We start from the raw sequence: 121,896 nt of genomic DNA, 5'->3' as shown, positions 1-121,896 counted from the left end.
TAATTTTATTTTTTATTAATGAAAGTGGTGAAAATCGTGGTGAAATGATGGCGAAATGCTGTTTAAGAAGAGCTCTCGGAGCCGCCAAGCCAGACCCCCTCAGGGACCGCGCCCGCCCCCCAGGGCTGGCGTCACGTGACCCCGCCCAGCCCGCGCGGCTTTTGTGGGTGGAGAGGGGCGTGGTCTCACGGTTAATGGGCGTGGTCTGTGATGCATACGTATGTGCGGGTCACTGGGGTGGGTGTGGCCTGTGACGCGCTCTGCGGGCGGGAAAGGGGCGTGGCCAGACCGGGGGCGGGCGGTGCCGGTGACACAGCGGCCGTAGAGGGGCGTGGTCGAGCGCGCGCCCCTCCGGTGTGGCGGGGGGGTGGGCGTGGCCGGCGTGACGCAGTTCCGGTTCCGGTGCCCGTCGCGGTGGCGGTGGAGCTGCGGCCGCCGCGTCGCTCCGGGCCTGCACCGGCTCCCCCCGCTCAGGTACCGGCACCGGCCCCGCCGCCGGCAGGGGAGCGCGGGAGGGCGGGGGGCTGCGGCCGCCGAGCCGCCGCGCCGCGCCTCAGCCATCCCGGAGGTGCCGCCCCGCCTGCGGGGGGCGGGCGGTGCTGGTCCCTGCCGAGCACCGGGGGTCGCTCGTGGCGGGGCCTGGTGGCTCTGAGGCGGCGGTGGCGGCGCTGGCTTGGCTGGGTTCAATATTTGTTCGGCTTTTAAAATCTTTATTTTTGTATTTTGCGGCCGTAGTTTATTAATGAGCAAATCAATGAGCGTGGATTGCATTTCAGTGAGTTTAACTTAAAGCTTCCTCTCTAAAGAAGGGCTCGGGAAAGGCGATTTTGCAGAGTTGGTGAGAAGTTGGTTTATTAAATTTTAACGTGTTTAAGGCAGGTGATGTACAGGGAATGGCCAGCACTGCGTGGTATCAGGTTTTATTTCTGATGAAAAACTTGTTTCCAGGAGAATTCCGTGGAGAACGGTGCTGATCTGATGCTCCTCAGCCTTGGTGGTGGAGCTCCTCGTTGCCAGTACAAAAGTGGCTGCTTTGTCTTTTTGAAAGCAGAATGACACGCCCTGAAAGTGCCCTTCCTCAGGGACTGAAGGAAAAAATCGTGGTGAATATCATGAACATCAGGCCAGCCCTGGGAAGCATTTTGGGTATTCTTGGAGCTTGAGTTCATTCAGGTGCATTTTAACAGTGCCAGTTGAAGAACGGTGGCAGGTGGAAATCCTGAGAAGTGATTTTTCTGGAGCAGAAATGTGTCTGGGTGTGTGTGTGTCAGAGGTGAGGGCACAGCTGCAGTGGGACACCTGGGTTTGATGGTTTTTTAGGGGATGACACACCAAAACCCTGTTTGATAGTCACTGCTCAGAGTCAGAGTGTTCATTTCATCCAAAACAATGGCAATAATTAACTGATAATGCTCGAGATGAGAACACAGGCTGCCCAGGAAAGCTGGGGCTGCTCTGGATCCCTGGAATGTTCCTGGACAGGGCTTGGAGCAGCCTGGGATGGTGGAAGGTGTCCCTGCCATGGCAGGGGTGGGATGGGATGAGCTTTGTGTGCCCTCCACCCCAAACCCCTCTGGGGTTCCGTGCTGTGAGGCTCTGTAGCTCTCAGGATAATTTAGAGGCAGCTCTGTGAGATCAGCTGGAATCATTCCAAGCTGCTGGAATCGCAGATCTGTTCCAGCATTCCCAGGAGGGATCTTTGGCAGGGGATCTCTGTTGTGCCCTGGCTCTGTGTCACAGCTGGCACGAACAGGGCACCTCCCTGTGCTCTGTGCTCCCATCTGCTGGGGCTGGGCACCAGCTCTGGGCTGCCTGGGAGGCAGCTGTGGGGCTGGAGGGCCTGCTGAGGGTCAGGAGCTGGCACAGATCACAGATCCTTATGGCTTTGTGTTCTTGGAAACTGCCAGCTCCTCTGTTTGGAGGAGTTATTTTCTTTTTGGTAGTTGACAGTTTATAGCAGATGCCTCCGTTTGTTTGTCGGTCTTAATGACATCTGTCTTGAAAATCTGAAATTTGACTTTTGTCATTTTTTCATTTATAACAGACAGGGAAAGGGGCAGAAATATCCCCAGACCTCTCATAGCCACTGATGATGTAGCTGTTGGGTTAGTTTGTCAGTTGAATTTATTCTCCCAATGGATAAATACACAGAATACACTGAATTATTTTATGGTATGTGAGCACTGGGGAGGCTTTAGGGATGGGGAAGGGGTCAGAGGAGATGATCAGAGAGCTGCAGCAGCTCCTCTGTGAGGAAAGGCTGGGAGAGTTGGGAAGGTTCATCCTGGAGAAGGGAAGGCTCTGGGGTGATCCACTTGTGGCCTTGCAGTACCTGAAGAGAGTCTGCAAGAAAGATGGAGAGGGGCTGGTTAAAGGGACAGGGCACAGGGAATGGCTTCCCAGTGCCACAGGGCAGGGATGGATGGGATTTTGGGAAGGAATTCTTCCCTGTGGGGGTGGGCAGGCCCTGGCACAGGGTGCCCAGAGTAGCTGTGGCTGCCCCTGGATCCCTGGAGAATGAGCAGAAGGGAAAGGGAGGGATCTGCCCCTCTACTCCAGTTTCCTGAGACCTCACTGGAGTGTTGTGTCCAGCTCTGGAGCCCCCAAAATCAGGAGGTGGAGCTGCTGGAGCAAGTTGCAGATGAAATGATGGAGATGCTGCAAGGGCTGGAGCCAGGCTGGGAGAGCTGGGGGTGCTCCCCTGGAGAGGAGAAGGCTCCAGGGAGAGCTCAGAGCCCCTGGCAGGGCCTGAAGGGGCTCCAGGAGAGCTGGAGAGGGACTGGGGACAAGGGATGGAGGGACAGGAGCCAGGGAATGGCTCCCAGTGCCAGAGGGCAGGGATGGATGGGAGATTGGGAATTGGGAATTCCTGGCTGGGAGGGTGGTGAGGCCCTGGCACAGATGCCCAGAGCAGCTGTGGCTGCCCCTGGATCCCTGGAAGTGGAAGGACCTCGGAGCAACCTGGTCTGGTGGAGGAAGGTGTCCCTGCCATGGCAGGGGTGGAACAAGATGAGCTTTAAGGTCCCTCCCAAGCCAAACCATTCTGGGATTCTCTAAAGGCCGACTCTGAAGTGTTGATAGTTAACGCCTGAAGCTGCAGAAATTTGCATATTTTAGAAAACATTTAGAAGCCGTCAAAGACTTGGTGTCTCTTCCATTTTCTCCGGGTGCTATGTTGGGTAGTTCCACTTATGTGGGCAGAGCTGCTGTTGTGGATGAGGTGGTGCTGGCAGGAATTAGTCATGGTGGAGTGACAAAGGAACCTCTCTGCCGAGGCTGCCGTGCCACCCAGTGGAAATGCAGCACAGCCTGTTGCATATCCACAAAACCTTTTTTTCTGTGTTTGAAAGATGATCTTGGAGACAGGAACTAAATCTGGCACATCAAGTGTTGGAATCATGTCATACAACTAAAAAAAAAAAAATAGGAAAGCAGTTGATGCTTAGTTTTGGGTTAGAAAAAGGGCTTTGGATGGCTCTTCCTAAGGAGGGTCTGTAAGGACTGATGGTGGATAAAAGCCAGGAAAGGCAAAAACATGGGAAAAATTGCTACTACACCATAGTTTCAGTGAGATGGATGCAATCCAAGAGGGCTTGGAGCTGCAAAAACCATCGTGGAGCTGGTTTGTTGTGGAAGCTGTGCAGTAGGACGGATTTAGCACGGCGCACATAGCACCAGGCTGCCAGAGCCAGGCACAGACCTCCCTGAGAGTCACCCCTGCTTGTGAAGGCTCTAGGAAGAACTCTCCTGTCAGAGCTGGCTTGGAATTGAGCTTCCCAACCTTTCTCTCTTCCCAGTTCAGCATGAACCCAGCAGCCTGGCTCATCTCACCTCCCTGCTGGTAATTTCTGGGAGCAGCTCATGGAGAGGATATCCACGAGCCTGTGGCCTGAAGGGTTTGCAGGGTGTAATTTCTAGGCAGGTGCACTGAAATCCTTCCTGCCTCTCATGGCTCTTCAGGATAAAGGGTGAGAGGTGAGAGGAACTCAGCTCCTGGCAGCTTTGTTTTTGCAGGCATTGATCATTCCTCTCCATGCAGCTCCGAGGTGGCTCAGAGGGGCTGCCCTGAGCAGCAGAGCTGGAGCTGGCAGGCTCTGGGCTCCTGGGAAGGCAGAGATGTTTCCAGGGGCGTTGGCCTTCAGAAAACAAAGGGAATCTTATCTCAGAGCACAGTGGATGCAAGCAGGACTTCACTCTCAATGCTGCCAGCTCTGTTGTCTTTCTGCTCCCTGCCAAGTGACTTTAACTCCTGAACTCTCCTTCCATTTGTTCTTTCTTCATCCCAACTGCAGGGAGGATCATTTGGAGTAGAGTTGGAATGTGGCAGAATGAATGTCTGTTACATGAATGGGTTTCTCTGCTGCCATCAGTGCTTGTGCTCCAGGAAAGCTTCAAGAGATAATTGGTTCATTCTAATGACTCCAAAAATCCCATCAAGTCACCATATTTTGTGGTGTTGTTTTTTTTTTATTTCCTAAAATCTTGAGCCCTTGTGTGACCTGGAGGGACTTTAAAATTTAAAATTTAGTTACTTGGGGTCTTCTGTCTGACCCTGTCTCTCAGTGATTGGTGAGCATGTGAATGCCTTGGGCAGTAATTGTAACAATATAATTGATATTCCTGTAAGGTTTTGACTGGAATTCTTTAACTAGTGTTGAACAATCTGAATGGAATATAGATTCCAGATTTAAGTACAGATGAGTTCATATGTTGTCTGAATGTTAAGGGTAATTTCAGTTTCTTTTTTATGAAATGAAGGTGGCAGTACCCAGATTAAATGTCTGTTTAAAAAACATCCCTGAAATAGGGCATCCTTTCTGCAAGAGGATCCTTGACATGCTTGGCATGGGCTCAGTTATCCCAAATGTTGCCAACAAATGTTGCTTTTGTCTGCTTGCCAAAGTAAAAAAGCAACTAAATCTCATTGTAAGCTATGCTTAACTACTTTTTTCTTCTTTTTTTTCCTTTTTTTTCATAATAATGCAGCAGAATTGTTCCCTTCATTTTCATGGCACAGAAATATTTGGGAATGATCTGCTAACACATATTTGGAATATCAGTTAATGTTTGGGAAGCAGGCCTGTTTCAGCTGTGTTCACCCACTGCTTGACTTGAATTTACTCCTCTCTGACACTTTAGTGGCAGATCACAGGATTTTCTTCTGAGTTCTCCTTTAGTTTCCTTTCTTCTCTTCCTTCTCTCCCTCGCAGCAAATGTTCCAACTTCTTCTGTGGACTATTTTCAGTCTGTTGTAGATCTGGTTTTCAGTTGGTCTTATCCCATCTCTCCATCTGGCTAAAGAAATGAGGATTCTCTTGACCTGTTTTGGTGTTTTTTTAAATAACCTGATTATGATGATGATTATTATTATCTGTGCCCTTATGTAAAAGTTTTTTTGTACTTGTGTGTATATTAATGTTTCTTTTCCTTTATTTTTGGGGTTATGATAAATAGCTTCTCTGTCCATGGAGGTAAATTGAACTCCAGTACCACCAAAAATCCTCTGCCAACTTATTATTATTGAGTGTGGTTAATTGCAAAAATTAATGAATTCTTAGCAGAAGAGGTATTTCTTGAAGACAAATTGAGTTTGTAATAGATATGTCTCAGACAGCTGAGCTGTTAATAGCAGGAGCAGAAACCACTTCCCTGATGTAGTTCAGATGGTTTCTCAATTTTAAGCAAATAATCCTTGATCTGAAATGTTCCTCATCTGAGACAGAGAGTTCTGACTTGAAAGAACAGCTGCTGTTATAAATTAATACTGGAGTTTTAACAAACCTTTGTATTCATGCAGTTAGGCACTGAATTCCATCAACTTTGTGGATACATATTTCTTAAAAGGTTTATTTAAATTATTAGATGTTTCCTGACAGGTTCATTTAAATTACTAGGTATTTCTTGAAAGGTTTATTTAAATTACAAGGTATTTCTTAAAAGGGTTATTTAAATTATTAGGAGTAACTTGAAAAGTTCACTGTGTTTCCACAGAGGTCTGGGTTGTTTCATGTGGTCATAAATAACTTGGGAAATGAGATGAGCAGTGTCCTGTTCATACAAAGCCATTCAGGAAAGTAAGGATTGGGTAATAAATTAGCAGAAATAATTCAATGGCAATAAATCTGCTGTGATTCAGAGTAGATAAATGTAGAGTGGTGCATATGATTTCACATATAAAATGCTGGGCTGACCCTTGACACTGAGGAGTGAAATATTGCCCCAGAAGTGTCAGTTCCATAGGGATCTAAAAGCAGCTGAAAAATGAAGAAGTATTAGGAAGGAAATAGAAGACAAACCAGAGCATAATTATAATACTGTATAAATCAATGGTTATCCCACATCTTCAGTTCTCTGTGGTTCTTTCTTGTCATTCATCCCAAAAGATACAAAAGACTTGGAAAAGCCTCAAATTGAGGCACGGAGAATAATCAAAGGCAGGGAAGAGCTGCTGCACCAGGGTCAGGGGAATAAACTGGAACTCAGCCTGGAGAAGGGAGAGATGAAAGAAAATGGTAAAAATCTGTAGGATAATGATCAGCATGGGCAGGGTGGGTAAAGAATAGACTTGCTGATTTCCTCAGCTGCAAGTGAAAGTAGTAAAATCCAGGTTTAGAACAAAAAAAGGAGGTGGCTTTTGTGCAACAAATAGCAGCCTGTGGAGTGCCTTGCCAGTGGGTGTTGTAGGAACAACTCTGAAGTGGGCAAATGAGACATCCCCTCATCTAAGTGAAGAAACTGGATGTGTTTGTGGAGAAGGAATAATTTGAGGGTTATTGCTCCATGGAAATTGTGTACAGCTTAGGAGGTGTCTGAGCTTGGAATCATTGAAGTGTTGGGGTGACTGTCATTCCTGTTCTTGTTCTTCTCTACTTTAAGATAAAATGGAATGCTGAGTTAAATGGCCCCTGTCTGATCAGAGCTGTCCTGAGGTCAGGAGATTGTGTAGATAGCAACAAACTTACAATACAGTTTCAGAGAGGATTGTACAAATAATAAAATGTAAGTAATGTGGATATATATTAACCTAAGGGAGTTAAATGTAAATAATGTGGATATATATTAACCAAGGGAGCTTAAAAACCTGATTGATCTGGGCTTTCTGTACAAACCTCCATCCCTGAGACATTCTCTTTCTTAGAAGTCAGTTCTTCACCATCAACAAGGGAAATACAGGGATTGTGTTTTGTGGGAACCACCTTTGCAGTAGTATTTTTAGTTTTCACTTGTCTTTTACATTTTTCCTGCTCTTATGTCCCTACCCTCTCCCCTAAAACTTTTTGACTGCTCTTGATAACCTTTTTAACACTTCCTCACCTCTGGTTATGTGTTAACATGTCTTATTGGTCCCTAATTTTTAGTGCCTGTTTATGTGGAAGTGAGAAGAGGTTGGGAGTTGGATACATATTAGTGACACCCCTGCAGTCAATTATTGAAGTTGGGGAATGTAAATAAAAGCATCCTCTGCCCTTGGTGTTGTTATTTATTCTGAAATGATTGGAGGATAAACCATCAGCAAGCTGTAGTTCTTTTATTTTTGGCAATGAGATCTTTGTGATTCCAACTCTGAGGTCCCCAACATCAGAAGGATCTGTTGGGACAAGTCCAGAGGAGCCACAGAGCTGCTCCAAGGGCTGGGGGCAGACTGGGAGAGCTAGGGGTGCTCACCTGGAGAGGAGAAGGCTCCAGGGAGAGCTCAGAGCCCAAAGGGGCTCCAGGAGAGCTGGAGAGGGACTGGGGACAAGGGATGGAGGGACAGGACACAGGGAATGGCTCCCAGTGCCAGAGGGCAGGGATGGGTGGGAGATTGGGAACAATTTTGAGGGTGATGAGGCCCTGGCACAGGGTGCCAGAGAAGCTGTGGCTGCCCCTGGATCTTTGGAAGTGTTCCAGGCCAGGTTGGAGGGGCTTGGAGCACCCTGGGATAGTGGAAGGTGTCCCTGCCCATGGCAGGAGGTTGTAGCTAGGTGATCTTTAATGTCCCTTCCAACCCAAACCATTCCATGATTCTCTGATTTTATCATGTTTTGGTTTAGTGGCATTGACTTTGCCCACAAGAATCCTGCTATACCTTTTCCAAATCCCAGTTTAGAAAACACCTGGAATCCTTCCCAGGCATCCCTGTCTGGGCAGGCTCCATATGAATGCTTAAAATATTTTTTGCTCTTGCAACGTGACCCATTTACATCCTGTGTCACACCTGTCTGAGAGGAGGCAGGTGGAGGCTCAGGGCTTTCCTTTCCATGGGAACTTTATCCAGAGATAAAGGTGTTTGGGTCACTTTGTGAGCACAGGGAGGCAGCTGGGACAGCAATAAACCCAGGGCTAAAACACAGAGAGTCAATTTATTGCCATTATCTCACTAAGTGGGGATCCCCAAAGCAACACCTGGCACAAGTGTCCATGAGCACTGATCCCCCTGAGCCCTGCTCCAGGAGCTGCTGTGCTCCAAATGAGACAAATGTAGATGTCTCATTTAGTCTTGCTTAAAAATACCTTTATTATTTTCAACAAATTTCACTTTATCTTACCTTACTTTTCAGCACAATGTCTGGAACTGATGATTTTTCGGTAAGTAACAGTTTTTCTTTCCTGAAGATCAACTGTCACCGTCATATTTTCTGAAAAAATCTCTTTGCCCAGGATTTTTCTCCTGGAAAGCTGAGAAGCCTCAGAGAAAAAAGGAAACATTAATTATCTGATTGCTTCTCCTGTGTTTTGCTGGTTTGGAATGTGGTTGGAAATTGTTTATCCAACATGTGAATTGTTTTTACTTATTGGCCAATGATGACCAAGCTGTGTTCGACTCTGAAGAGAGTCATGAGTTTTTTATTAGTATCTTGTAGCCTTCTGTCTGTATCCTTTCTCTATTCTTTAGTATAGATTAGTTTAACATTCTTTAATATAATATAGATCATAAAATAATAAATTAACCTTCTAAGAACATGGAACCAGGTTCATCATTCCTCCCTTCGTCAGGGGTCTCAGAAAATACCACAATCAGCCAGTTGTGTTGATTATCCCAGAAGCTGACAGTTTTTTGAAGGAAGAGTGGAGCTGACAGCTGAGACATTTCCTCTGTGTTGCAGTGGTGGTGTTTTCCTTTTGGGTAGATGTAGCAATCCCTGGACTAAACATCAGAAGCTGCTGGGTGCCTCGTGGGTTCTCTCCTGTGACATTAACTAAGGAGCTATGCTTTCATGGCATCAGGATAGTTGCAATGGAAATTTAGGGAAATGTTTTCAGGTTTGTGCTGCAGCTGCCTGTTGTTCCGTGTGGTGGGTCGCCTTTTATCTCTGGCTTTTTAACTGTGGCCTGTCAGAATGCCTCTGCTGCCTTAGCGATAGGAGCTGCACAAAAATGAATGTAATCATCTCTGTGCAGCCACCAGAGCTCCTCTGCTCCCTCCCTCCGGCAGCCGGGCTACAGCCACGTGGTGGGGGGATGTCTGCAGCCGGGAATTCCGGCCCGCGCATTCCATCCTCATCGCCGCTTTGTCTTTCAGTTGGCAGATGCTTTACCAGACCAGTCGCCTGCTAAAACCTCCAAAGTGAGCAGCACCAAGCCTGGCCAGCAGCCCGGGCAGCCTCCGCAGGGCTGGCCGGCTTCCAACCCTTGGAATAACCCCAGCGCCCCCCCTATGACTCCAACGGGACTGCCACCAAACACCTCGGCTTCCAGCGTGCCCTTCGGACCTCCTCCCACGGGAATGTATCCTTCAATGCCCCCGGGACCGCCTGCTCCATTTCCTCCTCCTCCTACTGGACCCTCCTGCCCTCCTCCTGGTGGTCCATATCCACCCCCAACTGTGCCAGGTCCTGTCCCACCAGGGCAGTATCCTCCACCAAATATGCCCTTTCCAGAGCTTCCACGACCTTACGGAGGTCCAACAGAGCCAGCTGCACCTCCTGCTCCTGTTGGGCCATGGGGATCCATGCCCTCTGGAGCATGGGGACCAACAATGGGAGGGCAGTATCCTGCTCCCAGCATGCCATATCCACCCCCAGGGCCATATTCTGCTCCCACCCAGACTCCAGGGGCTGCGCCGACGGTACCATGGGGTACGGTCCCGCCCGGAACGTGGGGACCGTCACCGCCCGGCCCATTCCCTCCACCCACAGGATCATATCCAGCTCCAGGACTATATCCTACACCCCCTAATCCTTTTCAAGTGCCATCTGGTCCTGCTGGTGCTCCATCAATGCCTGGTGGTCCCCATGTGAGTATTTCATTTTGGTGTCAAGCTACTCTAAAGTGTTTCACTTTTAAGTGGGGAAATTCAGTAGCGTAAAACCTGTTAGTGCAGGTAAGGAGTTTCAGCACACCTCAAGTTTTGTTCCTCAAGTCAGTGGGATAACAGCAATTTAAATATTAAATATATCAGAATGGCTAAATTATGTTAATGTCTCACATTTATATTATATTATATCATATTACATAATATATCATATTACATATTATATCTTATATTACATATAATATATCGTATCGTATATCATATCACATTCTCATATCTCACATAATATATCATATAATATATAATATCATTGTATTATTGTATTATTTTATTTTATGTCTCACATTATATACATTTATATTATTATTTTATATATAAAAATAATTATTATATTATTATAGTGATCTTCCACTGCTTGGAAAAACTCTGAAAGCCAAAAGAGGGGGGAAAGCATTGTAATAATTCTGAAAGAGAAAATATTCTGATCTCTTTAATCAAGACAGCTTGCTGATAGAGCAATAGAGAGGGAATAACAGAATATAAGGATGACTTTGTGATCAATTAAGAATATTTGTAACTGTGAATGAACTGCTGTGTGAAAAGCCTGTATTGACCATGCCTTATTGTCTCTTGCAGCCTTACCGCTGAATGCGTCCTGGGCAACAAAATACTGTAGTTTTCCACCTTCATCCACTACTTACAGAGATTTTTACAGTTTTTGTTTCAGTAATGTATGGGGCTATGAAGAATATTGCCTCTTGTATGTGCATTTGAGGTATGAAGGAGCAGTTTACATCAATTTACCTTGCTCATACGCTGGCATAATTATTTGGTTTAATCAAGTGAAATACAAAGAGAAGAGATCAACTAACACACCTGTGGTTCTTATGTTGGCAAGTATTCCTTGGAAAAACAGGAGTTGCCATGTAAGGATTATAAGGAATCAGGCCCATGGAATTTAAAAAAGTTAATTCTTAAATTAATGCTTTAAGTCTCGTTGCCAGACTCCTGCTGGTCACTGAACGGATGGATAGTCATATTTTGTCTATTTTCAGGTTATTCTAAAAAGCCAATAGAGAAAGTGTTTCAACATTTTAGTCAAGAAGCCTAATTTTTGAACGTGCTACAGTAATTCAAACTAACAAGACAGAGCATGTGAACTCGAAGGTTTTCTCAGCATTTTGTACATACTCAAACCAATTGCTCGGTCTGGGACTACGGAGGAGAAGAGCCACGTTTGGAAGCCTTGGTGTGACTTGTCAGCACACTGTTGGTGTTCACAAACAGGCATTCCTGTGCAAGTGAAATAACCTGGATGTGCAGTTAACTTTGAATCAGCAAAATGTGAGTTTTATGCATGCAAATGAGGACATCCTGTTGCCAGTTCTCATTCTGTGGTGGTTGGAAGTTTGGCTTGGTCTGTGTAAAGAGAAACTGATCCCCACGTAGGTACTTCCCTATTTCTGACCTGGGTTCTAGTCATTTCAAATTTGACTTGGCTGCTGGGTTGTGTAAACCTGGCAGACTTTTTCAGAGTCCCTGGAAACTGAACTTGAGCTTAAAACCCAACCTGAGCATTCCCTTCCCAGCAGTTTTCGGCACAGTTGTGTCACGACAGAGATCCTCGTTGGGCGCGAGGGGCTCTCGTTTGCTGTCCCTGGGAGCAGCCCCTGTTCCCAGCTGGGTGTGTGCATACCTCACGGAGTAGGAGGAATTTGGGAGAAATTGAATGTCAGGAAGCCTGTGCACTGCTGTGCAGCTGCCTCTCCCAAGGGGCACTGCCCTGAGCTTTCGTGTTCTTGCCATATCTGTGCCAAGCACGTCCGAGGGGTTTGCCGAGACGCGGCCGCGGCTCTTGGTGGTACTTCACGGCCTGCCCTTGGACCACGGACAGTTTGTTTCCTCCCCAGCTGGGGATCTCCTGACTTAGCCTCTGTGGGTAGAATTAGGAACAGATTTTGCTTCACATGGTAGCTCATTAGGGAGTCTTTGTATCATGGAACTGTGAACACGAGTTAATTCTCTTCCAGTACTTTCGTGGCTTCCTGCATGCGTGTGATGGACACAAAAAAAAAAAAAAGCACATGGGGTGACCTGGTGGTGATGCTCCTTGGTAGTTACAGCCTTTATGGCAAAGTCCTACAGTATTTTTGCAGGAGAAAGCAGCCAGCTGAGCTGTGGCTGCTTTACTACAATGTCATGAAAGCTGATAGCAAAGGAATGTCTATTTTTTCTTTTAGGAAGACAATACTGGAGCTGAACAAAAATACTTTTAACACTTCAACTTAAACCCCAGCAACTTAACCCTTGGAATAAGAACCAAAAGTGCAAGTCTTCACTAACCTTAAAAAAAAACCCCAGCTGCCCCCCAAGCAGACTTGGCAAGACTAATTAAAAATTAACATAAGCAACATTGACTGCATTTGCTTAAGTGCTTTTTTGATACCTGCAGCCTTAGACTGTAAATCATTGTAATGAAAAAAAAAATTATTCCAAATGAATGGATCATGCAGTAGCAGCCCTCCAGTTGGAATTGCACTGGCCATATGTCTCTGCAGGGAATGGGAAGAGGTAGGAAAGGATAAAGCAAAAGTAGCAAGTAATGATTTTTGGAAAGGGGTTTTGTAAAAGTAACTAGACTTCTAGGTTCTTCCTGAAATAGGCAGGATTTATTACTGGAACATTTAGGCTAAAATTCAATATATATGGGATGTTTTTCAATGTATATTCGTATTTCTTGAGGTCATGAAAACTGTTTCATAACCCCTTTGTTTTTGTGAGCAGAGTTCTTTGCATAGCAGTGAAAAGGGTATTCCTGTTAATCTATTGTGTAAAAACTCAAGGTGTCACTATATACCGTGTAGTAACTTTATCACATGTTATGTCAAGTGTGAGCAACTTCTGGCCTGAAGCTTTTGCAATGGAATTTGTACATTTCTATGCATCATTTTGAGTTCAATTGCTGAGGAGTTCGTTTTGACTTGTGCTTTGAGGTTGACATACTGCATTTGTTTACAATACGAAATATAAGCAATCACATCTTTAAAGTATAGATTATCACCTGCTGCTGTATTTTCTTTAGATGAAACAAATATTGCTGTATGATAGTGAGAAGCTATAAATACAGGATTTGATATTTTTTTGAAAATGCTGTCACTTTTGTATAAGATTAGACATTAAACGTATTTTCAAGACTGTTGTGTTCACTGTTTTTCAATTCCTGCTTTTGACATGCCTGTGTAGACTTTTGCCTTGAATGAATAGTAAAAATAGGACATCCTTGATTTGCAAAGCCTGAATATAAAATCAGAATTACTTGACTTCTGTGAGTGTTTTTCCTCTTCCTTTTGTGATATTTGCAGCCTGTACATAAGGGATATTAAATCTGGATGGGACCATGGCTCTGGTGTAGCATGTCAGCCCCAGGTACTGCCTGTTCACAAATTCCTTGGTAATTAGGAGAGAAAAGATCTGGTCTTGCTTGCTCCAGAGGAGGAATGGGAGTGGTTTTTACCTGTGAAGAGTTGTGTGTGTGTTTTCCCTGCCCCTGAACAATTCCTGTGCCAGATTGACACATGTGGATGTGGTAAGTGACCCCCAATCCCCTGTTCTTACACACTTTGATGGGATAAAGTGAATAACAGAAACTCCAGGGCTTGGCACCAGTGTGAACTACTGAATTTGGGCATCACTTGTGGCTGCATTTCCATGTATTGGCTTGCAGAGCAGTTCACACTGAGCTGGCCAGTGCTGCTGCCTTGGTTCACACCCTTCAGGGAAGGTAAAAATGGCAGCAGTGAGAAGGAAATAATAGAAACAAAAAGCTCTTTTTAGGCCATGGTCCAAAAATAATCCTGACATCTGTTAATAGAACAGTGCAGTGTGTGGGCAGTGCTTTATCCTGACTGTTCAGCTGTGGGATTGTCCCTTCCTCTGGATTTCCCAAATGAGTTCTGTCTGCAGCTCCTGTGCATCAGTAAAGACGTGGCCATGCAGATCCAATGGTGTTAATTGCTGCCCTCCAGACCCAGAAAACTTTGGTTGAATATTTTTGAGGGACCAAGCCCTCTTCCCTTGAGGGAAGGGGCTCAGCCTGGAGAAAGGAGGCTCAGGGGGAACCTTGTGGCTCTGCACAGCTCCCTGGGTGCAGTCTGGGCTCTGCTCCCAGCGAACAAGGGACAGGATGAGAGGGAATTGATCTGCACCAGGGGAGGTTTAGCTTGGATGTTGGGGGAAATTTCCTCCTGGAAAGAATGGTCCAGCCCTGGCACAGCTGCCCAGGGAAACGCTGGAGTCTCCATCCCTGGAGGGATTTAAAATCCATGTGGATGTGGCACTTGGGGACAGGGGTCAGTGGTGGCCTTGGCAGTGCTGGGGGAATTGTTTGACTCCATCTTAGAGGGCTTTTCCAACCTAAAGGATTCAGTAGTTCTAAGTGATATTTATCTATGTAACTCTTAAGGGAGGAGTAAAAGCTGTTCAGGGCTGTTGCAGAGTGGCCAGTGCAGGGTTCATCCCACTGTGGGTGTGTCAGTTCTGCTCCACTCCTGTGAAGGAGGTGCCCAAACTCCTGTGGCTGAGCCCAGCTCCGTCCATGATGCCCAACCACCAATGGATTCACTGCCCAGCCACTCCAGACTGTCCCAGGAGAGAGATGGTGATCTCAGGGTGATTTGGGTTGGAAGGGGCCTCAAAAACCATCTCATTCCACCCCTGCTGTGGGCAGGGATCCCTTCCACTTTGATGGGAAGGGTGCCTGAGCCTCAGTGCAGTGAGACCCTTCGGCATCTGTGGAAGGATGAAATGGTCCATGTGTATTTTTATTAATATTGTCTGCCCTATTTCTGAAATTAAGCTCAGAATTGCAGTTGTTAGAGGGCAATTCCACACACACCAAACAGCCATTTATTCACCAGGCAATGGTGTCTGAGTGTCAGCTGGGCAATGAAAAAACACAAATTTCAGCTTTCACCCAAAGCTTCCAACCAACTCCTCCACGCAGCAGGAATAAATCCCAGGGTGTGCTCACCCCAGACACGGGATGAGCAGGGGGATCCCAGGGGGACTTGGACCCCGGTGTGTCCCTGGGTGGGTGTTGTGGGTGTTTGTGCCCTGCAGGGCAGTGAGCTCTGCACCCACAGCCCCCATCCCTGGGCAGCCTGTGCGACCCAGGGCTCTGGTCTGGAGAGGGCTGGTGCCTCCACTGCAGGGACAATCCCCTGTTCCACTCACTGCTGGCCCAGTTTTCCCATTTCCAAGGTCGATGCAGTGGGCTGAGCTGCTATAACTTTTCCTCTGCTCTCACAGGTCAGTGGAGTGAGTTAACTAAAAATGCCAGCTGATAACAGAGAGAGAACATATTTTTGGTCACTCTTGCCTGCAGAACCTCTCAGGTTTGTTGGAAGCAGGTTGCCCGTGGAAGCTGTGGCTGCCCCACCTCTGGAATTGTCCAAGGCCAGGTTGGAGGGGCTTGGAACAACCTGGAGTCCCTGCTCATGGCAGGGCGTGGAATTGGATCATCTCTAAGGTCTGTTCCAACCCAAACCACCCTGGGATTCTGTGATAGTTTTGTTTCAGAGATCCCCTGGCTGGTCAGGGTGTCCTGTTTGGTGACAATGGGACTTTGCATCTCTGAGCTGCCATGCAGTCCCAAGCTACACCCAGGCCAGTGCACAGCAGGAACAGTTCTGCTCCCTGTTATCACTTTCCAAAGGGAACCCTCCCTGTTAAATGAGAGACTGGGAGATAAAATCACAGTGCCTGTGTTCCTGCGCTCTTCCCAGTTTTCTCATGCCAGGACAGGGAAGGGCTGTGTTGAGCAGCCCTTGGCACACCTCGGGTTTCATTTCAGGTCCTCCTCCTGCTGGCTGTGCAAGATCTTACCTGCTCTTGCACATTCATGTTCTGTGATTAGGGGAGGGAGTTCCTGTAGCAATTAACCCCTAAACTCCTGCATCAGCTCAGTTTCATTCCAAGTGGGAACCAGGAACCTCCCAGTGTCCCTTCCAACCAGAATCACACATCACTCTTAGAAAGTAGTGCTGGTTAAAAGCAAATATGGAATTTATCCATTCTTGAAATAAATTCAGGAGATGACAAAAGACACTGGATTTCATTTGGGAATTCCTGGGCTTGGCATAAATGGGGAGTGGCATGAAGCTGTGCCAGGGGAGGTTTAGGTTGGATTTCAGGAAAGGTTCTTCCTCCAGAGGGTGCTGGCACTGCCCAGGCTGCCCAGGCAATGGGCACAGCCCCAGGGCTGCCAGAGCTCCAGGGGGGTTTGGACAGCACTGCCAGGAATCCCAGGGTGGGATTGTTGGGGATCTGGGCAGGGCCAGGAGCTGGATCAATGATCCCTGTGGGTCCATCCCACTCAGGATACTCTGTGACACCCCTGGCTCATGAATGCAGCGTTGTCATGGGGTAGATCCATGCTGAGAACCCCAGAAATGTGTCCTGACAGGGGCTTTTTGTGAGGATATTCCACTTTTCTGAGCTGTTAAAGGATAATGAGAAGTAACCCTGTGCTGTGGTGCCTTTTGAAAGGAACCTGCTTCATTTGCACAATGTGAAATCTTCCCATTCCAGTGCTTTGTGATATTTTTTTACATTCCCGTGCTATGTGACAGAAATGGTTCAGGGGGGTTATTTCCAAATTGTCCATGTTCCCTTCAGTTACAGGCAACACCCTCCAGCAAAGAGAAGGTGGCAGAATATCACAATTTAAATTGACTTAAAGTGGGGGAAATTGCTGCTTTAATACCCTGGTGCTGCTCTCCCTGTGTGCCCAGCTCTGTAAAATCAGGGTTTGCTGCCACTCCTCAAGGACACAGAGTTGTTGATCTTGAAGGTTTTTTAATTGAGGTATTTCAAAGTCTCATCAGCTTCCACACCAGGCTTTCATTTCTGCATTTCTGTCTGGATTTTGTCCTGTTTCCCCTCACAAAGCAACAAATATAATAATTTAATAATAATATAAACAAATAAACCTGGAATGCTGGGCTGATCACATTCATGGCTCTGTGCTGCCACTGTCACCATCCTTGTCCTGATGCTTCTCTCCTGGGGCTCTGTACTGGCTGGCACAGTAAGGAGCTGCTAAAAGGAGAGTGGGAGTGGAGTGACATCAAGCAAAAACTGCTCTGAGTGGGTCAAAAAAAATATATAAGGTGTTGGGAAAACGAATTTTTGAGTGTTGTGTGAAAGCAAAGCACAATGAGGCTCCTCTGGATTTTGCCCCTCCACCACCCTGCTCATCACCAGAGGGCTCTGCTGCTGCTCCACCTGCCCTGCAAAGCCTCTGGGAGAGGGCTAATGATTATTTTTTGACATTGAACTTGACAAAAAATGGCAAAACCAACATTTTAGTGGCATATGGTGCTGCTGGGAGAGGCTGTTAGGAGCTGCAGATTTGCACAGACCTTGCCTGAGCTCTGGCTGCTGCAGGAGGAACACAAACACAGGAGGTTTAAATCTGGGCCCTGCTCAGTGTAAGGGCTCACAGCAGGATGGATTCCTGTGCTCTGCAAAAATCTAGTGCAGGAGAGAAGGAAAATGACTCCTCCAAAGCTCTTCCCTTTCCCTCTCCTCTGATTTCCTGAGATCTGGCAAAAACCACCCATTGAGGTTGGATTGGTGTTTCCCAACCTCAAAGATTCTGTGATTGCTGTGTAATAAAGTTGTTTTAAACTCTGCAGAGTGCTTGGTACTGAGGTTTTCTGCTGAGCTGTCCTGGCTTTCTTTGCCCTCCATGTTTTTCCCAGCCCCATGCGCTCAGGGTGGTGTCGCACAGGGGTTTTGCTCTCCTTGTGGAGCACCTGTCCCAGAGACAAGGGGGCTTTTCCTTGCCCTCAGTGAACTGATGAAATCCCTTCCTTCAGCACAGCACTGTTCCTCTCAGCTTTTTAGGCTGGAGTAGTTTCTGGAGGGCTTGGCTGAGGGTGGGCAAGAAAAGCACCAAGGTCGTGGATTTTGATAGCAAAGAGCCACTGGGGGCTTTGGCCCCACCTGCACCAGCATTTGGGGTCACTGTAGGCATTGCTCCTGCACTTATTTCATCTTATTTGCATGCAGGATGCTCCATAAGGGCCCCTGGGCACCAGGCTGCAGAGGAGGATGGAATTTCTATCAAGTTCAAAGCCAGGGGGAGTGTGAGGACTTCTGTAAAATCTCTGCTGACACAAATTGCTGCGAGACTCATTTAACGCTCGAAAAGCAACTTGTGCTCCATCTGAATGCCAGCCTCAAAGTGCTTCTCATTTCCTCGTCTTCAATCACATAAAAGCTTCAGGGTTAGCAGGGTTTTGCTCATCCACAGCCTCAGCATGAGAAGCTGGGTGAGGATTTTTGGGGGGGACTTGCAGCTCTCCTGGTTCTGCCAGGGCAGGAGGGGCTGGGTGAGTGCAGCTTGGTGTTTCCCAGGAGGAGGGAGCTCCAAAGGCAGGAGTTTTGCTTTGGTGCTTTATAAAAAGAATAAAAGGAGGATAAAGAGCAAGCCCAGACCTGTTGTACGCATGAAGTTCATGTGAGCAGCAGGGGTGGTGCTGCTTATCCCCTGGTTTTCTTTTCTTTGCCATCAAACTTGAGGTGCTCAAGTTTTCCTTCCTCTGATGGAGTTTTCCCCCAGTGCTGGGGCAGAGTGATTTTGGGGAGGGGGAGATGGTGATGCAGCCCAAAAAGCTCTGGAATGAACCAAATCCTCAAAAGGACTGGAGGAGAAGGAGAAGGAGAAGGAGAAGGAGAAGGAGAAGGAGAAGGAGAAGGAGAAGGAGAAGGAGAAGGAGAAGGAGAAGGAGAAGGAGAAGGAGAAGGGGGACTCTTCATCCCTGCTCTCAGAAGTCCTGGGATGAAATTGCTCAAGTCTGGCAGGTCCCAGAGGAGATTCCCATTGCCTGATTTGGCTGTGCTGCCCTTTTTTATTGCCTAGGTGAGTCAGAGGTGACTCAGCCACTGGAGTTCAGGGCTGGAGCTGTGGTGACACCTCAGGAAAGTGCCATGAGGGCTCCACAAAGGCTCCTCAAAGCCTCATCCCCACTCTGAGGCAGAAAGGAGGTGATGCTGTCCCAGCTCTCCAGCCTGGGAGGTGGCACAGGCAGAGATGGTGGCTGAATTTAGCACCTGGGGATGGTGCCAAGCACAGCCCCCGTGGCAGAGCTGCAGCCCAAACATTGCACACTGTGGGTGCTGCCAGTCCCACACACATCAGGCCACAGGAATCACAAGGCAGGGAAATGTGGATGTGGCTTCTTCTGCTCTGAGAGGGGAAGTGCATCTCTCACGCCATGGAGATTCTTGCCCTCTAGATTGGTTTCCTCCAATTAATTCACCATTAGCTTTCTGTTTATTATTTTCCATTACTGCTTTAAAGTTATTCAGTAATCCAAATGACTGCTGTAAAGGTATTTCCCTTCTGGAGATCAGTTATCTGTTGCAGTGGGGTGTTTTTCCACAGCTGCAGTGAGGAACCTCCCCCAGGCAGGCCCAGCCACTGTCAGGCATCATTTGGCTCTTGGCATTGGAGAAATGCTGGGAATTCTAAAATGGGGAAAGCAGCTCGTGCTTGGGGTGTTTGGCTGCAGCGAAGGGCAAGCTGAGAGCACATCCCCAGAAATGGGGTGGTCCCATGGCTGATCCACCTCCCTGGCTCCTCCATCTCCCACCCCCTGGGTTTGTAATTTGGGGCTTTAAATCATCCATGGTACCAAGGGGGGTTTTGTTTTACGTGGAGGGTTCTCTAAAGCAACCAAGATACTTGGGATTGCTTAAAAAAAAAATAAAACCCACACAATATATTGATTTTTGAGGCCATGACTAATTCTTTACCCACTTTGGACGAGCCAGGGTTGCATGGCCAGGCGTCACAAGGCTGTGAGTGAGGAGATCTGTGTCTCCCCCAAAGCCAGGGTGTTCCAGCCCTGCTCTGCTGACTCCTGGCCATAAACCAACCTCCCACCTCCCTGGATCCCAGAGGCAGGGCTGTGAAGCTCAGGGGCCACGCCTGGGTGTCCTGTGAGTCACCAAGAGATGATTTAGGTGAGGAGCATCCCTGGCTCAGTGCAAAGGGCTCAGCACCCACCCCATGGGTGCTGAATCATGGAATTGGGGAATGGCTTGGCTTGGAAGGGACCTCAAAGGCCACTTTGTTCCATGGGCAGGGACACCTTCCACCAGATCACGTTGCTCCAAGCCCCATCCAACCTCACTCATCATCCTTGCTGCAGCTTGGGTTATTTAAGTTAAGGAATTAGTTAGATCTGGTTTTGATTTCTGTACCCACTGACTTTTGGTCAAATTTTCTTTATCCTCCTGTGTTGGGTTGGACTCGATGATCTTTGAGTCACTCTGTGAATTCTGTGTCTTGCATAACTGCAAGTACAAACCTCAGGCCATTGGAGCAGGAAAAACAAAGAAAACGGGTAAAGATTTTTAGTTGATGTTTGAAGCCTTTGAGTAAAATAACGAAAATAGCAATACCTGTTTCCCATGAAAATCTTTCTTCCCGAAGACATCTTGAGGGAGTTTTAGGGAGGAAGGGAAAACGTGCTCTAAGGAATTCACAGAGCCCTGTCTGTGCTACAGGCTCAGGAAGCTGCAGCTCCTCCTGCCATGGATCAGGGATCCTTGCTGGCTTGAGTCCTCTCCAGGTCCCTTTGCCCTAAAACACCTCCAAAGACATTGCAGTGTCTGTTTGCTGTGGGCTGGCTGCTGTGAGAGGCGACTGAGGCAGCACTCCCTAATTAAGTGCATTTCTTATGGACTAATATTCTTAATATCTGTTACTTAATACACATTAAGTATTATATACACATTTCCCTGAAGTACTCTATTTCCAGCCATTCCCATGGGCATCCCTGGCATTTTTACAGCCTCAGGTTTGGTCTGAATCCCTGTGACAAGTATTGCATGAAGCTGCAGGATGTTAAAATCCAGGCTGGAGCCCCGATGGAGAGGAGGCTTCCCTCTTTTAAGCAAAATCTTTTGGAAAAGCAGAGTTGAAACAGAGGGATTTATACTAAAATTAATCAGGGTTAAAGTGAACAGATTTTTGCCCTTTTTTTTGTGAGATATCAGCTGCAGCTGAGCCCTTTAGCTGAGGGCTAAAAGCAGCAGTTTGTGCTTGTAATGGCACCAATTAGAGGGTGCCTCCCTCTGTAACCTTTGGTCAGCCCTGAATTGCTCAGGGAGGTGGATTAGATGGTCATTGTGGGTGTCTTCCTACTGAAATCCTCTCTTCTGTTCGATCCTAATCTAGTCCATTCCGTTCCATTCCATTCCATTCCATTCCATTCCATTCCATTCCATTCCATTCCATTCCATTCCATTCCATTCATTTCTTTTCCTTCCCTTCCCCTTCTCCCAGCAGCACAGCGCAGCAGATCAGGATTTCAGCTCAAAACCACTTCGTCCTTCTCCATTGCTTTGAGCTGTGGAGCCCACGGAGCACACCAGAGATGATTCACCCTCAACCTCAAATAAAATCGGGTTTGTTGAAATCCCAGCTGCCTCCAGCAGCTTCCCGAGCCCATCCTCTGCCGGCCCTGCTGTGTCGGGTGAAAACAAAGATTTTTTAGCTTTTTTTTAATTCGTGGGGAAGGAGAAAATGTTCAGAATTTAAAGTCCAATGGGTGTTTTACCGAGCTGGGGGGATGGAGCCGTGAGGCACGCGGGCAAACATTGGCAAGGAGAGAACATCTGGGCAGGGAAACGGGAACAGCCGTGCGAGGCACAAACCGCCAGGAAAACCAAATATTCCCTGTTGCCATCCCCCGTGGGTGATGTCAGGGCTGGAAAAGGGGAAATACGGGGCTCCTGGGGGCTGTGCCGGGTGTCCCCGCTCGGCGCCGCCCCCGGGCGGGTCCCGCAGCGGAGCGCAGAGCGAGCGCGGAGCCGCCGCACGCAGGTGAGGGATGCGGGATCCCGGGGGGAGCGGGGGGGATGAGGCACAAAAATCCTTGCAAAGGAAGGGATTGGGGTGCGCTCGTGCCCTGGGAGAGCGAGGGACAGGCGGGAGCTGCCGCGGGTTCTGCGGTTTGGGGCGCACGGAGAGCCCCGGGTGGTTCGGGGGGGATGGAGGGATGGAGACTGTGGGGGAGCCCCAAAGGTGCTCGTAACTCCTGGGGGGCTGGACAGCCCTGAAACCCTCACTGGATTTAGGGGTGATGGAGGGATGGACTGTGGAGCAGCCCCGAAAGTGTTTGTAACTCCTGGGGGGCTGGAGAGCCCTGCCCCAAAATCCCTGCAGGGTGAAGAAAATATAATATAATATAATATAATATAATATAATATAATATAATATAATATAATATAATATAATATAATATAATATAATATAATATAATATAATATAATATAATATAATATAATATAATATAATTCAATACAATACAATATAATATAATTCAATATTATACAATATCACATCAATATAATTCAATATAATACAATACCACATCATATAATATCATAGATATTTATTATTTATATTATTTATAATTACTATATTATAACATAATATTATATGTGTTATATTATAATAAGTTGATATTGGAAGACAGAAGATACTGACTGGGCTTTGTAAGAAATGCTTCTTCATATGGGCCATTTTTATTTTTCTATTCTGACAGTTATGTTTAGGAGGGAATAGGTTTATTTGAGTTCTGCAAGAATAGCACCAAAGGGGGGAGAAATGGTGTTTCTTTCCCAAAGAGAAGGTTTTTTCCACTTGCTGTGAGCATGAGGAATGCTCGGGGTCAGCTCTGGGATGTTCCCTGCAGCTGATCCTTGCTGGGGCAGGGAGAGCTCAGCTGCCCAAATGCTGTTGGAAATCAGAGCTCAGGTACTCGAGGAGCAGCTGAAGGAGCTGGAAAGGGGCTCAGCCTGGAGAACAGGAGGCTCAGGGGGGACCTTCTCCCTCTCCAAACTCGCTGCCAGGAGGGTGGATCTGGGAGGGATTCAGGCTCTGGTCCCCGGGAACAGGAGACAGGATGAGGGGAAATGGCCCCACATTGCACTAGAGGAGCAACTAGAGGAGGTTTCACTGGATATTAGGGAAAATTCCTTCATGGAAGGGTTTGCACAGCTGCTCAGGGCAGTGCTGGAGTCCCCATCCCTGGAGGGATTTCAAAGCTGTGTGGATGTGGCCCCTGGGGACACAGTGCTGGGGGAATGGTTGGGCTGGGTGCGCTTAGAGGGCTTTTCCAGCCCCAATGGTGCTGGGATCCTCTGCAATCCATCGCTGGGGTGCTGCTGAAGAAGGTGGGAGAAAAGACCCCTTCCCATGGCAGCTGGCAGCTCTGGGAGAGGGCATTTCCAGGAGCTCCAGGAGCTCCAGCCCTGCAGTGACAGACAGGAGGTGACACTGGGCTCCAAGCCTGCTGCAGAGGATTAGGGGTGGCAGCGGAATCGTGGGTTTGGGGGTTTCGGGTACAGCCCCCAAAGTGCCCAGATGTGTCCCCAGAGCTGTGTGGGGGACACGAGGCTCTCCCCCTGTCCCTGGGGCCCTGAGGGAACAGACCAGGAGCAGAACCAGGGGTCCTGCAGGACCCCTCTGGAGCAGCACAAGGCGCTGTGGAGCTCACCCGACCTGGCTGTGCCTGCACCCCGGCTTCACCTGCCAAACTATGGCAAACCCAAGGGTTTAGGAAGAGCCCAGAAGGCAAATAAAGCTTTGGGAGCTCTGGGTCACTGCATTTCTGCCTTAAAAACTTCAGGAGAACGAGTGTTTTGCAGGGAGAGGAGTGATTTGCTGGCTGTGAAACTGGGGATTTGTTATTCCTGGGGCAGGGCAGCCACACCTCCTGCGAGCTTTGTGCCTCTGGACGTTTCTTTCAAAGAGAATTTGCCTTCTCTGCTCTAAATTTGGAATTTTCCTTTTCTTCCCCTCTTTCTGGCTCTCCCTGTTTCCTTCTCTTATGAATGCTCCCTTTGATGGGAGGAGCCCAGCTCGGGCTATTCCTGCGCACAGGCAGGTGTGTGTTCTCTGTGTGTTTGCGGACTCACAGAACTTGCAAAGCAGCTTTTATCGGCTGGCCCTCCCACGGTGCCCTCCGGCCAGAACGGGACAGTTGTGGATGAATGGGAGGACAAGTGGGACCTGTGCGGGCGCTGCCACCCTCCTCTGCCCATCCCGTGTGTCACAGGGTGTCCCCGATGTGCGGGGCTGGCTTTGCACCCCCCGGGCTGATGCTGCCCCTGCACCCCTCGGGGATCCCGTTTGGGGTTTTTTTATGGAAATGGGAATCCTGGGTGGTGCCTCAGGGCTGGGGGAGTGAATAACTGGGAGTGTTGTGAGCTGCGGTGGATCCATCCCGAGGGTTCGCCCCGGGGTGTTCGGGCTGCTCCCAGCAGCGCCTCCCGTTTATCCCCCAGGTGTTGGACCAGGATTTGTTCTTTGGAGTTGTCAGCTCTGCTGGGCAGGTACGTGATGGCAACTGAGCAATTCCCATCAATTCCCATCAATTCCCATCAATTCCCATCAATTCCCATCAATTCCCACTAAACTGTAACTCCCCTCAAAAATTCTGGTTTTTGGACGGGGCAGGTTAAGAATGACTGACGCTTCCTTTTTTGTTGTTTTTCAGGAAAAATGTCAGACGGTTTCTCTGTAAGTATGGAGTTCTCTAAAAACCCGTGGGGGTGTGGCTGTGGCCTTGCAGCAGAGACCTTTGGCTGGGATGGGAGGGAACACATCCTTGTCCTTGCTAAGCTGCTCAATCCCCAAACCCTCTGCAGTTCTGTCTGCAGTTTTCTGGAAAAACCCAAAAACCCAGGGTGTAGCTGAGAGCTGAGCTCTTGCCCTTGGTCACTCTGCAGGCTTTGGAGAGCTCAGTGTGATCCCAGCAGGAATCTGCCCCAGCTGACCTTGTCCTCTCCTGTGTCCCCAGCTATCTGATGCCTTGGCCAACAGCAACAACCCAGCTCCCTGTGCCCCCCCAGCCCAGGGCTGGCCCTCCTGGGGGAACCAACCAGCAGCTCCTGGAGCATTCCCAGGGTATCCTGGAGCACCTGGAGCCTATCCTGGAGCACCTGGAGCCTATCCTGGAGCACCAGGAACCTGTCCTGGAGGACCTGGAGCATACCCTGCATACCCTGGAGCACCTGGAGCTTATCCTGGAGGCCCAGCAGGACCAGGAGCGTATCCAGGAGCACCTGGAGCATTCCCTGGAGCTCCACCAGCAACAGGGCCGTTTTCTGCCCCAGGACAACCACCCTGTGGCCCTGGATTTGGGCCTTCTGCTCCTCAAGGAGGACCAACGGCTCCTCAAGGAGGACCAACAGCTCCACAGGGAGGACCAGCTGCTCCTCAGGGAGGACCAACCCCTCCAATGGTAATGGCTCCATCATGATGAGGGTTTGTGTCCTCAGGGGCTGATTTTGCTTGGCCAAGGGAAGGGAATGGGGCTGGCTGTCCCCAGGGGTGGCGTTGTGCTTTTGAGATGGTTTTTTGCTGACACCAAATGCCTGTTGTCCCCCAGAAAGTCCCCTTTGAGCTGCCCCTGCAGGCAGGACTCGTCCCTCGGCTGCTCATCACCATCACTGGGACTGTGAACCCCAACCCAAACAGGTACTGGGGGGTCCAGCTCTGAGGGTGGGGGCACTGCTGGATGCAACAGGGGGGCTGGAATCTGCTTTCCATTCCTGAATAACCCCTGCCTGGTGTAACATCAAATATTACACCAAACAAATGTGTAAATGCCCTGTTGTTGCCCTATAGGGTCTGTGGGGTTCTCTCTGCTATTTTTGGGAAGCCCTGCAACAGAGCTCAGGGTTTTTGTAGCAAAAGCAGCAATTCCATTATTGTTTTTGCAGGTTTTCACTGGATTTCAAGAGAGGGAATGACGTTGCCTTCCACTTCAACCCCCGCTTCAATGAAGACAACAGGAAAGTCATTGTCTGCAATTCCATGTTCCAAAATACCTGGGGGAAGGAGGAGAGGACAGCTCCCAGGTTTCCATTTGAAGCTGGAAAACCCTTCAAGGTACCAGAAAAACCCATCCCAGCTCAGTCTCAGTGAACCAAAAGCACTGAGGGGGTTTGGGCAGCAAGACCTGTGCAAGGACGGTGATGCTTTTGCACAGGGATCAGCTCCCAGGGCTGTTTCTGGGGCAGCCACCCCATGTGCTGTCCCTACAGCACCTTCCAGCTCTTCTGACTCCCTCCTGCAGCTCCAGTTGCCCAGGGCATAACTTCTCCCCTGCTCTGGTATCCCCATGGGTTATGAAACCCTCCTTATTTACACTGCTGTTCTGCACAGTGGTTGGACAGGTTTCTGTAACGTGTTTTCCCTGCTGGCAGCTCCTCTCACGAGGTGTTTTTCCCTGCAAAGGAGGTTCACAATGTGGAGTCTTGCTTTGAGGGACTGGCACAGGGATGAGGAGGCAGAAACTGGGCTGGAACACGGAGGAGGGAGAGCACAGGAGAGTTTTGGGAAGGCAAAGGTCGCTGGTGTTGCAGCTCCTCCACACGCCCCAGGGCTGGCGGCAGCCTCCAGCCAGTGCCAGCCTGCCCGGCTGTGTGCCTTAAAACAGAACAAATCCAAGTGGTTTTGGGGCTGATGTGGGGTTTTTATTGCAGCTCCAGGTGCTTTGTGAGACGGATCACTTCAAGGTGGCCGTGAACGACGCGCACCTGCTGCAGTACAACTTCCGCGAGAAGCGGCTGAACGAGGTCACCAAGCTCTGCATCGGGGGGGACATCGCCCTCACCAGCGTGGTGCCCACCATGATATAACTGGGGGGACTCTGGGCAAGCTCTGCTCTTGTAGGGTGGAACACAAGTGCCTTCTCACCAGCTTACTGTGAGGTAATAAAACATTTAACCTGTACAATTGGGTTTTAGTAATCTCTCGAAAGACATGACACGGTCCAGGCGAGCTGAGCTCTGATGTGGAAGGAGCTGAGCTGCTGCTGTAGAGGCAGCAACAAGGAGTTTGATTTCTGTGGAGAGGAACTTGGGAAAGCAGCCTGTGGCATTCGGCCCTGGTCCTGTGGACAGGGGCAGCAGTGCTCTAGGGAACACAGAGAAAACCTGACAGCCTTCCAAGCCTGACCAGGATGAGGCATTTCAGAAGAGGGTTCAGAGCTGGAGGAAGCAAAATCTCTCTGCTAAACCATGGCTGGAGAAGCCATCCCTGTCCTTCCAGTGTGTCCCAGGAACATTTCCCAGCCCAGGGAGATCCCAGCCCTACGAGCGTTGGGTACTCCATGAATAGGTCACGAGGCTTGTGCTGCTCCCCACTCATCACCCCTGTGTGAGTCAAGAGCAGTTTCAGGGGTGGGGAGCTTTATTGGCAAGTTCATCCTGTGAGTCAGGCTGGTAAAAAAAGAAAACAGAAGTATGTTCCCTTTGCTGTGAGTCACTGCAGCCTTGTCTGGAAAACAACAGTGCAACAGCCACCACTGAAGTTTCCAAAGCTTTCTCTGACGTGGCTCATGCTGTTTTATAACAGTGACTCCTTTCATACTTTGAGTGCCAAGTTACAAGCAGAGTCCTTAAAACTTACAGCAGATGCAGCAGTCTAGAGCAGCACACTGCTACCACCAGCATGGAGAAGCTGTGGCTGCCCCTGAATCCCTGGAAGTGTTCCAGATCAGGTTGGATGGGGCTTGGAGCAACCTGGTCTGTGGAAGATGTCCCTGCCCCTGGCAGAGGCTGGAACTGGATGGGCTTTGAGTACCCTCCCAACCCAAACCATTCCTCAGCAGGAAAGTGATTAAAAGGATTCCTAGAACTGGAGTTAGAAACGAAGAAAATGGATTCCAGCACACATCAGCTTCCTCTTTATTCAGTGTAATCAGTCCACAACTTCCAGGTTAAAACTTCACCCCTGGCAGTGGCAGCAACACTTCCTGCTGAGGGACTGAAATCTCTGCTTGGTTTGGGATCAAGGCTGGGGGAAGGATGTGTGTGTTACACTCAGGTCACTGGTACAAGAAGAAGCCCAGTGAGGTATTTGTTAAAAATATAACAAGTGGTGGTACTGTAATGCTACTCCTCAAATCCACAGTCTATAGAACTGGCATGCTCCTTATGCACAAATATGTTACAGTCTGGATGGGGAATGCACAAGGAATAAGATGAGAGAAGAGACTGAGCATAAACATGACAAAAACAAGTAGAAAACATGGGTCTATTAAGATACTGAATAGAAAACTGCATCCTTAAAGGAAATAATATCAATGCCTATTTCAATACATCACCAAGAAAAGGTATTCTCTCACTTAGAAATCCTTGTTCTGCGTTAGTTTCTGACATTACAAATCCAGTGGTTCTTACACACCAGGAAAAGTTTCCCAGGAAAGAACTGCAGGCATCCAGCCCTGCCAGAGCTGGCACTGAGGCAGGTGTGAACACAGCAGCCTGGGGGTGCACAGGTACCCCCAGAGCATGGCAGAGTGTTCTGGGGAGGGAACAGGCTAGGTGTCACCCCAGAAGGTGCCATCCCAGCAGATACAGGGCACAGGCACAGCTGGTGGGGTGGGCACCTTGTAATAACAATAAGCAGTGAGGTCAGATTAGGGTAGAAAAGCTCAAAGGTGAACAGTTTTACAACCTGGAGGAGACAGGAAATACATTAAATGATACCAACATAAAAATGCTTCAGGTTGCAGTGAGAATTTACAGCCAGAGGATACAGCAGGGATCACCAGAACACAGCCCACTACTGATGTGCAGCAGAGCTTGGTGCATCACAGCTGCACCATGAGATGATACAAACCCATTATCAGATCCACTACCATGGGTACTCCTCCTCTCTCAACACATTCCAGGGTAGCAGATTGTGTTCCAGACACCCCTCTGTGGGCTTCCTGTTCATAGAATTTACATATTTTGCATTTCAAGTCACTTTTCATTGATCCCCAGAGGGACCAACGGGAGAAAACACGATGAGGTCACTGAATACTTCAGCTGCTGCAAACTTCTGGGCTTTGGTCTTGACTGGAGTGAAGGGGAGCTGAGCATCCAGCATTGGCTGTGGGAGGAGCAGAGAGTGGAGTCAGGGTTGGAGGAACACTTAAACCACAGAGCACTGCAAGGACTCTGATTTCCCCAAAAGTAGTTCTACAAGCTTATTTCCCAGGCATAAAATAAAAAGTGATTACATGTGGTCTGTGCTGAAGACAGACACTCCTTACTCAAGTCAGTAATCCATATTTTAAAGAGGATTTTTCACAAGAAAATCTACACCCAAATTCTACTAATTGTATTAAATATGAAAGCTTTTGCACATCTGCTTTTCCCTGCTGAATGTTACTTCCAGCTCTAAATGCTGAGGTGATTAAAAAAAGATTTGGGGTAGACTTAAAAAATTCCAGGAAGAAAATAAAAGGCTGTTAGTGAATATCTACAAGGAAATTTGTAAGAAACACAATTTAAAGGCTCAATCTGACAAGAATCAGACATTGTCCTGCTACAAATGTCTTGATTCATCCTACACTCATCATGTGCAGTAAGGAATACCAGTGTGAGCCCAGCAAGGAGACCGCTGGAATGTGGTTTGTATTTAAAGCTACATCAATTGGCTTGATAACATCTTTAAGAGTTTAGTTTTCTTTGTGCAGTAAATGAGTCTGCAGCAAAGGTGAACAGTCCTGCAACATGCAGCTTGCCTTAGTCAAATAAACTTGAAGGTCAACTTACCATATCAAAAGGATTTCTGTCAATGAGTGTCAAATCACTGCAGGAAACATCTGAAAAATAAGTACATAATTAAAAAAAAAGTTAGTCTGATGTTGCCAAAGCTGAAAAAACAGTATTGTTTTCTGTATTTATTAAAAGAAGAAATCCAAACTCTAAACTGTATTTATTTATTTATATTAGCTTTCTCCTTCACATATCCCTCAGAAACTGTTCAGAGAAATCCAGGGGCACTGTTTGCTCATGTGCAATTTGTGTTTAAGTCACACCAGCTAAGGGAGGCTTTTCTAACAGCACCCATAAATCAATCTGATTTCAAAGAGTAATATTCAGATTATCACAAATCCTGAGGATAACAGAAGGCCCCAGCAATGCCACCCATGCAGCTCTGAGAGAAGCACCTGGCTGATGGATTTGTGGCTCTCCAGACTGGGCAGAGTTTGTCTCCTTCTCTGGGCTGCACATGATGATGTCTTGTCCCTGTTCTGCAGCAGACAGTTCCATCTCTTCCATGCCATTCACTGCTTTAGATTCACTGCTAGAATCTCCCCAGGACCTGAAAAACAGAGATTTTCTCTGTTCCCAGCCATGTCCTTGTTATGTCAGACCAAGTCCACACATCTCACCTACAGATTTTATGGACAGTTCAGGAGAGATTTAACTCCAGGCACTGTGCAAGGCACAGGCAGGCCAAGGCTCAGGGTTAAGGCTGTGACTCATATCCCAAAACCCCTTTAAAGCCTAAAAATCCCTCTGACAGTATAAGGGAAGTTTTTTCCACAGGAAAGAAAGTTTTGAACTTCAAGTGTTATCTGGTGACTTTTCCTCCAGAAAAACCCATCAGCAGCACTGAAAGGTTTCCCCAGAGAGTGAAATCACCAACCCTCATTTTAATAGAGAAAGGATGCAGTAAAAAGCCATAAGAAAAAAATTAGTAGCCAGGATTTAAAAAAAAAAAATTATATGTAGGGGGATGGGAGGGGAAATGACTGCTGCAGTCATGCACAGATCCAAGCAGTAACAAATAAAATTTAAAGACTCCATTTCCAATGAAAGTTACTAAAGGATGATTGACTCCAAAGCACTGACTTTCACTGGCAGCACAGCATCACCTGAATTAGAGGCCACATTTCTGCTCTTTTAAGGTACTCAAACACAAGCAATGTGTCTGAAAGTCTTCAGACATTTCAGGACATGCATTTCTGACACTTGGATTAGTTCTTTTAACTAATTAAGGAGATTAAGAGCCCAATGCTCTGCTGTGGAGGATGCTCTGAGGACTGAGTGCTGTTGCTTTTAGTCAGGGTCCATAAATGCATTTAATGCATTATAATGCACATAATGCATTATTATATTACATTATTATTGTATTACATATATCACATAATGCATTCTTATACTTTAAATGCATTTTAAAAATCCCCACCAGAAAACAGGAGGTGGTGGATTTCTAGGAACGTTGTTTCTCCAAGTGACAAGTGTCCCCCTGGAGCAGCCAGGACCACCAAAACACAGCTCTGAAGAGCAAGACAAGGTCCCCAAACTGCAGCAGTCCCCACCTTTGTCCACCCAGAGGTAAAAAAGCACTGCCCTGAGGAATACAGAAGATTTCTAAGTGAGGATTTGATCAGAAGTCCAAGTGGCTGGGGTAATCAAAAGAATTTTTCCTTTGCTAGCAAAATCAGAGTATTTATAGCACATCCATGAACAATGCATGACTTACCTTATTTCCCTCTGCTGTGCCAGCAGCCAGACACATTTCTTCTGCAACCACAGAAATGCTGGAAGGGAAACCAAAACATTTTCATTCTTCTCAATCATCTTCATCAATCACCTTCTGACTTGTCCAACTAATGTTACAATTTGTTCTGCAGTTTTGCTGCCTTGGTTGGCACTGCTGAGCTACATCAAACTCAAACTTCCTGGGCAAACAAACTTCTACCCCAGCAGCAAAATCACATTTGGGCAAAGCTCTGAATATTTGCTTAAGGGAAGGAAAAGTCACAAGTACTTTGCAAACTTTATCACTGCCAAATGGAAAGGTAACATTTAATGGGTTTTAACATCATGTCTTTCAGTTCCAACTCTAAAATGATTTGTACAAGGTCAATTAAAAGCTGCTTTAACATGCCTACCTTTGTTCAAGGCCTTCAGGGAGTTTATCCAATGGGGGAGTTTGTTCAGTGGGAAGTTGGTCCATTTTCAAACTCTGGGCTGGGTGGAAACCTTTGAGGGCTGATGGGGTTTGTTTTGCAGGTGCATCCTCAGGGTTACAGAGGGGAGAAGAAAGCAGAGATCTAATGGATGATCTTTGATTTGCCAGTTTTCCAGGGGTCCTTGGAAGCAAACCTGGAAAATGTATAAATATTTCATAAATATTTCATTCTTACACCAGTTTCCAGAAACTGAAATGAACTGATCATTATGATTCTAACCAGAGACACAACTGTTTTCTGCTTGCTGAATCATCTTATACAAATATTAGATGGAAATCTTACATACACTTGCAAAGAGAAATTGAAATTATTAACTTGCATCTTTCAAATTAGGCCATTTTAATAGAGTTTAAAAGACACAGATTCAGAACTGATGCTTAGAACAGATTCTCTGCTGGAGTTGGCTTAAACCCAGTGTTGCTCAAAGCTTTTCAGAAGTTCCCCCCTACTTACAAGAGGCACATGAAAAAAATTTTTAGTTTTGTCATGAGAAGAGAGATCTGCACCCAAAAAAAGGAAATTTAAAATCAAATTATGAACTAGAAATGTGAGAGAAGCAGAAGTACTGGAAATACTGGCTGCATATAGATGTCAATACGATAAGATGCTGAAAATGAAATTGTATTTTGAGCACCTGTTAAAAAACCTGAACTATTAAAGAGCTTTTATAGCAAACTGGATTATGTTACAATCTTGTTAACCATGAGCACAGATTATGAGTGAAGTTTATTTGCAGCTTTGAAGACAGCACTGCAAGAGATTTAATTAAAAAAAAAATCCCAATTCCTGTCCTGCAATTAGAGGATGTGAGCTGGCATTGACTTTGATGAAGAGGCTCATCAGCTGAATCTGGGCATGCTCAGATTAGAATTTCATTATTAAATTTATGCTGGGAAAACATGAACCAGCTATTTCACCTCTGTCTAAGCAGGGATTTCATGCTGCCATAACCACTCAAATCAGCACATTCATGTACCTCAGTTTACTTTGGAGCCCTGATGTAATCAGTCACTGGGTGAAACAGTGTGTCCAGTCCTGGAGTTGTAGCCAGAACAAACAGCACAATTCCTCTCCCCAGTGAAATGGATTAAACCCTCTTTGGTCCTTTCAGATCACAGAAATCACGATTAACCTTCACCTACCTGAAAAGTTTTTCACAGGGCTTTCAATCCTGAAAAATCCTGCTTCAAAAACCACTTTTTCTGCTTCTGGCAGCCTCTCCTGCTGGGTACCCTCAGCATCTCCCCCCTGCTTCTTTCTGTCCCTCATGGCTGCTTTGACAGAGGCCAGGCGGCTCCGGGCAGCAGCTCTGGCAGCAGCTTCCAGCTTGGCCTTGGGCACTGCACCTGGCACTGCCTTTTTCTGCAATGAAAGAAACCTGGGTCACACCTGCAAATCCTGCACAGGAGCAATTGCACATGAATCTCTGCACAGGTGCTGCTGCCACAGACACAGCAAGGAGCAAAAGGAGCCTCAGGAGGGACTTTGTGGCTCTGCACAGCTCCTGCCAGGAGGGGACAGCCAGGGGGGATTCAGGCTCTGCTCCCAGGGAACAGGGACAGGAGCAGAGGAACTGGATTAATTTGTACCAGAGGAGGTTTGGATTGGATGTCAGGAAAAATATTTTCACTGAAAGGGTTGTCCAGCCCTGGCACAGCTGCCCAGGGAGGGGTGGAGTCCCCATCCCTGGAGGGATTTAAAAGCCATGACATGTGGCACTTGGGGACAGTGGTGGTGGCATTACCAGTGCTGGAGGAATGGTTGATTTTGGTGACTTTTCCAACCTCAACAATTCTACAACTTTATGCATCAAGGCCTCTGCCCATCCCAGCACTTCTTGGGCTGCCATCCAACTGTTAAGGTAACTCTGTGATGACAACATCAATAATTTTTTTCACACGAATCTGCAGTTCAAAATTCCTCAATATAACTTTTTTCCTGATAAATTCAGTAAGATTTTGGAAGCACTGGGATGCAGGGACTCCTAGTGGCAGGGACACAGTGTAACCACAGGACAGACTCCAGGCAGTCAGTGAAGCCTCTCTTGGCATTCAGTTTTCCAAGGGAAGTTTTGTTTTGTACCACCTGAGGAGTTCTGGCATTTATGGGCAGCTCCCACAGACCACATTCCCTCTGTTTTCCCTTGCCTGGAGTTTCTTACCCACCTTCATCTCAATTTTATAATTAGTTAAGCAGTCTCAAGGAACTTGGAGTTTAGGCAATGCAAATACAACTTGATATTCAGAAGCAATTCTATATTTCAAACCAAAGAGTAGATAAACCAACTCACATTGCAGCTTATTTTGCAATAAGCACTAACTTATTTTGGAGAGTGTCAGATCCATTTGTGCTTAGAGAAGCAGCAGTTTAAAGCCACCCAGGGTGTTGGCTTAATGGGACACCATTACAACTGAGCACCCCCTGCTCAAAACTGGCACTCACTCCCAAATTCCTGGGTGGTTTACTTCCCAAGTAAGTCAGTAGCCCAGATAAATTGTTTTACATCTGAAGAGTAAGTTTAGATCCTAAATTTAAGAGATTTGTCTTACTAGCATAGAATCCAATGACTCCAAAAATTACATTGTTAATTCTTAGTTCTAATCTTAGCAGCCAAAAGAGGCAACTGGGACTAAACCCACCAAAAATTACAAGAGAGGTGAGGGAGAAGGGTGCACCCTGAGAGGAATTTCACTTAATATTCAATATATCTAAAGAAGCCATGCAAGATGTGCTCTAGGGGCTATTCATACCTTGACAACTGCTTTGCTTGGGACATCAAGTGGCTGCCACTCATTGTCTTGAAGCTTCACCAGATTATCAAATTTTTTATTCACATCTTCAATCTGTTGGTCACATTTAAGGAAAGCAAAAGAATACACTGTAAAATAACCACTATTCAAACAAGCACAGTTTTCCATCCTGCAGGAAACATCTCTCAAATACTTCTGAAGAAGGAGATCAAACTTTTATAGTTTCTGCAAAGAAGTCAAAACCTGTGACTAGGACCATAACAAATCCATCTCTGCATTTAATTTAATTACTTTCAAACTCCTTTGCTGAGTGCTCTCTTGATAATTCAGATTATATTTCATTCTGACTAAAGAAAGCATCAACAGAGGAAAAGAGATGAAGGTTTTCTACCTCCTAAGCTCAGGCCTAAATAGAGTTATTGTAATTTCTGCATTATTCTCATACTGAAGCATGGAACCCCTACTTTTCAGGTGAGCTTCAGGAATTTTCCAAAAACTGGGAGGTAGACATTGTGACTGTATCCTCACTCCAAAAGAGAATAAAATTTGGCCAAACATAATTATTCCAGAGACAGACAAGGCACACAGGCCACAAGAACACACAACAGAAGAACTGGTCCATGAATTATAACTCATAGTATCTCAACTGCAACAATTCACTGTCACAATGTGTTAAAACAAGAACCTGCATTTTTTACATTAAAGATAAAAAATATAACAAAAAAAATCAATACTTGGTTCATAAATAACTCCATCAGTTTTATCCTACTAAGTTAACATGCAAGTACATACCTGAAAATTAACCATATCCCAAAATCCATCCAGGTCTGTACATGTTGTTTCTTTTTCACCTCGTTTAAATTCACAATTATCAACCAGTCCTTCAAACTGTTTGAACCTTTCTCCTATGAGCAGCCTTGTCTGACCAACTGTGGTGCGAATCAGGTCTTTAGCTGGTAGCAAGAAGAAGAAAAATACAGGATATCTTGGATAAATAAGTGTTTGAGGAGTCTGGAATTTGTTGTCCCACCTATTGCAAACCTGCAATTCAATTCAGATGGAGCTTTCCTGTCCACTGAAATGCTCTGAAGTTGCTTCTTTCAAAAAAAATTATCTCTCTCAAGTCTTAAAGATAAGCATTGCTGGAGTCGTCTGTATTTTCCCAGATAAGGGCACTTATTCCACATTAAAAAATAATCTTATTTTTTAAAATCAGCTTGGTTAAAGTTCCTACATTTAAATACTGACAGGCAATACAACAACTATTTTGATGAGCACTTTGTTCACTTTATCAATCACCATCACTGCAAATGCCACACAAATTTTAGGACTAGGAGACTTTGTATCTTGGGGCAGATCCAACTCTAAACTTTCTCTAGTACAGCTTTGCAGATTTTTTTTTTTTGCTATTTTGCAAACAACACATACATATCCTTCTCTCTGTCCCATTCAGCTCCCAGAACCCTTCTGGTGCCTATTGCAGCTCACTCTTACCATCCTCTGGAATGTCCAGCTCAAGGTTTCCTTCCCACTGCAGGCACTGAGACAGCAGCCTCTCAGTCTCAGTCCGAAGAATGTTTCTGAAAATACAATAGAGAAAAAATAAGGATTTGGAGCATTTCCTGACTTGTGGTGGCTGTTAATGGTTACTATCCTTTTGCTCTCAGAGAATCCACAGCCTCTGAGCTGAAGATTAGATTGTTTTATTTTGCTGAGTGGCTGAGGTGCAATTTCTTTTCTACTGCTTTCAAGTTCATGATCCTTAGGACAAGGTGTTAGTCTCCAGAATTTTACTTTCCTTGCACTTAGGTGCAAGGAAAACAGGTACAAAAGGTACCTTTTGTACCTTAAGGTATAAAAAGGAAAGCAGGAATGGCTGCCTGCTCAGGTCACAGTTGACACCATTAAATTAAGCTGATCTTTAGAAGAAGTCTCATTTTTCTTATTAAGAATCTTCAAATGGACATCAGGGAAGTGAAACAAGTGAAGCCAAACCTGAAATAGGGCACATCATGCCCTTGCTCTCTTGTATCATCTGACTTCACTGCAAGTGCTGTTGAGACAGGAGTTGTTTTGTTTGATCTCTGAGTGGAAGTTCTCTCATCTGGTTCACCTGCTGAAAAGTATGAAAGGAATTTGTTCAGAATCTGGTGATAATGAAAAGCATCAGCATAAACTAAATGTGAACTTCCTACCTCCTCCTTTCAAACTTGTGCTCATTTGCTGTTCTTGAATGCCTTTAACAGAAGGTGAAGGTTGACTTTTTAAATTAGGCTTTTGTGCTTTAGTTTCATTGGATTTTTCAAATATTTTGCTGGAAACAAACAAAAGTACATTTAGTTAAGACACATTGAGAAAGTGACATCAAATATGGGCCAATTTCACAGAAATGCATAGTTTAGAAGGCAAACCTTCACAGAACACTAAATAAATAAATCAGTGCAGATAGATACAAGGCAGCCTTTGACAGCTGCTCCTCAAGCACGCACAGAATAATGAATTATATCCATATCTGTTATATTATATGGATTATATTCATATCTATTATTATATCCATATAAATTCATCAATTACTGCTGTTGTGTTAAGTCCATTTTTAAGCAATGATAGAAACCATAAAAATCAGGTGTTACAACACCACAGCACTTTGTTACAAATTGAATCTTTCTATAGAAAAATTATTTTTTGCAACCCCACAGAGGTTCACTTGCATTTTAGGCCCCATTAGAAAGAAGACTCTTACATTGGAGATTTTGAAAAATTCCAGACAGCACTGGGTGTCAAAAAAGCATTTGCCCTTGAAGGAGACATGGGTGTCACAGTGTAGGTTGCCAATCCACTCAGGGGCTGAAACACAAAGTTTTGAGGTGCAAAGGAGCGTGTTCTGGGTCTCCTTGGAGAAAAATTGTTGTTTTCCACTGAAGTTTGTTCTTGCTGAAGTTCTACTGGCATTGAGTGTTTGGATTCAGCTGCAGAACTTTTCAGCTCTGGTTCCACTCCAGCATTTGTCTCAACTTCATGTTTAGAAGAAATTATCTGTAACAGCATAGATAGACAAATCAAATCATCAAATCATGTGTTTGCAATAGGCATGGGCTGAATTATAACATGAGTATTTGAGAGCCATCAGGAAGGGAACAGCTTAAGGTAAATCAGCTCCTAAACCAGCACACCTGGACAAAAGTGATGAGATACCAACAAGTCCAACCATTTTTGACACCTGCAAATAATTCTAGAGACAGAAGTAACACTTCACTACAAAGAATGCAACAATTCACTCCAGGGGCTAAAGCAGAACACCTTACCAACCAAAACAATAATTAAAATTGACAAATGCTTGCTCTCACTGCTAGAAATAAAAGCTTTAAGGTGACAAAATCCTCAAGAGCATAATTACTGGCTCCAAATCCAAACTAGGACTGTTTAATAATCATAGTTTATGCACATACTCCAATCCAAAGACTGAAAAACAAGCTGGAATAGGCTGATAGCTGAGGAATGCAACCCAAGACAAGTGCAGTTAGCACCACAGAATGTCATTAAAAGAGGAGAAAAAAATTAAACAATAATTCACATTCTTATGAGATGAGTGACCAGATAGTCACACAGAACACATTTCTGAGATACCTAATTGAGATTGTTAGCTCAACCCAGCCAGAAAACCTTTGGGTGTTTTTCAAGAAAATATGCATCTTCAACCCACTGAAAATCTTCTTATACTTCAGTCACCTCTGCTAGGAATGTAAACCTTGAATTTTGCTTTTAGCCAGCCTTTCCAAATGAGCTGCCTGTGGTTAGCAACTGGCAGGGACTCCTGCCTGTGAAGAGGTGCTTGTCCAAGGGAGAGAAAAGTGCTCTCACCTCCTGTTTGGGTGTGATTGCACAATCTCAAACACTCTAGAGCACAGCTCCAGTTACAGGAACAAGGTGGAGATGGGAGGTGTGAGAGGGAAGAGTGGAGCAAAAGAAGGAAAAAAATAATGCATAGCTCTTGCACAGAAATACATAAAAATTTATGGAAGTGATGACACCAAGAACCACAATGAATGCCTTCAGCTGTAAATCATGCAGAGAATAGTGTTCTACTTTACAGAGAACAACATTTCCAGCTTTATTTTTTGGTGGTTCAAAACCTAAAATTTAGGCTTTTATTAAAAAACTATAGAAGCTAAGAAATAAACACATTTTAAAATAGAGTCTCATATTGCTACCTGAGCAGGAAAAGGATCCATTCAGAATACACTTTAAAATTTACAGCTGCTAGATTAAACCAGCAAAGCAATTTTTTTTTTTGACTCATGAAAACATCAGATATACCATGCAAGAACTTCTTGTCTATTTTAAATCATTGTCCAGATCCTGATTAGTAATCAGATCATTCATCAGCCATGTCCATATCCATGGTGGGGTTCTTGGGGTTGTCCTGTGAAAGGCCAGGAGTTGGACTGGGATGATCCTTGTGGGTCTCCTCCAAGTCACAGTATTCTGTGATCCTATAGGAGCACTAAATTTGATCTTAATTTTTAAAATATGGCAGGATAAATACATACAAGTCCTTCCCTAAATTCTAGCTTATTACTGAAATTACTACTTTCATGCTTGGGCACTTCAGCTACAATGACACAGTTATTGCCTCTCAAATGAGTTTTACTGCTTTTCTATTTCAACTATTACATGACCTACCTTTATGGGTTCAGGTTTGACAGCTTTCTTCTGCTTTCCCACTGTGTTTGCTGCCTTTCTCTGTGACTGGTTACCTACCAAAAGAGAGACACTCCCAGAGGTCAAAAAGGCAGCTGATTCATGTAATCTTTCACCACAACACTGCCATAAAAATCCAGTTGCTAAAGATAGGGATAGACTGCTTTATTTCTTGGGTGGGAGGTGATTATAGGGAAGAAATAGCATTGCAAAAGTTCATTCAAAAGAAAGCCTGGCCTAGGATTTAACAGACTAGTAACAGATGTATGACCAAGAAAACAGATTCATGAAGCCATCAATCTTTAGATCTTGCCACATAGTAAAAATAAAAGTCACCTTATTTCCTAAAAGGTTGGAGAGAGAGAGTCAAGCCAATTTGAGCTTAGGTTTTTAACTTCTATATGGCATAAGAATTCTGTTGGTGGGCTGAATTCCAGTAAACAGGCAAACCCAGACAAAGAGAATTCCTCACATGAAGAACAAAGGCTCTCATCTCTTCCAGAGATGTTCCTGCTCACACATTTCATAATTTTATGGCCATAAACAGCCAAAGTGCCAATCTCTACCAGCGCTGGCTTTGTTCTTTGAGTTTGTAACTACCATGTGGACATGGGTGCTACACACTGATGGCTTTTGTGGGAAGTGTTGGTTTTAAAATGTTGATGTAGATACTGCACTAGAGCTCCAGACAAGAGTCTGGGTGATCCAGCACTTAGGCCTTTTCTTAGATGATAATTTGGCATGATTTAAATGCAGTCTAAGGTACAGCTGAGCTACACACCTCTGCCTCACTTACCAGCAGCAGCAGCAGTTGGTTTCAGCACCTGCCTGGCTGCAGAGGCAGCTGCTCTGGTGACTCTCACACTTGGGGCTGGTTGGGCTGCAGTCTGCAACACTGCAAGAGAGATTAATCCCAGAGATTCCAAGTTTAATAAAGAGCTGCACTCAAGTAAATAACTGAAAGCTTCCATTTTGTAGAAATCAGAGAAATGCACCAGCAGTTATCAGTTGCATGGGTTTGCCAGAATGAACAGGGCTGGTTCAGTTCAGGGCACAGCTTGGCCCTGGCATCCAGGCAATGCACTGAGGGATCCTGACTGGAGGTGCTTTTACTGCACAGGTCCATCAGTGTGTTTGATGCCATGCACAAACTCCTTTATCATAACATTAATAATTACTCCCTTATGATAACATTAATAAGGAATGCTCCCCACTGCTCCCTGTAAGCAGAGTCAAGGCCCTCCCTGTTTTACAGATGAAGTTTTTTATATTAATATCTTTGCCATGGTTATTTGCACAGCTGGAAGCTAAAGCAAACCATTGGTGTAACAAAGTGATGCCCTGGCCATTATATGAAAGATTTCCAAGGTCAGAATTTAATGCAATCTAACGAAGTACTCTTAAGACTTAATTTGCTCTGAAATATTTTATAAAACATGACAAGTTCATGCACTGTATCACCCATCTTCATCATTTTCATCTTTGTATTTTAGCACTGTTTCTAACAGGCTTTTAAAATGACAGCACTTCCCTGCACAGACAAATTTCATGGGAGCTCTTTATTCCATTCCCTGCCTGTCTGAAATCCCTACTTGGTTATTGTTAATGCTATTCCTGTCTTTATTGTCAAGCTGTGATTCTGTACAAGCTAGAATGAAAAGCTGTGAAAAAAATTCACTGGGTAAATAACTACAACATTGGATTTATCAAACATTCACTTCCCAAACATTTATATATTGGTGTTTCAAAGAACCACAGAGTGGTTTGGGTTGGAAGGGACCCTAAGGATCACCTCATTCCAACCTCCCTGCCATAGGTAGGGAAGTTTAAGTACATATAATGCATATCCTTGATTCAGTACAAAAGAAACAATCAGTTTTAGAAGGAAATAATCAATGGATGACCATTTTGCAAAAATTAAACATTTTAATTGTTATATCAAATACTAACAATACATCTTTTCAGTATTCACCAAGGGCACTACTGAAATTAAATAAAGGTCTGTAGCTAGCTGACTTGATTATATTAATGATGTGAAAGTCATTTCACTCTGAATTACTGAATATCTTCCATTAACATCAACATTCCACATGACTTGGTTGTATCTACTTAAGGATCTCACTGAGCTATGAAGAAGAGTTTCTGATCCAAGGCATTCCACTCCCTTAAAGGTGGCACAGGTTGTTTATTTTTAATTGCTGTTTTCTTAAGAAATATCTGTAATTGTGGCACAGAGGGACAGACACAGAAGGCATTTGCTCTTTTCTAACAGCAGTCACTACCTGTGCTATTCTTCCTGAGGCAAACAGAAACCTCTGCACAGCTCCAAGAGCTGAGGCATCTGGCAGTTGTGTAATTTGCCTACTGACCTGTTTCTTTTCCCTCTCCCAGGGGGAATAATCAGTAACCAGGACTGTCAGGACCCTGCATTCCATTTCCCCCAGCCTATGGAGGCAACACGCTCATGTGAGCCCTGGAGCCACATACTTGATAATCTGCCAGCTGCTGCCCTTGGTAGGAATGGCCATCTTGAAAACCTCCTCCTTCCTTCCTACAGTCAAAAATGTGCTGTGGATCTTTCCCCCCCAAAAATACCCAACTTTCAGGTTCAGCTGTATTTCCATACCTTTCTCTTTTTCAGCCACTTTGGCTGTACTCATCTGTTTATGTCCTGCCTGTGTAGAGTGTACACTCTGCCCGTGGGCACTGACCTAGGAGAAAAAAAACAGTTTTTTTGTGAAGTATCAGATTTCCAGAAAATCAGCAGCCCAATTTCTTTCCTCAACTATCTACCCTAGATTACAGTAAAGAAAAAAGTCAAATATTTTGGCACAGGGGACTTTAAAAAGTAGAGAGACATTAAGGATAACTTAAAATAGATTGGTTTAGGGATATGTTATTATGCATTATCCAACTAGTTAATAAACTGTCAGAAAAAGAGTGAAGAAAAATATTTAAGCAACAGTTTAAATAGCTTGAAAAACTTGATTGACAAACAGATCCAGAAAACCTGGGCTCTTTTCTGCTTGTACTGATCTAATCAAACTTGTAAAGATACTACCCTGAGTCTGAAATTTCATCCCTTTCTCTAAATTTATTCACTGAAGTTATATATATATATATGTATAAAACAAACCGTAGAGGACGTAGGTGCAGTTGGTATCATGGTTTTTCCTTCTTGCATTTTGGCTTTTGACCGAGTAATCCTTCCAGAGAAAGCAGGAGCTGCCTGGAAACATCCCCAGGGAAATGAGAGTTAATAAACTCCTTTTTCCCTTTGTCACTGAGACTGAGCAAGAAGTATAAATGTGAAAAACAACATGTCTGTGCAAAATGGATCAGGTGTGAAAGCTTTCAAAGCTGAGTTGACTAAATATGAACAAGTTACTGGTTCTAAAATAACACAGCTCTTTCATTTGTGGATGAATCATTCCAATTTTTGAACTGAACACAGTCACAAATACAAAAATCCACGTATCATTAGTACTATTTCCAGCTTTGTTTAGAAAAGAGAATGAGTCAAATTACTCCCTTATCATAACATCAATAAAGCATTTGCAAAACAAGCAGTTTATTTGAAATAACACACACATCTTGTACACAAACATCAATTTAAACAGAGTACACAGATGCAATTAATTTAGATATGAAATATTCTCATTGTTACCTTCTCTCTTGGCTTTGCCACTGCAGGTTCCTCAGCAGCAAGGAACCCAGGTGCAGCTGGTCTGTAGAGCCCAACCTTGAACACTCCTTTCTTGGCTTTCTCCCTCTGCTCCTGCAGTTTGCGAAGCTCCTTCGCCTCCTTGTAGCGCTGCAGCATCTCCCTGCGCTCGTTCATCCTCTTGGTGGCTGCACTTGGGGCTGCCTCTGCAGCAGACATGCAAGAAAGGTGGGTTAGAAAATCATAAAGATGGTTTTTGAGCCAACAAGAAGTCAGAAATTTCCAAGAAACTTTGCCAAGGTAGAAGAGGAACTGACTGGAATCTCTAAATTGTTTTAACCCTTCCCATTAAAAGGGAATTCAATGGTAAACTTCAGCTTACAAATAGAATTCTCCAAATATCCACCTGAGGATTACTAGAAACTCATTCCCATTTCACAGGCTTGCAAGGTCACTGGTAGAAAAATTAACATCTTCTTATTTGCTTCATTTGTACCAGTTTCTCTATTCAAACACTTGCAATGTCATTGAAAATTCAGCTTTAGATACCAAAGTCTGACTCAGGCTGAGAATAAATGAGACAGAAGTTATATGAAAGAATAAAACCTTAAGATGGTGCCAAATTTGAATTATGTCTACCTGAAAATTAATATCCACTTAAAGTTGAAATTTATTAAAGATAATAAAGACAAATTTATTAGATTTGATACTATTACATACAATAATCTTCACTCCAATAATCAGTTGGAATTAAGATTATACGTCAACAGTCTTCAAAAAATTACTATCCTCCAATAATCTTCTGCTATCAAAATACTAAAGGTGTAAGTATTTTTAAAAACTTGTTAACATTTTTAAATATTAATTTCTTAGACCACAAGCAGTCAGGAAAGCCAGGAGGCAGAATTCAGCATATATGCAGGCTCTATTTTCTGAGAGGAAAATAAGTTGTCAAAAACTAGCTATTTTCAAAATACAATTATATAATGCATTTATCCATTAATAATTTTATATATAAAATTGCTCATTGCTAAGCACAGTTTAATTACATAACAGATGTGTATTAGATGGTATTTTAGATTGGAGTTATTCACGTCTTGAAGGACAAAGCAATCATAAAGGCACTTCTATTGAATATTAATAACAAAATGCATTCTTCCTTTAGCTGCTGCAGACAAACCAGAGTAAAGCTTCATTCACACCACTGGAGCAGTGAGGAAGGTACAGCTGTATTAAAATGCTATTGTCTTGATTTTAACACTTGGAAAAGCTGATAGGGTTTTAAATCTTCAACTTTTTTGTCAAATTAAAATGTTGACTGCTATTAGATTTCTGTGATAATGCTACTAAACCTACTTACAATTTTTAACACTTAAAAAAAAAGGTCTATAGCAATTCTTTACTTACTCTGTTTCCCATTACTGTTCTCTTGAGAGCACAAGTCCCTGGTTTCCTTGAGCTCAGAAATTCCCCTGTCCTTGGAGAGCTGAACATTGACATCTGCCAGCCCCAGCTGCCGGCCCTTTTCGAAGAGCTTGTGCCTGTTCTCCTTCTGAAGGATGGATTTCCTGCGGGCAACCTTGGTCCTGAGGGCTTCTGTACTCAAATCCTTCTTGTATCTACAGGCAAACTGGGAAGTAGCAGCCATCCTGATGACCTTAGACAACAAGCACAGGGATTAGGAAAACACTGTCAGGATTTGTTTTCCAGTTTTGTTAAAGTTTGTTAATGTTATGAACAAAGCCCTAATTCTTTATTTCTGTATGTGACCAGAGAAAACTCAAATGACAATTTCAGTAACGACTCTTCCAGCAATTTCTCATTATTTTTATTCATTCCAGGGACCAGTTTGGGTGTTGAGTGTCACCAAGTCTGGCACAGAATTAGGAGGGGACACTGCCCCCATGCCTGGGATTGGCTGGGCTGATTTCTCCTCAGCTGTTTTCCACATTAAGGAGATGAGCAAGTAAATGACAGGGCTGTAGGACAATACTTGGAAGCAACATTCCATTTAGATTAGACTTATCTGATAGCAAGGAATTTTACCATCAGAACCAGGATGTTTCCAGGATGCAACTGCAATAAAGAGTGGTTATTTCAAGCAGAATATTTCCCATCTTTTTGAACTTGAGGAAGCCTTAAGCCAATTGTCAGCTGGTTTGCACTTGCTGTGCTAACAGTACCTAAAGGGGCTCCAGGAGAGGTGCAGAGGGCCTGGAATGACAGGACAAGGGGAATGGATGTAAGCAGACAAAGGGCAGGGTTAGATGGGATATTGGGAAGAAATTCTTCTCTGTGAGGGTGGTGAGGCCCTGGCACAGGGTGCCCAGAGATGCTGCTGTAGCTGCCCCATCCCTGGAAGTGTTTAAGGACAGGGGGGATGGGGTTTGGAGTTTCTGGGCTAGTGGGAGGTGTCCCTCCTCCTGGCAGGGGATGGGAACAAGATGGGCTTTAATGTCCCTTCCTACCCAAACCATTCTGGGATTCTGTTATCCCCTGCATCCCCACTGAAAGCTGGCTTGTCAAGGGTTTTCCACCTCAGCCATCACACATCTCATCTTCCACCACTTTTCAGTAAGGAGGGTGACAGAGCTAAATTAAACACCCAACAGTTATTAATTCATTGGTAATTGAATCATTTACTGAGGCTCTCCATTTCAGGACAGCATGCTCTGGTCAAACTGAAGGAACCTCAGTGAAGTGAACTGAACAGACCTGACAATGGTTATACAGGATTTCTTAAAATCCATCCCCTTCCCATCTGTGTGCCACCAAAAGCCAAAAACTCCACCAGCAGCCCAGCTGGAAAACCCAAATGTTAGAAGAAAAAAAGCAGCAAAATAGAAATAATGCAGAAATAAAGTGGATTTGTTTATGGGAAAAGCAGTCAAGGAGAGAAGCTGGGCTGTTGGAAGAAGGAATACAGCCCAAGGCTGTTCAGATGCCATCAGTGGCAGCTCCCTGTTCCCCACTCCATGGAAGTGTTCACAGAGGGAAGAACTTGCACAGCACCAACAGCACCTGCACAACCTCCTGGAATTGCTTAGAACAGAAACCAAAAATTGCTTGGACAGAAACCAAAATCAGTGCATTGTGCTCCTTTTTTTCAGGAGAGAAAAACATTCCGTGGAAGTTTAAAAGCAAAGGGGAATAAAAAAAATCAAAACTTAAATCAGGGACTGGATCTCCTCCACACAATCCTGGAAGAGCTGCTCCACACCAGCACCACCTGAATTGTGAATATCTTGGGCTTCACCCTGCATCTTGCATTCCAGCTTTCAGAAATTGATTAAAAATGCCAGTTAATGATGAGTGCAAAAAACTCCACTGCAGTTCATAGGTCATATTTGCCCTGCTTTACATTTACGTGATTAAGGGAGGTTAATTAATGAGCATCTCCAATAATCACATTTGAACTGATCCTGCTAGTAATTACAGAGTTACTCATTACAGAATTGTTAGTAATTACATGGCATTACAGAAAGCCATGAAGAAAACAGTGGGAATACATCTCTACTATCTGTGTCCTAGAAGCAGCAGGTTTTTGAACCCAGTGGATGATAAATATTCCTCAAAGCTGCAATTTAGTCTCTACACTCATCCTTTTTCAGGACAAAGTTCCTAAATTTACCCTTTAAGAACAGCAAGGTTACCAGTGATTTCTGTGGGCTCATTAAAAATGGATGTCATACTCAATATCCCAAAGATGTGCCCAAAACAAAAATACCTGCCTCCTCTTCTTCCCAGGTTACTGTTCCCGTGGAGTATCTTGCCCAAACAGGAGCCTAGAAGATGAAATTATTTTTAAATTGACATAAACTCAAGTAAAGACTATTAGCAAGAAAAGGACAGAGGGCTTACACAAAGGATTTGTGACTGGCTAATGTACAGTACCAAAAATTAAAGCTGATCATTAATTTTGATAAATAGCAGCGAAGGAAAAGAGACACTTTTGACCAACAACAAGAACCAAAGAGCAACATGAGCATGAAAACATTTAGGGGCTCTTTTAAGCAGAACAGTGAGAAAATACAGCAGGACACAACCATTAGCAAGAAAGGAACAGAGGGCTTGTGACTCCTTGTGACAAAGGATTGTGAACAGAATCCTTGTGACAAAGGATTTGTGACTGGCTAACGCATACTACCAAAAATTAAAACTGCTAATTTATTTTGATAAATAACAACAAAGGAAAAGAGACGCTTTTGACCAACAGCAAGAACCAAAGAGCAACATGAACATGAAAACATTTTAGGCTGAACAGTGAGAAAACGGAGCAGGAAGAGCAAGTAGCGCTACTTTTAAAGGGGTGTCCTGGGTTGACTATATGATGCTTTTATCTCCAATCGTCTCGTTCTGTTTTATGCTAAATAATAAGTTTTGTACCTTTAAGACTTGTTCCGGAGAGTGAAGGGGGGAGAGAAGAAGCGCGCAGTTTGTTTTCACACACTGCACTCACTCCTTCGCATTCCTGCTTCTGACTGTGCTGTCTGCAGACAGACAGACAGACAGCAGGACAGAGCTCTCCTTTGCTTTTAGCTAGTTTAGCTGGCTGAGGCAAAGAAGTTCCCTGGACTGTAGTTTTTTCCCTTTTTCTTTAGACCTCTTGAAACCTGCTCTGGACTGAGCACCCAGGGGAGCACCGGCAGCTGCACCGGCGGCCACCGGGCCGGGCCGGGCCTGGCCTGCGACATTCCCAGCACTGAACAGACTGATCAAAGACTGAGTGAGCTCAGCTGCAACCCGGGCAGGGGACTTTTCTCACTTTGTCATCTCTTTTAGAGCAGCAAAGAGTTTTATTGTTTAATATTGTTTAAGGTTTATTGTTTAATAAACAGGTTTTTTCCACTTTTCTCCAAAAAAGTAGTTTCTCCCGGACCGGTTAAGGGGAGGGGCCGATTGAACCTGTTCTCCTACAAAAAACCCTTTAAAAATCCTCTCCCAAATTTGCTCTGAACCAAAACAAATACAAGCGGGTAGAGTCTGAGTAAAACCTGAACTCAACGGTTCCGAGCCGGGCCCCGGGGGTCGGGGCGGGCTGCGGGGCCCGGCCCGGACCCGGCCGTGCGGGACCAGCCCAGGATCGTCCCCTCGGCCCCATCCCCGCCAGCGCCTCCGGCTGCTCCCACCGCAACTCAGCGAAGAAGCATCGCTGCCAGCCCACCGCCAGGCGAGACCCCCACGCCGGGAGCCCTTACGGAGCACACTGCCGGGGAGTCATGGTGCCTCCAACCCCTCAAAGCCCCTCCGGGCTCTCAAACCCCGCCGCGGGACCCCCGATCCCCCCCGGGCCCGCCATTACCTGCCCCGGGCCCGCGACGCCGCGCAGCCCCCTCCGCGCGCCGCCCCGCCTCGCTTTCAAATCTCACCCGCCAACGCTCATTGGCCAGCGCGGATGCCCGGCTCTCATTGGCTTCAGTGCGGAAGGTGATGGACAGCGCTGGAACCCCAGAGCGGGATGCTTATTGGTTGTCCCCTGGCCACTCTTAATTTCTATTGGTTGCTCGAGGAAATTCCCCGCCCATACTTGCCGCTCATTGGCTGGTGGAGTGAGGTATGTGAAGCCGCTGAGGGCGCGGGGGCGCGGCTTGCCCTTGGTGTCCCGCAGGGCGGGGGGCGCTAAGATGGCGGCGGGGTTCGCCTGTGCCTGAGGAACATCTGTGTCCGCAGGTTACTTGGCTTCGGTTTGGGTCTGCAAAGCCCTCACTGCCACCGGGACTCAGGGACAGTGATGAGCTCTCCCACCACGCGCAGAATCTCAGAACGGAGAGAGCTGGAAGGGACACAGTGGCTCAGCTGGTTCCATCTCCCTGCTGCGGCAAAGACGTCCCAGAGCACAGGATTGTGCCCAGACAGCTCTGGAATGTCCCCAGTGAGGGAGGCTCCACACTCTCTCTGGTGTCTGTTCAGGGCTCAGTCACTGCACAGAGAAGTTCTTCCTCACGTTCAGGTGGAATTTGTGGGCATCAGCTCCTGCTCGTTGCTCTGGTGCCACTGCTGGGCCCCTGGAGCAGAGCCTCTCTGTCTTTGAGCCCTTTATGCAGACAGGGACAGAGGAGGATCATGTCCCCTCTGGAGAGGTCCAGCCCCAGCTCCCTCAGCCTTTCCTGGGCAGGGAGATTCTCCTGTCGCTGTTGTCCTCCCCCGCACCTGCTGCAGGAGCTCCACGTCTCTCCTGAACCGAGGAGCCCACAAGGTTTGTGTCCACACCTGAACACCCGCATTGTGCCACCTCCTGAGGAGCCCAACCACGTCTGAAAGGACCAGAAACACATAATTAAAGCGGTTTTTATTAACAACACTTTGTTCCCTGCCATACCCGCATCGCACCCATCCCGCGGTTTGCTGGGGTGAGTTGCGTTTAACACAATTCTCAGCTACTGGAGAGTTCTATGTTTGTTTCTAAGTTGTAACTTGGGAAATTCAAATGCTGACGGGGGAACCATCCGCTTGGTGGCACTGCAAAAATGGGGACGACGCTTGGAGAAAGGAAAAAAAAAGTGTTTGGAAACGGGAAACTGCTGAGTAGCAGGAGCGTGGTCAGCGGCAGCAGCCTGAAAATGCGGGATCCCCTCTGGCGTTACACAAATATATCAGTAATTTTGTATATAAAAGCGATTTTAAGACAGCAATAAATGGATTAAGCACCACAGTAAGAGCACAGAGCTGTTCCCCACGGCGACGATCAGAGTGAGTGGCTCTGGGCATCCCAGATTGGAGCAGTTGGGGAAAAGTCACCCCATTTCTGCACAAACTGACAAAGGGCACAGCAAAGGTCACAAATATCGACCATCCAGCCTAATCCTTCAGTCATTTATTTGCTAGAGATAATAAAAGACCAGCATGGAGGTTATTGAGTGCTGCCAAAGTGATGGTTTGAAAAAGATCCAATTAAACAGAACCACAGGAGCTCAGATCTGTGGAGTGTACAGAGTCCAATCCAATGCAGTCCTCGGGGTTTGCTGATTTTTTTTTACTCCACTTTTTCTCCTATGGCAATGGAATTTGAGGACATCAGCAATTCTACCTTATATCAGAATATAGTCCAGTGATGTGAGCCATGCTGAAACACAAGTTTTAGGGAGAAAGTGAGCTTAGGAGTGTCATCATTTCAACCAAAAATTGGGTTTTTTTTTCTTACTGCATACTTGACTATGCTGAAACAAGACTTGTTTGCTCTTTGGAGCATCTGGACTGGCACCTTTGCTCATTTCCACTCTTGTGAGTGTCCATACAGAATTTGGGAAACTTTGCTACAGCCTGGGCTTAATCTCAGGAGCTCAAGTAACAACAGGAGTGATAACACAGCCATGAGCCCTTAAGGAACCTGAGTATCTGCCCTGGGTTTGCTGTGCACCTCTGCAGGTGTCACCTGAGCCAGGTAGGTTACAGCCAGAATGGGTTTCCTTAAAGTGCTGCACAGACACCTTCCACTGACAGTATTTAGGTCACCACAAGGGCCTCAGTGTGTTTGAATAATGCCAAGATTTTAAAGTGTTGCAATATCACTTAAGATAAAACACTCAAATCAGGTGTTTTCCAGCCAAATTCCTGATTGCTACTGATTTTATTGTGCTAAGAGAAATAAACATATTACCATTTCATAGAAATAAACAAGGGATGTGAATTTCTAAACTCATTATCCTGTGCACATCTTAGCCATGCCTGAAAGGTTAAACTCCTTGTTCTCATACAGACCTGATGATTTTATGATAATATCCCACTTTAGCCACAGAGCTTTGAGAACCAATTTGAATTTCTTTATTTCTTGGCAATATAACTGTCATTATCCCATACATTTGGTACTGAGGAGATCATTATGTGGCAATCTGCTAACTTGCTTTTTCTGCTCTTCATTCCTTCACAGGGAATATTGTTCTTTGTGAAGCTGATTCTCCCCACCCTTGCACAAATCAAGTGCAATATGGAGTGTGGAGGGAAATTTATCTTCAAATTTAGCCCTGAAATAGTTACATTTTCTGATCATGTTTTTGGTGAAAGAATGGAGTTATAAAGCTGTACCCTACAGCCACTTGCCTGCAGTCAAAGAAAATCCTCTGTAGGCAAAATAAGACACTGCAGAGGGCAGAGGTTGCCAAATTCAATTGATAACCTCTCAATCAGGCATTGAACAGCAAATCCATTATGATGCATTGGCTGCTCTTCCCACTTCTGCTCAGGCTTTTCACCTGAAGTGGTTGCTAGTCTGAAAACCAGAACAAATTCTAGGAGCTGAAAATAGAAGTGAAATTCCTGTCTTTGAGCAGCTAGGGAGCACAGTTCAGCCTCTTGCTCTGTTCTGCGTGGTTTATTTTGCTCTGCAGCCCATTTTTACCAGGAATGGGAAGAAGCCACCCCCAGTGCCTCAGCCTGTCACCTCCTGGGAGGAGGGCATGGTCCAAACAGGTGGAAGAGATGTTGGGACTCTCACCTGGATGAGCCTGGAGGTTGTCTTCCCTCTCCTGGCTATTTCTCCACCACCCAGATCAGCACATACAACAAATAACATCAAATACAACCTTGACACCCACGGTGATAAACAGAAATTGTTATTGCTCCAATCCTTCAAAGAGCTCTGACAGACTCCTAAACCCCAAAGTGGGCCTGGCATCCTGAGCTGATGGAAACACCTCCACTGGCTATGCAAAGTTGTTGAGTTTGCTGGGATCCCCAGGACGAGGGGAGAGATGAGAATTTGACTATGTTCTTAGAAGGCTGATTTATTATTTTATGATATTATATTATAAGACTACTATACTAAAACTATACTAAAGAATAGAGAAGGATATAGACAGAAGGCTTAACAAGAATGAATAATAAAAATTCCTGACTGACTCTTCAGAGTCTGACACACAGCTGATGGTGATTGGTCATGAAGTTAAAACAATTCATATGTTTGGATAAACAATCTCCAGACTACATTTTGTAGTAGCAAACACAGGAGAAGCTGAGGCTTCTCAACTTCCCAGGAGAAAATCCTGGGCAAAGAGGATTTTTCAGAAAATATAACAATGACACAAAGTGATCTAATACAGCCCTCATTTGATGTTTCCTTCTCCCTGCTCTCTGCTCCCAGGTGGGAGTTTCCACTTGCCCTTGGGAAGTGTCTCTCTCTGGACTATAAATAGAAGGACAAGGTACCTGACTCTGGAGATTCTATTGCACTCTGGCAGCTGATACCCAAAAGCTGGATGTTGTAGCACATTTATAAGCTCCCAGCTTTCACAAAAATGCAAACTAGCAATGTCAGCATGCAAAGTGCACTTGGGAACACAGCCTGAGTGGTTTTATCTCAGCATATCTGTACATCCTCTGTTATTTACAGGGTGTTTACACCAAATGTTCCCTGCTGCTACAGATTTCACTCACAAACCTGCTCCAGCACTGCAGGTGAAAGCATCCTCAGCTGGTTTCTTTCTTCAAAGCCCAAGGCCATGTTCTTAAGGATATCACACTTCTTTCCAAACAGACTCAACCCTTCTTAGTTTTCTTCCAGAGGCAAAGAGGGGAGTGGGAATTAACCCCAGAAGAAATGCTGGATTCAACCATAAACTGAGTTGAGACCAAGCTTTTTTTTTGTTTCTAGAGACTTTGAGTGGGTTGCTTTGGAGAAATTGTGGGTTTTTTATCCCCTTGAGCAAAAGCAGATGAAGAAACCACTTAGTGGGGTGGGATTAGATGAAGTCTCAGCAGCAGGAAGTAGGTTTCTGAGTTAGGCCTAGACCATTACATTTTCCTCTGAAAAGAGCATCCTTTTCCCTACTTGCACAATAATTCCTTTTTGTGTGTATATGTGGTTTTATTATTATTTTTTTTTAATTTTGGCAGAAAATCTGTATTTTTTTGGTTTTGCATGTGTCTCCATTGTGTCTCCATTGCCCAGGGGCAGAACACCTCCTGTGGAAGCTGGATGAAGCTGCTGGAGTTGTGCTTCATGGTTAAAATGAATACAGCCAGTAAGGGACAGTTTCTTCTCTTGGTTTAGGGAGTACAACACAAGCTGTGAGGAATAGGACTGCTAATCAAGATGGAAACAATAAAAGAGCTGTAAGGACTTGGTTAATCCTCTTTGCTCTGACAGAGTTAAACTTCTCCAGGTCTCTGATAAGATAGGACTGGTTTTCTTTATCTTTTTTTTTTTAATGTTCAAGGCTACTGAAATGCAGAAGGGCCAGATGGCCATTTAAGCTAAACAATGTGCAAAATCTTTCTTATATTATCACTAAGTGCCCCGAGGGGGTGGGAGGAGAAAGGTTGTTTAATCATTAGAAGTCACTTAGCAGCAAATAGCAGTTCACTGTCTTTATCAATTTATAACAAAAGATTGGGGCCATATCTTTGCGAGGCCTTTCCTAATATGACAGGGCAGATATTTCATTCCCCTTTAAGTCACCTGGGGATATCTTGCATCTCACTGCATGTCACCCAACTGTGGGGCCATGCTAGTTAAAAAGGTTTTTTTTTCCATGTGCATTCGGTCCTATACCAAAACACAGAATTTTCCCCTGGAACACAGGAAACTACTGTGTCAGCAGCAGCTAAATCCCGTTGTTGTTCTGTGGTTTGTTACAGTTCAGAGGAGAAAGTACTGGAGGGGTGAGAACAGTAGGGTCTGTTTTCTGTCCTGTCCTCATCTAATATTTGACCTTCAGCAATTCATCTCACCTCTATCTTCCCTCCCAGCCTCCATTTGTATTTCATAGTCAACAGGGGCTGCAGAGACTTTGGGAGGCTCATCTCAGCCATCTGAGGCACCATGTAAATGTGATCCTGGGCCTTGGCTAATTAGCTCTGTCCCTGGTCAGGGCTGTCATGGCACAGTGCTGTGCTGACACACTTACACTGCTTTTTAGCAGTGCTGACACACTTAGGCTGCTTTTTAGCCTGAGAACAGTCTCAAGGATCTCCTCTCAGTATTGTAACCAGAGAGCAAATAGTGCTGCCCTCCAGCAGGTCAGGGAATCATAGAGTCAGAGAATTTCCTGAGTGGAAAAGCACCCACAAGGTCCATCCAGTCCGACTCCTGGCCCTGCAGACACTCCACCAATCCCACCCTGTGCCTGAGAGCTCCAAACCCTCCTGGAGCTCTGGCAGCCTTGGAGCTGTGACCGTTCCCTGGGGAGCCTGTCCAGTGCCCCACCACCCTTTTGAGGAAGAACTTTTTCCTGATATCCAAACAAAATGTCCTCTGAACAGCTTCCTGCTGTTCCCTGGGGTGGAGAGAAACCAGGCCTTTTCAGTTTGCTGCCTGCTTCCATCATCTAACTGGAAATGATTTGCCTAAATCTTTTAAGGAAAGGGGAAGCTCCTTCTTGTAGAAATCCTTTTAGGTTCAAACTACCATCTAATGCCACCACTTAATTCCCCTTTTCCCAATGCCTTCTCTTTGTGTTTCTCTCTTCTTGTCAATACCTTTGGTTTCAGAGGATTTCCCCAGTGCCCTTCTCTTTCTCTCTGCAGGCTGAAACTTCTTGAGAAGTGCACAGGCAAGATGGCTGGGGTGACACTTGCATGACAAACCACTGCTGTGGATACATCTACAGCAGGAACAGCAGCTCTTGTTTGCCTCTGACAAGGACAGATGACAGCAAAGGGCATTTAGTGATTGTGCTGAGGAGGAAACGTTGGCAAAACAAGCTGGCAAGGCTGGCACCACGCTGGTGGGGTTCCAGTAGGGAAGGACACTCCCAGTGACCTCCCTGCAGCTCTTCTGGGATGGACTGCCCAGGGAGATGGTGGAGTCGCCATCCCTGCAGGTGTTTAAGGAAAAACTAGACATGGCACTCAGTGCTATGATCTGTTTGACAGGGTTGTGTTCTGTCATGGGTTGGACTCGATGATCTCAGAGGTCATTTCCAACCTAATTGATTCTGTGATACTTCCCGCCCTGCAGTCAGGACTTCAGTAGGTTTCAAAGCCAGGAGCTTTTTTGAACGACTTTTTGGCCTCCTATACAGGACCTTACAGATTTTTAGCCCAGACTAAATTCACTGATAAGTTGCCGGTGGGCTGCGAACTGACACCCCCGTGGCTTCCAGTGCCACGTTGGTCCCTAAACCTCTCGGTGAGCTGCAAGCCCGGCACACCGGGGAGACCATGGAACCACGAGGTCGCCAGCGCCGGGGGCTGCCTTGGAACCCGCTGGCCTCGAACAGGCACTGGCGAGGAGCGAGGAGCCGGGGAGCGCCCCGAGCCGAGCCCCCGGTGCCTGGCGCGGCGGGGCGGCCGGTGCCTGGCGCGGCGCGGGGGCGGCTCCGCGTCCCTCCCCGGCGGCTCCGCGTCCCGCCCCGCTCCGCCCCGGATTGGCGCGGCCGCCCGGCTCCTCCCGCCGCCGCCGGGCGCAGGGGGGATCCGGCCGAGCCGAGCCGAGCCGAGCCTGGCGGCTCCGCCACGGCCCGTCCTCCGGCCCCGCTCCCGGTAGGCTCCCGCGGGCGCGGCACGGGTGGGTGGGCGCTGGGTTCGGCGCGGTGCGGGCAGGTGGGCGGCGGGCGGCGAGCGGGGCCCGCCCGCAGCGCCCGCGCTCCGCCGGCCATGGCGGCTGCGGGGCCGCCGAGGGGCCGCTGCCGCCCGCAGGACGGGGCCGCGCCGAGGGCACCGCGCTCTGCCCGGCTTCATTTTACCCGCTCGCTTTATTCTGGCCGCGGTGCTCCCCCAGCGCCCCGCTCCCGCCCTCGCCGGGGGTTTTGTGGTGCTGCTGCCGCGGCTCTCCGGCCCGGCGGCTCGGGCAGGGGCAGCCCGGGAGCGGTGCCGTGTCCCCCGCAGCCCCGCTCACCGTGCGGGGCTCGGAGCATCCCCGCTCCCCGCGGTTGCGTAACGCGCCCGTCCCACGCGTGGCCGGGTGGACCGAGCCCCCCCCCTGTTTTCTGCGGGTCAGTCTTTTCGCGAATCTTTTAAAAGCAACCCCCCTCCCTAACCGCGTGTTTTCCCCCCAAATTTTGATCTCCTGAGTTGTGGTCACTTCCTGGCGGTGTTTTTTCTGCACGGCTTCCCCCGTGGTTCATACATCGATCAGCCGCCCTTCAGAAGGGAGGGGTTGTGAACTCGCTAAACATAAACAGTGATCCGAAAAGAGCTGTAAAGGTTATTAGATATTGTGATAATTCTTGAATGACGCCTTCACGTGGGGATGGCGTAAGAACCTATGGAAAGGTTAAAAGTACAATTACAGTGGAAGTGATTTCTTCTCGGAATTACTTCCTCCAAGGCCTTACTCGAAAACAATAAGCGTAGCTTTTAATTTCTTCAGTAAACCGAGATTATTGACTTGTGCCATGCGGCTCCCAGTTGGAAAAATCTGCTTGGATCAGCCGGACAAGTGGGTCTAAGGCTCGTCCTGCGAGGTGCTTTCGTACAACGCCCAGCAGCCGCGTGTGTCTCTGCTCTGGTTTTAAATAACCGGCTTGGATGGGGCTGGAAAGCTCATCCCAGCAGCCCGGAGCGTGTTGCGGGCTGTAAAAGCCGCCTGCGAGGCCGTGTAAGTACTCCAGGGCCGGCCCTGCCCTGCCGGGCGCTGTCCTGGCCGTGCCACAGCGCTCGGCATCCAGGTTTGGTGGCTGGAGATATCCAGGGGAGCTGTGGAACAGGCGAACGTGCGGCGCAGGCTCCAGCCGAGAGTCTTAATGAGTGTTTGTGTAGTGCTTCGTGTTTTCTCGGATGAAAGGTTTTACATAATTGGCCATTATAATTGTCTGTCACCCCTAGAGAAGAGCTAAAAAAACCCCCAAACCTAAAAGACAAGCATGGAGGTAGGCAGTTGTCTTAAAAGTCCAAAGTCTAAATGCCTGTAGGTTGTGAATGCTGTTACTTCTGGGTGTGGAGACAGCAAAATGACTGAGTAAAAAAAAAAATTAATCTAATTCTGTCCTCCTTTTGAGCCATTTGATCAGCATCATTGGGACAAATGACATCCTGCTTGCGTTTGAGCTGCTTGTTCTTTGGTGCCCAGAAGAATTCCTAACGTGACTCTGGTGTTCTACCGGTGTTAATGTTTTTGTTATTTTTTTTTCTCTTGAAATCTTAACTGGAAGCCTTTTACAGTGTTTTGATTCCTTTTTAATAAATGGCTAATCCCTTGCTGCAGGGGATGGGAGTGTTTTGAACGCAGCATTTTTGGGTCCTGAGGGGAGGGGGAAGGGAGCGCCTTGTGTTGATTTCCAGCAGCCACCCGCCTTCCCCCAGCCTGAGTGAAAGGGCCTTATTGACTGATTTTGAAGGTAACCTGCCCAATTCTCCTCTTACACGCTAAAACCCATAAATTTGCTGTAGCACAGAGCCTTTGAGGGGAAGAAATGGAATGTCAAGGAGCCTGGGCCTCATCACGAGCAGCCTGGTAACAAAGGCACTGTCTGTTAATTGCATCGTGCTTATCAAAATCTCCCCTCCTAATGACAGAGTAACAATTTAATAGGTGTGAAAAGTTGTGGGATTTGATTTAATACCACTGTCTTAAAATCATCCTGCATGCTCAGTAGGACTAAGTTGTCGCTTTCATATTTAATTGGAGAGCGACCAGAGGCTGAGGAGAAAGCTGGGGATGTTTCACTTGCACCAAATGCTCTTTAAAATCTTTTCCCCATTTGGAGAAGAATTGTGAGTGGCTTGTTAAGTGCTGAGCTGCAGCTGAGTGACTTAGAGCTTATAAAACATCTTTCTGTGTCTCTTAAATTTGGAAGCTCATCTTGAAGCTTGTGCTGAGAGTGTTTATCACAGGCTGGTCTGCAGCTCCAGGAAGGACTGTGATTGTGGTTTTGGGGTGTGGAGGGGCCAGGTTAGGTCTGGGTGATATGAAGGTGAGAGCTGTGTGGTGGATGCACGACCCTGCCTGGGTAATAACACTCCCTGAGGTTCCAGGTGTCAACACCTTCATCACCATGTGTTATTTTCATTTCTCAGTGCCATGTAGCATAACCCAAGCAGCATTTTGGTATAATCCTCACACACACACAGAGGTTGTTGTATTCCCAGCAGCTAGGGCATATTTCAATCTTCTTGTTGCAGGTTTGATACCAGGTTTCAGAGAAGAGAGCAGCTTTTCTTGCGTCTGATGGCTGAGCCTATAAGGAAAACACAGGACTGATCCCAAACCTATCATGAAAGATAACATAGTCTGGGGAGCATCTCTCTTGCCCTTGTCTGCTGGGATTTTTTGTCTCATGTGGATTATTTGGTTACTGGGTTTATCATTGGGTGTTCCAGTCTATAGATTTGAGCTTTTGAAGGAAATTCTGGTTTAGTGAAAGTCGTGGGTTAGAGATCCTCTTCTGTGAGCTCTGCAGGAAGGAGGGCACAGGAATGCTGCTTTGGTATGTGTGGCTGCTCCATTTTTATTTGTACCATATTTTACTGGCTTGTTTTCTAAGCTATTTTGATTCTATTAACTTATTAAACTTAGAGTCTGTTAAAATCAGTGTGACAGTCTTTCTTTAATGTAGGAGTGTTGTCCTTTTTCCACCCCTAAAATATGAAACCGACTAATTGTCCATAGTTCAGATTCTGCCTGTAATTGTGGGATTTGTGTTTGGAATTCACATTGTAGTTGTGGATTTAGTGTTTATTCCCCAAATAACATTTTTTTTTGTCTTTGTTGTGGAAGGGGAATATCTGCTGTATCACTTGCTAATCCTGCTGTTGCAGTTTCATGCCTAGAGCATAACTGGAGCTGTATTTACCACTGTAGGCATGGTGGTTGGTTTATTTAACCATTTTGGGTATCAAACACAGAGAAATCACAGCAGGACTGTCTGTGGTGGAGGTACAGGATGAGCATCAGTGGTACCATGACCTGGCTGTCCAAATTTGGGTGTCTGCAGCATCATTGTAATGGGTGTCAGGGAGAGATGGATTAAATATAGCTCAGGTGTGTCCCAACATGTTGCAGCTGCTCCTCCTGTTGCAGTACAGGGCTAATAGGAATGTTTACATAGATCACCTTCCTACACATCCCAGGTTCAACCACCTCTTTAGTAGCAAGTTGCTGCTGGGCAGCCACATGACTGCTTCAAGCTGTTTGGAGAGTAGAAATAAACTACAGAGGGACACATAAATGGCTGTTAATAAAGTGTCAGCTTTAAAAAAAATTAGAAATGGCTGACTGGTATCTTGGGGAGCAGAAAATAGTGCTGGTTCTTTTTTTTTTTTTCCTGTGTGATTAAAAAATAATCCTGCTTTAGAAGCTGCTCTGTCTGCAGTTCACAGCGAAGTGATGGCATTTGGGTGGCAGGGAGGCAGAATTCCTGCCAGTTAAAATCTTCCTGTCCTGATGTGCTTGGGAGCTGATATACAGTGTTCTTCTGCCTTGCAGCAAAATAACTAGTGATTAAAAATTCAGCAGATGCTGTGGTTCACTTCACTACTTGTTCTTGCATCATTCAGGTCATATCACACAATTAATGTTGCTAATGTTCGATCTAGCTTTTTTTTTTTCTGCTCTAAGAATGGAAATTATCTGAACTACCATGGGATTTACAGAACTGTTTTGGCAGGAATTGGGCTACGCAAAGTAAGTGTTTCAGGACTGTTTTTGCCCTTCCCCTAACTTGGAGAATCTTCTTTTGATTTCAGAAATATTATTTGTTCTTGCCAGACAGGGCTGTAATTTCTGCAGCTTTTCTGACTTGAAAAATCCAAGTGTTTTCTTTAGATTGCTTTGAGATAAATGAGACTCCCTAGATGAGAAGGAAGAGGGGGAGAGCATGATAGGTGTAAGTGCTTGCTTTCTTACTTAAACTCAGTGTTTCATTTGGCCACAGAAGTATTTTTGTAAGAGAATTCTCATTTTGTTGCGGGCAGGGTTTCTGCTGCTTTCAGTACATCCACTTTTAACTTGCACAATTTTGGTTAATAGTATTCAATCCAGGGTGTCGCTTACTTGACTTTGAAATTAGCATTAAATTTTACCTTCCCCTCCCTATGTTCCTTTAATTATGTAAGTTTTGGGTTCTTTTTGTAACACACACATTCTAGAAATCTTTTCTGGGCTGCCTGAAAGTAATATTCATGTAGGAAGAGACTTGTAGTTTGTTTTTACTTCTTTTACCAGTTTTCTGCTTGGAAGCTGGTCTTTAGGAAGAAACTTAGCCACTTTCTTTGTGATCAATGCAGTAACTTGGTTTTGGTTGCCCTCCCTGCCCCTTCTCAAGACTCTCCTGCTGCTGGGTGGTGCCCCTTAAACTGGATGGATGTGTTGATATGAGCCTTCATGGCCTGTGCTGTTCTAAGAAAGATAAAATGCAGCCTAAAATTAAAATTGCTGGGTCTTTTAGTGTCTTTGAGAGGAACTTGCAGTGGTGGGGCAGCCCTGGGCTCCAGAGCTGGAGAAATGAAATTGAGAATATGGAACACAGGTGGAGTACATTGGTCAAGGGCACACATGATGTTCAGCCGGTGGAGGAAAATGTGAATTTGTATCACTCAGTATGTGATGGGTATGCCTGTGAACCAGGTTTTGGACAAGGAAGGGGCAAACCCAGGAGCCTTTGCTGACACATGTTGTTTGGACTTGCAGTTTGGGTGACTTTTTGTGATCTGTCAATTAGCACATCAAGAGGATGTGTTTTCAGTCAAGGAAGACATTTTCTTTGGAAAAACCTGTTTGGACTATTAACTCTAAATGTACTTTGAGAGAACTTGTCTCAACCAAGTTGTCAGCAATCAGTTTGAAAAATGAAGTCTTAAATATGTCAACCTTCCCCCAGCCTCTTCAGTGTCCTGCTCAGGATGATGGAAAAGGAGGATTCAGGCTGGGCTTTTGCATATTCCATGAATGCATATATCCAATGTGCTGTACTTCCAGAATTGATATTCAGGATAATATGTTTAATCTTCAATTGCAAAAAAAAAAAAAAGCTTCACACATAGCTAATTCCATCTGCTGGAGGAATAAGAGCGAGGCTAACTTCATCACTTATTTGGGACCTGCTTTTTGCTGTGCTAATTACTATGTATGAACTTTGGAAATTTGCATAATTTTTTGGCAAACCTAAGCGGCAGCCATTTAATTTAGAATTTTTATTAACTTTAAACATCCCTAGCAACTCCTAAGCTACTTCTGGTTCATTTTGTGGTCTTGGTGTTTTACAGGGTTTGATTTTGAAAGCTTCAGTAGATTCTTATGTCTTTTCCTTGCAATGACTTTATATAAGCAACAGCAGCTTGCTGCCATTTCCAGTAACTTTCAACCTGCAATGTGACACAAAATTCCTTCTGTCATTCAGATAAAAAAAGTGTTGAAGTTAAGTTCTTGTTAGAAAAATAATTCCAAAAAAGTCAAATTAGAAGGTAGGTTTTGGTTGCTCTTCTGCAGTGTGAGAAGAGCACTTGAAATATTTTAAGAGTATATGCATTTCAAAAGTAACCTTGGGGAAACTGGGGCATGTCAAGTCTGGTCCTAATTCTGGTAAAAGCTGATCTTATGATGTGAATTTTTAAGCTCCAAAGGGTTTGGATGTAAATTCATCATTGCAGATAGCTGCTAAATGTTCTTTCTTTCTCAAAGGCTGTATTTTGACACATTTTCAGCTTCCCAAGTTGTCTAGCCATGCCTTTTCCACTTGGTTTGCTTTTGTTTTTGTGACCTCCACCTTTCACTGATTTTGCTGGTTGGCAGTCAGTGGAGGTGGATAATCTGTAAAATATTGAAGCAGTTGGAGTTTTATAGCAAAAAATACTGTCTGCTTTATTGGAATGCTGTCATTTGGAGTCAGCTGTTACATGCTGATTTTCTTTTGGAGGCAGTAGACTGGATTAATTTTAAAACTTGAATTATTTGTGCCCACTTTCTGTCTCAGTACCATCAGAAACTTCCTATGTTGCTCTGTGCTGTTGCACTCCTGAGTCTTTGTCCCTCTTTTCTTATCCCTCTTGCTCTGTTGACCACTTAAAAATGCATTTTCTTCCTTGGGATGAACAGGGTTATATTGCCAGACTCTTTAATTCCTCTCTAATTGGCAGAAAGCCAAGCATAAAATCTTCTTCATAAGTCACCCTAGAGGTTTCTTTGTATGTGCTGTTATTTTCTTTGCGTGCTAACATCACTGAAAATAATTTTTCTTTTTTTTTCCCTCCCCCCAAGTCTAGACCAGGCATAATTATGTTTGTGTGTGTGTGTAGGCTTGAGGGTTGCCACGCTGCAACACCCAATTTGAAGTCCTTGGGCAGTTTAAGACCAAAATTTCTTGTAGCATCAAAGGCAGCACTATCCCCTCTGCATCTAGGGAGGTGAAGTAATTTTCTGGTGTATCTGAACTTCAAAGACAGGCTCATGGTTTGTGACTGTAGTTCTGCCTTTCTGAGATGTGTCATACTGCAGGCTATATTTTAAAATAAAGAGTTTGGACCCTGGGTTCAAGCAGGACTTGTGCATCAGTGATAGTGGCTGCTGTTGGATTGCGGATTAATTATGTTCATGTGCTTCCAGAGCATCCCAGTTCTCATTTATGAAACTCTTCATTGAGGTCTTTGTTCTGAGCTTCACCTTTATTGCAAAGTCTAAAAATCCTTCCCATCATGAAGCCTTTGCTCTTGTGTTGGGTATCTTGATGTTTTTATGTCTTCAGAGCTTCTGTGCTTCCTCCCACCCTGTAAATGTACATGCAGAACTGCCCCTTTTTCTCCTGCTTTGCCATGATGTCTACTGTGATTTTTTTCTATTCATTTCCCTTCCTGGCCTCCTGCACGTGTCCTGGTGCTGCAGAGAGCACCAGAGAGAGGAGGATCCACTGCTGAGCAATGAGGGCATGCAAGGCAAGGTACCTTGACACAAGTGTCAGGCACTTGGGAAGGGAATTCTAGAAGAAACCTCACCCTTAAGGAAATCTTATTGCCTGAAAATGGGTTTATACACCTTAGTTTGACCATCAGGACACCAGAGCTTGCCAGCAGGTGTGGGACAGACTGTTAGTTCCTTGCATTTTTTCACTTTATTTCCTCTCTAAAGAAGGATAACACTCCACCATTTTCATTTTTTTTTAATGAGGTAACTTTATCTTAATAAACAGATGAATGAGGTGATGCAAAGAGTGCTTGTTTTTGTGGGTGAAATCTCTGTGAATCTGCAGCTCCTTCTGAAACTGGGGCTGTGGGAGGATTACTGATAGCAACGAATCCATCTTCCATGTGTTAAGGAAAAAAAAAGTCCTTGTATTTCTCTTAAAGTGCTTATGGATTTTTTTTTTAGATGCAGTAGGACTGCAGATGTAGTCATATTAAAATATAAACCATCTCACTTCGAATTGGTCTCTCAGCAGAAGGAGTTGGAGACGTGACTTTGGTAGAAGTTACTGGGAATTCTCTTTTCAATGCAGCTTTGCAGCCTGTGCTGTGGATGGGAGCCCAGAGCAGTCTGAGTCATGCTTCCTCCATGGAGAGGACATTTCAGGGATGCCACCAGCAGTGGACTAAACCAGTTTTCCTAATGATTGCTTTGTTCAGCTTTAGCTACTTATGGGGTTGTTAAGATGGTGTCAGCTGATGTGTCAGCTGGAGGCCATGGGGTAAATTGTAGGATAAAGAGCAGTAGTTTACATACCTTTGTAGCAAATGTCTCTGCTACCATTCTGCATGTTCCTCTTGCCTTAAAAGGGTTTTTTAAAGCCTTTTTTCCTCGTTTGGATCAATACATATATGGAGCAAGGAAAGGGTTGTGTATGGGTGTTGTGAGGTTAACACGGTTTCATCCCTGACCTGACTGAATCCTACCAAGTGAAGGCATCAGTGCATCCTGCGGGGATGGCCCATTTTCTTTGGGAAAATGTTTTTAAGAAATTGGGAAAAACTTCGTTTTCACTTAATCCTCAACATTTTCCTGAGAGAAATTCACTCAGTTGAGTGAATTCACTGAGTGAAAATTGCTGCATCTCTAGTGGACCTATACAGAGCAAGTTTGTTGATGTTGCTTTAATGGTGGTTTTAAGGTTATTTTAATATTTTTATTTTAAGGACCTGGGAAATGCCCCCTATCCCCTGGCTGTCCCCTGTGCTCCTTGGGTCACAAATAGAGAGATTTTACTGGGGTATATGTAAGGCAGAGGCTGCTGAGAGAAGCCTTGTCTTTAATTAGACCAGTGGGTATCACTGGGGTGGAGGGGAAGAGATGAGTGAGCTTTTGAGCCTGAATAAATGTCAGATTGTATTTTGTCAGAATTGCAGTTTGGAATCAGGGATTCACTGAGTTTCCATTTGGCTGTGGGCTGTCTGGGGCCTTTTTGCATCTCCCATCTCTTAGCTGCAGTTATGGGAAAGTTGCATTTACCACTTTACAGACACAAAGCAGAGCTCTTTAGGGGAAGGAAGGGTAAATGACCCAGGTAAAATGAGCCAGGCTGGAGTCAGTAAAACTACCCAGAGTGCCAGCAAGTGATACCTTGTCCTGAGTTTAATCTATTCTCTTCCCAGTGGTCATGCCCAGGAGGATTAGTGAGAGATGCTTTAACCTAAAGCTACTTGGAACAGCAGTGCTTTTTTTATTCTCCCTCTCAAAAGTGGTTTGCTTTTACTAAAATAGCTAAATGCAGGCATGTTAAGCTTAATATATATGTGTGTGTGGGTACCTGAGAAAGCATCCCATTAGGTAACCCTGGAACTTTCTCCTGGGGAGATGCTGAGAATATCACCTTTGCTGCCAGTCAGGGCCAAGCCAGGCTTGTTAGCAGCTTGTAAGTGACAGCCCTACTTTGCTTTGTGGGTATTTTAAGTGATGAGGGTAGCAGAGCTCCAGGGAGAGGTGATAACGTCTGTGCTGGTTTTCTTCTCGATAGGGAGGTGGCAGAGGAGGAGGAGATAGGACTAATTGCATACCTTCCAATTCCAGTTACTTCATTACAGAATAATCATTGGAGCAGCCCTGCAATCTGCTCTGATAGCAGATAAGTGGCGTGGCTCGCAGCACTTCAATCTAAACAAAACTTAAGTGCTTTTTCCTTTTTCCCTGGAGTGAAACTGTAATTTCGTTATGTGAATGTTAGCCAGGACAAAGTTGTTTTTGCAGCTGTCATGATGATTCTCTGGGCTTTGTGTTAGAGGTATGTCCCCAGTGTATGTAGCAAAAATATCCTAAAATACTGCATTCCCATACCTGGAAGCTTCAGTTGAAGGCTCTCCAAATGTTTGCCAGGTGAAGATCTGTTCAGCTTTGACGTTAGATGTCTCAGAGGGTTTAGATAGAAACCAGTGAAGGTTTGGATTATATTCCTTTCCAGAGCAATACATGTTAATTAACTTCTCTGTCTGCATTAGGCCCTGAAAGAGTCAAGTGAAAGAGCCTGAGCACATCTCTGCTGCTTCAGAATACGAGTCCCTGTGGTGAGGGTGGTCACGTTGAAGCTTTGCCTCATTTTGGTTCTCTGGTGCAGAAATGGTGTTAAATGCAGCCCATGTGATGCACAAGAGAAGTATCAGGCAGAGCTTGGGAGAGAGATTTTGCCTTTCTTTGAAATGGGGTAAAAGTGGATTTGTACTCCAGGCTGAACCCTGGGAAATGATAAAATCCCAGAATGTTTGGGTTGGGAGGGACCTTCAAGCCCATTTTGTTCCAACCTCCTCCCATGGGCAGGGACACCTTCTACTATCCCAGGTTGTTCCAACCCCATCCAACCTGGCTTTGGACGCTTCCAGGGATCCAGGGGCTGCCCCAGCTTCTCTGGGCACCCTGTGCCAGAGCCTCATAAAATACCTGGAGCTGCTGTTGCTGATGATGACTTTAAGGTACCTATTTAAGGCCACAAGATCACCCCAGACAAGTGCCTGGACTTTCCACAGTGCAGTACTGGCCAGACCTTAAACTCTCTTCGGGCTCATTTTTTCTGGACTGCCACAGAACCATTAAATCTGATCCTTTCCTAAAAAGACAGCTGACTGTGCAATGTGAGCCACATAAAATTCTTTGTCTCTGCTTTGGACTTGAATGGAAAAGTAGTTTGTTTTCCCATTAAATTGACCTCAACTGTTGCTGCCCCAAAGGGGGTCTGTTCTTGCAGGCTCTGCTTGGCCGGGAGGCAGAGCGTGCTTGGCTCTCCCTGTGTTTTACTGCAAGCCTGCTAACTCACTCCAGGACAATGGGAGGATGGTAATGCACTAAGGCAGGTATTTGTTAGCAGGTTAAATGTTTTGGGAAAGAAAATGTAATATATACTTAGTGAAAGTTAATAGTTTTGTAAGTTGAGGTTTGGTTGTGTTGGTGGTAACTTGGCTGATAGGGTTGATGGTGTAGATCCAACTGCAGCATGAAGCTCTGGGAATAAATAAGGTGAAGTGGTGGTGAATTTCAAAGGAACAAAGAGTACAAAGCCTTCTTAATTGAATCTTACATTTTTAGGGTGGCTTTCAGAGGGAAAAGCCCAAATATGCTTTGCAAACCAACCTGTGCATTGTGTACTGTAGTGGGTCCATGTAGGGATCCATGTAGTGGATCCATGTAGGAACAGTGTGACTTATTTAATGAGATGAACTGCATCATGTTATTTTTTAAAAGAGGTATTTAGTTATTTGTATTGGGGAAAAAAACATTTTTCCTGAGAGTCTGTAGCTGATCAGACTCCTGCATCCCTTTCTAGCCGCTGATGTTGCAGGGACAGGAGGCTGGCAGGTTGGATTGGGTATTGCCTAAATAAAATGAGGTTCAGGCCTGGAGTGTTACCTGGCAGGGCTGCCTGACCCCCACCTGCTGGGGACTCACAGTGCTCTTTGTTTAGGAAAAGGTTTTAGGATGTGAGTCTCACGTGGGAGCACAGGTGCTATGCTGCCTTTTTAAGAGTTTGGGTGCCTTGACTTTGTAGGGAAAAGAAGCAAAAAAATGGGCTGTGATATCTTTCAAGCTGCTCCAAGGGTAATCCAGGTGGGAAGGGACTCACCTGTGGACAGGAGGTTCAGCTGGGTAGTCAGGAAGCATCAGCAAGGCACAGCTCCTTCCTAAGAGTGAGCAAAATTCCTCCACCTGTGAACACCATCACATTCACCCAGCCTTGGCTCTTCTCTGGCTTCTGTTTGCCTTTTAATGGCCATGGGGTGCCTCAGTGCTTCCTTCCTCTCTTCCTGGTGTTTGGCTCAGGGGTTTGATGGCCCCTGTGATGCTGGAATCAGCACATGGGAGCAGGTGGGTACTGGGGGAATGTCCATGGGATTACACTGGTGTGTTTATGGCCTGGCCTGGCTGCACTGGGACTTCTCACGTGCTTCCATATCCAGCACTTAGTCACCATCCATCTTCACTGCAGAAAATGAATGGAAGGCAGATTGTTACTGGAGACTTTTCTAGGGAAAAAGTTTTTAATGAGTACCTGAAGGGCTGCAATCCTATGGATTGTGTGTGGTGTCATGTAGCTGTGAGCAGGTTTTCCTTATTCCAGAAGCTGGATTGATTCCTTAGGCTGGATAGCATCTGATTTTTATATGAGGGAGGGGGAAAAGTTGTCTGACTTTAATCTGAATTTACTAGGTACTTAATAAGAAAGACCTCTGCCCTGAGTGACTTGCTCAGCCTATGTTGTGTTGCAGGAGCTCCATGGAGATGAAGCCTGCTGGCTTTATTTTGCTCTGAAATCCATTTGGCTCAAAATTGCTTCCAGAATCTCATCCTCCCTGGTACTTCACACTTGTGACTGGGTAACCTGCTGAGTGTTAAGGGTTGTGGCAAAGCCTGGGTGCTGTGGTGGCTGAGAGGTGACACCGGCACATGGAACTTGTCCTTCAAGTGACAGGCAGAGGCACATTTCCGAAAGCTGTCTGTTTCTGCCTGTCTCATCCCTTTATAATCTGCAATTTATATTTAAAAGCAGAGGGATTTAAGTTGCTTTCTGTGCAGTTGTGGCCTGTGGGAGCAGTTGGCTGTCGTGGTGTTTGGCCCTGGAGCTGCCTTGGTGGCCGATTGCGTAAGCGAGCGAAGGTATTTGCAGCAGTCACTTGGAAACGGGGATAATTCAAGTCTCGATCGAGCTCAGGCTCAAACAGGTTGTGGAATTTATTTATACAACACCACTGGGGTGTGTGACACTGAAGAGCCAAACAAACAGAGGTTCCCAGCCCCGAGGCTTGTGCTGGGTGTTAGATAACGAGGGATGGGGTAATTACAGCCAGGGACATGGGTGGAGGGGTTCGAAGTGGGTGAGGGCTGCATCCGTGTGGAGAACATGAAATGTGCCTCGTTAATGGCAGTGTGAAGAAACTGTGGGTGCACCTGGGGTTATGGGAAGGCTTGGAGGTCAGCCCTGCAGAAGGAAGTGTTGTCTGAGCTGTTGGAGAGGTGTGGAGTAATAAGGGAAAGCGGAAGGAGGCGAAATGAAACCAGCCAAGCGTGCGGGGAGGGGCCGCGTTACGTGGAAGCTGATGTGCAACAGCCCTGGCACTCCAGGGGCTTGGGGAATCTGGGTGTCACAGCAGCCACTGGGAATCCACACCCCAACCCCAAAACGTGTGTGCTTGATGGGAACAGAGGAACAGGTAAAGAAAGGGGTCCAGTGTGGTTTCTGGGGGCTTGTCTGTCCCTCCTCTCCGCTGTCTGTGCTCCCTGGGCTCTCGTGGTGCCAAGTTGGCTTCTGCCCAGCCACTGGGCTGGTTTTGGGGTGTACTCGATCAGTCAGCGCTGAAGATCTTGAATTGGTGGTTTTCCATGTCAGCAATACATGGATTGTTGTTCCCATGTGCCCTTTGCTCTGGGCAAACTGGATCTTTTGGGTTTTAGGAGCTGGGTAGTGGTTGTTAATACCTTTACTGTGTCACTAATTTCCTTTTTCCTTCCCTTTTGCTCTTCAGAAATGCCATTCTCCTGAGTGTGTAAGGAACCTACAGAACTGTAATGTCTAACCCTACATGGAGTAACAACTCTTGGAAGGTACCACCCTTTTTTAACTACATAGCTTTGTTACAGGTTGGGTTAATGATGTGCTGATCTTTGCTTCAAAGCTTGAAATTGAAGAACTGTGTCTTATGTAATGCTGTCCCTTGAAAGGGCTGACAGTGCTGTGATCCTCCAGCCTCTGATTTCCAGAAAAACTGGGTGCAAGCTAACACTTGGTTTGGGGTGCAGAGGGACCATCCCTGTTTCTCTGTGGATGATGATGTCTTTAGGCAGCTCTGGTGTTGCCTTAGGAACAGATGGTGGTTTCTATTCAGAGAGCTGAACTGAGCTTTCTTCATACTTGGTGGCCATCCTTGGAAACATATTGCCCTTCTTTTTAGTGATGCATGATGGTTTGCTCGTTGCTTCAATTCAGTGACCTTCTGGATTGTCTTTCTTGAGGCTTCCAGGCATATTTATAAAGAATATTGTGATGAAGTGCAGTTACACTTTAACATTTAGATTGAAATGTCTTGGCTGTTCGTGCTGCATTAACCAGCTCTCAGGCGTTGGCTTGTTCTGCTGTCTGATCCTGCAGTGATGCCATAATACTGAATTTTGGACTGCCCTGTGCATTGCCATGGCAACAGACTGATGTCACACTCTCAAGGACATGACTTCAGTGCACGATCATGCAGAGGCACAATCAGATTTGTGGAGGAGAAAGCTGACTAATGCACATCTCAAAAGCAAACAAGGGGAATGCAGGTTACAGCTGACCAACCAAGGTGCCTCAGGGATGAAAATTCCCCACTTAAAGGAGGGGCTGATTCTGTGTCTAAGACAGGAACAATTGTCTTGATGAACTTCTCTTCACCATGGAGAAGCAGAGGACTTGCAGGTTTCCTATATCTTTAAAACCGGTGGTGGAAGAGATCATTGTTTCTGGGGTGGGGAAATGCTCTCTGGTTTCAGAGGTTTGATAGGGCACAGCTTTCTTTTAATTTTAAAGGACCTCTCAGTGGTCTTGTAAGCACCCTGAGAATACTTTGACTTGCTTAATGTTGTTCAAACAGTTTAATTGGTTTTCCAAAGCTTTTATTTTATCCATAACATTGGAAGGTGAAAGGGGAACTCCGCATCTGCATTATGGTCACATTTTCCTATATCCTATTAGCAGATTCCAAGATTGTTTAATGTGATCTCCACCCATTTCATTTGGCTGCAACCTTTGCTCCCATGAAAACAAGGCTGATTGTTCTGAATTGCTGTGTGTATGTGCTTTGGCACGGCATGAAGGTACCTATAATAACACAACCATTGTCTGGAAAAAAAGGCAGTTTGCAGTAATAACTACAAATAAAAGGGTGCAGTCCAGGGGCAAGACAGATAATGGTCGTTTTCCCACCCACTGCAAAGGGCAGATTCTTAAACATGGTCACCCCTCAGCATGACAGGGCTGTGGGTTTTAGCCTGGGATGTGAATACTGGGAATAAGGGACTGAAATATTTGCACGTTGTTCCAAGTTTCTCTTTCCTGGCCCCGGTTCCATTGCTCATATCTACGGATGGGGAGACTGAATGACTTTTGCACAATGCAGTGTTTTATTTGCATGCTGTGAGCAGTTTAACAAGTGTGTGTGTGCTAAATGAAGCATTCCCACTTTCAGTGAGCAGCTGATGCACCCTTAAAATAAAAAGAAAAAGAGATTTAAAAAAAAAGTGCCTTTAGGTTGAACAGTGGGGTTTTGAGGGGTGACATTGTGCTGTGTGCCTGAGCGGATGGTGGGTCGTGCCAAGGCTGAATGTTAACTAGAAATGCTGTGAGATGCAGCAAATAACCAACTCACACTCCTTGGTGCTAAAGTAATTTTTGCTCATCTCTGCACTTTGTGGGATAAAAGCTGTTCTAGTGCAAGATTTGCAAGTAATGTGATTGTTTTAAATGCTCAGTGTCACAGGAATTGAGGACATTTACCAGAAACTGGCATTTCTTGTAGCAGTTTGGTTGCCTCCCAGGACAGGAAACTGTGAAGTGGTAAAAAAAAGAGTCGGGGAAGGAGTTTAACAACGCTCTCTGTAAATCATGATGCTTGAATTCAGATCCTGGCCTTGAGCTGAAAGGCCTGGGAGCTCTGCAGGACCCAGTGATTCAAGCTGCTCTGCAGAGAACAAGAAGATAATGGTGATGGACTATCAGGAAGGCAGCCTTGCTGAAAAGAGAGGCTTTGTGATACAGTCAAGGGGAAGGAAGTCTGGAGAACTCAGAAAAGGAACAGATGTTTTTGGTGGTGGGGAAAAACTTAACTATCCCTGTAGTTTGTTCTTGCAGCAGAGCCAGCAGGAGGAACTTGATACCAAACAAAAGTAGGCACACCCAGGATTTAGCAGAGGGATCCTGGAAAGCTGAAAATCAGTGCTTTGGTGCTTTTCTGTTTGACAAATACCTTATGCAGTGGCATCTGGCAGATATAATAATATATGTGTGTGCAAAGGTGTGTGTAAAACAGCTTGAAGGTGTTAGATGTTTGTCTTTAACAGCAATAAAAGAAGTATTGATGTATGAAGTGATACCCAAAGTGAGGAGCCAAGAGAGATGCTGTTCTCTGAGAAGGAAATAATGACAGGAGATGCATTAAAAAAGAGGGTGAAGTTTTTTCCTAGGGTGTGTTTATGGATGGTGATGACTTGAAGTGTGATAAAACAGATTGCTGATCCTGTGTATCAAAGTACCAGTGGCAATGATTTTTCAAGCTGTTGAAACTTGCATCCACCAAAAAAATATATATCTATTTCATTCTTCCTAATAGGTTAATCCACTGTAATTGGCTGTGAAATCAACCTGGGGGAATTTTCCCATCTGTAAATGATGCACAGCCTCTTTGCTGTCTGCTTGGCAACCGTACCTTCAGATAATTAAAAGCTGTTTTTTAAATCCACTTTTCTTTCAACTCTTGTTTTTCTGCATCTCGCTGCTTCTCTGAGAGCTGTCAGTCACTCTTCTGGCCAAGCTGTAAAAACCAAGATAATGTGCTTTTAGGAAGGGAAAACTGCAGATGATCTTTTTATAAAAAAAAAATAAAACTACAAAACTAGGTGAATGTGAGGAGCTTTTTAGCATGCATGTCACTGCTGCATTTCTAAAAGTAACTGAACTTTCCCAGTCCAATATGGAAAAAACTTTGACTTTCAGATCTCTGGTGCCACTTGCCCTGCTAAAATCAATAACCAAACCTCCATGGTTCACTTAGGAAGCAGTTCCAGTTCCCCAGAAATGACAGGAGTTGCTCAGCACAGGGATCCTCTGGTTTCAGCACATACTTTCATTGCTCTGTAGTGTTTTGAGAGGCCGAAGGGTGGGATGCAGCTCCAGTGAATTTCCAGATTCCTAACAGTGTGAGGGACTGTTTTTAATAGTGATGATAAAAACAGCTATTCCCAGTTGGAGGTTTAGTCAGTGGTATAATTATCAGAGCTATGAAATAGTGCAGGGATGGCTTGGGATGGAAAAAACTAAAGCTTGAAACTTATTTTCTTGAGGGAGCTGTTTGAAATGATTTCCTGCAAGCTCATAGAGAATTGGTGAGAGATGTCAAAGGGTGAGGGCTCAAGATTGGTGATTGCTTTGGTAATTCAGTGTTTGGGCTGGCAAGCTGCAGCTGGCTTTTGAGAGAGAATTGGTTGTTGAAAGCCAGGGGGATGAGTGGGAGCTCTGGAGGGGCACATTTGGTTTGTAAAGTGCTGAGGATTTCCACAGCAGGGTCACAATCCCCAAAGCTCCACAGCTGGCTCACTGAAACCATCCCTTCTAAACCACAGCTGTGGGCTCCTTATTTTCTGCTTCACTTCTTAGTGATTTGGTGGGGTTTATTCATATTTTCTCCATTTTGTCCAAGAGGGGAAACTCTGAGAAGAAAATACTGTTTGTGCTGGAGGGAGCAGTGGGAATATTGGGTTAGAGAGCAATGTAGGTATTTTTTCCTTTTTCTGTCTTTATTATAAAGTTGTTTTTTGGACCTGTTAGAGCAGAGACCACAAAGATGTTGTGAGGACTGGAGCAGCTCTGCTCTGGAGCCAGGCTGGGAGTGTTCACCTGGAGAAGAGAAGGCTCTGGAGAGACCTTGGAACCCCTTCCAATGCCTAAGGGGACTTGGGAAAAAGAGGGAATGTGACTTTTTATGTGAGCAGATAGGGATGGAACAAAGGGGAACAGTTTTAAAACAAAAGAGGAGAGATTTAAATTAGAAATTCTTCCCTGTGAGGGTGGGCAGGCCCTGGCACAGGGTGCCCAGAGAAGCTGTGGCTGCCCCATCTCTGGAAGTGTCCAAGGCCGGGCTGGACAGGGCTTGGAGCAGCCTGGGATAGTGGAAGGTGTCCCTGCCATGGGAATTAGAACAAGGTGATCATGAAGGTCCTTTCCAACCCAAACCATTCTAGGATTTTATGTTTTCTGTGTTTTTTCATAAAAAAAAATTCAAGTCTTGTAAAACAAACCTGAATCTGATGTTTCCAGTGGACTTTAGAAAAGTTCATACTTCCACAGTGGTTATTTACATGGAAAGGATTGCACCAGAATTATTTCTGGTGTCCTCTTATAGGTCTGTGCCACTGAATTTTGAAGAGGAAATGTGAAAAGGGAAAGGCAGAGGCAGAAAGCAGAAGTTGTCACAGTTCATAAACGTGCAGAAATTGTCCTTTACTGAAATTTCAGTGCTATTTTGGGGCCTTTCTTTTTTCTTTAGGAAATGAATTACAGTGGAATTCGTGCTATGCTTAGGATTTCTGAAACTTTAATTGTGTCAGTTGCTAGGTGTATTGACTACAAAGCTCTGAAAATATCAAACTATTTTTTACTTCAATAATTCTTGAGTTATTAGTGGGGAAAAAAAATCTTTAAAAATAGAGCTAATAAAAGATTAAAGATCTGTGGAATTGGTAGGTTTCCAGATTAGCTTAGATTTTAAACAGTCCTTTGAAATAATCATGCGATAAGATATTTTATTTAATGTTGGTCTCTACTGCAGTTTACCAGGCAAAACCCCTGAGTTTATTTGAAGCAGAGTTGGTTCAGCAGATGTTTTGTGTACAATGTTTTCTTGAGAATTTCTGTAAACCCAGGTGATGCTTTGTCTGGGAAGGATTTGTAGTGTGTCCTCTTGGCTGCCTTCTGTCTTCCTCTCGAGCCCTTTGGCCATGACGTGTCACATGTCTGTGCTTTGGCTGCTCAAAGTCCTTTCTGGTCCCTTTAAAGGGGTTCTGTGCTTTTTTACAAGCTGCAAAGCAGTTTAGGGTGGGAAATACCCTGATGCTGCTTTGGGATCATTCACCTGTGTTTGTGTGAGCCCAGCTCTGCTCACCCATGGCCTGTTCTGCTCCTGCTCTGTGTTGGATGAGCTCTGCAGGTGCCTGGTTCTGGCTGATGGATGTCCAGGGCTCCCCTTGGGTTGTGATGTTGTGCCAAGTGCTGTTGTGGGTCTCCTCTGCCTTGCTGTGCTGTTCTCCTGTCACTGGTGAGGGTTCCAGCTTTGTGTTGCTGCCTGTCACACCCTGGTGTCCTGTTTCTTTCCTTTTCCTTGCATGACTTCACACTGCAGGCCTGGAGCTGTAGGAGGGGAGCTCATTCCTGGCAGCCCCAAGGATGTCAGAGGGTCCCTCCCAAAGAGGCCTGGTGGCAGTAGAGCTCTGGAGGCCTCTGGTTGTAAAGAGTGGCTGCTCCCTGTGCAGGAAACTGGGGCTGAGAGTCACCTCTTCAGAAGGTGTGTCCTCATTCATTGAGGAGCTGTGTCACCATGTCCAGGAGTTCTATGAGAACATAAGAAGGTTGTGTGACCTTCATGAGAATAAGAAACCTCATCAAGTTCAAGTCCAGGTGCAAGGTGCTGCTCCTGGGTCAGGTGTGAGTGCAGACTGGGAGAAATCATTGAGGACAGCCCTGCAGAGGAGGACATTGGAGTTGTGGTGGATGAAGAGAGGGCTGGGAGCTGTGTGTGCTCACAGTCCAGGGGGACAACTGAGTTCAGGGCTGCTCCAAAACAGGAGTGGGCAGCAGTCAAGGGATGTGATTCTCCCCCACAGGGTGCCCAGAGCAGCTGTGGCTGCCCCATCCCTGGAAATGTCCGAGGCCAGGTTGGATGGGCTTCGAGCAGCCTGGGATTGTGGAAGGTGTCCCTGCCCTTGACCAGGATTGAAACTGGATGGATTTGAGGTCCCTTCCTACCTGAACCTCTCAAGGGTTCTGTGAAATGGGATGTGCTTAGGGATGTTTTCAGAGAAGTCTGAACTCCCCCCTGCCTCAGGGATCCCAGTGGGGTCTTGCAGCACCTCTCCCAAGAAGTCAGAAGTGAATAAAGGAGGGACACTGGGGAGTGGCCACTCTCCATACAAGAAGGAACATTCCTGTCCCTCCTGAGACCTGACATGAATAATATAGCTGTGAGTGATTGTAGTGGGTGACTCCTGCTGCAGGGACAGACACATCCACCTGACAGCGTGGCCACAGAGGTTGTTGCCTGCCAGGGACTGGAGTTGGAGATGTCACAGAAGCAGTGCCAAGAGAGCTTAGAGGTCAAGATAAAGTTCATGAGATTACTGATTACTGTTGTGGACAAAACAGAAAAATAACATTTATTGATGGCTAGAATAGTAAAATAATAGTGGGAACAGGCATAAAACCAACATCTTCTCTCTCGCTGTGGGGCAGGACCTGCTCTGCCATGGAGCATCCCTTATCCTTCCCTGGCCTTGGTGGGGTTTTTCCTCATTGTCTCTCTGTCAGGTGTTTTTCACCCTTTCTTAAATGTTTCCTCAGTGGTACCAGTTGGTTCAGTGATGGGCTGAGCCACAACTGTGGTGGGACATGAGGAGCAGGCTGGAAAGGGCCTGAGGTAGCCCTGGCCTCCTGCAGTAGAAGCTCTGTTAGAACCTGACAATAATAAATGATTTTAAATTATTTATTTCATTTTTTTTTTTTTTTTTTTTGGTTTTGTTCTTAGATTGTAACCTGTTCTTCAGGAGCTTTTATACTTTGTTTTTTTAAGACACAGCTGGAAAGCCCAGTGAATCCCAAACTTATTCAGAGGGTGTGGGTGGTGGTGTGTCCTGTTTGTTGGTGGGTGGGTGGGTTGTTTTTAGATGTTCCTAAGGAATCTGTTCTGGTGGAAGTTTGCAGATGTAACGAGGCACTTTGTTCCAAAATGTGCTGTGAAAAATAGTTTGATCTTGTTTCTGCATGAAATCTGTCCTGAAGTTGGGGATATTTGGATATCTCTTTCCCTAAGTGCAGAGCAGACTTTTTTGTAAAGTGCTGACCTATAAATTGGGGATTTCTGAGTTCAGCATTTTTGCACTGTCCTTGCAAGGTGGAAGATAGTTCTGGGTGAAAATGTGACATTGGGGCACCAGCAGTGGCCTACTTTAGACAAAAGTTTGAAAATATTTAAGGTTTTGTGGCGATTCATGAGACATTGATACTAAAAATAATGGAAAATGCTCATATGTGAGAATAGAGTGGGTTCAGGAATATGATAGGAAAAAATTGGGCATTTTGAATGACAGAAATCATGAAATGATAGAATGTTAAAGGGTTGGAAGGGACCTTAAAGATCATCTCATGCCAGCCTCCTGCCATGTGCAGGAACTTCTCCCACTAGATCAGGTTGCTTAAGGCCTTATCCAACCTATCCAAATATTTGCAAGTAATGGCACAGTTACTTCTAAAGCTCTTTTTTTGGTACTATTATATTTAATCTAGTGTTTGTGCTGCTGAGTAAGGTTTGCTGAATTTGGATTTGGAGACCCTTAGGAAAAATCTGGACACTTTAGAGATGCCTAATGGATTTTGGAACCTCTCAGCCCTGCAGTGGATTGGAATGAATCCATGTGGAGGAAACTGCATCGTTCTGCTTTGAGTCTTTTGTGTGTCTGTGTGGGTTTGGTTTGCTTGGGGTTTTTTGGGGAGTGTTTTTCTGGGGGGGGCTTTTGTGCCTCTGTCTTTGCTGAAAAAGCATTCACAGTGTTATAGGACAGAGAAATGCACATAATAATTTTTGGTTAAAGGATAAGATTCCACTGAAGTAAATAAAAATGAATTACCCCTTGTTCTGCTACACTCTGTAGGTCTGGACCTGTATCAGGGAATATGGGGTGGTCTCAGAAAGGAGAATTGGCAACCCAGGGGCTGGTTCAAACCAAGTGAGAGCCACAGAAACGTGGTAAAGCCATATTTCATTCAGTGAATTGAGTTTTAAAGCTGATGAAATTAATGCTTAACATTTCATTGTTAGCAGAGTTCTAAAGAAGGAACTTTTATTTATTTATTTGCTGGATATTTAGAAGTCAGCTTTAGGGTTTTTTTCTGCTGTTTTAGAAGCTATTTCATATCCCACGGAGAAATGTGCAGGATCAATTATTCCTGTGCATTTTGTGTGCCATGGTGCTGGGGGCCTTCTTCCCTGTGTAGTGTCCTGTATGAGATTTTTGCTGTCCCGGTGACATTTTACTTTGTTACTAGTTACCAATCGAAAGTCCAATCCTATGCTGGAGTACACAGATGCAGAGATACACAAAGATACACTTTTGCAACTGAGTTTATTTCTGTTGTATTACAAGATCTGCCCTGAAACAGGAGAAGGGAACTTCAGGAATTAAAATGGGTCACTAACAAACTGTTCCTGGTGAACTGGTGAGGAATTTCTGTCAGGCAGGGCATGTGATGGTCGCTTTATGAGCTGTCACAACAAAAACAAATCCACCCTCTGCGTGCCAGAGTGAGTCAAGTGCACGTCTCCAGCCTGGATCCCTGCTACCACAGGCAAAACAGGCTGATGAAATGATTGTTGGAAATCCTAATCTGCCACGTTGGGGTTATAATAATAATAATAATAATGATGAGGATTTTTAAAGCAAGCTTATATTGTGTTCTTGAAAAAGATGGGATTCTTCTTGCTGGTTTTGACTGGCTTTCTCTAAAGTGGGGCAGGTTGGCTCTCTCCTGGTGTTCAGGCTGATCTTTCATAGAGGCAGTCTGGGTTTCTGCCTCTGGTGTTTGTCCTGAAGCTCCCTTCTCACGTCAGTTCTGCATCTTGCAGCCCTTTCTACCCATCTTTGCATGTGCAGGAGCAATCCAGCGAGACCTCAGCCTCCCAAAACCAGGGCACCACGTCTCCAGAGCTCTGGGAGTGCTGCTCTACTATATTTGGAACCAGCTCTATTGCTTCTATAATAGGAAGGCTTCTGGAAGCTTTCTCCTTCCTCTCGCCCCAAGAAAGTGGCCTTTCAGCTGAGCTTTCATGAATTCACAATCTGCATGGCAAAACAGATGGACTTTTAGAGGCTAAATAATTCAGATGTGGCTTGTGGGTCATGTGGGGGTGTTCAGGGAGGATTTTTGCCCGTGCCCCATGAGCTGAGGGTGCAGCAGCTACAGCCATGCTCACGGGGGCTCTGCCACCCCCAGTTTGTCATTCAGGGCACGTGACAGTGCCAAGGGGTGCCAAGGCAGCTTTCTAGAAAGCAGAATGATGTGTGAGCCCCGTGTGTTTGTCACCAGAGCTGCAGCAGCTCTGCCCAGTGAGGGATTTACTGGTTTTGTTTTCCTCTTGGATCAAGCAGAACAAATCTAATGAGCCAGTTCTTAACTTCTTCCCAGCTGAGCAGCGAGTGATGTCCTTACCCAGATAGTGCAAGGCAGCTGAAGCCTTTCAGGAATAGCTGAACAAGGGAAACACTTGTAATATTATTTTTCCCAATAGTCATGCAGGGCTAAGAGGGTGCAGCAGAGCTTGTCTTTATTTTCTTTTTCCTTTCTGAGATTTTCCTTTTGAGGGGACAACTTAGTCCTTCCAACTCTTACCCCACCTAGTGAGAAAGCATGTGAGCCACAAATGTGGAGCCTTTCATTCTTTCTTGACGTGATCTTGGAAGGAAAACAGGTTCTCCCTGTAGTGCTTCATTGGAATAAGCATTTCACATGCTTATCAGTACAGCAAGTAGAGCTGTTTGACAGCAGTGAGGAGTCAAATGTTGCCTTGGAGCCCTACATGCTCATTTCCCTGCTTCTGAAACACTCTGCACTTTGCCCACTGTGCATTCAGAAGTGTTCCTTTCTACTAAAAGGACCTAAAACCCACTTTGTAGCAGAGATTTTCCAGCGTGATTCCAGCTGTGGATTGGAGATGGCCGAGTTGCAGTCTGAGCTTCTGAGAACCTTGTCCTGCTGGGCTTTGCGAGTTCCTGCCAGGTCAGGGGTAAGTGGGTTCAGGGAGCAATTTGGGTTAATTCTGTCCTGATCCAGCTCCTTGGGAGGCTTCAGGTGAGAAATCAGACAGGGGAAGGTGTGAAAGACTGAGCAGGCCCAGCTCCTGGAGTCTTTCCTCCCAAGAGAGGTGCTCCAGACCCCTCATTGTCTTTGTGGCCTCTGCTGATTCTGCTTACATGGGAATCATCAGTTTCCATTTAAATTGCTGCTCTCTCTGGTGGGATCCAAGGATGGGAGCTTGGAGGAGCTTTGAGAAGGAAGGGCTGGAGTGAATTTGGTGGGGAAATGAGCACAGGGCAATGGTAACCAGGTCCTGCTGCTTTGCCAGCTCTGGTTCCTGGTGCTTGGCAGAAGTGCCATCAGCTGGTTTTGGTGTGGGAGAAGACACAGGAAACTCCCCCACACTAATTCCAGCTGGAGCCCCTGTGGCAGTTTCATTGCCTTTAGATCAGATAATACCAGATCTGATGGACCATCAACAGAGGGGAAGCTGAGCACACCAGGTTTCACAAGGCACATGATGCCTGTGATGGCTCCTTTGGGGTTAAAAGGCAGTTCTTCAGGTGTTTTAAGTATGTAGATATTACCTGAAGAATGGTTAAAAGAAATGGTTGGGGGTTTGAGAGGCTGAGGAGCTGGTGTGTCAATCACCTCATGTCAGACCTGGCCTGGGGGCTGCTGTGGATCCTTCCCAGTGGGATGTTGGGATGAGGAAAGACTTTATGCCAAAGCTTCTTGCTTAGGAGAGTCTGGTGCTGTTAGAGGTGTCCTGAGGGATGACTTGGCTGGGGGATGGCAGAATTGCATGTCTGGTGAATTACTGTTTTGGAGACAGGGATCATACAACAACCTAAGATTGAGCTCCATGTGGGAGAATGGACATGGAACCTGGTTCTTTCAAGAAAACAAATACCCTTATCTTGTTATAAAGCCTCAGCACTGACTTTTCCCACCCTGATGATTGTTTTTGTTATTAACTCCTCTGAGTTCTGCTCTGAAACACTTGCTGCTGCTTCCTTCTGCATCCTGAGTGTGCTGATGCTCTTTGCCCAGCTGATCCAGAGTGACATCCCTATGGAACATCCCAAAGCTTGCCCTGCATGGAGGTGGGGTGGTCAAATGTGTTTTTACACATGTTTTTACCAGCAGAGCGATTGTTGCTCAGATCCAGTCCCGAGGCCACGGCCTCCTTTCAAGAAAGTAAATTTTCTGAGAGGATGTGCCCACCCTTTGAACTGCTTTGTTGATCAGTTACTGTTGCTACAGCTAAAACACACTTGCACTTGCACTAATCAAAATATCAAAAGCTGTGGTGAATTGCTACACAGATGGGGAGACCTTGACTGCAGCCTGGTTGAGTTGATACATTTGTTTTTCTAGGCTGCAGCAGTGCTCAAACCTGGTGATAAGAGAGGGAATTTTGTGGGCCCGTTCCCTGAGCTGGGTCCGTGGCTGAGAGGATGTGTTGCTTTCTGCTGCCAAAAGCAGAGTCCTTCCCACATCTTGTGCAGCAAGGCATATGTTTGGGGGTGGTTTCAGAGAGGGAGAAGAACACGATTAGGGTTTTAACTTCCTCTTCTGTTTTGTTTCTCTGTGCATCTGTATTGCAGTTTTTTGGGCTGTACCTGACTCTGTGCAAAACTTAAATCGGCTGCAGCTCCTTCTGCTAAGGATCAGCCTTGGTACAGAAACAGTGGTAGTTAAAAGGCAGTAAGTATATCTGCTAGCTTAAATGCTGGGGTTTTTTTTTTCTCTTTTCCTTTTCTTTTTTTTAATTCACAAGCACAGCTTTTTACTCTTCACACAGTAGGAATTTGTCAGGAGCTTGCTGGCATTAATAGTCTATTTCAGCTCTTTTCTATAGCCCAGCAGCTACAGAGGGGGGGAAAAAGCATGCTTTGTATGGAGCTGTGGTTGGGTCTGTGCTGCAGTGCCCATCTGAACTTGGCTGTGTCTATTTTGTCAGCTTTTGCTTCCCTCTAGTAGTTGCTGGTCCCTTCCTAAACTCACGAAATCCCACCATACAATGCCTTTGCTTGGATCAGGGTTCTGGCTGCTCCTGACCTGAACCAATTCTCTTGATGGTTTTGCTTCTCGAGCTCTTTACTGCAAACAAGATATCTTTGGGTTTCAATTCTTTATATGGCTTTTTATCTTTTACTTCTCAATTGATCTCCAGAGGAGTGGGACTAGGACAAAACATGTGGTATTCTTAACCAGGGATCCATGGAGAGGGTGTAAGCTGTTGGAAAAGTGAGTGACATTCTTGAAATGGTGTGGTTGCGTTTATTTGGGTGTGGATATAATCATGCTTCTGTGATACAGTTCCTGCTGAGTTTGAAATGCTAGTGTTAGTAAAGCCAGAAGGAGAGCCAGACAAAAGCTTGGAGCAAAGTCAGAATTTCAGTGCCTTTTAGTGATGGTTCATGGGAAAGTAACGATTGTGTGTTTGATTTTCCTAAAGCACCGGGCATATGCTTTTTACTTCTCTGTGAATTACTGTTTGTGAATGTGTATCTTTACAGCATGAGAACATCAGAAACACCTGGTTTTGTGCCTAGGTTTCACTCATAGAGGTAGGTCCTTGTTAGAGACTCTGCGTAGTCTGATGAAAATGGTGTTTAACTACGAAACTTCAATTTCTGCTGTTGCTGATCGTGGCAGCCTCATTCCTGGTCTCCCTGAATCCCTGGAGCAGAGGACATGCTCTCCTCCTCCTGCTCTGCCTCCATCTCCTCCACCCCACACGTTTCTTAGCCTTGTGTAGAGCTCAGCAGAGATTTCTTCATGAAGACTGGAATGTGTTTATATAATATTTTATATATTATTTTAGGCTCCTACTACTCAAATGTAGGCAAAGTCTTAACCTCTTATTCGCCATCATTAAACGAACCGTGGAATTGCTGTAGCAGACATCAAGTCAGGTGCATCTAAACCAGCTTCTGTTTTTTCCTGCCTGGAAGGTTCATCCTTCATCATTTTCCTGGCAAGTGTGGCTACCTAGAGCAGGTTTTCCAGGCCAGGAGTGTTTAGTGGGAGCATTGATTGTGAACCACACTGGTGAAGCAGTGCTGGGCTGGACATAGTGGGGGCTCTTCTGTGCGGGAGGCATCAGGAAGGGGGTGATGTGAGAGACTCAAGCTCTGCAAAAGCAGGGCTAGGACAGCAGTAGGAACGCTGGGCAGAGCTGCTGAAAAGGAGAGAACAACCTGCTGCACTAAATCACAGCTCCCCTGGGGACACAGCTCCATAGTTAGCATCCTCAAATGGCATTCCTTTATTACGGCATCATTGTGCACAGTCCTCTAGAGAGGAAGCAAACGGTCTCTAAAACAATCTGCTGGCAGCTCAGGCTGGAGTATTTGAGGTTTTCCAGGGCTCTTTTGCTGTGTCACTCTTCCCTTTAATGTTCCAGCTTGAAGGTTGTTGTTCTTTCTCCATCAAAGTGCGTTAAAGTGCCGGTAAGGGTGTCTGCTCCAAGGACAAGGTGGAGAAGGCAGCAGCCCAGGCAGGACAAGAGATACTGCAGAACAGCTTTGTTCTGGTGTAATCTGCCTTATCTGCATGTGATGCAAAGACAGGGCAGTTTTCACAAGACTTGGAGGCTGCGTGGTGACATGTTTTCTGTCCTCTTATAAAATCCACCACGTTATTTTGATTAGAGCGCTAACGTAACTCCTGGCAGCCTCAAATCTCACTGCTAGCAGCTACTTCCCTCCAAAGCCTGATGTGGTGCTAACAAGCAGAGAGATCTTGTGCGTCCTGTTTACACGGAGCTGGGAAGACAGCGTGTTCCGTGGGAGGTGCCAAGGTAGAGCTGCAGTTGGATAAAAGGTGAAAAAACTCCTGTGTGTGCAGACAGGCTGTGGTGGGGAGTGTTCATTTGTGTTTGGTGGTGTTCAGGAACTCCAGCTGCAACACTTGGCATGATGATGTTAAGTTTTTTTATATTTGAATATGTATCTTTTATATCTATGCATGCGTGGCATGTTTGTGTTTGTATATATTTATATTTATATCTATTCTCTCTCGTGGGAAAATCCATGTCCTGATCATTTGCTCTTGTCATCTCCTCATGTAGCTCTCTGTTGTTCAGTTTTTAGGTGGCAGAGACACGGTGAAGCTGAGTGTGGGGCAGGCAGAGCTGATGGGGGAGCCTGGGGTGTAGCCCAGGATGGACTGGCTGTGACGAGGACGTGCCTTAGCCGGAGAGGTCGTTACCATGAAGAGTTCCTGCAGAGCTGGCCTCCACAGGGAACCGCTGAATTCCACATCCTCCACCTTCCATCAGGTCAAACGGTACGGACACGCTGCCTGCTCTGCCTGCAGCTCAGGCTTCAGCACTGATTTTAGCCTTCTCCTTGTCCTCTCCCATTGTCTTGTGCTGTCACTCAAATATTTGCACAAAATTCTGACTTTCAGGTGGTGTTTAAGCAAAACCTTGTAATGGCTTAAGGGCAGAAATGTTCTTTGACATTTTTATTTGATCATGACAACTACAGATTCACTGCAGCTGGTAGTGTACTTGCAGAAATCCTTGGGTTTTCTAGCAACAGCTGTAAATTAGTTTGGGAAACTTGACTTTGAAGTAAAACTTAATTGGTGAAAGGCTCATCAGAGTAGGCTTTAAAACATGCAGGCAGCTTAAAGCAAGTGGAAATGCTGGCAGTCATTGTTGTGGTTTGTCTTACTATGGACTAAGTAATTAGATTAGTTTGAGCTCACATTTTGCATTGCTCACTCTCCTGTGTCTCTTATTAAGGAGAAATGCACGATTGATTTCAAACACTTGTGCTTATGTGACAATTAAGTGAACGCCTCTCACTGTGTCTCCTTATAGGAACACCATGCAGAACAACTTGTCCTCATGCAAATGCAAGGACATGCCAGTTTGTTGGAGTTCAAACTACTTCAAAATAAATGTGTATTTTTTTAAAATTTTTTTTTTCTGAAACCAAGGCTCTTAAACTTCCTCAGTCTGCAGGAAGAGTGCCAGCTTTTTGGTTTCCAAAAGGCTATGTGGGTTTAAAGCAAACTTTTAACCTTTGTTCTTTGTGGTTGTGTAGACAGCATATACTTGCTATGTTAGTCTCATGGTAATTTAGTGCTGGAAAAGACTTCCTGGGTCACCCAGCTCGTTGCTTTCCCAAGCAGGATCTCATAATCCCTTTTGTGAACTTAGTCCAGCCTAAAACATTTACATCTTTTCTTGCATCTTTCCTTCTCTCCTCCTGCAGATCAAACCATTACTGAAGATGACAGATCTTGCTGTGCAATTAGGAACCTTCTTTTCATTCCCAGGCTGAACATTCATGACAGTTTATAGACTCATTTGAGTTTCTTGTTCCTTTATTTGCCTTCTGCCTAACGACTGCTGCTCATTTTCAGTGGTTTACCTCTTCTTCTGCATTCTGTAAGAGGGGGTTGTAACCCTCACCTGTGGTTTTGCTAAGTGACCCAAGTGTTCTCTAGTAGCTTCCTGAGTAGCAATTGTTGCTGTTCTCAGTGTGATGCCCCTCACAGAATATTCTCAGTCCTGGCTAAAAGTGTGTGCTGTGCTCTGGAGCTGCTCTGCCTGGAGGGCTTCTTCATCACCTTCATGGATGTCTCTGTGGTGGCCAGTTCACCTCAGTTACTTCCAAAATTTGTTGGTGTTCCTCTTGCTGATGCATCACTGCCTGCATTTCAAAACCCTCCTCAGTTTCTGTTACTCTGAGCTTTGTGTCTCTGCTGTTTTGGAGCTGCCTCTGTTTCTGTGGGTGCAGAATTAGTGCTGAGGTCATTTTTAACAAAGTCAGATGTTCCCAGGGCTGATTCTTGAGGCATGTCTTTGGTTTCCAGGCTGGTATTTTCTTATTCAGCATCACCTGGGGCTGTCTCCTGCTAAGCCAGCTCCTTTGTCTGTTTTCCCATTCCTCTGCCAATCTGTCTTAACCAGTAAATCTCTTTGTGCTCTCTGAAGTCCATGTGAGGAAGATATAGTAGATTGCTCTAAAAAGATGGCTTTTTTTTGAGAACCTTGAGGTTAGTCTGGTATATTGAACTATTCCCTCTTCCCCCTTTTTCTGTGTGTCACATTAATCCTCTTTGCTTGCAAAGCACCTTTATATTGGAGTCAGAATACGAGCCCTGGAGAGGCTGTGATCATTCTCCTTCTCTTTCTCCCCTGCAGTGCCCCCTCCAATGTGCCACATGTTTATTATCTCCTATTGTTGCCTTTCAAGAGGTTTATAAATCCTGTTTCTTGGCCTGCAGTGCATGAGCCTATCTGGTTTGGATTCTAAAACTGGGATGAGCCAATCCTCACAATTTTTATGAAGCTCTCTAATCCTCCTCCTGCCAATGCTCTTGTTCAGATTAACACCTGGGCTTTTGCCCTCATCATCACCCTTACCTCCCCTCTTTAAAAGTGGTGCAAAGTCAAATTTGGTATTTTGAGTTGTACTCTTGATCTCTGCCCTGCCCTTGCTTGCAACCCTGTTTCTCTTTTCTCTCACAAACTGAAAAAAACCTTTCACTATTTCTTTGTTCTTAAATATCTCTGCAGTGACTTAACACTGCACCAGTTCTCATGTTTATTCCTGGACTTTTTGGTCTCTAAGATAGAAGTTTCCAAGTGATGTGACCTGAAACCTGTGTCTGCCTCTGGTATCTTTCACAAAAAAGGATCACATCCAGTTGGAGTTGCTTTGAATCTTTTGTTTGGGATGTGTTCTTAATAATGAAAACACCTTCTGACTCGTGGAGAATGCAGTGTGCAGTGAAATCCTCCCCAGCACAGCTGAATTCATCAACCAGCTTCTTTCAGCCTTGAGTTTCAAAGGGCAGCCTGATAACTTGCCTTCAGCTCTACTTTTGCTTGTTTTTATTTTGAATGCTGAGTTTGTTACTGATCAGTGGTCCAAGGTTAATTTCTGCAACCTTTGATGTGTTCTCATTGCATATGCACAACAATGAAGGCTATAAATAGCATCACTCTGTGGTGCTTCCTTAACACAGGGAATTTGTTGTGCTGTGATATGAAGAAAGGTCCTTTTGCACTTTATAAATCAGGAAACAAATTAATAAATGTAAAACACTTCCAGAAGGACACTTGGCACTTACCTTTCAGCAGAAGCCCTATAAAAGCAGCACTTTTTGTCTTGTTGTCCTTCTGTGATTTCCCCTCATCCTGTCCCACCACAGCCACATGTGCCATCCAATCATCTCTGAGCTACACATTTCTGGAGCAGCTGATAACCTTGAATTCCAAATCTTTCAGTTAATTTTATTCCCTTTTGCTTTGTCGTGTCTGGTGTGGTTGGGCAGCAGGACTTTGAGCTTCCTGAGGCTCAGCACAGAATTGCTGCTGCATCTCTCCTTTCATGGTGAGTGCTTTTATTCAAAAGCCTGGCAAAGCTGTGGCACTCCTTCCTGTACAAAATGTAGGAAGTAGCCCAGGCAACTGTGCTATACTGAAGGGTGGGTGTGTGTTTAGTGTAAAACATGTTCCAAACATTGATGGGTGGGAGCCCTCAAAGTGGAGTGGTCTGTGTTGGGCTTGGGGCTGCATTCTGTCACCCAGAACCTCTGTGTGCTGCAGATGCTGGGCTTTGTGGCATGGATTTTCTGGCTGGGCTGGGTGCAGCTGTGTTTGGGTGTTGTCTCCCCCAAAATCAGGTTACCTGAGCACCTGATGCAGGTGAACAAGCTGGGGAGGGACCCAGCTTTAGGAGTTTGGTTCTTACACAGGGCATTTGGCTCCTCAGCTCTGCTGGGCCAGCTCTGCCCCACGGTTTTGGCATTCTCCCGCTTGCCCCAGGCTGGCCACTGGAGCAGAGAGCTCTCCTTCAGCAGCCACATGCCTTCTGTTTGCCTTCAAATCCCTCTCTAATCCTTGCTGGCTCTCCCTTTGCTGCAAGAGGCATTTTGGAGGTGTTGGGAGGTGGGTCAGGAGCAGTTGCTGCTCCAAGGGGAGTGGGTTTTCAGGAAATCAGATGCTTCCACAGCTGCTTGAGTCAAACCCAGCCCTGCTCTGGAGCTTCCCAGCCCTCCTTTCTGTGAGCTTGGACCCTTGCCATGCTCCAGAAGAAACTCCATGAGTGCAGAGAGCCTTCCATGGCGGGACTTTCCCCGGCAGAATCCCTGGAATGCCTTTGAAGCAGCTCTCTGTCTGCTTTGCCTTGCCCTGGCAGTGCAAAGGGGATGGAAATGGTACTGGAGATGGAGCCCAAAGGACCCACCAAGCCCTTCCAGAAATAACAAGTGGTTGACTGTGGTTAACTCCCACTCAGTGCTCAGTCCTTGCTAATTGTCAGTGTCCTTTATGGAGGAGGAAAACTCCATGGACAGAGAGCTGGGATGCCAAGGAAGAGGAATGCTTTGCCAGAGGTGTGGGGTTTTTATTGTTGTTGATTTTTTTCCTTTTTTTTTTTTTTTTTGGCTTCTGCCTTGTGTTAGTATGTCCTGAGGGGTTTTTCAGAGTTGTAGTTGGCACTGGGTGTGCAGTCAGCAACGTGAGGAGCTTTTTTCAACTGGAGTTGGTGTTTACAAGGAGAAATCCATAGGAAACTTGGGGGTTTTGATGGAAATTTTCCCCCTAATAAAACCTTCCAGTGCTTTGCCCAGAAAACTTGCAGTGTGAATATGCTGTTTGTGAAGACCAGGCTTTTTTGTTCTTGCTGGCCAGAGGAAATCTTTTGGCTTCACAGGGCATCATCAGAGCCCCTGAGCTGGGAGCTGCAAGGGGAATTAAGGCTCTCTGTGGGCCTTACAGAGGAGTTGTGAAAACTGAGTCTTTTCTAACAGTTTTGCCTCCAACTCTGGAGTTTGCACTAAAGCAAATATATTACTGTTTTAGGCTGCTGTGATTTAGAACATACATAAACACAAAAGGATGCTGGAAGAATCTGGCCAGCTTGGCAAATAGAATCATGGAATGATTTGGGTTGGAAAAGACCTTAAATCCCATCTCATTCCAACCCATTGCCGTGGGCAGGGACATTTCCCACTAGACCAGGTTGCTCCAAGCCCCATGCAGCCTGGATTTGGACACTTCCAGGGATGGGGAGTCCACCCGTGGGTTATGGGTCTTCCCTTGGGTGGGGAGAGGAGGGGTGTGTGAGTATCTGAGCTCATATAAAGGAATATATTTCTGTATCAACAATGTGTAGTAACCAGCTTGATAAAACTGCAGTGGAAACAAGCTGTAGTTAGGACTTACAAAAACAGCAGTCTCATTCCAGCAGTGCAAGTATCCTGTTTTTCAGACATGGCTGATTAGAAATAGAAAAACTGGCCCCTTTATTTCATCAGCTTAAGGATGGAATAACAGTATAAAGGCAGCACTGCTCGTTGTTTCAGTGCTGATCATTCCTGGCAGAATTCTCTCTTATCAGCAATTTAAAACCACACATTTGGGATTGAAAACCTTTTATGTTTGCTCCCGTGGACTTCTGAAGAGTCGTTGTCTCTAAAGATAAAATTAGAGAGCTTGATAACTTAAAGGGTGGAGGAAAGCAAACAGAATTATTCTGGAATGAAGTGTCATAGGGAATATGTGACTTCACCTTTTAACAACTATTTTTGGTGGTTTTAAATATTTAAAAGCTTACCTGCAGCTGCCACAGCTCTGTGCTTGCCAGCACTGAGAAACGGGGGAGTCTGTGGGTGGGGACTGGGCTCTGGTTCATCTTCAAAGCAATTTCTGCTGGGAAGCCTTGCTCTAATTGTAGGAGCTAGAGATGAAATGTGCTGCTGGTGTGCAGGGAAGAAGCTGTGATTGCCTAAAAGTTCATTCTCAATGTCCACAGCAAAGGGCGTGTGAGGTGGGGACTTGTTTTTTCCAAGTGACACTTTCAGGTAAGGCTCATTGCTAAAGTGGCTTTTGGAATGAAAGTTCTCTTCTCTGCTGCTGGAAAACTCTGGGGCAGGTGGCAGCTGGTCTCATGGAGTTTGCAGAGCTCTTTATAGCTGTCTGAAGTTATTAGATGAAGGTTTTCTTTAAATCCAGATCCATTAAAACATGTGCAATGAACTGGATGCTGAATTCAAATGAGGCAATTATTCTGGCAGTAAAACTTCTGACTAAGGCATAATTTTGTTATGTAAATTATAACTTTTCAACCTTAAATGGTATTGTTGGCTTAGCCAGGGACTAACTGAAACATAGGAAATATAACCTTAAACAAGAAATCTGTAATAGGTGAGGCAGAACTTTACCCTTTGTCTTTCTCCATGGACCAGAAATAGCTGGGAGCAGCTGAACCAACTCTGCTGGCTGAACATGTCCCCTGAGCCTGTTGGGGTAACCAGTTTGGTTCTGGTTTTATTCACATAATACCTGCTCTCACCTCCATCTGCAGCTCCTCTTAATGAAGGGTGTTGAGCTGATTGTCCTGCTGGATTCCTGAAAACTGCTTGAAGAAAGCCTTTTAAAAACAAGCTCAGCTCATCTTTCAAACACCTTGGCACAAAACTCATGAATGAAATTTGATCTTCTGCTCCTGGCTCAGGAGATTTCAGCATGCAAAGTCGTGTTTTAATTGTATTCACCTCGTCTCCCCAGGGTACGGTGGCGAGCAGCCACTGGAGCTTTTCTCTCCCTAGTCTGGGAAATGTCCTTCTGGAAGGGAAGGGAGGGGAAGGCTGCAGGCACTGTTCTCTGCAGCAGTTTGCTGCAGTGCTTCACCTGCTGCTCCTCTGGGCTGGGCTTTGGCCAGGTCACCTCAGTGGCCTGACCCTGCTTCACTGTGAAGTACAACCAGAGTGAGGCAGCCCCTGTGAAAAATGAGGCCAAAGCAAACTCCAGCAGCCTCATTTTCCCATTTTTCTCTCCATGCATCTATTTCAACGCCCCGAAGTTCTATTTTTATGAGATTATTTTAGTTTTTAGCATCCGACTGAGGAGGCAAACAAAGTAGCTCAGTTGCGTTTTGCAGAGGAGACTAAACTGGGAGGTGACCCAGTTCCAAGGAGCTGGAATTGGCAGGCAGGAGGCACAGGCAGAGAATTAACCCAGGGGTGGGTGGGTGTGTGTGTCTGCAGCACTGGGATCTCTTACCCCACAGTCTCTAGGTGAGATGCAGGTGATTTTGGCATTGTCTGGTTGCAAGAGCCAGGTGATGCTCTCCCTAAAATATCCAGAGGGAAGGAACCTACATCTGCCTTTCCACAGCTGCTTCCTGGCCTTCAAAGCCCTGCTTGGACCAGAGAGGTGTAGAAAGGTGAACTGAGCCCTTCCTCTTGATGTACCTGCCCAAAATCTCTGTGCCTGCCCTCCCTGCTTGTCACTGGAGCCAGAAGGAGGAACCAGACAAAACAGTCTTTAGGCAGCACAGCTGCTTCTGGTCCTGGAGGCTCCTCTGCTTGGGCAACATCACTTATACATTTGTTGGACTTTATAGACCAACAAATTGAGGTTTTTAGTTAAAAGCTGTTTTTAGGCTAGAAACCTACAAAGTTGCCACTCTTAAACAACTCTCTTGGTGTGGGCTCTCAAGGGGAACATGTTCGGTGCCTCAATGTGTCTGTGCCAGCTCACGATGAACGTGGCTTTGAACCTGCTGCTCTTCACTCCTGAGCACAGATCATCCCTGAAGAGGAAGCCTTTGAGTGCAACAACTCAAAGATTACCATGGAAACATAACCTGTAGTTAGTTCTGTAATGTGCTTGTGAGATGCTCCTGGGAGAAGAGCCTGGAGTCTCCTGGTGGTTGCATCCATTTTGCAGTGCCCTGGGCTCTGGTGTTCCTGAGTTTTGAAGGGAAGGTGACTGTGGAGGTGTGACGGGACAGAGGAGTCTGGGGCTGCTGCTGCTGCTGCAGTGTCAGCACCATCCAAGGGGTTCCTCACAGCTCCTGAGTGTGAAATCCCATCCTTGAGAGTGGGTGTCCTCAGCTGCTGTCACTTTGGGAGGGGCATTGATGGGTACAAAAAGACCCTTATGGGAAAGTCATCAAATCTGCCATTATCAATATGCTGAGGGAAAGGTTTCATTGCCTAGAGAAGCTGTGGCTGCTTCATCCCTGGAAATCTCCAAGGATGGGTTGGATGGGACTTGGAGCAACCTGAGATAGTGGAAGGTGTCCTGCCCACGGAAGGAAGTGGAACAAAATGAGATTTAAGGTTCCTTCCAGCCCAAACCACTGTGTGATTTTGGGTGATAGGAGGAGATTAGATATCCCTTGGGAACTCTGATTAATATAATTACTCTTGCTAATTTCTCTTTTGAGCTTTAACCACATTTTATCTACTGAAAAGAGCGTGTGTGGTAGGTGATATCCAGATAAAACCTGTGACCCATGTGTGCCTTGCAACTGGATCAAGGAATGAACAGGCAGAAGGATGGCTCTAGCTCAAGAATGAACCACTAGCTATGTTTTTACAACTGATACAGCTTAAACTGTAGGATTTCTCCTTGCAACTGCCTGGAAACAGATTTCTCTAATGGGAAGTTCTCTCCTACTGCAGGAAGTTCTTCAAGGGTGGATATTGCAGCCTTGGTGGCTCTTTTCCTTTCTCATGTGGTTCCTCTTGAGGTGTGGGCTGGTGCCTGCTCTGGGCCACCTTCTCTAATTCCAGACAGGCATATTTTGCAACTATAACTTCTTCCCTCTCTGTTTTTCCAGGGTTTCTGGTATGCACTTAAAGCCATATCTCAAGTTACAGAAGAAAGAGCGATCCCCAGAAATAAGCCAGGATTCCCTTCGAGGCCACCAGGGACCAGCACAAGGAGAAAAACTCACCAACTGCACCAAACTGAGCGTTTTCCCAAAACCCTCCCTGGTGGCTCCATCTCAAAAGCTTCTGGGGATTATTTATCCAAATACTATGTGCAATATGAACGGGAAAGGCCCGGCAGATGCTCCGAGTGCAAGGGAGAAGAAGAACGCCCTGTCTGCCACGATCCACCAGGGAGAAGAAGGGGAAGGACCTCTGGATGTGTGGGCTGTGGTGAAACCTGGCAACACCAAGGAGAAAATCGCCTTCTTCGCAGCCCAGCAGTGCAGCAGCAGCACCCGCACGGGCTCCATGAAAATCAAGAGCACGTGGGACATCGACGGGAGAACGGCCAAACGCAGGAAAAAATCGGTGGATCTTAAAAAAGCCAAAATCCAACTGGAAAGAATGAGGGAGGCCAACTCCAGGTGCTCCCAGCCGGAGCCTTTCGCCTGCGGCATCGAGCACTGCTCGGTGCACTCGGGCAGCGATGGCACCGAGGGCGCGTTCCCGGGCCGCTCGCTGTCCGTCATAGAGATGGTGGCTTTCCTGGAGCAGCGGGCCAGCGCCCTGCTGGTGGACTGTGCCAAGACCTGCACGGCCACCAGGCTGAGCTCCCAGCCCAGGGCCACCCTGCCCAGCCCCGAGCCCTTGTCCCCGGGCGGGGCGTGCGACGCGGAGCCGCAGGGCGAGCCCGTGCGCGTGCTGGACATGGTGGCCAGGCTGGAGTCCGAGTGCCTGAGGCGGCAGAGCGAGGCCGGGAGCCTCTCCCGCAACAACAGCTTCCGCAGGAACGTGGGCAGGGTGCTCCTGGCCAGCGGCACCCAGCCCGAGGGGGACGTGGGCAAGGGGGTCCCGCCCCAAGGGGAGGCAGGGGTGGCAGAGGCCGGGTATGGAGGTCGCTGTGACACCGAGCTGTGGGATGGCGCTGCCTCTGCCCAGCAGCCGTTTCCTTCGGGGCTGGATACCCGGGCGGGGAATGTGAATTCGGGACTTGCCCAGGCGGTGTTGGCCATGACAGCTGGCAGGAATGACCCTGAAACACGGATTGAGCCCCCCAGGGCCCTGCTGGCCCCGTGTCCCGCTGCTGCCAGGCTGCCGCCGGATCCCTTGCAGAGCAAGAACGCGACTGTTGATTGTACGTCGAAAGAGCCTGTAATTTTCCCAAAGCATCCTGCTAGGAAGGAGCCCTTGTGCATCAGTATATCAGTCACCAAGACAGAGGAAGGGTGCAGGAAGGAGAAGCTCTCCGGTTCTGCTGAGGATTCACTCCCAGGGAGGCTGTTTTTCCTCCAGGGTGAGCAGCCTGCTGCTCACGAGCAACAGCCACGGCGGGAGGGTCCCCAGGAGAAGCCAGGGGAGGTAGCCCAAAATGAGGATGAGGATGCTCTGGCATCTGGTAGATCATGTGTCGGAAGCAGTGTCCCTACAGAGCCATCAGCCCCTTCTGTCCCTGCCACAGAAGGGGCTTTGCAAGTACTTGATGCCTCCTGCCTAAAGCGGCAGGTTTCCCATGACTTTCTGGAGACCAGGTTTAAAATCCAGCAGCTTTTGGAGCCTCAGCAGTACATGGCCTTCTTGCCTCACCACATCATCGTGAAGATCTTTGGGTTGCTTCCCACCAGGAGCCTGGTTGCCCTAAAATGCACTTGCTACTACTTCAAGTTCATCATTGAGTACTACAACATCAGGCCGGCGGACTCGCGCTGGGTGCGCGACCCTCGCTACCGGGAGGATCCCTGCAAGCAGTGCAAGAAGAAATACGTCAAGGGGGACGTGTCCCTGTGCAGGTGGCACCCCAAGCCCTACTGCCAGGCTCTGCCCTACGGGCCTGGCTACTGGATGTGCTGTCACCGCTCCCAGAAGGGCATCCCTGGCTGTAAGCTGGGTCTCCATGACAATCACTGGGTCCCCGCCTGCCACAGCTTTAACCGCGCCATCCATAAGAAAACCCGAGGAGCTGGAGCAGAGGTGGAAGAGGAATATTAGTGCACAAACACTTTCCTGCAAGATTGAGATTGTTTGGGAGAGGAGGAGGAGGAGATTCTCATGCCTTGTGCTGTTTACAGTGTATATAATTGTCGTGATTTTTTTTTTCCACAGGGCTATGAAACTGCACATACTCAAACACAAGAGCCTTTACCTTTTAGATTAAAAGAGAGCTTTTAGTCCATCTCTGTAAATAACACTATAAAAACTAATTGTACATACAGAGTCTACAGCTGGCTGAACAAGGTAACCCCTACAATGCAGCTATCCCAGTGTTGCGGCTATAGGTGTGTGTGTTTTTAAGTGTCTTGTTTCAAAATCTGTATATCCTGTATAATATATGAATGTTTCTGAGAAGAAACTCTAAATAGGTAAAGGTCAACTTGTTTAAAGAAGCTGCAGACAACTTAACTGGACAACCTGAAACTTAGACTATAGAACAGATCCATTATAGTAGCGTGGCAGTGGATTAAAAAAAGAAAAGAGAGGAATATTATTGTATAGTCAGAATATAAAAAAAGTTCTTGTCTACCTTACCCATGTTGTCTGGTTGGGTTTTTTTTTTTACACATAAATAAAATGTGCATTCTAGATCTGCCTTACCAGACTTCCTCTTGTAAGACTTTTGCCCCAAAATAAAAAATGCTGTAAAACACGTGACAGAAACTTGGTGCTGTGCTGTAGTTCAGACGTGCAATGTGCTTTCTCTAGGAAACCTCTCCTCCTACTAACAAAGGAACAAAAACCCCCCAGATCTGTAGTACCTGCAGAACTCCCTGCTGTCACAATTACAGATTCCAGCTTTTCCTTCTGCCTGCAGCAGAGGCTCCTTTCATTGGGAATTCTGGTGCTAGGTGCATTTTCTGGTCCTCCTGCACCTTGGCTCTTGTGTGGGCACCTGCCCTGTTCCCTGGATGCTCAAGGATGGAGTGTGGGTCAGGCAGGCTGAGTGTGGATGTGCTGGAAGCTTTCCTATCTGCTCTGTATGGAATTTTTTCCTTGCAGAAGACTCCTTGCAGTGCTTTGCCTGCCCTGCTGCAGCCCTGGCCTCTCCCAGTGCCGTGGGTTGGTGCTTTCCAGGGGAGCTGCAGAGCCTTGTGTCGGATGAACGGCGATTCCTCGCACTGAGAACGGGAGCACAGAGTGTGGCATCCATGGCAGAGTTTCTCTGGATCCTTTCCTGTCCTGCAGTGCTCTGAGCCAGACCTCAGCCTCCTGTTGCAGCCCTCGCAGGGTGGATGGTTTGGAAGGCTGGGAATGGAGCCTGGCCGGTGCAGCAGCTCAGCCAGGGGAGCAGCAGCCGTGTTCCAGGAGCCCAGCAGAGCGTGGCAGCCCTGCCTTTGCCCTGGCCACATCCCTCCTGTCCCCCACTTGGTGCTGTTGCTGTTCCTCTGCCCCTTCTCAGGGCACAGATGGACTCCTGGCTCTCACCATTCCAAATCTCTGAGCTGGTGCAAGAAGAGCCGGTGCCACCTTCCCATGGGGTCAGCTCTGCCCTGCAAACCCCAAGGAGCTGCTGGGAAGGGCAGGGATGGGGTGGCCCTGCTCCTGGCTCATCCTGTTCTCTGTGCTTTGCTGCTGGATCAAGGTGTGGAACGCTGCTGGCTGCGGGGCCAGGCTGAGCCAGCCACCTGCACCTGCCCTGGGCTCACAGCGAGTGACTCACCTGGTTTGGAGCACGAGGAGGACAAAAGGGTTTGAAGGCTTTTGTTCTTTCCTTTAACAGTGGGAGAAGGAAAATCAAGCCCTGACAGCCTGAAATGTGGGTTTGGTGAGCTCAGGCTTTTCAGGGAAGTTTAAAGGATGTGCTGGGTTTATATTTTGCCTTCACCTGCTCCTGCCACCCACTGGGTGTCATCCACCCCTCCCGGAGCTGCTCAGCCTCCCTGCACTGCAGACATGATGACAACCCGGAGGAATGAAATTAGGAATCTGGAAGAAGGGTGTGGCCACCTTGTAACCGGCTGGGAAGAGGGAGAGGAAGAGCAGGATCCCTCCTTAACCCCTGACTTCATCCCCTAACGGGGCTCAGGCTTCACCCAAACTCCCCTCTGCTCCCTCAGCTGCACCTGGACCAGCAGCAACACAACCCCCAGGCTGTTGTTTTGCCAAAGCCATCGGCATCAAAAGCCTTCAGCTTAATTCTGATGAGGGGAAAAGGGAAAGAAGCTGCTTTCCTGCTCCCCCACCCTAGACTCTGGAAAACTTGAGGCTGACAGCAACAAGGAAAGTCCCTGTGAGGCTGGAATGGAGTGGCAGAGGAAAATATTTTGTAATTAGATAAGGGGCCAGTGAGGTCATTTTATTTGGAACAGGGTGTGAGATTTTGGTCACCTTTGTTGAACAAGGGGAAAAATGAGGATACAATAATATCATGAGGCTATTTTGTTCTTGGAGCAGGTGAAGGCAGAGGACAACTTGGTGTCTCCCCTATCCCTGCCCTGCCCCCAGGCTGGCTGGGGAGCGTGGGCTGGTTTATACATCATTTATTACATTGTCTGCTGGAACTGTCCCTCCTGCACAGCATTGCTGTTAAAAATTGTTTCACAGAGCAAGCTTTTACATTCAGAATGGGTTGGTTCTGAGTGTTGCCATGCTGAGCTGCCTGCAGGCTTTTTTTTTCCTGTAACATTGTAAAATGCAGATTTCTGTTTCCTTAAGGGATGGTTCAGGGAGAAGCCAAGGTCTGATGAATGTCAGGGTTTTGGGTTTTTTCCCTAAGAAGCAATTAAAAAAATTTAAAAAAGCCAGTGTTGGATTTACAAAGTTCAGTGTTTAGAACTGAGAATGAAGGACTGCACCATGTGCTTGACTTCCCTGCCTGGGAGCATTTGGAGTGTCTGGACTGAATTTCCAGATAGGCCTGCAAAGAAGTTGTAATAACATTTCCATTGTCCATAAGCTTCCAGTTTTCATCAAGCTCTAGGGCTCTCCTGGCATGGACAGCACTGTGAAAGCTGCCTGTGGCTGAGCCTTGTGGTTGGGCTCTTGCTCCATCCTGGCTGGTGCTGCAGCAGCTTTTCCCTTTGCTGGGCCCTGTTCCCTGTGGAGGAATCCTGGGAAGCTGCAGCAGAGCTCAGTTCCATGTGTTGGACCCAGGTCCTGCAGCCTCTGCCCTGTGCAGCCCCTGGAGCTGTTGGGAAGGCCATGGAAAAGCTCCAGGGCTGGAGCCCCTCTGCTCTGGAGCCAGTCTGGGAGAGCTGGGGGTGCTCACCTGGAGAGGAGAAGGCTCCAGGGAGAGCTCAGAGCCCCTGGCAGGGCCTGAAGGGGCTCCAGGAGAGCTGCAGAGGGACTGGGGACAAGGGATGGAGGGACAGGACACAGGGAATGGCTCCCAGTGCCAGAGGGCAGGGATGGATGGGAGATTGGGAAAAAAATTCTTCCTTGTGAAGGTGCTGAGGCCCTGGCACAGGGTGCCCAGAGCAGCTGTGGCTGCCCCTGGATCCCTGGCAGTGTCCAAGGCCAGGTTGGACAGGGCTTGGAGCAACCTGGGGCAGTGGAAGGTGTTCCTGCCAATGGCAGGAGGTGGAACAAGGGGATCTTTAAGGTCCCTTCCAACCCAAACCATTCTAGGATTTCACAGCTGCACAAAACTGCACTGGCAGATCCAACCTGAGGCTCAACTCCCACTTCTTGCACGGTGGAAATGGTGCTGAAGCCTCACCTGGGGCTGTTTCCCCTTCCCACCTGCCTTTGGCTGCTCCAGGCACTCCTGGTGCAGGGACAGGTGAGGCCATTTTCAGCTGCTCTCCTGCCACAACCCAGGGTGGGCAGAGGACAAAAGCTGCTGCTGGTCCTGCCTAAGCAGAAATGACCTGAGCATTGTCAGCAGGAGCTGAGCTCAGGCCCAGACGTGGCTTTGCCCTGGCCATGACCTGACTGTGCTGTGACCACGGCCATGAACTGCCCAGCTCTGTGTGCAGGAGCCCCAGCTGGCTGCTGCTCCCACCCCTGAGCGTCCAGCAGCCAGGAATCACAGGGCCATCGGTCCTCCCCATCCCATAACCACAAAAAATGGAGTGGGAGGGGTTGTTTGTCCTCCATTGTCTGTTCACAGCAGCCTGTGAACCACCAGGGCCTGTGCTGGGCCCTTTCCCATCCCTGCCACTGACACTGCTTCACTTGAATAACTCCATCCTTCAAAAGATGGATGGACACCTTCCTGCATCCTGAAATGAGCCTGTAATGAGGAGCTTTGCATGCAGAAGGAATCCACCACCTGCAGAAACATCCCCAGCACACCCAAGAGGTTTACATGTACATAGAGGGATGTGTGTGTGTGTGTGTGTGTGTGTGCTGTGCAGGACTCCACCCCCTGCTCCCATGGAGATGCAGTTATTTTATGTAAGAGTATTTTTTTAGAATGGGTATTGCTTATTCCACCTCTGTATGACTGATTGCACTGTAACAGGTCTGGTCCCTGTGATGCTTCCAAGGCTGGAAATTCTTGTGTACTTTGCCCAGCACGGTGAAAAACAAACCACGCAGAAGTAACAGTCATAAATATACAACTTTAAAAAAAATTACTGTTCAAGATTTATTGCAATAATACAATAAAATTTAGAAGAAAAAAAAAAACAGCAACAAAAAAACCAACCAAACAAAAAAAAAAACAAAAAACCAAACCATTTGTGTTTAGTTACATCTTAAGTCTGGATGTTGTGAGAGGGGGGGCTGTGAGTTTCCCCAGGTGAAAAAGCCACCCCAGGTGTCCCACCTGAGACCCTGCACAGGCACCTGATTTTCAGCACAGGGCTGGGCCCTGCAATCAGGCTCTTCCTTGGCAGCCCAAATTGGCCACCCCAGGTCACTGGTCACCACCAGAAGTCCCAGCCAGAACTGAAATTCCCGTGTTCATGCTACACAAAAAGTTTTGTAAACTCTCAGCTGGCTGCCTTCAAATATTTATAATTATGGATATTCCTGCCCTCCCTCCCTCCCTCTCTCACCCCCCTAAACAACCTGGGAAACGAATCCTGGTGATTGCACTCAAGATTTGGACACACACAATTCTTCCTCAGCTACACATGTGCAAAACACTTTTAAAAAAACCACCACAACCTTGTGTTCTGTTACAAAAAAAAGATTCCATGAAAAGCCCCACCCCAACACATTTGAACACCCTCAGGGTGCCCTTGTGCACTCTCAGAGTATGACACGGTTGCAAATAAATTATTTTGGAAAACATGGATAGGAAGAATATGGCTTAGAAAAGTTATTGTGTTGGATTTTCTTTCCCTAAGTTCAGTGACAGTGCACGAAGCTGAGTCATGGCCTGACCTTCTGGGGCTCAAAGCACAAAGGCAGCAATGAAAAAGGGACTGAAATGCCTATTAAAAAACAACAAAAAAAAGGTATTTAGATGGGGGGGTCCAGTGCAAAATCCACGGGGAAGCAGAAGGGGCTGGGCTGTGAGCCCAGTTTCCAATACTGGCGTGTGCTGGTTGCTCAGAGCTGTGGGTGCTAAAGTGCTGTGAGCCAGCAGAGCCCAGAGCCCAGCCTGGCAGCGGGGCTGGGGGCACGGCCCCCATCAGCTGCAGCAGCCCAGGGGCCTGGGCTGTTCTCCTAAAACAAACCCAACTCTTGGAGCAGAGCAGCGGCAGGAGAGGCTGGCGTTGTCTGACAATGCATGGAGTTAAGGGTCTTTGGTTTAAAAAAAAAAGAAAAACGAGAAGAAACTACTGACAAAGGACGCCCAGCTCAGGGCTAAAGAGAAGCAGCTGCCGTGGAGGGGTGGGTGGCACATGGGTGTCACTGCCACACCTGGCTTCCCACCCCTCCTGCATGCAGACAGGGGCAGCACTGGCCAGTCTGGAGAGGGAGAGAGAAATCCACCACCAAACACCCTGTGAGGGGGCTGGGAATACCAGCCCTGGAGCTGGGAGCAGGCAGGGATGTGGCCTCTGTCACCACGTCCTCGTCAGGAGCTGTGTCCCCAGGAGCTGCGGGGCAGTGGCAGAAATCCTCCCTCGTGGAGGGAGGGCAGGAGGCTCCTCCTTGGCTGGCCCTGTGGAGGAACTGTCCCAGCTCTAAATGTAAACGTTGGAAGCTCTGCTGAGCAAACCACCCGTGGGTGTCCCATCCTGCAGGGCAGAGGAAGAGGAGGAGCCCTTGCTCATGAAGTCACCTTTCAGCACCCACCTCCTGGGGTTCCACCAGCCAGCTGTGCCAGGGGAACCAAACCAACTTCTTGGCAGTCAGTAAACAACAAACCCCACCATGAACATACAATAAAATAGGGTTAAAAACACATGTAGTGTGGAGAGCACATGACTTCACCAAACTGGCTTGAAATGGGGTTTTCTAATGCTAAAAAGTGGCAACATGGTGTGGTAACCGATGGATATTATTGCAACAATGCAATTCTGTATCAGCATCCAATGTGGGTCTAGCAAAAGAATGTCCAGTGTTTCTTTGGTGTATGGTATTAAGAGTACAGAGCCTGTGTGCCTCAGCACAACACAAAACTTCTACACCTACCAGTGGAAACAGCATGAAACAAGCCAGTTTTCTATGGCAAAACTGGGTAAAGAGTCACAACCAAATCTAAACCAAGAGCAATTTGCTGTGTGAATTCCCTGTCCATGCTGATCATTTGTATTAAAAATATGGCAACAGAGATTAGAAAACATGTTAAAAATGCATAATTTTCATGTCCTGAATGAAAAAAATTTAGAAATACGCATTTTTGCATTATGCACGACAGATTTAAAATACACACACACAAAGGAAAACCCTGTAAGGAGTTAAGAAAGTGGGAACTGCATTTGCACCACTGTCCAGACCGCACCCTGAGCAGCCTTCCTGATCCAAACACTCCAAAATCTGTTTCTTCTTCAGAAAGTAGAGCTGGAGGTCGCTGGGTCCTTTGCCAATCCTCGATACAGACAGAACCAAGACACCAAGTGCCCTGGCAGGATCCGGGGGGAGCACGGAGCTCATTTACAAAACAGGGCCCTCACAGTCATCTTGGGGAAATAAAAAGGTTTTCTCCGGTTTACAAAACGGAAGTCTGACCTTTCCTTTGTTCCAGGCACTACTTAACTGAATAGGTAAAGGTTGATTACAGCCCAGTCAGGGAGGGGTTCCTGGCACAGCCCTGCTAGCGGTGCCCGGTGTAGGCCTTGAGCCACGAGGTGACCGAGGCGGCGGCTGACGAGATCATCCCGCCCGCGCTGCTGCTGGCGATGGGCTGGGACACCTGGGTGCTCTGGCTCTGCAGCATCTCCACCTGCTGAGAGGGGATGTCACAGAACCTGGGGCTGGGCAGGTTCTCCCAGTCCGTGCCCAGGTCCGTCTCCTCGTCGCTCACGCGCTCGTCGCCGCTCTCGTCCGTCTCGCCCGCCGCGCTCGGCTCCACAAACTCCATGGAGTCCTCCAGGTCGGCGCTGATTTCAAAGGGGCCGGACCTGTGGGGAGGACACCATCAGTGCCTCTGTCCTCCCACCCCCAGCAGCCTGCTCTGCCAGGCACGGCAGAGATGAAGTGCTCTGTCTCTGTTAGCTGGCAGAGGGAGCTTGGTGTCACCCCCTTGGATGTAACACTTGGCCCAGAAGGGACAGGGTTCCAGACCACGGAGCAGGAACGGTGGGAGAGCAGCTCTGCTCTGGCAGGGACAGAGAAACACACAGCAGAGAAAGCTACTGGTGATAACTCGGGGCTCCACTGGTGGGAATCCTGCCTTGATGTGGAGCAGCTTTAATTTCCAACACCAAGAGAGCTCAGCTCTGCCTGGCTGTACCTGCAACTCCCAGGTCTGGCACAACCAGAGAGACTTCAGTCTCATCAGTGGAGACTTCCCACTCTGCCCCAAGCAACACCTCAAGCTCTTTCTCACTCTGAGGTTGGCCAGACACTGGAACAGACTGCCCAGAGAGGCTGAGGGGTCTCCTCTGAGAACACTCCAAACACAGAATCACAGAGTGCCTCAGGCTGGAAGTCACCACAGTGGCTCAGCTGGTCCCATCTCCCTGCTGCAGCAGGGTCATCCCAGAGCACAGGGCACAGGATTGGGTCCAGATGGATCTGGAATGTCCCCAGTGGGGGAGGCTCCACACCCTCTCTGGTGTCTGTTCAGGGCTCAGTCACTGCACAGGGGAGTTCCTCCTCACCTTCAGATGGAACTTGTGGGCATCAGTTGCTGCTCGTTGCTCTGGTGCCATTGCTGGGCCCCTGGAGCAGAGCCTGCTCTGTGTCTGAGCCCTCCCTGCAGGCAGGGACAGACAGGGCTGAGGGCCCCTCTCAGCTGGACAGCCCCAGCTCCCTCAGCCTCTCCTGGGCAGGGAGATGCTCTGAGCAGGGCCACGGGCTGCATCCCCAGGGTCCTGCAGGGTCCCAGCCGCGCTGTGACTCAGAGTTCCCTGCTGCCACTGCCTGGTGGGAGAGGCGATTGCATCCCGCCCATCCCACTGCTTTGGGCTGCCTGTATTCCATGGAAAAAGGTGGATTCTCCACAGCAAGCAGAGTCCCTGACAGAGCTCACTCCAAGCCACAAAACTGCCCCGTGAACATGAGCAGGATTTGATGGAATCATGGAATCATTTAGGTTGGAAAAGACCCCCAAGATCACTGAGTCCCACCATTAAACACAGTAATCATTTAACACAGGCAAGAGTTTATGCAGCCTCAGTGGGAGAAGGAGCCTTAAGCAGTGATTTGCCATGGGAAATATTAATCCAGATAATTAAAGCTTGGTAAAATTATAAGCATATGAAACCAGCAGCATATAAAGGAGATTGTCAGGCAACCACAGGCTTAGGTATCTAAAGGAAAACAAAGAGAGCTGGCTGCTGCAAACTTTGCAGCCAGCTGAGAAATGAAAGGCAAACACTCCTCTTTCATAATCTGGAAAGCAATGGGAGCTCTGCCTCCTGGCAAAGCCTTCTGCTTAACAAGGCAACACAAGAAGGAGTCATCAGGGTTGAGGCCAGAAGGGACCATTAGATCATCTCAAGTGACCTCCTGTCTAACAAAGGCCACCGAGTCCCACCCTTCTCCCTGTCCTGAGCCCAGCAACTCCTGCCTGATGACAGCATCCATCCCAGAAACTCATCCAGCCTTGAGAGGATGACAGAAGGAAGCAGAATCCCTGCCTTCATTCCTGTGGGTAATTAATGTCTCTGCTAAGTGCATGTGCCTCATTTCAACCAGCTCAGGCTCTCTGCTCCCAGTGGTGTCTGTAAAGCCACTCAGCAGCCCGCTGGGTATCTTATCCAGCTCTCCTGTAACCCTTTCTTTTACTCCCTGCACCCAGCTGGTGCCTGGGGAGCTCTGGGACACCTGCACAGGTGCCCACTGCAGCCCCTGCACCCTTCAGAGCAGCTGCTTTCCTTTGAGGACACAGCTCTCCATCCTCTGACTATTTCCAGCACTCTATTTCAGGCAGCAAGCACAGATTTTTGTCCAAAATCTTTTACAAAGATGTGGCTCCCCATGTCTGTGGGCTGGCTCAGTAGGGATAGATCCAGAGAACACAAGGAACTGTGTGCAGCTCCTCTTAGTGGCACTGCAGGTTTTTGAATAAAACCAGATTCGTGCAAGAGAACAAAGCAGAAAAGAAGATTTCAGAACATCACTCACTGTGTTTAAGGGGGGAATAAAACATCAGGCACATCAAACAAATATTTGCAGACTGTCTTGGGCACAAGTGACTTGTGTCTGGGTTATCCCAATAGGGAAATCAGTGTTGTTTGTTTTCTTATATTTAACTTGTAAAAAAAAAGAAATAAATTATTAAACCCAGTGCATGCATGCCAGAACTGATGTTCTTTTCATCACGTTCTAAGCTAAGAGAACAGCTGTCTTTAATCTTAATTTACATATAAATGAGTATTATTTAAAGGGTCAGCTTTGGTCTAGGCAGTTCACTGACTGGAAGTATTCTGGGAAAGGTTTGCCTGGGATTCTTTCAGGGTTTGTATTTCTGGATGCTCTCAGGTATTTGCACGTTGGCAAGGTGTGGGCAGGGTCACACTTGGAGCATGGCAAAGCTGCCTGGCATTTGTGCTGCTGTTCCCTGAGGGGAAGGAGTTGCTGCTCCTGGCTGTAGGGGAAATGAGTCCATCATCAGCTGCAAAACCTCCAGCTGAGCCTGCCATAGGCAGGAGCACAGCAAACACACATCTGTAAATTTAATTCCCTACTCAGGAGCCCCTTTTTCTGTCCAGTCTTTCCTCCTCCTGGACCTACCCTGATTTCTGTGCTGAGGACTGATCTATAGGCACAACAGGAGAGAAACTCCTTCACAAGTAACAAGGCAAAGGCATCAATTCCAAAGTTCATATTTTGCTTTTCATATTTTGCTTTTCTTACCTGCCCAGGTTCTCGGTGTCTGGGCTGACCAGGTACATGAGGTTCCTGAGGGTATGCAGGGGGTGCAACAGGTCTAAATTTACATGCTGACATGGGGAAGGGAAAAAAAACAACATGATCAGGTCCTGAAGGAAACCGGCAGGCACAGCTGATATTTAAAAAGCTATTTAAAGATATGAAATGTGCATCCCTCCTACCTGAGAGAAGCAGAGGTGAAGGATATTAGCATTCAGCTTCTTCACTGCCCGTGTGAACCTGTGTCTGCTGAGATTCTCTCCACAGAATTCACTGTTAAAACACCCCACACACAAAAACACACAGAAAACAAAATGCTGTGAAAATACACTTACTGGAGGCATCAGCATTCCATGCCCTGGCTTCCTAACAAATCCTGGAGTAAAAATCCTCGCAGTGAGCACATGTTCAAAGTCTACAGCCAGTCCTAGAGTGCTGAGGAGATTAATTTTAAACCTAGCAGGACTGTGAGCATTTTATCAACAAGCTCTGCTTGCCCTGGCCTCACCAGTTTCCACAGGACAGGTGGTGGGAACTGTAGGGAACTCAGATCCACCTGAGCCAAACTGTTTCAGATCTCCTTGAAAGTCTTGCATCATTTCCTGTTCCCAACCTTTTCCTTCTGTGAGGGCTGAACACCCAAACAAAATCAGATAATCACAGAAGGGTTTGGGTTGGAAGGGACTTTCAGATCACCTGGTTCCAACCCCCCAGCCACAGGGTGGGAAAAAGCTGAAACCCTACCCAACTTTTGTTCCCTCACTTTGACAACCACTATTTTAAAACGCTTTAAAGAATCTCAGCAGCACATCTGGAACCCCTGGGAGTCTGAGCAGGTCTGCAACTCCTTCTAACAGTGCTCTTCAACCCATATGGGGTTTACTCCTAGGTTTTTTATCCCATGGGACTGCTGCCATGCCATATTACAGCACCTGCCCTACAGCACAGGAGGCAGCAGAGCTGTTCAAGAGCTGCTGGACTGGGCTGGGATTTTGTGGAGCACAGTGGGGTCCAGTGAAATGAAAAGTGCCATTTGTGCACTGCCATATTTCATCTCTCATTTGAGGATGCTGAATATGTCAATTAGAGAGGTGTTATTTTCAACTCTGATGGCTGGTCTCCCTCTCAGGATGTAAAAAAAAAGGGAGGGACTGTTAACTGTGGTCTCAAATCCTGCTAGCCTTCCCCTCAAACAGCACAAAAATCCACAAGCCACCCGTGTTATCAAAAGCTGCTCCAATTCATGACTTTATTCCTCAAACTAACCTGATCTAAGGTCACAGATTCTCCTGCTGTGTTTTTACTTGCCTGTTGCAGAGCTTCTTGGGAAGATTTACATCAAGTATGAGAGACAAAGTGTTAACGAGCTGAGTTGCATAGCACAATGCAGCACTGATGGTATGAGCAGGGTTATTATGTTCCATATCTGAAAGAAATAAAAACAACATGAAATCTTTGTTTTAAATGAAGTCTTGGTGGGTGTGTTAATATGTTCCTCGAGTCTACTCTGGAATATGTCATTTCTAAGCAAGGAGAACAGCCTGAATCTAGCAATCATTTCCAGAGAAATCTGTCAGAAGTTGGAAGAAAATAGTAATTCTTGGAATTCCTGTTAAGATGATGACATGTGAACTGTGTCAAAACTGTGAATAATTAACTTTCTCTATTTCACTGTGCTGTGCATCCCAGTGAGAATTTCATGCAAAAGAAGATTTCAGCAGACTAGTCATAAAATCACAGAATACTTTGGGTTGGAAGGGACCTTAAAGACCACCTAGTTTCAACTGGGCAGGGAATCTTCTCATAAAACCCCATTCTGGCATTTATTTCTGGCTCAGCCTGAGAACAAATGGACAAGTTTACTGCTCCTCAGTGCCTTTTGTTGGCACCCAAAGTGTCCCAGCTGCCTAAAACCATGCCTTGCCCCTTACCAGGTCCCTGTGTAGTCTTCTTCTCCTCCACCCAGTTGTAGTAAGCAGAGTAGTCCCCATTGTTGGGGAGGATGATCCAGGGCCCCGTGATGCTGATGCTGGTGTCCCCGTTGTGGTCGTCGCACACCCACCTCCCGGACAAGTACGTGGTTCTCCGTGCCTCTGCCAGCTTGCTCACAGTGCTGGAGGTCATGGCATTGTCACTCTCTGAGGACACGTCTGCTGGGTCCCTGGAGTGGTTGGGAACGGAATCAAACACACACTTGGCAGGCACTGAGCTGGGCTTCACCCAGGGCAAAGTGCTGGTAGGAACACTCCTGTAGAAGTCCTCAGTCCCAAAATGACTTTCATTTGTTCTGGGGTTTTTATTTGGCTGTTTTTGTAGAATCCAGGAATGGTTTGGATTGGAAAGGACCTTATAGACCACTTCTGCAAAATTCCTCATTCCCAAAACTACTTTCATTTTCTCTGGAATTTTAATACCTCTTTTTGTAGAATCCTAGAAAGGTTTGGGTTGGAAGGGGCCTTACAGACCATCTCATTCTACCCTTGCTATGGGCAGGGACACCTTCCACTACCCCATGCTGCTCCAAGCCCTGTCCAACCTGGCCCTGAACACTTCCAGGGATGGGGAATCCATATTTTAAGGAAGTTTAATACTGGACATGCAGATCATATCTCTCAGTGGGGAGATGCAAGCACCTCCAGATTCAGATGTTCTGGGGTTTTTAATTGGCTGTTTTTGTAAAATCCAGGAATGGTTTGGGTTGGAAAGGACCTTATAGACCTTTCTGCAAAAGTCCTCATTCCCAAAACTACTTTCATTTGCTCTGGGATTTTTAATTACCTGTTTTTGTAGGATCCTAGAAAGGTTTGGGTTGGAAGGGACACTTCATCTCATTCTACCCTTGCCATGGGCAGGGACACCTTCTACTAGACCAGGCTGCTCCAAGCCCTGTCCAGCCTGGTCCTGAACACTTCCAGGGCTGGGGAATCCATATTTTAAGGAAATTTAAAATATAAAACTTCCTGGACATTCAGCTCATTTCTCTCAGTGGGGAAATGCAAGTACCTCCAGATTCAGATTCTTCCATCCTGGACCTCTATCTGTGGGTAAGAACACAACTCCTCCTCCTTCTCCTCCCAGACCCTAAGGGAGCCAGACCACCTACCTTAGACTGACACAACTCCCTTCTGGGTGCCTAAAACCAAGCAAAACGATCCCAAAAGGACAAGCCAGCCATACCTCATGCTTGTCTTCACCTCCTCCATGGGGAAGATGACCGAGGTCAGCTCCAGGATGTGCGCGCGCCGCAGGTTGGCCAGGTGCTCGTACTGCGTTTTCAGGTCGTAGGTTTTTTTCTCCACCAGGTCTCCCAGCTTCCTGTTGTGCTTCTGGATCTTCTCCTTCTTCTCCTGGTGCCTCTGAGCCCTGCGATAATGCTTCTGGTTCTCCTCTTTAATCCTCAGCAGCCCCTCTGTGTCTGTGAGAACAGCAGATGTTATCCCTTGGAAAAGGAGCTGGGAAGTGCTTGTAGGAAAAGCTTGAGAAAAGCTTTATTAATATTTATGGAAAACAAGATCTGTGGCAGCTTAAAACAGAAAACCCTGCTAAACTATTAACTTCTTCCAGCTGCTCAGTGGTACAACTTTTTAATCTCCTCTGGAGATCTCCAAAGAGACTGCAACTGGGATTATTCTCTCCCTATCTCTTACCCAGCTATTTCTGGATTTGGAGCACAAAAGCCAAGATTTCCCAGTTTAATTAAACTCCTGAGCTAATCATCCTGACAGAAATAGCCTGACTGTACATGTTTGCATTGTGCTGGCCAAAAAAGCCCTGCCCTGCTTGCAGCCAAAATCAAGTGCAGATAGCATCTTCATTCACCAGTCCTGGCAGCTCTGCTGCTGCTAGTGTGGGTTATTTGGGATTCTCTCATGGATCCCAACAGTGCAGGCTCCTTGTTCCCACAGGGAACACTGGCTATCTCCCTTTCCACTCACAAATGGGAGTTGTGCTCATGGGCTGAAGTGCTGCAACTGCCTGGATTCACTCCACATGTGAGGCTTGGAAAAATACCCTGCAAGAGCATCTTGAAGCATCCAGGGTTGGGCCTGATGATCTTACAGGTCTTTTGCAATCTTGATGATCCCAAAATCTGCTAATTCAGATATAAAATAAGTGGCTGCAGTAATGAGGGTCAGCCACCTCTGTCTTTTAAAAGCACAGGGAAAGATTTCTTGTGCTGTCCCCAAATACATGTTTAAAACTCTCCCTGTGCCCTAGTTTGAGGTGTGCCTGCCCCTGCAGACACAGAGGCTGCTCTCTCTGAACATCAGGAATTACTTCCAGTCATCTGATCTGCTGCAGTCCATGGTGTGTCTGGTAGGAAGGAAGATCTGGTATGTGGGAGATGCAAAGTGCCAAATTAAGGAGGTGAGAAAAGCTCCTCCATGAAGATAAGAACTAATAATCCTCAGGTTTATATAATATAAATAAATGACCCCTGTTAGAGGAGCAGTAGAAAAATCCACTTTTCTCTGAGCAATACCAGAATCCCTATGTGTCAGCTGTAATTCCCTTTCCTTTAAGCAGTCCTGTAACATCAACAGAAAATCAATTAACACTTGCAGTCATATTCCTAAACTCTCCCTTTGCAAAAAGAACAGGAGACAGGATGAGGAGGAAAAGGTCCAGCTGTTCCATTTTCACATTCATGTTTGACTTGAAAGGCTACTTTTTCAGAGTGAACTCCCTTCCCTGCAGGTCCAACAGCAATTATTTGGGAATAGGGGAGACACTGCACTGAAATTTCCTCTTCAGCTGTCCCAGTGCACAGACAACAGTCCTGCCCTCTGCACAGCACCTCTGCTTTATGAGGTGATTAAAAATCTGTCCCCAGGAGAATTTCAGGACTGTGCCCCACACACCTGCACTGCCTGATAAATGCAAGCCCAGGCACACTGATCTCTGCCCAGAGGGCTCTGCCAGGGATTTGCAAGCCTGTCTCCTTGAACTGTTCTGCACAGAAAGAAGGCAAACACACAGATTTTAAAACATTATTTTAAGCACCACCAATTACTGAGGTCTCCAGGAGAGTCAACTCCAAAAGCAGGAACTCAGTGTTCTAGAAATGGTTTTTATTTCAGAAAATTAAACTATGCCACATCCAAGAGCAGAGAAACAACCTTTTCACACTTTTTAATGTGGACCAAAAGTGACCAAATTGGATCCTGATCTGTTGGCTACTCACAGCTGGAATTCATTCCTGGTCTCTCTCCAAAAGCAACTGAGCTAACAATAGAATAGGTTAGTTGGGCAATAGTCAGCTCAGTTTTTAGGTTACATCTAATCAAATTCACTGTGAGCCAAGAGAAGTTGCAGAAGTTGCAGATAATAAATTCCACAGAACAGTGGGAAAATGGAGAACTCCACTCCCTGGTTGGTCCTAACTCTGCCACCTCCAGAGCAGAGCATTTTGAGAAGAGGTGACTAATTCCTTAAAACCACATTGATTTCCTCTTCTCCTTTCTTCACAGGCAAAAGACAAAAAGTCATAATCTAATCTCCATAACAATAATCTTCTACCCACTGAAAAGCTTGTTTTTCTTCAACTTCCTCCCCTCTAAACCAAACATGAATTTTCTAAGCTGTTCTATTTAATTTCCAATACTCAGACTTTCCTCAGATGATTTGTATCTTTCTTAAATTGTTTAAATTGGACACCAGGCTTCCACTGAAACAACAACACCTGGCACAGCAGGATAACTGCTTCCATCTTAAATACAGCACTTATATTAGTTAACCCAGAAAGAGGCCTGAACCTTTCTGGAGCAGCACAAGATTGATCATTTTTATTTAATTTGCAATTCCCCAGATCCCTTCCTGCCAAATCTCACCACCATCCCCCATTCTGGGTTTATGTTTCTCTTTACAACAATGTGTAAAGAGATTTTGATTTTGTCCTTTCCAAATGATGCTGTCTATTTATCTGCATGATTTTGAACTTGGTCCTGGTCTCCACAGAAGTCATTTCACCACCCAGCCTGGCTTCCTCCATTCCACCCTCTATTCTACTGAGCTATTATGGGAAATGCTGCCAGGAACTGGGCCAGGAACTGCTGAGCTCCACCTGCCTCACCTCCTCAGCTTGACCAGTGCCACCACTCTTTGAATGAAGCTTTTCTAACCTTTTGTGATGACCTTGCAGGGGTTACACCCACAGCAAATTTTGTTTGCTCACAAGTTACAGGCAGTGCCCAAATCCAAGTTACGTGCAGCTTCTGCTTCATCCTCCACTGCAGCACTTGATCCCCAGATGAGGGGTTGATGTGACATGGATATCATGACATAAATAACAAAACATGGATTTGACAAGAATACCATAACCAAGTGATGGCTGTTTTTACCCACCTTGCCTGTCAGTTACCAGCAGAGCTCCCCTAGGTCTGTGACAGGATTCCTGTGCCACCACTCTGAGGTTCTGCCTTGCTGCACCCTTTGAAGGCAGGAACTGCCCTCAGCTTCCTGACATACCCTCACTCCCTCATGTGTTCCCAAGTGCTCCACAGACCACCTCAGCTTGTTCCTTGGCTTCTATAAAGCAAACTAATTTGTATCTGTCTGTTTCCTTTCCTTAGTCCTCTCATGATGTCAAATTTAACCTGGCTAAGCAGCTGATCCCATTTTCTCTGTAGGAAGATGAAGCAAAGGCAGCACTGAATGAATGCCTCAAACTTCTCTGCACTGTTATTGCTCTCTTTCCTGTTAACTACACACTTTTCTGCTCCCTCACCTTTTCTTCATCATCCATTTATTATTGTTACTATCCATCCTCCCTTTTAATTGAAAATAATTTTGCATCTCAGCCTTTTTGATTTTTCACCCCAAGCCCATGCTAATCCTTTATGACTCTTCCCAGGTTCTGCCACTGCTTCCACTCTCTGTATGGCTCCTCTTGAGTTTCAAGCCATAAAAATATCCCAGATTCAATCAATATGCTTCTGGATACGCTTCCTCTACTTCCCTGGCATGTAGGTTGTAAGGAGAGCTGCATAATCTCTTCTGAAAAATGACCCTGCAAATTTAGTGTAAAACAATCCAATGGGTTTCAAAAACTGAAGTTTCTGAATGGAGCCTACACCTTAACTTCAGTGACTCTTGCTCAAGTAGGATTTTAGGATTTTCAGACAGGTGTGGGTTAAAATTCAGCAGTTTCAGGAAATCTGTGACAGCTGCAGAGCTGTTTGCTCCTCCTTATCAAGAGGAAGTGATCAGAAACACTACACTGAATAAAGCCATCTCTAGGGACACAGCCAGAGTCACAGGCTGCTCAGCATTTGCTCTTAAAGCTGCTGCAAAACCATCTCCATCCAGCTGAATAATGTCTGCTGTTTGCTAATTAAAACCCAAGCATAAAAAGGCCAAAATCCACTCAGTGATTTGCCTTCAAGTTGATTTAGGAAGAAACAGTTTGGAAATTCACCATTTTTTAAAAAAACTAACACTCAAATTCACCTCAATTGATTTTTCACTCTAAGGCACAGGGAGTTTTTCCACATCACAAAAGCACAGGCATTACTCACGTCTTGTCATTTCATCATTTTCTTTGCAAATGGTCTGTTTCAGCTGCTCAATCCTCATCTTGCAAGACATTATTTTCCATCTCTGAAAAAGAACATTCAGCAACTCTAGGGCACAAACGACTTCAAACATGCTGAACTAATGATTAACAGCAAAGCCAGCAGCTTTCGTGCAAAAAGTAGCAGGATGCTCTTGAATGGATCAAACAACTAAATATTTCATACAGTGTTTTGTGCACAGAAGAATGCCACAAACAAAATGAGTGCTTAGTATGAAGTCAACTGGTAAAATAAGTTACTGAACAAATATCTAGTGAGAGATGAAAAATTCAGACAGCTTGGAGCACTCTGCTGGCAGAGCCCATTTCAGTTTTGCTTACAAGAGGCTCTTTGGGAAAGCAGCACAATGCCCTCAAGGCAAACTGTAACTTTAAACTATGAGATCTAGGAATTCAGAGAGTTTAAAAACCATGGGACACTTGGAGCAACTCACCAGCTGATCAGTTATTTCTTTCCCTTCCATGGCCTTCAAAACACTAGAGGAAAAAACATGATTGAAAGTTTTATGACTATCTGGACTTCATCTGTCTGCAGCAACAGTGTGTTAAAAGAGACTGCTTCCTTTTATGAGATCTCTTAGCTTTTATATCAATTTAATAAATACAACTTACTGTTTTTGGAATTCCCTCTGCTTGGTTTTAAGATGCATCAGCCTTTCTTTCTTGTCTGAAAACCTGGAAGAGATTAAATTCTTTTATTGATATTTTGCACAATTACAGCACTGTAAGTTGTCTGAAAAAGATAATAAAATTGAAGCTTGGGGATTCTCCAAACCTCAGCTATCTGTCTTGATCTGGGGAAGTTAATGACTAAATGTGTAAAACTCTTGCAGAATTCTAGAGCATGAGTCTCACTGGAATTGCAACAGAGCCTCCAAGCTGGAGAAACATCAGAGTGTTGAACTATCAAACAAATAGAAAATTACTGCTATTTCTAGATTTATAGCTTAGCAAGAGCAGTGTTTTGTGTGTTACAAAAAACATGGAGTACTTAAAAAACCTTCAGTCACTGGAGAAATTAAAAGTACTATCTCACACAGCCCATGACCCAAATGTCTGCTTCAGCTCTGCTGCACTGGACTTTAGGATATGGGAACTGATCAGAAAGGAATTTTTGCAGTATTCATCACCCTGTGTTTCACCCTTTCAGTATACAGAAGCCAAGTTCTGCCCCCCCCTTATTGTTCCACAATTGATTCTATTTTTCTCTGCAACACATAGAATTGATGATTTCATCCTACCAGAGCTGTGATATTTGTAGATGCTCCATCCCTGGAAGTGTTTAAGGCCAGGCAGGATGGGGCATGAAGGTGCCCATGGCAGGGGTTGGAACTAGATGGTCCTTAGGGTCCCTTCCAACCCAAACCATGTGATTTTATGATTTTACATTCATTTCACGTACATTTATGCTTTATTTAGAAAGAACAGTACACTAAGCCCTGACAGGATGACATCTTGGATTTCCCTCTCTGTTACTCTGTGGATTTGATTTCAGGTAAAACTTCAAAATGCTTCACTTTTTTCCTTCAAGTGCTGAATGCTTGGTGACTACCTTTGGATTCAGAGCATGTGTAACCGCCCTCCCAGATGACATTAGCATTAGAACAACAAAACCACTGGCTGCTGCTTTTGTAGTCAAGCAAAAGAATCTGTTTTCCTTCCAAAACAAACCAAAACCAAATGCAGGTGCTTGGCACAAAAGCCAGAGGCCACACGTGAGTTGGAGGAATGTGGTGCAACTGGAGCCCAGCTGCTCAGCCCAGCTCATCCCCTCTTCCTGTGTGTCCTCACCCCAGGAGTCACCCTGGAGATGACAAAAGGCCCTGCACGAGCCTCCTGTTTACCACAGAGCAGAGCACACCTCCTGCACCCCGACCTTTGGCTGCCACCAAAAATGCCCTGGCCCAGAAACACAGAGCTCACTCAGCAGCCACCCAGGGAGAGCGCTGGGGTCATCTGGCAATTCTTGGTTTCTGAGCTGGATCCGTGGGCACAGACCCTGACTGAACAGAATCACCCAATTCCTGTCCATCACATCAGCAAAAAGCTGAATGATCTGTCAAAGGATACAGAATAAATGAAGTTCTGGCTGTGGAGGGAAGACAGAAGTGCTTGTGGAAGCCTGCAGAAATTGCAGCTCACCACGCGCTTCGGCTGCGACGTCAAACAGCTCCTACCAAACCCTCCAGCAGCTTCCTCCCAAGCAAACATTTCCACTGCTTTATATAGCTCTGATTTCAATTGCACTGCATCCTGCAACTCCTTCTTCTTTATATATCTTCAGCCTTTCAATTTGGCAAAGAAACAAAACTTGGGATGAATTATTATAGGAACTCCCATTGAATGTAAACTGAGAGGAGAGAACATCTTGAATTACCCATGAAATGTTTCTCTTTCCTCAAGTTTTATCACATTAAGGTGAGATTTTCTGTGGTTGCCTGGCTTATTTCCACCTGTTCATGATTAAAGAGAAGCAACCAGAGAGAGGGGCTTCCTACATTAATCTACATATTAATCTACAGGAGTTGATTAATGCTGAAGGAGCTGAGGGCACAATATTCACTACAACTGCTGAAAAAAATCACTATTCCTAACCAGAACCCACAGCTTGGAGAAATTAGCCAGGTTCAGACATCACAATTACATTGAGTTTGGCTTTTGCCATCTGCAGATACACAAAGCAAAGCAATTCAGCAGTCTGGGAAACACACTCTGAGAATTTATGCACACAACAGGCTGGAGGACATTCCCAGGAGGAAGAAGAAGCTCTGAGCTCAGACCAACATCAAGATGCCAGCTTGGCTTTTGAACACACAACACATTAGTCATGAAAGGAAGGATGGCAGTGACTGTTCTACTGGAGGACTTCTGGACTACTCATCCTTAATTGTAGCTCTCCTTAAGTAATTAATCTTAACAGCTCCTCAGTCTCTCCCCCTCACAGATACGGGGTGTGATTTTTGCCAGACAGATCAAAAACTTCCAATTTTACTGTAGTTCTTCTAAAAGTTAGTTCACAAAATAGTCCCATGAAATCTAAATAATTAGAACATGAAATTGTTTGTCTTCATTTAAGGAAAATTCACAAGAATATGCTAAAAAGAAACCATTGTTGGATACAAGGAGTAATGCTTGGTTTCTTTCTATTTAACCAGCAAGATAATGATCCTTTTCCTCCATCTGTAACACTTCAAAAAGACAAATGGGAGGCCCAAGTGCCCCCAAACACTTCCACATTCTGAATTTCTCACACTGAACCACTCAGCAAAGCCCTTGCCATGACACTCCTCCAGCAGTGGCTGATCTAAAATTAACCCAGGCACTACTAGAAGGCATAAAATAAATAAATAAACAACTGTGGCTGTAAACAGCAGCTGAGAGGTACCCAGTGAACTGCACCTGTCCCTGCACGGTTCTGCTCTGGTCATCACTTCAAACACCTCCCCCTCTCCCAGGGCTCACATCACAAGAAATTCAGAGACTCCCACAAAGAGCAAACAAAGAAAACTGACCCCTTCCCCACTCTTAAATCAGTCATTCCAAATATTAATTAGAGAATGCAAACAAAATGTTTCAGACATGGTTTAAACATTATCCTCAAACCCCAAGCTTTTGTCCCTACACAGAGTTCCTGCAGCCACTGGGGATATTTAGGTTGTCAACGTTGTGTTATTCATACAGATGTGCTGTTCCTTTAATTCATTAAAATAAATTTGCCATTTCTAATGAAGTGCACTACTGCAATTAATTCATGGAAAAGTTCTGAGCAGCATGAGAAACAAAGCCTGGGGAAATGGAGTGTGTAGGAAGGCTCCAGGTTAATACAGGAACAGTGACCCCCAGAGATGGAACTGTGATCTCCAGGCAGAGAAGGGGGAAAAAAAAAAAAAAAAAAAAAAGAAGAGATTTAATCCTTGCAGTTAAAAAACACAAGGTAAATATACAGGAGCCTTTCCAGCCACAGACAAGTGGGGCAGTGAAAGCTTCTCAGGAGGATGCAGTGACTGTCAGACAGAAAAGCTGATCCTGTCTCAAGTGAGAAGATAAAGAGGGTTTTCTCTTACACTGCTGCTTCTGGTACTTTGGCTAAAGCTGCTTCTTTATGACTTCATTTTCCTGATGGGCAGAGGCTTCTTAAGCCTTGGTTAATACAAAACAACAGGGCTTCAACTCTAACAAAGGCTACAATTGAATTTCTATAATTAAACCTGATGTTTAGCCAAAAAGTTAAGGCTGCAAAAGAGACAGGAAAAAACCCAAACTTGGTTTATATTCCGAGCTCCATATCCAACCTTTTAATAGAATCTGCAGAAAACCCCAAGCAGTCTCACACAACTACACGTTTTCCACCTATTTTAGACAGGCTAAATCTAGTTTGTGGTTCTCCAACACAGCTTTTTTTAACATTAAAAAAGGGAACAGACAGACAGACTTCAGTGACAGACTAAAGTCTGAGTTCTGCAAGCTGACTCACACTGGCTGACAGCATTTCCCCACTGCCGTGGATGTTGGTGGGTGAAAGGCACCACTGTCCCCTTGTTCCTGGGGACACAAGGAGCCTTTGGAGCGAGGACACGGCCACCCCACACACCTCCCAAAATAGCCTCAGGAATCGCTCCCAACAGCTGCTAACGAGGGACCAGGAACACGGTGCCAGCCAAGAATCAGAGCCCTTCCAGACATGGCCCTGGGGACTTTTGAAGAATCTGGGCTGGACGGCAGCGCTGGAGGAGCCACCTGAGTCATTCCAGGAGGAAATTTGTTTATGGGCACAGCGCTCAGGCAGGGAGAGCCAGCGCTCCAAAAGGAGCAGCGAGGCACACCATGAACTCAAGCGAATACTTTTTTGTCCACATTTATGGGTATACACACAAGAAAATGTTTATTTTCTTTCTTATACACCTTCCTAATTTTGCTTAACGATTTAGAAAACTACTATTTCAAGGAGCGTTAACGAAAAGAGGTAAATCGTATGAAATAACACTGCACGGGTCTCTGTGCCCTGAACTGCCTGGAGCTTCTGTGGCTACATCGACACGGACACATCTTCACCTGAGCGAGTGAAACTCGGGGTCACTCCTTAATTATTATTATTATTATTATTATTAAAAATATTATGATTTCAAGGCTCGTACCGAGGGTCCTGCTGCGTCCGCCCCCGGTCTCAGGGTGGGCCCGGCGGCCCCCGGAGCGTTCGCCACCCACACCCTGAGACCCCCGAGCCCCGGGACAGCGGGGAAGGGACACAACCCTGTCCCCATGGCCCGCCCCCAGGCACAGCGACCACAGCAGGGCAGGGAGAGCCCGCCCCGCTCCCCTCAGCGCCGCCGGTACCTCTCGGAGTCGCGCCCGTCGAAGAAGACGAAGTCGCCGCTCTGCACGCACTTGGCGCAGGTGAGGCGGCGGCGCGTGGTGTTGCAGAGCGGGCACCGCTCCACCGCCACGTAGAGACCCTCGGCATCCTCCTCGGCGCCCCGCAGAGCCCCGGGCCCGGCGGCGCTGCCCCCGCCCGGCCCCGCGGGCTGCGGCCGGCGGCCGCTGGGAGCCGCCATGTTGGGGCCGCGGGTCACGTGGGACGCTGTTGCCGGGCAGGGCATTGTGGGAAGGGGCGCTGAGGCGGCGGGCGGGAGCGGGGGAGGGCGCGGGACAATCTTAATTTTTAAACAAAACTGCGCCCTTTTCCTTCTGCAGGAGGAAAGGGAGCACCGCTGGGATCAGCCCAGAGTGATCGGGGCGTTGTGTTCCGGTTCGTGGGGCTTCACAGGGAGTAGCCGTAGCATAAGCAGGCAGTAACGCTGCTGTGGGCACTGCGGCTCCCAGCTGAAGCGCGGCCGTGTATTTACAGTAACATCCAAATCGCTTTCTCCAGGCGCGAATAATGATGCACATCCTGAAAACCGACAGGGAGGTTGCCTCAGCACAGCCTCCACAGTGGAGCGACGATGAGGAGTTAAAGACAGAGGAGGAAGGAGGGTGGAGGAGAAGGAACCTTAAAAATCATCCAAGCTCCTGAGTTCCAAGCTCCTGACCTCGAAAGGAACCCCTTCCACCATCCCAGGGTGTCCAAGCCCATCCAGCCTGGCCTTGGACACTTCCAGGGATCCAGAGACAGCCTCAGCTTCTCTGGGCACCCTGTGCCAGGGCCTCACCACCCCTTTTCTGACTAAAGTTTTTCCTGCTAACTAATATTTCCTAATATGAACCTACTCTCAGTTTGAAGTAATTTCCTCTTCTGTCTGTAGGCAATTAGAGGAGACAAAGGCCACAGAAGCCAGAATAACTTAAGCAATATCCCCATATGCCCCTTCCCAAAAGAAACACAACTGCAACAACACATTAACTTTTTTTTTTATTATTTTTTAAAGAGCAATTCCCAGCCTCTATTTTCCCCCTTCCCAGTGTTATCAAACACTAAGCAGGAACAGCACTGTAGAGGTAGAACCAAGATACCAAGATTGTTGTTTTTAAGACAAGAGTTACCATAGCAAACATTAACTTAATCAGTAGCTCAGTGAAAAGGCACAGAGCCCATTTCTTATCTCTAAGGCTTTATCTGTACTTCTAAAGAACACTAATTTTACCACTGAAATCATGTGGCAAGCTCTTAAGCAAAAACGTGATTTCTTGAAGAGGGCTCATCTTAGATAAACTTTTTTCCCCCCAAACACCTCAATAAAACCAGGGTGTTTTCACTTACAAAAGATTATTCTAACTGAAGCTCATGAGCTGCTTCTACAGCTACAGTGCAAATAAAAGTCCAGCCCATGGCTGTGGAAAGTCTCCAACGTTAGAAAGCAAACAGAAAAGTAAGCCCGTGTTTAAAATAGATTTGAGTGTGGAAATCCACAGTTTGACAGAGAAACTGATAACAGCTAAGACCAGCTTATCGTGAGGAAGTGCACAAAGTTTTTCAAAGTTTGCAGGGGGATAGATAAAAAAACACTTGTGAGAGACACATAACAGATCCAGAAGATGAAGCCATACCCTCACCGAATCACAAATAAACTTTTGTGGCAGCAAAACTCAGCCCAGCAAGACCCTGTTGTGAGTTGAGTATTTCCAGCAAGGACCGAGGAGGATTTTGGCCTGGGTTACACTGAAATCATCTAAGAGCAGCCTCTAGTGGTGTTTGCAGACAGGTACCAACACCTTCAGGAGGGAAGGACACAGCAGAACTGCTCTGGCTCACTCCCAGGGGCTTTCCAGAGCAGCCATGGGACAGGCTTTGCACTGTTCTGCTGGGCAGGACACCTTCTGAAAGAAAGGCTTGAGTTCAAACCAAGTACAGGAAACCTCACTGGTTTCGCTCCAAAATTACTAAATTACTGCCATTGGCTGAACTCTGGTTAAATAACAGAGATAATTAAGTCATGAGCATCCAAGACTTTTTGTATTTTCCTCAAATCCATTTCTAACAAAGTTCCAAACCAACATGCTTCTGTCTGCACCAAACTCCCATCATCTCCCATCAAATGGGTGCCATTTGGTTAAAATCTAACTTGTCCCATGTCAAATTAGATAACTTAACTAGTTACACCCCCTCCACCCACAGATTTTCTTGGTATATCCCAGCAGTCAGGACCTGGAGCGTCTTCTCTGTGAAAGAAAATCCTGTACCTACCCTCACACACAGGAGTTTACCCAGCCAGTGGGATCAGAGCGATTCCAGCACTTGTGTTCTAAACACCAAAATCAATTCATACAGGATTTTGTAAGCCATGTTATAGACAATTACATCTGTTAAGCTTAAACATGAAACTACAACATTGCAAGAGCAACTCAGGACATTTAGAGCCGAGGATTCTGATTAAGCCAATTTGAGGTGCAGTGTGGATTCACCTGTTCAACAGGGAAAGAGACACATGGTTTCTATTACAAAATATTTTAAAGTGCCACCTTAACATACATTCTATTAAAAGTGCATTTGTTTATCAAGTGTTTTAACTTGAAAGAAATTGTCAGAACTCAGATAATCTGAAAGAACAGAACATTTCACAAGCTGTAGAAAGGCATCAGCATGTGTGGCATTCAGAAATGAATAATTTGCTTAATAATCCACAGATGGATCCAGGAATGCCCTTGGTTCTGCTCCAAGCCCAGCAACACAAGCCCAGGTGTTATTCTGGATTGCTTTGGGAGCCGTGTCACGATGGTTTCTTGAAACCTCTTAAAATGGGGTAGATGTTCTCAAATGCCTCATAGAGTTCAGAACGGTCTTTTGCTCCTAAATGGACATTTAAGATAAAAAAGACCATGAAATAAGAGTGCTGACCTTAAACTAAATGCAGTTTAAACCCAGTAAGGTTACAAACCATGAAGAAACCCAGGAGATTGAAAGCACCTTACTAGTAAAGGCAGAATTTCTATCAGCCACCTCAGAGAGCAATTCCTAGCTTGCTTAGCTTTAAGACTAGTTTTGTTTAATCTGTGGAACCAAAGCACCAGTTTTCTGCTCTTGACAGGTGCAAAATATTGGCTTTGAAGAAGGGAAAAAAAGCAACTGAGCACCACCCTGGTGTTATCTGCTTAAGAATAACAGCTCTGCCTGTTCATGAGGTGAGTGGAAAGGTAGAAACAAGAAGTGAAAGGCCTTTATTTCATGCTGGGAGTTGTTCCACAGTTGGAGAACTCTCCTTCTCTAGCTCTGAGAAGCAATTTTAAGCTGTGTGTTAGGACACTTTTGATTTCAAATCCTTTTCCTGTGGTACTGTAAACTAATCTTTAATACCAAGTGTTGCACACAACCTGCATTGCAGTAGGCAGGAACATTCCCTGCCAGCAACACTACTCATGCTGGTCCAACAAACATCAGCCAGAAGAAAACTGCATTTAAATGAACTAAAAGTGGAATTAAGCCCTGCTGAAGTTGAATGTGTAAACCTTCACTCATGTCCTCACTTGGACATGAATAATTCATCTGCCTTACCACAACTTTTACTTTCAAAAGTAAAGTTACTTTCTTGATTAAGGAGAAGAGCCCTCCTCACATCTCAGCAAATTCAGTTTTGTCATTACAGCTGGGCCCAGGACTCACAGCAAAGGACTGAGTGTGCAGCAAGGCCATTACAATTAGTGTACCCCAAAAAATGCAAGCATCAGTGGAATTGAACTGACCAGTATGATTTTACTGACCAATATAATTTCACTGGACCTAAGAAAATTGTGGACATTGGAGTGGGAAGCATTTAAGCTTTGTCCTGAGTGCCCCACCCTTCAGCTGACTGAGCTCATTCCTGATTTATGGTTGTGACAATCTCTGGCTAAGGGAGGCACTTCTCTTGCCTTCCCCACATCCCAAAGCTGTGTTGTGAACATGAATACCACATTCAGAGCTTCTGGGAACAAGCACCATTTAACTTTCAGTACATCTGAATAGAAGCATTTTCATGAGCTTCACAAAAAGGATGTGCCAGGAGATCAGGAATTCCCCTTTTTTGAAAAAGTCACACCTGGGATCTGAGGTACAGGTATCTGCTGAACACACTGACTCAGCAAGGCTTTTGCCTCACGATTTTTTTGCCAAACAGTCTGGAACAAGCGCTAAGATCTCCACCCTTTCCTCTGATAATCCCTACTAAATGTTGTCAGTGAAGTGTTTTAAGAAGTTTGTTTCCTGTCCAAGCAATTTTAAATTGCTTATTGTGAGGTTCCTATTTAAGTGCCCGAGTAGTTGCTGGCATGGCAGCATCCTGTTGGCATCCTCTGCATTGGCACGTGGCATCAGGCTTTGAATAAAAAAAATACTTAACATGGAAATCTGAGACTCTGTAGATGAAATAATACAAGATTCTAGTGCAACAATACTGATGTTATCTGCAGAAAACAGAGATAAAGCTGCAGCAGGCATTAAAAAGATCCCTGAGTGGCTTTACTGTGGCAAGATACTGAATTTTAGTTAATGTTTAATTTAAATGCTCTCTCAGAAATTGAAGCAGTGGGTAGAGACACAGAGAGGCAGCACTTACCAGTCAGTACAACTTTCCCAGACACAAAGATAAGCAGCACTATCCTTGGTTTGACCATCCTATAAACCAGGCCAGGGAATAGTTCAGGTTCATAGCTGTTCAAAGCAAGCAGGTGAGATCAGTA

General features: G+C 46.1%; 6 protein-coding genes across 13 annotated transcripts in view; 3 read left to right on the top strand and 3 right to left on the bottom strand.

The window, feature by feature from the left end:
- The first annotated feature begins 389 nt into the window (after positions 1-389).
- On the top strand, positions 390-13,526 carry MAPK1IP1L (mitogen-activated protein kinase 1 interacting protein 1 like). 2 transcript variants are annotated; one of them, XM_030949947.1, is made up of 4 exons: positions 390-474; positions 8,541-8,568; positions 9,503-10,216; positions 10,871-13,526. In XM_030949947.1, exons 2-4 carry the CDS (start codon positions 8,545-8,547, stop codon positions 10,880-10,882), a joined length of 750 nt encoding a protein of 249 aa, XP_030805807.1. In that variant the 5' UTR covers positions 390-474; positions 8,541-8,544; the 3' UTR covers positions 10,883-13,526. The 2 variants fall into 2 exon arrangements, with proteins under 2 accessions (XP_030805807.1, XP_030805809.1); XM_030949949.1 differs by lacking the exon at positions 390-474 and adding an exon at positions 6,906-6,999.
- An 8,145-nt stretch (positions 13,527-21,671) lies between these two features.
- LGALS3 (galectin 3) lies at positions 21,672-27,049 on the top strand. Of its 2 annotated transcripts, none has more exons than XM_030949773.1 (7): positions 21,672-21,715; positions 24,602-24,649; positions 24,814-24,836; positions 25,117-25,560; positions 25,708-25,796; positions 26,042-26,210; positions 26,807-27,049. In XM_030949773.1, the coding sequence occupies exons 1-7, from the start codon at positions 21,685-21,687 to the stop codon at positions 26,960-26,962; spliced, it is 960 nt and encodes a 319-aa protein (XP_030805633.1). In that variant the 5' UTR covers positions 21,672-21,684; the 3' UTR covers positions 26,963-27,049. The 2 variants fall into 2 exon arrangements, with proteins under 2 accessions (XP_030805633.1, XP_030805634.1); XM_030949774.1 differs by lacking the exon at positions 21,672-21,715 and adding an exon at positions 22,071-22,133.
- A 946-nt stretch (positions 27,050-27,995) lies between these two features.
- DLGAP5 (DLG associated protein 5) lies at positions 27,996-48,551 on the bottom strand. Of its 4 annotated transcripts, XM_030950428.1 has the most exons (20): positions 48,503-48,551; positions 46,928-46,985; positions 44,608-44,857; positions 43,204-43,406; positions 42,673-42,765; positions 42,163-42,247; positions 40,333-40,431; positions 39,519-39,592; positions 37,579-37,871; positions 37,031-37,149; positions 36,831-36,948; positions 36,330-36,415; positions 35,628-35,788; positions 34,836-34,928; positions 33,228-33,447; positions 32,005-32,218; positions 31,579-31,650; positions 30,271-30,425; positions 29,873-29,922; positions 27,996-29,204 (listed from the first exon to the last, which is right to left on the bottom strand). In XM_030950428.1, the coding sequence occupies exons 3-20, from the start codon at positions 44,846-44,848 to the stop codon at positions 29,082-29,084; spliced, it is 2,499 nt and encodes an 832-aa protein (XP_030806288.1). In that variant the 5' UTR covers positions 44,849-44,857; positions 46,928-46,985; positions 48,503-48,551; the 3' UTR covers positions 27,996-29,081. The 4 variants fall into 4 exon arrangements, with proteins under 4 accessions (XP_030806288.1, XP_030806285.1, XP_030806287.1 ...); XM_030950425.1 differs by lacking the exons at positions 27,996-29,204; positions 29,873-29,922 and having other exon boundaries at positions 30,277-30,425; positions 31,593-31,650; positions 36,831-36,951; XM_030950427.1 differs by lacking the exons at positions 27,996-29,204; positions 29,873-29,922 and having other exon boundaries at positions 30,277-30,425; positions 31,593-31,650.
- Positions 48,552-55,514: 6,963 nt separating this feature from the next.
- FBXO34 (F-box protein 34) lies at positions 55,515-94,444 on the top strand. 3 transcript variants are annotated; one of them, XM_030949894.1, is made up of 5 exons: positions 55,515-55,617; positions 68,941-69,019; positions 80,831-80,930; positions 83,317-83,519; positions 91,829-94,444. In XM_030949894.1, the coding sequence occupies exons 4-5, from the start codon at positions 83,443-83,445 to the stop codon at positions 93,906-93,908; spliced, it is 2,157 nt and encodes a 718-aa protein (XP_030805754.1). In that variant the 5' UTR covers positions 55,515-55,617; positions 68,941-69,019; positions 80,831-80,930; positions 83,317-83,442; the 3' UTR covers positions 93,909-94,444. The 3 variants fall into 3 exon arrangements, with proteins under 3 accessions (XP_030805754.1, XP_030805753.1, XP_030805755.1); XM_030949893.1 differs by lacking the exon at positions 80,831-80,930; XM_030949895.1 differs by lacking the exons at positions 68,941-69,019; positions 80,831-80,930 and having other exon boundaries at positions 55,542-55,617.
- Positions 94,445-98,431: 3,987 nt separating this feature from the next.
- ATG14 (autophagy related 14) lies at positions 98,432-117,359 on the bottom strand. Its single transcript, XM_030950497.1, has 10 exons — positions 117,142-117,359; positions 112,420-112,482; positions 112,242-112,284; positions 111,752-111,833; positions 107,412-107,649; positions 106,166-106,395; positions 105,543-105,660; positions 104,417-104,507; positions 104,220-104,305; positions 98,432-101,317 (listed from the first exon to the last, which is right to left on the bottom strand). Exons 1-10 carry the CDS (start codon positions 117,357-117,359, stop codon positions 101,011-101,013), a joined length of 1,476 nt encoding a protein of 491 aa, XP_030806357.1. The 3' UTR covers positions 98,432-101,010.
- A 2,592-nt stretch (positions 117,360-119,951) lies between these two features.
- The window catches only part of TBPL2 (TATA-box binding protein like 2), a 9,278-nt gene continuing 7,333 nt past the window's right edge, over positions 119,952-121,896 (bottom strand). Inside the window, exons 6-7 of the mRNA XM_030949920.1 lie at positions 121,773-121,867; positions 119,952-120,031 (exon numbers count right to left, since the gene is read on the bottom strand). Of these exons, the coding sequence (XP_030805780.1) occupies positions 119,952-120,031; positions 121,773-121,867 (175 nt within the window). The remainder of the gene's footprint in view (positions 120,032-121,772; positions 121,868-121,896) is intronic.

The sequence above is a fragment of the Camarhynchus parvulus genome, chromosome 5 (assembly GCF_901933205.1).
Source record: "Camarhynchus parvulus chromosome 5, STF_HiC, whole genome shotgun sequence".
NCBI lineage: Eukaryota > Metazoa > Chordata > Aves > Passeriformes > Thraupidae > Camarhynchus > Camarhynchus parvulus.
Note: the sequence above shows the minus strand (reverse complement) of the source record. Positions and strands in the feature narration are given on the sequence as shown.

What these genes read in the sequence shown, in the direction of transcription:
- MAPK1IP1L (XM_030949947.1), top strand. Translation starts at nt 8,545, where the DNA reads ATGTCTGGAACTGATGATTTTTCG. An exon ending in CTGGAACTGATGATTTTTCG is followed by an intron (nt 8,569 to 9,502) that starts GTAAGTAACAGT and finishes TTTGTCTTTCAG; the next exon opens with TTGGCAGATGCTTTACCAGA.
- LGALS3 (XM_030949773.1), top strand. Translation starts at nt 21,685, where the DNA reads ATGATTCACCCTCAACCTCAAATAAAATCGG. An exon ending in GAGGACCAACCCCTCCAATG is followed by an intron (nt 25,561 to 25,707) that starts GTAATGGCTCCA and finishes GTTGTCCCCCAG; the next exon opens with AAAGTCCCCTTTGAGCTGCC. An exon ending in AAGCTGGAAAACCCTTCAAG is followed by an intron (nt 26,211 to 26,806) that starts GTACCAGAAAAA and finishes TTTTTATTGCAG; the next exon opens with CTCCAGGTGCTTTGTGAGAC.
- DLGAP5 (XM_030950428.1), bottom strand. Translation starts at nt 44,848, where the DNA reads ATGGCTGCTACTTCCCAGTTTGCCTGTAGATACAAGAAGGATTTGAGT. An exon ending in ACCAACTGCTGCTGCTGCTG is followed by an intron (nt 39,593 to 40,332) that starts GTAAGTGAGGCA and finishes CTCTTTTGGTAG; the next exon opens with GTAACCAGTCACAGAGAAAG. An exon ending in AATAAGGTAAGTCATGCATT is followed by an intron (nt 30,426 to 31,578) that starts GTTCATGGATGT and finishes TCTGTTTTTCAG; the next exon opens with GTCCTGGGGAGATTCTAGCA.
- FBXO34 (XM_030949893.1), top strand. Translation starts at nt 83,443, where the DNA reads ATGAAGAGTTCCTGCAGAGCTGGCCTCCACAGGGAACCGCTGAATTCC. An exon ending in ACCTTCCATCAGGTCAAACG is followed by an intron (nt 83,520 to 91,828) that starts GTACGGACACGC and finishes CTGTTTTTCCAG; the next exon opens with GGTTTCTGGTATGCACTTAA.
- ATG14 (XM_030950497.1), bottom strand. Translation starts at nt 117,359, where the DNA reads ATGGCGGCTCCCAGCGGCCGCCGGCCGCAGCCCGCGGGGCCGGGCGGG. An exon ending in AAGAAATAACTGATCAGCTG is followed by an intron (nt 111,834 to 112,241) that starts GTGAGTTGCTCC and finishes GTTCTTTTTCAG; the next exon opens with AGATGGAAAATAATGTCTTG. An exon ending in CCCAAGAAGCTCTGCAACAG is followed by an intron (nt 104,508 to 105,542) that starts GCAAGTAAAAAC and finishes GTGTTTTAACAG; the next exon opens with TGAATTCTGTGGAGAGAATC.